The 144179-nt window shown below is 43.6% G+C and overlaps 1 protein-coding gene across 3 annotated transcripts; it reads left to right on the top strand.

Moving 5' to 3' along the window:
• Positions 1-35619: 35619 nt before the first annotated feature.
• On the top strand, positions 35620-140930 carry SLC22A15 (solute carrier family 22 member 15). Of its 3 annotated transcripts, XR_009187083.2 has the most exons (13): positions 35642-35812; positions 49624-49836; positions 91698-91830; positions 92442-92606; positions 109396-109525; positions 113616-113831; positions 117374-117514; positions 119424-119509; positions 130476-130596; positions 132554-132626; positions 134578-134766; positions 135079-135225; positions 136904-140930. XR_009187083.2 is itself a non-coding variant. In XM_058302996.2 (12 exons), exons 1-12 carry the CDS (start codon positions 35726-35728, stop codon positions 135166-135168), a joined length of 1644 nt encoding a protein of 547 aa, XP_058158979.1. In that variant the 5' UTR covers positions 35620-35725; the 3' UTR covers positions 135169-140862. The 3 variants fall into 3 exon arrangements, 1 of the variants encoding a protein (XP_058158979.1); XM_058302996.2 differs by having other exon boundaries at positions 35620-35812; positions 135079-140862; XR_011649593.1 differs by having other exon boundaries at positions 35649-35812; positions 132554-132630; positions 135079-137313.
• Positions 140931-144179: the final 3249 nt, after the last annotated feature.

The raw sequence follows: 144179 nt of genomic DNA, 5'->3' as shown, positions 1-144179 counted from the left end.
GGAGAGACTTTAATATAAAGGGGAAATAATTTATCACCGACATCGAACCCGCTTCTTCATTCCACACCTGTGCCTCTTTGCTCAGGCCGGCCTCTCCTGGGTCCCTCCCATTCTCTCCCTCTTCCCTGCTTTTACTTCAAGGCTTGACTCAGTCCCACCTCCTCAGAAAACATTTCCTCACACTCCCCGTCGCACAGAGGTCCAACCTCCTTGTGTTCTCACGGTCTCTACTTGCCACGCAGGACCTGCCTCGGGAGGGCTTATGCCCTTGATTCTATATTTTTCTTTTCCTTTTTTTTTTAAGATTTATTTTTTAATTTATTTCTCTCCCCCTCCCTGCCCTGGTTGTCTGCTCTCTGTGTCCATTCGCTGTGTGTTCTTCTGTGACCGCTTCTATCCTTATCAGCGGCACGGGAATCTGTGCTTCTTTTTGTTGCATCATCTTGTTGCGTCAGCTCTCCGTGTGTGCGGCACCATTCCTGGGCAGGCTGCACTTTCTTTTGCGCTGGGCGGCTGTCTGTATGGGGTGCACTCTTTGCGTGTGGGGCTCCCCTACGCGGGGGGCACCCCTGCGTGGCACGGCACTCCTTGCGCACATCAGCACTGCGCATGGGCCAGCTCCACACGGGTCAAGGAGGCCCAGGGTTTGAACCGCGGACCTCCCATGTGGCAGACGGACGCCCTAACCACTGGGCCAAGTCTGCTTCCCTATATTTTTCATGGCTACCTCTCGCCACCAGAGCAAGGACGTGGCGTCTCCTACTTCCCGTGCCTCCTTTGCTTTGTACCATACCTAGTTAGCCCTCAGAGTGTTTGATGAAGAGAGTAGCAGCCTATTGTGCCTACAAGGCAAGAGTAGGTTCTCCTCTTTAGGATGCATGTCAAATTTGTTCTTAGCATTTCCTCAACCCTGGTGGTTTTACTTTGTGCCAGCCAGGAGGCTCTCCTTACCTCCTTGCCTTCACTCTCCTTGCACACAGGCATGCTTCTGAAAGGAGGAGGGTCCCACCTTGGAATGAAATGAGCCGGTTGTTCCCATCAGGACAACTGTCACAGCATGGTGTCAACTCACTCTTGCCTTTCTTAAATTGAGTTTGTCAGTGCTCAGCCACACAGCTGAGTGAAATGCTGTGTGATGCCTCCGTCTCCAGGGAGAGAGAAACCTGCATAAACCACATCCTAATGGGATCCAGAAACAAAGAAGCGTGAATGAAGTGTTAATTGCATTCATAAAGACATTAACAAAGGAATTAAAATGGCAGAAGCTTCAGTCCCTTTCGCAAGATTCACAGAAAAGCCTGTTACTCCAAGAATGTTCCAACAATAACCATCAAAGTTTATTGCTTGCCCGCTGCAGAGATAACTCTCAGTAAATATTAACTTCTCAGAGAACAAACACTTTGTGTCCATTATCTTGAGTATCTTAACTAGCAAACAGTTTAATCCATCCCACCTCCATTTCTTTTCTTGCCCCGTACTGCCTTTGTATGATTTAAGTTTCCAAAGCAGTAAGAGGCATTTTCCATGCTGCCTCATTAACCAAAAGGATGTGGGTTAACAGTTTGAACCTAATCAATCCTACAGTTCTTATTAGAGCAAAATGCTCATTATCGGGGAGCTTTTTTTTTTTTGCTTTTTGAAGTGAAATTACAAGACGGGGGGCTTATTTTTCCCGTCCCTCTTGAATACCCCAGAGATGGTCTGCTCTGTGGCCGACGGGGCCCTCCCCCCGTCCTTGGCAGGCCCCCTCTGCTGACAGCAGGGCTAAGCCGCCTAAAGGTCAGGGCTGCCTTGGCTGAAGACAATCACGCAGATGAACGCTGCTCCTGCTTCACAAAGTCAAGGCCACCGGTTGGGCCCTTTTATGGGTCTTCTCGATTCCCTCAAGTTTATCTTCATATACCCCACCACTAATTCCAGCATATTCATTTTGTATATATGTGCAACTGGTGACGGAGGGACTAGAGAAAAGTAAACGGAGCTCATCTGGAAAAGAGCAACCAGAAATTTCAGTGCCAATAACAGAACTGAAAACTGTGCTCACCTGGATTGTTTCTTATTTCCTTGCAGCAACTCTGTGAGGTGGAAAGAGCAGCTATTCCTACCCTCCTTCTACAGGTAAGAAAACTAAAGCTCAAAAGACATTACATAAAGTCCTGGGATTAGAATTCAGATACTCTGATCGTCTGACTGTTCTTTCTACCACAGAAGCCGCACCCTCTGGGGGTGTCATTGGATTCTCTCGAGAATTGTGTGACGTGACGGCGGCTGTACAAACGAGTGGGTCAATTTGCTGGGAGTCATCATAATGCAACCAGAGGTGCAGGTGTTCTCAAGCCCAGCCTTTTTTCCCCAGTTACCGGGAAAAAAAACTAAAACACATGTTTTTTTCAGTGTAGTCTAAATCAACCATATTCATGGATAGGACACCAACCCATTGGTGGCAGATTCAAAAGTAACAAAATTCCAGTTGATGGTCTGTGTCAGGGCTGGCCAGCAACACTGCTCACGAGTGCACTTTCAGCAGCTTAGGACCAGTGGCCTGGCTGGTTATCAGAACAGACGCCTCAAGGCTCTGGGTGCTTCTCATCTTGTCCAGACATGGCCTGGACACTAAATTTCAGGACATCACAAAACCTCCATTTTTGGACTATATACAGCTTTCCGCTATTTCTGCTTAATCTCATAGATGTTGCCATCCCCTCAAGAAATGACTGTCTTCTCTCATTAGAATGCATCATTAATAGTATTCAAGTAAAGGCAAATGTAGCTCCAGCAGAGACATGCCACAGAGCTGTTCTGACCCGATTAGGGTTTTCAATTAGTTACCTAAATAATATTGTTAGTATTATTTGTATTTTCTTTATATTTTTAAAAGATTTTTTGGTCCTGGTAAGAATACCTTATCATGCTAGTAAGACTAGTAGCAAGACTAATAAATTGCTCTCTTTCCTGTCTATGGCTAGGTGTGGGATGCAAAGGAGAAAAAAATCAAAATGGGCAATTGGTCAGTTGACTAAACAATTTATACATTCAATCTTGAACACTGACATTAAACCTGCATTTTATCAATAACAGAAGGCCTGAATATTTTCCCCCTGAATTTGCTGGCTAATTCAGAATGTACCACTTATCATTACCTAAAAATGCTGATCGAGGACATGGAGGAGTCTGAGGCTTTCTCTACTTGATATTCAATACCTAGGTAATCATATGGTAAAATATTACGTTAACATCAGTTACTTTTCATCTTGATATTTGGGCATTAAGGAGACATGGCCTGAGATGCCACTTGTAACGCTGGAGACAAAAGAGTTTCAGACTTTCATTCAGTCTATTTTTATTAAAATTAAGAGAGAGGTTTATGCTCCTAAGTCAAAGCTATGTCATTGTCACAGGGTGATGATTATTCATATCTACTCATGCAAATCCAAATGGAAGAAGTTATTTTGTGTTATGTCTGTAAGTTAAGGTAGCTACTGGCCATAATTAATTAAAGCTAATTAAAATTAAATAAAATTAAAAATTCAGTTCCGCATTTTAGTTGCTCAATAGCCATAAGTAATTAGTGGTTGCTGCATTGGACAGTGCAGGCTTAGAGAGTATTTGTCACTTCAGAAAGTTCTATTGGACAGCACTGTTCTAGGGCAAAGGATAGGAAATCGCGTATACCTTGGAAATACACCCTAGAGCCGATCACACGGTCGCACGTAAAATCCCTACTATTCTTTCGGTGACAGTGCCTTGTGGGGCTCAGGCATCAGGCAGGGGGTGTACAGCTGGCCCTGTGCGCGGCCACGGGCGAGGATGAGCCAAATCTCTGGAGAGAAGGCAGGTGCAGATGAGCCATTTCCATTTTCCACTCCTGCAACTCCCAGAACCTCGAGTCCAGACCTGCCGCCAAGTCGCACTTGTACAGAAGCCCAAACCAAAGCACGTTTTGGATTAATTTTCTGGCCATTATTTCTCCGCAGAATCTATCATGTGCCTTTGATTGTGAACTCTCTTTCTTTTTTGCCATGAGTTTCAATGAATCTGAATTAGCCAAGACATTTAGCATAGGCACTGACCAAGAGAAATCAGGCTTCGGCTAAACTCGGCTTTTGATGCAGGCTGAAAAATTTAGACCAGAGCTCCAGGGCGGGAAATGGCTAAGTGAAAGCCATTGGCCCCCACCTCTGCCAGGCAGCAGGTACACGCATTCATAGACTGAAAAGCATCTCTCCTTAAGATGCAAAAGTCAGGAAAAGTCGTGATCAGGCTCCAGTGTTGGTCACGTTAGCCATTTTAAACTTGTGAAACTGAAGAGTAAAGTAATAAATCACTAATCCTATCTTTTCCCCTGATGTATCCCACTAGAACTTTTTCTGCTACGTTAAAAAGAGATGATGCAGAAGCATTTTCACAAGATTGCTCAAAATCATTTGCAGTAAACACATGAAATAAGCAAGTCTCATTGCTTTTACCACATAATTTTCCAAAGTGGCCTTATGGGCACATGGTTTATTTTCTTAGTAGACTGTAAGTCTTCTGAGGCCACTAATCATATATATCTTTGCAAAGATACAGTGGAAGGTGCTCAGCCTCTTGGTTTCACTCTATCAGTAAATATTTATTGAATGAAGAAGCAGATCACATGTAATGAATTGGTCGAGGCTGAGTTGTGGTAACCTGCAGCCGAATGCTATGGAAAGCATGTATGTGTGTGTGGTGGAGTGGACACTTGAAAAGAAACACAAATTGTGGGCTGTTTGAAAACGGTTCATCTCCAAGCTTCCTTTGAATCTCCGTGGGGATTGGATGGGAGGTTCAGCATTTTTAAGGGCAACTGTGTGTTTCACTTAGTGAGGCAGCGGTCCAGAGATGGTGAGCATCCAGTCCCTGGTGTCACCGCTGCAGTTTCCTGCCTGACATTCTTCCTGGAAGTAGGGCACCCAAAGGTGGTAGATCTGCATTAATGGCTGACTGGCAAATTAATGGGGTTAATTGACCCCACTGAAAGTAACTAACGCAATTGGGCCTAAGTGCAAACATTTTTGGACAAACTGAATGAAAATGACTCTTAGGGCTAAAGTTACCTGTAAAACCTTGCAATCGAGCCCCATACTTCATATCATCTCTGATAAATCAGTGTCCAACCCAATCTTTTTAACATGTCCAAGAAAAGAGTAACATAGGGGTATGCTGAAAGCCATAAAAGGGAGATTTTTTAAAAAAGGTTGTGAACTCTTTTTAGTTTTAACAATGCTAGACACCAGCTTAAATAAACAAGTTTTGTTCTAACTTCCTTTAAATCGCCATGACTCATATTTCTCCCTTGTTCCAACTGTTTTCTGGTGCCTCTCTTGCAGAAATGCTTTCAATTAGAGCCTGGAAAGGGTTGATACAGAACTCTTGCACAGTGCTTGCCAACATGGGAATTGGTTTTAAACATTGCAGTTTTTCATCCAAAAACAAAAATATACCCCCTTCCAGCCCTTGAGTTAGAAGAGATTATTCTCAGACAGGCATTTAGCTGATTTTTAATGTCAAAGAAACTTAATTTGCAAACTCATTAGAAACTCTTTAGTAAAAGCGCCTAGTAAAACAGATGATTAATATTGGTAAGCTCCTCATTTGCATATTAATTAGTCTCCACACTCAACTAATTAAAATTGCACTGCCTGTTTGACTTTCTTCTAGACTGCTGGTCTTGTGTCTATGTACAAGCGTGCATTTTAACAAAATAAAGGTTCATGATTGCCTGTACTTTTCTTAATGGGCTAATTCTTGGATCTGTGACACTTAGGACACCTAGAGATCCTAGAACCATCTTCAAGCAGACATTTCATTGACCCAAAGATCACTTTCATCCCCTTATTTGTGTGCTCCTTCAGGTTTTAATGGGAAGAGAACAGCTGGATTACCTAATTAAGGATACATAAGAAAGGTACTAAATTGTATCTCAATATGTGTTTTGTCTTGCTTTATAAATGTATCTGTGTGGTATAATATTTTTGATATTTAGCCTGAGGTAGCCTAATAACTTATTTTCCTTTTTAAATTTTGATAAAGAATTATTAGGTGGTAAAGTAGGCTATTTTATTTTAGAAAATCATCATTGCAGAAAGCCTAGCTGTTTGGACCACAAGATCCTTACTTTTATTGGGGAGAATGTATCTTTATTGCTGGCAAAATCAAACCAATCAACCAAACAAAAACACCTATGACAATAAACAACCTTTGAGTACAGACCCCTCATATGAGATTCAGATGAAGTTACATTAGTCTCACTTCTAATTCAATGACATTGGTTAAATTGCTGAACTACTCTCTTGCCCACAACAGAAAATACCTATGTATTGAGTGTCTGCATTAAGCACTTTGCTATGACACCTCCTCCCCAAGTCAGGTGCCACTTTTAGGTGGCTTCCAACGCACTAGAAGTTTACCTTCTAACAGCCCATGCCTCATAACACTATGATGACATAACCCCTGCTGGATGCGTCTTCATAGCAGGGCTTTTGTTCATTATTATATTCTCCTGTGCTTATCACAGCACCTGTGATACAGTAGGTGCTAATTAAGTATTTGTTGATATAAATGAGTGGATGAATAAACAAGTAAGTGAGTACATGGTTACAACAATAAATAAGGCAGTGCTTCAGTTATCTGTTACTGCATAACAGACTCTCTCAAAACTGAAAGCAGTGTGTTTAGTTCTCACAGCCTGTGCGTTGCTGGACAGTTCTTCCACTGTTTCACCTGGGCTCCAGGGGGCGGGCGCCACTGGGGACGCTGGCCACCTGCGCATCACCCTCTGCCTCTCGCCCTCAAGAAGCTGGCGTGGGCTTGCTCAGCTGGTGGTGGCAGTATTCCAAAGCACAGAACTCGCATCGAGTGTGCTGACATCTCAGTGGCCACAGCAAACCACGTGGCCAAGCACAGAATTGATGTGGGCGGAGTCTACACAGGGCATGAATACTCGGGAGGCCCTTGGAGAGGAACTATCACCTGCAACATGTGCCTACCTTAAGGGGGCTCCTAACCAAGGGAGATGAGTAAACGACAAGCCAGTGTGAGAAACGCTGCACCAGAGATACCAACAAACTGGTAAACGCGTAAGGGGGCTGACAGCATTACAGTCAGGAGACTGTAACATGAATCTCTTCCCTTTTTATTAACTGGTGTGTGGCCGGGGGTTAGTTATTCAACCTCTTGAGATATTGGCTATGTAATTTCAAAATGGGTATAGTATCTACTTAGAGTAGATATGGTAGTTTGGCATACTAAACATTTGTTGTAACTTCCTGCTCATATGACTTCCTGTTCTGCAGAGGCTTAAAAAACTAAAAACCGTATTTATCAGACTCCCTTGCAGCTAAGGTTCGTGATGTGACTTAGCTCCAGCCAATCAGACGTGCACAATGAGAACTGAATGTGAACTGAATCAAGTGTAATAATGGGGAGAGCCTTGAAGGGCGTCTGCTTCTGCGAGTGTGAATGCATACAAAGTGCCTGGTAATAATTGTTCAACAAATTATTCAGGACCAGCAGTCCTGGGGTGGAGTCATCCACCTGTGTGCACGGCTTGGAGGGGAAGATCACTGTCTGCAGCAGTTGCGACACCTGGGATCTTAGCTGTCCAGTTGAGGTAGAGGGAGCCGTTCCCTTTGCACGCTGGTCCTATGGTGGTGGTTTGGGGGCCACTTCTGAAGGCCAGCTATTGCCTTCTCACTTAGCTCCATCAATACGTTTGTGGGCACCAGATTCTCTTTCTTCTTAAAATAGCCAGAGTGGTTTCTGTTTTCTGCACTGAATCATGATGGATAGACTCCCTTCTAGGTTTATTACATAGATGATAGGGGACACTTTACGTAAAAATCACTGATAATTAGAAGGTGCGAAGTAAATATTAATTTTCCTTGTCTCATAATTTGGATATACAAAATCACAGATGAAACACCCAGATGTTTTGAGAGATCCTGATAATTGACTCTCATTTTCTTAGCTTTCAGCTGGCATGTAAACATAATCTTCAACAAAAGCCTAGAGCTAATGCACCGATACACAAACACAGAACTAGATAGGCACAAAGTAAATTCCCAGATTTAATCATTCTTTGAACAAAGACTTATTGATCATGTATTAAGTACCTGGCAACCTTGGGCAAATCATTTTCCTCACTTATAGTTCCTAAGGTTTCTTCCTGCTTCAAAATGTTATACCATCCAGCAAATACCTCCTGATGCTACGCTATACCTATGCAGGCTCACATTGCCTCAAGATTCCCAGCTTCCCTAGCTGTTTGGAATTATGTTGGAACAGTTTGGAATTATGTTGGTGTGTCTGTATGGATTCCTTATTGCTCAAAGCAGCTAAGACATCCACTCCCTCTCAAGCATGTTTTCATTCCATCATCAATAATAATATATTTTCCTTGACCAAATGGATCATGACTCCAAAACTGCTACTCCCTTTCACATTTAAGAGAGCAGAATCAGCATCACCATCAACACGATGACATTCGTTAAACAGTTATTACCAGGCACTTTGTATGCATGACTTACGGCCTGTTGAACTTCCACAACAATTTTTATATGATACATGTACATATTATATGATATGTACATTTTTTATATGATAAACTGAAGCTGAGAGAAGTTCAGCAAGTTGCCTAAGGGCAAAGAACTAGTAAGTGGTAGAGCTGGATCTTGACCAGGTTTTACCTCCTGGAAAGCCTCTTTCATAATCACTCCATTAGATTACCTCTTCATAATAATAATAATAATTTGTAGTAGTAATTTTGAAAATAGTATTATTTTAGCTCAGCTTTATTGAGCACATACTATATGCCAAACACTCTAATCTTGGGAAATGAATTTGGCTCAAGTGACTGAGCTCCCACCTACCACACGGGAGGTCTATGGTTCAGTTCCCGGTGCCTCCTAAAGAAGACAGCGAGCTGGTGCAATGGGCAGACACAGCAAGGTGACATAACAAGATGATGCAACAAGAGACAAAGAAGGGAAAACATAATGACAGACTCAACAAAAGCAGGGAACAGTGGTGACTCAAGCGATCAGGCACCTCCCACCCACATTGGAGGTCCTGGGTTCAGTTCCTGGTGCCTCCTAAAGAAACAAGGAAAACAAACAGACACGGGAAGTGCAAACAATGAGGGAGTGGGGAGAGATGAATAAATAAAATAAATCTTAAAAAAAAAAAGAGTCCACAGCCCTAGACACGGACTGTGGGCATGCTACAGGATGAATTGTGCCCAGGGGGTTCCCAGGCCAGAACTTTTTAAGACTTTTCCTCCTCCTCCTTCATGATGTTGCCGAGGGGTCCCAGTTGTTGGCTGTTCTGATTCACTGCCCCACCTGTTAGCTCGCGGGGGGGCCAATGAGGATGCCTTTTGATTGAAGGTATCTGGGGCTTGCCCCTGACCTCAGAAAGAGCTCCAGCTAGGACCTGATGGCCATGGTGTTGTGGGGTCTTTCTGGGAACCGTCCCCTCAGGAGTATACCTCTGTTTTAAACACGGTTTTCAATGTTATATGGAATGTGCTTAAAATTTACACTTGATGGGGAAACACGGCCATTTTAAAATCCAAACCTATCTTATAAGTGAACTAGATTCCTGTTCGAATGAATAAGGAGAGAGGCTTGTAAATCCACACAATTAATTATTAAACACCTAGCAGCCAAATACAGTACCTGTGGACAAAGAGGCCTTCTCCTTTGAGGAGGTAAAAACTAATTGCCAAAGCACAGTTGCTGAGAAGTCACGCTGAGAAGCATGGCGTGCACAGAGCAGGGCTCATTTTCCTTTTTACTGAGCCATATTAAAAGGAAAGGTGGAGATATAAGAAAAAATATTTAAAACCCCATTGGGAAATTTATTCAACAAACTAAGCATGGGAAAAAAAGGGTGCTAATGAGAGGCAGTGGGAAAGAAGGTAAGGCAGTGTTTTCTCTGAGTTTCAGGGAGCTCTGGGAGTCCTTAGGCTTTCAATCCCTGAAAGAACACAGGGCTGACACACAGAAGGTATGTAGAAATAATGAAAATAATGAGCTAATGAATGAACTAATAGATGGATAGTATTTTATTCAACTTTTGAAAGGGGATATTTCATATTATTGAAAATAGTACTTACACCCAAGTCATTATATATCTTTAGATTTTGCTCTACTTAGGTATATATAAATAATCATACAACAGTGTATTGATTATACATTGTATATAGATTTACATATAAATTTTGGTCATTCTACCACTTTGCTTTTTCATGAGTAATTAACTTTGAACAGAAATCGTACTTTTTCTGTGACACAGAGGACCGTGTCCAAGGAGAAGTGGGTATTTAAATCATCAGGCCTTAACCCAGGTCCCACCGTCAACGGAGGGGCACATTATCCACCAGGCTGGCAGAAAAGGAAGGAAGACCTTCAGGCTTCTACAGTAAACGTGAGGCACGAACTCCTACTTGGTAGCTCACTTTCTCTTGTTCTCTTTCTTTTTCTTCCTCGTATTGGTCCTCTGTGACACCCACTGGATGGAAACGCAAACCAAGGCCAGGCGGCCTCGAGCTGGGTGTGCTGGGGGCACTGGGGCTGCCACAATAAAGGCCTTCAGAATGGGTTCAGAACCCTGGAGCTCTGTTTCCTGAGGAGCCAGCACCTCGCTGGAAGCTTCAGCGATGGACTTTGCTCTAGCACAGTCTTCTTTACAGTGAATACAAACCCTCCTGGGATGTGCTAGAGAGGGGCTAACAAATCCCAGGTTACGAGAGCTCTCACTCTATTTGTAGGAGCAGTCCCTTCCACGAGCGTACAGAGCCATGAGCTCACAGCTTTTTTCTAAAATTCGTTGTCAAGATGAGCATCTCTCTGGGAGCATACTGTAGAGTAGGAGTGGCAGAATTCTGAAGACCAGGGTTAGATCTAACCTCCACTTATTGTGACCCTGAATAAATTGTTCAACATCTTTGAGGCTTTTCCTATCTCTATAAAATAGGGAAAATAATTCTTGCCCTACCCACCTCAGTGAGGTGATCTTACAAACAAGGGAGACACATATGGGTATATGAAAACTTTTTGTCAAATATAATATTCTACACCAGGGTAGCAAACTCTGGCCCACTGCCTGATTTTGTATAGCCCACAACCTAAGAAGGGCTTTTGCCTTTTTAAAATAAGGTTGAATAATATAACGATATTTTGACAAGTGAAAATTAAATGAAATTCAAATTTTATTTACATATTTTCCTCGGAAACATTTGTGATACAGTGTCAAAGTTGGTGTGGCCAGCAGAGACCAAAATATTTATTATCTGGCCCTTTACAGAACATTTGACAACCTCTTGCCAGCATAACTTAAGGATTGTCTTTTCATCAAATGGATGGACCTTTATTGACATGGGTTTCACCAAGCCACCTGGGCTGCCCATTGAGGATGAGTGTGATCTGACCCTCTCCTAGCTATCTAAAGTTGGGCATGCTCAGCAGCTTCATGTCATCAAGTAGAAGTGATGTAATAGTATTTTAGGGCAGGCTGAAAAGGTCCTCAAGGTATAAATGACATGAGAAGTTTCTTCCCCACTGCCAGATCTTCCTCAACCTACTTCTATGGACTTGACTGAGGGGGAAAAACAGCCAAGCCTTGTTTAGAGATGGTTCTGCATGACATGGTTACAGGACGGGAAGTAGCATCACAGCCCCACTAAGGGTGGCCCTTCAGGACAGTGGGGAAAGAAAATCACCCCAGATGGCAGAACCTTTAGAGAGACACCGGTGCCCTTTGCCTGGGTGGAGAGATGGTCTGAGGTCAGGATCTGCTGTTATAAGCAATAGCCATTGATTTGGGTGGATGAGAGGGAATAGGAAAGAGAAAGATTGGACGGTAGCAAGAAGGTTTGGAGGAGAGGTGGATGATAGAGCCCTAAGAATGGTCCGGACATGCGAGACTACCTGTGTCTTGTGTAACATGTTTACCAAAAAGCCCTCTTCAAAGAGGAAGGTTTTAATGATCAGCTAGACGAGATGACCTGCTCTGTGACTGTTAGTCACCCTCCTTTCCCAGGTCCAGGGCTTGCTCACTGGGCTAATGAACCACCATCAGTGGTGCAGCTGGAAGTATTCATGGGCTCAACATCCCAGCTTCTCTCACTGTTAACTAACCCTGCCATCCTGAAATGGTACCGTACTCCTGGGGTCCTAGCCAGGCCCTCGTGAACTGGACTTCTACCTTAAACAGGAAGGCAGGAATTTGTCCTCCCTGGACTAGGTGACTGCTCTGGGTTCAGAATTGTTTCCTCAGCCCATCCTCCCCTGCCCCCTCATCGTCTGTGGAAGGAATGGATGCCATGGATTCTCACGGCATTGGTTCTGACCAAGGAACTCGCTGTGCCCTGAGGGGAGGAGGGCAATGGGAGTCCTGGGACTTATTCCCCACGTCTGTGAAGCAGCTGGCCTTAGACAACAGTAAAGACAATGACCCCTTACGCGCCAGGTGCCACTCTACACTCCTCGCCTGTGCCAAGCCATTTAAGCCCTATGGCAGTCTTTTGAGGCAATTACCATAATTGCACTAATTTCCAAAAGCACATTGAAGCAAGAATGGTTAATGAACTTCCTCTGGTCACTCCTTGGTAAGAGAGGACTAGGATTTGAATCCAGACTGTCCAGCTCCAGGCTTGTGGTCCTAATCACACCATATACTGCCAACAGCAGAGGGTGAGATGGTCCACTGAAGGCTCAGAGTGGAGCCTCGTGCAACAAAACCAAGTCAGGCTACCGGTGGTCCAAGGAGGTAAAGTTTATGCTCCGAACCAGTAACCAAAATACGGTGCCATTTCTGCCATAGCAAGAAAACATCCATGTGGGAATTAAGAGGGCAGAAGCGGAAGTGATGCCACTCACCATCACACCTGTGAACCCTCTTCCAAAAGTTTGCTTCTTTTCGCCATAACTCAGGGCTCGACTTTTTCAGAGGGTTTAGAATCCAAAGGAGGATATTTTCCAGGGAGATAAAGCAACGAGTCTACTAAATTGGGAGCTGAGCCTGCCCCCAGACCATTTCAGGTTCCCCATGCCAGTGGTGAAGGGGCAAACACGGGGGCTCTGAGATAGGATGGTGTACTTGTGACCAATTATTTAAGTGGGACGGATCAGTTTGTGTGTGCTGTTACGTAGCAACAACAAAAAAGTGATCTAAGTAATAGCAACCTAAACCAGAGGAAGGCCAAGGAGTAGATTAAGTGGCTCAATAACGTCACCAAAGAATCAGGCTCTTCCCAGCCTCGTGCTCCTCTGTCTTCACCTGCCTGCCAGTATCTCCCCTCATGGTGACAAGATGGCGGCTGCAGAGCTTGGAGTGAGTACAAAGAACCTGGGATCGCAAGGAATCTATTTCTGCAGCTGGCACCACCAGCTTCCTGGCCAGCCATGCTTGATGGCAACATGGAGCATCCAGGGCTACTGGTACTGGTGCTGGAAGTGGTGCCAGCTAGATGCCCCATGTACAACTGGGCAGCAACAGTTTTCTCGACGGGCAGTTCAACTCAGGACTGATTTTGGCAGTGGCTCTTACTTTCTTGCCTCCATTAGCTCTAGGTCACTTTCTGACCCTGTGTTTCCAGCCTTCCTACTGAATCAATGAGCTATCCAATACCTCTTCAGTGTATCTATTTTTCGGCTTATATCAGCCAGAATTGACTTCTGTTGTTGGTAGCTAAAAAACCTTGACTGCTAACATGGATATTTAATTGGTTTATCAAAAATGAGTTTTCCTTGCCTTTTTCCTTCCTCATTATTTTTGGTATTTTCAAAGGGTTTCAAAAGCAGGACAGAGAGTAAAAATGCTTTTACTACAGTGCAGATCATCTTTATTAAGTGTCTACATGGTTTATTTTAATGGCTCTAAACTCAGTATAATTCAAGCCACATATATCCTGAAAAATGCCCTTGGAAGAGGGTAGAGCTGCTCACAAATACCATTTTGGGGCTTACTATGAGCCAGGTACTATGATAAACACTCTCCATGTGGATTTGGTTCTCACAACAGCCCTTTAAAGAAGCTATTACTATGCTATCTTTGTTTTTTACAAATAAAGAAGCTGGTTTGGGGGTAGATCACATATGGTAAAAATGACTTCTGATCTAGCTCCGCCTGACTGTAGAGGCCTGGGAACTTTCCAGTACACCAAGGCGTTCTTTTCATTTACTTACACTATCAGATATGAAAGCAATAGATTGTATCCGACAAAGTCTCCATAAAACTACTCAGCCGATGTTGAATTTGATATCAAAACCACCTATCTTGGAGTCTATCCAAAGCATTTGTTCTGGAAGGACCATAAAGGCAGGATCGCTTTTTAATGATGAGCAAGATCAGCGGCAAAAACCCTGAGGTTACCTTTAAAATCTGGCTGTAGGGCGAGTACTCATTTTAGCTGAGCTCTGCCCTCCTGGCACGAGACTTGTTTTTGGCGCTTGTCCACCCACATCCTCTTCTAAGAGACACTTCTGGCCTCCAGTCCCTCTTGCCCAAGCAGACATATTTTCTGCTACTTGCCACAACAGAGAGCGATAAACAACTTGCCCAAAGGCTACCAATTTATAGCCCAGCCTGTGGCTTACGTGGTCTGTCTTGAAAAGATGGCTCATTCAGATAGCTCTTATAGGAATTAGGTATAAGAAAACTGAAAGAATGAGTGGGCTGCCAGTAGAGCTGAATGGAGGCTGTGTTAATCAGGGTTCTCTAGGAAAATGGAACTGACAGGAGAGAGAGCTATATAGTAATATATAATACACATGTATGTATGAGTTTTTAAAATAGGAATTGGCTCACACAATTGTAAGGATGGGCAAATCTGAATTCCAAAGGAGAGGCTACAAGCTGAGAACTCCAGTGAAGGTTTGCAGTAAGTTCCCCAGGAGAAGTGGCTGGCTGAAGTAGAGATGGGAATTCTTCCTTCTAACTGCCGCAATCATCGCTTCTCTCCTTTTAAGGCCTTCAGCTGATTGGATGAGACCTCTCTCATTGTCGAAGGCAATCTCCTTAGTTGATTGTAGATGTAAACAATTGTAGATGCAGTCAATTTACTGATGATTTAAATCCATGAAATATCTTCACAGTAGCAATCAGGACAGTGTTTGCTTGACCAGACAAGTGGACACTATAACCTGGCCAAGATGACAGATGAATTTGTCCATCACAGATAACTTGATGTCAAACTGACTCAAAAATTACATGAAAACTCTTGTTATAAGGTAGTACATAAAATAGAGGATGGGGAAGCTGGTTGGTGGAGAAAAGAGCAGAGAGAAACAGCAGTACTTAGAAGGAGAGGAAAGGGAAGTGGTGGGAGGGAGGAGAAGAGAGAAACCGAGCCCTGGAACATCCTAGATTATCTTAATTTCTCAGGAACCTTGGTGGATCTCTCTCCCCTGTAACTATACAATCCTGTTTGAAACTTTCTGTCTCATCAACCTTTAAAAAGGAAACTTGGGGAAGTGCGTTTGGCTCAATGGATATATCATTCGCCTACCACATGGGAGGTCCACGGTTCAAACCCCAGGCCTCCCAACCCGTGTGGTGAGCTGGGGGGGGAGGGGGGGAGAGGGGAGAGAAATAAAAATAAATAAATAAATCTTAAAAAAAAATACATACATCACACCCGCACCAACAAGTCCCCACAAGAACAATGTTTTTTTTGAATTTCAATTCAAGCTCACCCCTTGTTAAGAGGCCCTGTTATACAGTGACTTTTTTTTCCCTTGCAGGAAATTTCCATTTGCTAATTAAGCTCTGTGTGGCCACTGAATATTCTAAAGTAAGAGAATGTCTCAAATGATAAGTAACTTGTTTTTAGACAAAAAGGAAATTAATACAGAAATGTACTGTTTCAGTAGAGATTAATTAATTGGCAGGGTAGAACACGGAAATCAGCAAAAAAGAATGGAGGAGTTGGAGGCAGTTATGCTGGAGACCCGGGCTGTGTCCCGGCTCGGCAACTGTTAACCTGAGTGACCTCTGAGAAGACCGTTCCGCCCTTGAGCTCCACTGACTGCAGAGGGAGGCTACGTACACCCATCTCACAGGGTGGTCCTGAGGGTAACAAAAGGTAACAAACACTAGTGGGGGACCCAACATGTGGCACACACTCAATGATTCCTCAATGAATGCTGGAATCTAAATTTGAAATCGTTTCCACTAAGCTCAGTTCTGCAGGGTTAGGCTCGGGATTTCAATGCATTCTTTAGGAACAATTCTTCCAAGTTGAGTTATCTGATTTTCCAGCCATAACCAACGATGGTGGTGGGCAGTTCAAGAAAGCAGTATGGGGCAGGTATGTTGAGGAGTGCTGAAAGAGACGATAAATAAGCAAAGTCTGAGAAGGCAGGAAATTTTATAAAAAGCAGGTGAAACAATTCCAAAAGTTTAGTGGTCTGGAGCTCTTGGTGTAGGAAAAAAGTAGCCTTCCCAACCTAAGTGGCCTCTGCGGACGCACTGCAGCACAGCCCGAAGAGGGGTGGACGGTCACGTGGTCTCTGCCTGTTGGGCACCACGCGTGTCTCTTAGAGAGCTCCTAGAGCTGAAGGTGCCTGAACTCCAGGGAAGGGGCTTGGAAGAGTGAACGACCGTGTCGCCTCAGATTATTTGAAAATGAGCCTCAAGACACTGGGAAAGAGGAACTGCTGGAGGACCCGTTTCCTCACTCCAGCACCTTTCAACGTTCAAGAGACCTGGACGCCTAGCCGTCTCCAACGATACAAGAAAAGAATCAACACGGTGCAGGCGTGCGCTGTGGGCAGGAGAGCGCGTGCTGAAATGATTTCCCCTAGAAAAGGAAAGGTGAGCGGCTAGCCCACAGTGCAGGCCTCCGGTGGAGAGAGCACAGTACAGAAGGCAAGCAGCACGTGAATCACAAGCGGTCTGGGGTGTGGCCGCTGAGGCCACATGCCTGGGTGCAAGCCCAGCTCTGCCTCTTGCTGTTTGGGTGATTCCAGGTGAGTGACTCCAACATTGCCCCGTGTTTCTAAAACAATGATGGGAACCCCTACCTCACGGCATTGCAGCAAGAATGAATTATGTTAATATACTTGAGTCCCTTAAAAGACTGCCTAGTACGTTGTGATTATTTGACAAATGTTAGCTATTATCAGATGCATTTCTCACGTGCATTTTACTTTCTTGTACTTCTAATAATGGGCAGTTGGGTTGCCTCCAACCCCGCTTGCCACAGACAAAGCTGCCTTCACATTTTCACTCCGTAAGTATCTACTTAGTGCCTGATATGTGCCGAGCAATGTTTCTCTTTGGTCCCGTGCGAGACTTCCCTGGAGGCATATATCCAGGAATGGGGTTGCTTACCTAATATCGTATTTTGACCACCTGCTGACAAGTTCACACATATGCCAGCAGCATGTGATGGTTCCTTGCATCTTTGTTAACACCTACTGGACTTTCTGACTTTTGCCAAAGTGATGGGTGTAAAGTGTTATCTTGTTTTAATTTGCATGTCTTTGAATGTGTGATTGAGCATCTCTTTATGTACTGTGAGCTATTCTGATGTCCCCTCCTGAGAATTATCTATAAATATATTTTGCCATTTTTCTGTTGGATTTCCTTCCTTTTTTGCTGATTTGAAGTTACTCCAGGTATATTTTAGATATATAGCATTTGTTAGTGTTGAATATTGGAAATACCTTCTCCCAGTTTTTCACCTTATTAGTTTAGAATTTTTAATTGAACAGAAATCCTGTTGTACACTGAAGAAAGTACCAAACTCGGCTCAACTCAACTAGATTGGCTCAACCCTCCATTTCAATGGCCTAACAGAAGAAAAACTTTGCTTATTTGTGGATGCAAATCCTATTTTCTCCAGTTTCACACTCTACTGTTCTTCACCAAACAATGTCTACCATTCAACAACAAAAAAATACGAGACATACAAAAATCAAGGGGGTGGAGGAAACATTGTCAAGACATAAAGCAATAAAGAATTTGATTTAGAGATGTCCCAGATATTCAGACCATTAAACATGGACTTTAAATAGTTATGATTAATATGTTAAAGGATCTAGTGGGAAAGGAGGACAACAAGCATGGGGAATTTCAGCAGAGACATGGAAACCATAAAAAAAAGAGGCAAAAGTTACATATTCCATTCTATTTTTAATCTTCTGGTTGTTTCCCTAAATTATTAAGACTCTTGCTAATGTTTTTTTTTTTTCCTCTTGATTTTTTTTGGCATGTTTTGATAGTTTGGTAGGTTCATCAATTTCTCTGCCGTTTCTGTCGCATCCCTAGGGCTGTGATTGAAGGAGGGAGCAAGGTTTACCTTCTTGTCAAAGTGGAAAGCCCCTGCCCAAGCTTCAGCTGAGCTCTTCCAGCAGCAACTGCTTTGAAGGAAGTAGCCTTCAATGGACATGCCAAGCAATCACCACAGGGCCCAGTTAAATGGAAGAGTCGTATGGTTTTCTGAAAATGCTTGATTTGTCTTTTGTTCAAGCAGAGTTCCTCATTCTCTGATAGTGCCACAAAATGAAAATATATTACCTAAACTTTCAACAATATGATTATCAGGTGGTCAGATTAGAAGAACAAAACAAAATGAAAGAAGTTCATCATCCAGTGATTATATTATTTGTCGTACATCGGGTATATTTTTAAATATATCTAATTTCAAAGTCAGACTTTATGTATGTCAATAGCCACATATTCTGAAGTATCCAGATTCAGGCCAGATACTTCAATATATACTGAGCTTTGGGTCTGCCGCAGTTTTTACTTAGTTCATATTTCCCTTCATTCACTTATGGCTTTGATATTCTAGACTAACTCTTTTTGCACGCTAATTGCAAGACAGGGTCTATTTAGGGTCAAAGAAGAGTTGGAGGGAGAAAATGGAGAATTTTGCACACTGGCCAGTTCTACTCCATCATGTTTTGTCACTGGAAGTCTACATCCTGACACTGTTAGGGATTGAATCCTGCATCCCAGGGACCTGGTCAAGATCTAAGCCTCAGTCTTGGGGATGTGAATTTGTAAATAGCGTCTTTGAAAATGCTATGAATTAAGGAATCAGGGGGCCTTAATCCAGTATGACTAGAGTCCCCACTAGTGGAGGAAGCTTAGACAGTCAGAGGCGTGACATTGAGTGACAAGCACTAGCAGGCCACCCCCAGGACGGCCTCAGGGGAAGCAGCCCTCAGGGGAAGCACGCTTCTGCAGATGCCTTGGACACCTCGCCTCCAAAAACGCACAGCGATCGATTCTTGCTGTTTAAGCCAACTGAGCCCCAGCAAACTAAGACACATGCCCTCCTCTGGGCTGTTTATCCATGAGGTCCTGTGAGCACAGCACCAACAGCCTCTGAGCTTTTCAAAGACTGCGGAAAATGTGACCTGAAAAAAATTGTCCCTACGATACAGAAAGGAAAGCACGTGTTTGATATGGTATGGGGTAGGGTAGAGGGCACCTGAAGGGAAGGTGCAGGCTTCCCAATCCTAAGCCACCTTGAACCTGCTTGGGAGTGGTGTCCCAGCTACTTCTTCCTTCACAGCTTGAAGTGGGAAAGTGAGAGAGCTGGAATGTTCCGTGCTGAGCGCTACGGGGAGACCACCTGTCCAGGCCTTCAGACTGTGCCTGCGAGGGGGCAGGCAGGAGGCAGAGGCAGTGGAGTTCTCCTCGTAGGAGCTGCCCCACCCCTACAACGCCCTGCCCCACTGCTACCAGGGTAGCTCCACCTGGATCTGGTTTGTTTGGGGATTCTCTGTAAATATTTGTTTGGCAAAAGTGTTTACACTGCTTGGGGGTGGAAAACCACTGATCTCTTGCGACTTCATGATTTTACTCATGAATGCCCTGAGGCTCAGAGGATTTAAATAAATTCAAGGCCGCCCAATTGGCTAAGAAAGCCTGGTGTCCCCAATCCCAGTTCAAGACTATTCTTCACGTAGAGATGGAGCATTCCTAGGTTTAAGAAAGCAAGTTCGTTCCCAAGCGGACCCCGACTGTGTGCAGAGGGTGCTGCTCCTGCTCCCGTGGGAGGCAGTGGAACGTCTCTGCATCACCCTACCCCGTCACTCTGACCACAGCCCCCTTTGGGTCTTGGAGATCTTGGAGAGACTCAGAGCATTTCTGAAGCTAGTCAGGGGAGTACCTATCATTTAATCTCGTTTTTAGTACAGGGGTTATCCCCCAATTTGTACCCTTTTGAGAAAAAGGTCCAGTTTCCCACTGAAGGAGGAAAAAGATTTGGAGCTAAACAAGAAATTAGTAAAAAAGAATCCTGCCAAGCAAAATATATGGCAAAACCGGAAAGTCTATAAAGGAGTAAAAGAGTGTGTTTACAATGGCAGGTGAATCACTATTGACCAAGTCAAGTTCCTTAGTAACTCCCAAACATTCTAACTCCCTCGTCCAACATAGCAGCACTGGCCATAGTGACCACTGAGCACTCAAAACATGGCTAGTCCAAATTGAGACGTGCTGGCTGGATGTGTAAAATACACATCAGAATTTGAAGATTTAATATGAAAAAAAAACCCAATATCTCTCATTTATAGTTATTTTACTGATTCATGTTGAAATGATACTATTTAGATATATTGAGTTTAAATAAACTATGTTATTAAAATCAATTTCACTTGATTCTTTTGGCCTTTTAGAATGTGGCTACTAAAAAATTTTAAATTACATATGTGGTTCACATAATATTTCCATTAAACAGCGCTGGGCTGAAAATACCTCTATGTGCCCACTGCACCTGAGCGGGGAAGGCTGCGGCTCCTTCTAGGACAGTCTTCCTATTGAGTGGCCGCAGACAAAGGTCATCAACAGTCAGCTCCAGTGCCAGGACTCCAACGCTCAGTGCAGGCCAGGCGCTTTTAAATTAGGTACCGTCAGGGAATGGTCATTAAAGTGAAGAGTAATTTGAGATTTCCTGAAGAGTAACTTGACTTTCACACTGGGGATAGGCAGATTAGCAGGTTGTCAGGGTTATTAGATCACCGCCTGAAGTTGATTTTGCAAGCTCCAGTTCTGTCCTTGAGTCAAAGCAGACAAACACAAAACTTCCTGCAGTAAATGAAAAATCGGAAATGAGTAAAACACACGTTGCGCAGCACTTTGCCAAACAGAAATCTCTAAAAATTTTATTTTATGACATCACTAAACCATCTTTAATCAGGTAAAGATTTATGTTTATTTTCACAGGAGACAACTTTGAAAACACAAAGCTGAAGCTGTTTTGCTGGCTTCTGAGAAACTTTCCCTCTCTTATAAAACAGAAAGTTTGGATTTTAATAAACGTGAGAGGCACTCTACGTAGAGCTCTAGTTTGAGTAGCATTGAAAACTGCTAGAACTCTGATTTTTAAAAAAACAACACATACAAAGAACCTGTTAATGGGGAGAGGATGTGGCTCAAGCAGTTGAGCCCCTGCATCCCACTTGGGGGGTCCTGGGTTCGTCCCCAGTGCCTCCTAAGAAACAAAAAACAACAACAAGAAACAAAACAAATGAGAAAACCAACTCAGGGAAGCCGATGTGGCTCAGTGATTGAGCGCCAGCTTCCCACATCCAAGGTACTGGGGTCTTAGCCCTGGTCCCTCAAAAAAAAAAAAGAACCTACTAGAGTTCTAAGATCTAAAGTTCTACAACAAACACACTTGCTTGTTTAAAGGGGCAGTACAACAGACATTCAAATTTGAAAGGAACGATGGTAGTCTGAATAATGATTCCCAAAGATACCCAGGCCCGAATCCCCAGAACCTGACACTGCTACCTTATATGGCAAAAGGGACTTTGCAGATGGGGTTAAGTGAAGGATTTTGAGATGGTGAGATTATCCCGTATGGCCCTAAGTGCAATCACAAGTGTCCTTTAAGAAGGAGGCCGAGAGATTTGAGACAGAAGAGAAGGCTCCGTGCTCTGGAGGTGAGCGGCCACAAGCCAAGGCCACAGGTCACCGGCAGCTGGAAGGGGCAAGGGACGGGCTGTCCCCGCCCCTCTAGAAAGAACCAGCACTTCCAGCACCCTGGTTTTAGCACCATAAAGCTCGTTTCAGACTTCCAGCCTCCAGAGCCCAAAGAGAAAAAATTTCTGTTCTTTTACGCCACTAAGTTTGTGGTAATAGCAATAGAAAACTAATTCATGAAAACTAATTATGATTTAGTGGGAAAACTAATCTAGAAGCTGAGTAGTTTTTATCCTCAATTACATTAGTTTTATAGGCTTAAGTGTGGAAAATAGAAATCTCTAAATTCTTGGGAAAACACAGATTGAGGGGTTAAATATTCCAATTGATATTTTCTCCTCACGTTTCTCTTTCATCCCATTCTCTAGCCTTGGGTTCTCCATTCCATTACCCCTGCTTTTCCTCTTTCTCCCCAAACCCTGACCCCCATTTTGGGAATCTATCCAGATGCAAGTACAGATTTGCTTTTATGTCTGACGTGTGAAACCTACATAATGTAACAAACATTCCAATCGACCTTGTCAAACAGTATAAGACGGGATAGTTAATAAAAATAATGACCAGCTCATGGATGAAAAAAAATACTAATTCATTTATTTGACAAATACTGAGTCTCCACTAGGCCATGGGCACTAGGCTCTACATCTGTGAGGACAAGGGCAAACACGGCAGGTGGCCTCTGCCTTCATCACAGGAGAGGAGAGGAGGAAGAGGAAAGGAAGTGAGAAACAAATGGGTACAATCTCTGAAGCAGACAACGGTCAGATGGAAAAGCAGAGCTGGCCTCTCCTAGGACACGGCATTTGCTCACCTTGTGAAGAGCAATGAAAGGTGAGGGAGCATCCCATGTGGAGCCACAGCACACGACAGGACCCGCGTGGGGAAAGAGCTGCGTGTGCTCAAGCAACGGAAGCAAAGCCTGTTTGGCTGAAAGAGGGGAGGGGAGTTAGCGCGGCAGGCAGGGGGCTGCAGACACGAAGTGTCAGGAGTTAGAAAGCCTCTTGCTCAGCCATCTGCTGATAACTGAAGCTGGCCACTAGAGATGATCTCCTTTCAGTACAGGAATTTTGCCTGCATACTTTACACCTGCTAGCAAGCCCTTTAAGCCATTTTCAGTTGATACCTAGAAATTCGTTTTCCAGACCCCTTTCATTCCTTTCCTGTTTACCGCATGCTCGCTTTGCCGTAGTTACTGCAGACAGCGCCTTTTGGGGTACTTCGCCTGTCCTGGGGATCCAGCACAAAGTAGCCCTGGCCCTGATTGATGGAGCACAGTCGTGGTAAAGTGCTATCAGGTAAGACATCAGGGTGGGCGATCTGCTCTCCATGATCATGTATCTACTCTGGCATCCACTGCCACATCAATGGTCCCATCTGACCTAGGGTCAGAGGTCCACTCAGGCTTCGGCTGCCCCATCTTTGTCCCATCGTTTTTTGTTTTTTTTTTAAAGTTTTTTTTATTTCTCTTCCCTCCCTGGCCTCCCCCCCCCCAGTTGTCTGCTCTCTGTGTCCATTCGCTGTGTGTTCTTCTGTGATCGCTTCCATCCTTATCAGCGGCACGGGAATCTGTGTCTCTTTTGTTGCATCATCTTGCTGCATCAGCTCTCTGTGTGGGCAGCACCATTCGGGCAGGCTGCACTTTCTTTCGCGCTGGGCAGCTCTCTTTATGGGGCGCACTCCTTGCGCGTGGGGCTCCCCTATGCTGGGGACACCCCTGCATGGCAGGGCACTCCTTGTGTGCATCAGCACTGCGCGTGGGCCAGCTCCACACAAGTCAGGAGACCCAGGATTTGAACCGCGGACCTCCCGTGTGGTAGGCGAACGCCCTAACCACTGGGCCAAGTCCGCTTCCCTGCACCATCTTGATACCACCTCAGATTGACTAATCCCTACACCACACCCAAACTGCTCTCCAAGGACACAGTGTTCTGCTTCCTGCAAAACCATCTGGCTGCGGGCAACACCTGAAGCTGCCCAGCCCTGCTGCCTCTGTAGGCCGTGCGTATCTCGTCAGCTCTAGAACCGTGCTTGGTGTGCAGGACCAATAGTTTCTTGTTGGCTCTTAGGAACAGATTCGAGAGATATTTAGGTGGGAAAAAATAATTGTACTTGCCTAGTATATTTCGGGAGGGAGGGAAAGGGTATTATCAGGAGGGACTTTCAGATTCTTGCATGAGGAACGGATGGTGTCTTTTAGTGAGGAGGAGGAGTGGGTAAAGGGCAGCATACTAGAGTCATGAAGCCACTTTCAAATATCACGTGTCCAAGACATCCAAGAAGAGATATTTAGGAGGTGGTTACTAGAGGTCAGAAGCTTGAAAGAGAGGTCTGGGATTGGGAATAATATATATACATACATACATACATATAAATATATATACACAACCATACGCAATCATAAACTTATTTGGATTTTTTCTTTCAGTGTAAAATAGGTGGCAGTGGAGGTCACGGGACAGCATGAGACACCCACCCAGGAGAGACAGAAAAAAAGCGTAGAATAAAATAAGCGGGCTTTGGGAGCAGATGTAGCTCTAATGGTTGAGCACCTGCTTCCCATGTATGAGGTCTAGGTTCAACCCCCGGTACCTCCTAAAAACTAACAAACGAAAAAAACAACTCTCACTGGGGAGTTAGGTGTAGCTCAGTGGCTGAGCGCCTGCTTCCCATGTACGAGGTCCTGGGTTCAATCCCCAGTACCCCCTAAAAAAAAAAAAAAGAAGAAGGCTTGAGACAAAGCTCTGAGGAATATTTGAAGATTGGATAGAGAAAAGAGAAATAGCAAAACAGCCACGGAGGCAAGAGAAAAACAAGGAGAGCGTGATATAACAGAAGAAATGAGGAACGTGTCCACAGGGGGAGGGAGGAGTTGGCAGTGTTAAATGCCACCACAAAAGGGTCAAGTAAGGCGAACACTGAAAAGCATCCCTTGGATTTACAGGCCATTGATGATCTCAGAAAGAGCAGTTCCAAGATGTGGAGGAGGCAAAAGCCAGATTGGAGTGAAGAGTCTATGATAAAACACCTGGGGCCTTTGTCAGCCTATGGAGCGTCAGCTGTTTGTAGGCCTAAATTAGCTCTGGAGTACAGTGTACTCTAAACCCACTGAGACCGTTAGGCTCACGTGTCAACTCGGAGGTAACGGTGCCCAGGTGTCTGGTCAAACAAGCACTGGGCTAACTAACACAAGGGCATTTTATGGCCTTTAATCACCAGCGAGCTGATTGCATAGATGGCTGGTTACATCTACAATCAGTGAGGAGATTGCCACCGGCATGAGTGAGGTCTCATCCAAACAGCTGAAGGCCTTAAAAGGGGAGGAGATTTCACCAGTCAGGGAGAACCTTCCCACCTCTACTTCAGACAGCGAGCATCTCCTGGGAACTCATCAAGGACCTTCGCTGGAGTCCTGGTTTGCAGCCTACCCTGCCGCATTTGGACTTGTGCACCCCCACGGTCGCTTGAGACAATTTTATAAACTCTCATAATATTTACAGATAAATCCTGTCGGTTGTTTCCATAAAGAACCCTAATACACCCAACTCTAAAAGAACTTAAGAACAAGTTACCAAAGGATCGAGCTGATCTGCAAGTGATTTAGCTGCCTGCTAGAACAAAGTCTAATACTTTAAAACTAAGATAACAAAATCCAGCATGCAATAATAAAGAGTTGCAATTTCCAGGGTCTAAAATCTACTAGATATGAAAAGAAGCAGGAAAATATGTCCCATTACCAGGAGAAAAATCAATCAATGGAAACAAGCTCAGAAACAACAGAGAATAGGTGTTGGGGAAGTAGGGAGGAAGGTATGATTACAATAGAATTCTAGATGCACTTCTGTCCTCAATCTGTATTGTTCGTAGAAGTATAAGACTTCTTGATCTCTGAGCTCAGAGCAGCTGGCTGGGGTTGAAGAGATGCAACAGGCTGCATGTTCTCCAGACCAGGTTGAGGTCAGCTTCTGGGGTCCATCTGCCTTCCTGGTAAATTTGAACCTGAGGTCTGTCCATCTTGAACCTCACTGGGGCAGAACTCTCATAATGGCTGGCCATATTTATCTTATTTTTCCTCCTTTTTCCTCTAAAGCATCCCTTGGATGCTTTACAGGTAATTTTTAGGAACACTTAAAATTAAAAAGGCAATATTAAGTAAAGGGACAAGAAAGTTCAAGAACTCATTTGAAATACTCTTTGAGTCTATCGCAGTCATGTTGGGTCTAGGTCAAATCAATCAACTTCATGTTAAAAGAGAAGGGTGGAATCTTCTCTTGGTTCTGTACCCCATCAAGGAGGCACAGGTCTTCTTGAGAGATTTATCCCATAAACATGGATCTCAAAGATGAATTTTCAACTTTGCAATCTCCCATTGGTTCAGCTTTCCTTAAGTTTGTACTTATGCTGTGGAAGTCATGGCGCCCACAGCACTTGAGTCCATAGATCACTTTCGTTCCTAAAACAGCACTACCATGCTTAAAACTTTAACAGTTCTAAATTATTGGACATATTTTTACTTAGAATCTTTCACTGACAACTCATTTATTTCTATCCTGCCCCGTGCCAGTAAGGGAATTAGGGACCATGTTTTAGCTAGTCCCTGAATGAAGGAAAATAGAAACGTGAGTCTCAGTTGAGTGCACCGAGCTGTTTGGCTCACACTTAGTGCCAGCTGGCCACCTGTTGGCAGGGCTAGCAGAGAGCCCTGGGACAAAACCATCCTGGCCGTCTACATCCAACTTCAAATAGACCATCTCTGTCAGAACGCCTACTCCCCATCCAATCCGCTCCATTAAACAGAAAACTCCTCTGCTAAAGTGATGCCTAATTATCAACCTCCATTTTCATATCCAACAAATTGAAAATTAACTTTAGCGGCAGTATCTTGCCCTTATACGCTGTTTTAAGAGACACCCATCTTCTTGTAACAGAACTCATCTTTATCTCACAGACACACAGATGAAAAGAGCCATGACAAAAATAAAAACATAAAAACAACTCACTTCAAACCACTTTATTATCATTTGTATTACATTGTTTTATGCCATAGATACCTTTCATTCCTAAAATCGCATCTTCCTTTTTTTCCTTGCACCTACCTTAGTTCTTCATTTTACCCCCAATAGACATTTCTACCATGGGAGGGAGACGGAGAAGAAAAGGAAAGCTGGTCACCAGAATGCTGTGAACGACGCATGTGATGCATCTTTAGGAGCACAATCATCTACCAGACCAGGCTGAGAAAACATCATTAACCACCCAGACGGAAGATCATCATCTTTCATCATCAGCTGAAATTAGAAGTACCTCTAAAGGAACTGCTTACTGCTTTGTCTGCAAAAAGTGCTCCAAACAGTAAACCAAAGAGACAGAACAGCCTTTGGTGGATTGTTAGAGCCCTTCAGGAGGATCAACCGTAATTAGCCGTACGCTGGGCTTTCACAGCCCAGGGAGAGGTTTGCCTCATGGTACAGGACCAGTGTGGCCCCGTTCCTTGGGTCAAAAGCTCTATGGCTGTTGAGGGAGGAGGAGCCCCCAAAGGAAAGCTACAGCCCTGCTCCATTCTCTGGCTTCAGATACAACAGAGGAGGGCCCTTTCTGGAGGTGTTTGAGATTGCAGTTCCAGTGAGGCAGCCTAGCTAGGGAATAAAGAGATGGATCTGGGATCTGGCAGAAAAACTGCCACCATTGAACACGTGGCCTTCAGTACCCCCAAGACGGCTGCTGGAAGACCTTTGGGAGAACCCCCATTCGGAAGGAGATTTCCTCCAAAGCCAGGAGAAGCCGTGGATATTCTTCAGAGGCCTTATCATTCGGCCCTCCCAGGGGATCGATGGTGGGAAAACCAACCAGAACAGCAAACAACTGGGACTCTCCCCTCACATTAGCAAAGGGGCAGAATAATTAATGGTGTAAAAAGCAAGTGGAAATCAAACTGGCCGCCTGCTCTTCCTTTTCCCCCTGTTCTTTCCTTTTTCCCCTTCTTGACTTCTTTCTTACCACCCCCCCCCACCCAGCCCACCTCCTAAAGTAGCATGCAAGTAAACCTGGGGATTTGTAATCTGTAATGGGGAATTGTAGTCTGTAAATCGGCCTTCTTTATCCCTTTTCAGCCCCTTCCTCTCTACCTGGGCCCCTGATCTGTTATTTTCTCTCATTTCTCTTCCCTCCCTTCCTTATAAATTACTGGCCTAACTAACCTGGCTTGCTCTTGAAATTAGTTTCTTGTAGTTTAGGCAAGAACCTAAAGAAAATCTGGCAACACCATTGCTGAGTCATTATGTATGCCCACCTAGAGATTCTGATGTGGGAGACAGGGAGGGAAGACCCCATTGAGCTAAAAGCACTAACCCTAAAATCACTGTGGAGCTCAGAGTGTAACTGTGTTAGAAAGATAATCTTGTTCTATATTAACATTTCCGGATTTTAAAAAAAAGATACAGAGATGGGAGCCTATACCTGAGAAAGGTCTCAGGTAGTAAAAAAAGAGAGCAAACTTTTGAGAATTTGATTCCACTTACTGCTCTGCTGGCTATGTGACTTTTGGTATGTCACCTTAACTATCTTAAGCATATTTTTATCTTTCCATAGTCTTTATCATTTTTATAATGTGGGGGGTTGGGCTCACTGGTTCTTTAAAAATAGCATTCAAAATGTGTGTGTGCGTGTGTGTATATGTGCATCTTCACAGGCACCCTCATTTTTATTGAGAAAAGCCATAACTTTCATTAGATTTACAAAGGGTCCTGTGACTGGAAAAGGTGAAGAATCTACCCTAGAGGATTAACTGTAGCAATGGAAAATGAAACTGAGAATATTCAAACTCTTGCACTGGAATGGATAACTTACAGGAGGATTAGATTTGCTCTGTTTGGCTCAGAATAAGACACTCTTCTTATGCAAATGAAGCCTGATAAAGAAGATAAGGGTACATTGTTTAAAATGCAATATGATCTTTTGGCTCAATTTAGGAATTAATCTGGTTCTAAAAATTGTGTTTGTGAATTTGTGCAATAATGAAACTTTCCATTAAGGGGCTTACGACAGGGAAATAAAGAGATTTGACCACATTCTTCTTAAGGGAGATAAACAGAGGAACAAGAGCCGTTAGACTGAAGAAGATTTGATGGACATCATCCTATTTTATAATCTACTTGGGTCATGTTGTTCTGTTTTGATTTTAGGTTGATTTCATAATCAGATAATCTAGCAAGTCTGTAATTTCCATAGTCAGCACCTTCCTTCTTGCTCTTCCTCCACCCATCCCACCCAGTACTGCCGCCAAGAAGGAAAAATCTTCACTGATATGCGAGAAACACCAGGGAGAGACTTTTTCTGGTTTAAACTGTATTCTCAGCACCTAGAACAGTGCCCAGTACAGAATAGATGCTCAGCAACCATTAGTTGAATTCTAATATTTATGATTGTCAGAATGGTATAGGATTGGCGGCCCCTACTTTGCCGCCTCATGTTCAGAAAGCAACGTAAATTGCTGGTTTAATTCATAAAGCTCAGTATGGGCTCAGACTTTTGACATGCAGGTGTATCATCATTCTCGTGCAATACTCTGCCAAGTAAAGTGATCCGGGCAATTCTACCAGCATCCAGATTTTAATCCTGGCAAACTGTGAGACTTTTGTCCCTGTATAGGGCAAAATTTCATTCGTCCTATTGAATGACGGTCTCAATTCATAGACCCCAGGAGTGTACTGTTGACACCTTTTCTGGATGACATTCTTTACTTGTACAACTCTCCACGTAAGAAATAGCGGCATTTTCATTCAAGGTGAGCACTCAGGCATGAATTTATTGAATTAAATGAATGCCCAATTATCTAGGTGCAGTGACTGTTGGGACAACATGTAAAATTGGACTGTAAGCAAGCAAAACACTCTAGTATCCAATGAATGGGGAGGCCCCATACTTCATCTCTTCATACTTAACCTCCTAGATTTTACACCTAGAACTATTCATGCTCTTTTCTTTTATTGCCAAGGTTTGGGGCATGGAAATGGTCAATTTCTCCATATTAAATTTAGATCTATTTTAGTAAATGTTTCTCACCCACTTAATAGTGTGTTTGCAATGACAGTTGCTGGTTTGGGAGACAGATGTTGGAGTCATTGCCCACCTCACTTCTAATTCCATTTCCTTGTTGCTTTTCTTCCCTCCTTTGTCTTCTTGCTCCTTCTTCTCCAGACATCTACCTAGAAAATCTCCTGGCTCTCTCGTGATCTGTTTCTTACCATCATATTTGATCTGTTTAAATCCATTTAATGTCGACAGAGCTATTTGTATATTGTCTATCTTTATTAAGGTTATGTGGCTATGACATCATCATAATAAAGTGTTAAATCAGCGTGAAGATTTATGCAAGAGGAAAAATATTCATCCGATTTTTTTTTTAATGCAGTGACCCTGGCTACATTTAGGAAAGTAGAGAACACTGGTTTCCAAGGATTTGAAACACACATCCATATACATGAAGTCTATTATCGCACACACCAAATTCCAGCGGCCACCTGGGACACCAAATTACCAAAGAAGGAAGACAAGACATGGTGGTGAGGTGCACAGGTTTTGTAATAGAAGAAAATGATTATGACTGATTATATCTATCTGCTTTATGTAATTTCCCAAAAACATTTGGTGAATTTGGCCTTATAGTACAAAAAGTGTACGTTGGATAGATATCCTATTGTAAACATTATTTTAATTTGTGATTATCAAAAAAAACCAAAAAACAAAAAACTAGCTGTACATCACTCCTAGGTTATAAAAGAAAGATACTATATGTACTATACATATACTATAAAATTATTGTAGAAAATGACTTAACAGTGAGGAAAAAAATGGTCAGATGGGGAAAATATGCTCTCAAATGGAACCTTGTGCTAAGAGCCACAGATGCACTACCTTGAACCGCAGGAGAGCGTTAATTAGGCCAGCTCTCCCTTGAGCGCATGCGCCAAAGCTTTCAGGGCTGGCAGTAAATTAGGGCTAGGAAATCCAGCAGGGGCCCGGGTGGGTTAGTGGGGAAGGGAAGGATCTTAAAGGGGCAATGACCATTTAAAAGAGCAATGGCGTTGCCCCACCATTCCTGTCACTGGACCCTCAACCTCTGTTGCGACACAAACCTCCTTCCCCCTCTGTGTTCTCTATCTCAGTTAATAGCACCTCCATTTTCCCAGTCTTGAAACAAGGGGGTCATTCCTGATCTTGCCTCTGCAAAAGGCCATCACTGCCAATTTTGCAGATTTTACCCACCAAATGGTTTTTAAGTTTGACTCCACTTCCCCATCCCTATCACTGCCTTGGCTCAAGGCCTCGCACCCGCCTTGTTCAGTCCTGCCTGGGCCATTCCAACACTGGTTTTATACACATTTTGCACTGCTGTAAATTATCTTTTAAATATCACTTCACTCCAGCACAAAACACTTTACTGCTTCCTCATAACCTGCAGGAAAAAGCTTAGTGCAGCATATCTGGCCTCTATCAACCCATCACACCCCATTTCTGACACTCCTCAGGTTGCACTTGGTATTCTCACAATAACCAACGCCTGGCTTCTAGCATGCATTCCCATATAAGGTGAATTAATAACAAATATGCCGAAAAGAGGTTTTGGCCAACTTAAAATATATAAACTTTTAGGGAATAAGATGAAATAATCCAATTTCTACTTAACAATTTATTAATTTAGCCATATATTATAGAAAGTATGAATTTATAAACTCTTTTTCACTCTCACACATCATGATGTCAAAGAAAAATTTCCAAAAGTTAAAAACAGATTCTCTTACTAATATAGAATGACCCCGTATCAAAGGTTTTATTCAACTCAATAAGTGATTAGGGAACCAGCAAGATGGCAAAACTGGTTCCAAGAGCATCTGAGGAACTGGTTATTTAAAGGTAAAAAAGAATGTTAGAATAAGTTTGCTAGATCAGATACAAACGAGTTAATGTACTAAAGGCAATGAAATCATAGGTTATCTCTCCTACTGAACATAATCATTTGCATCTTTACCAAACAAAAATCTACAAGTTAACATTAACTTTATGGTGTCTGGACTCTAACAGTGAATAGTAAAGTAAAAAACTGGTAAATTGTCCTATAAATTAAATAATCCTGGAGTGTATCTGTTGTACAATGCTGTAAACACACAGTCCTCTTACTATTATATTTACATTTATGATCATTTTTTAACAATAGAAGCTTTTGATTCGATTTCTTCACGTGAATCTTCTATATCAGTATTTTTCCCATCGCAGGTAGTCAAAGTTTCCCAGAACATAACATGCTTATGTTCTTCTTATTTGTCCAAGATACAGTACTTTTGGAATCTTTTGGAAGTTCTTATGTTTAAAAAGAGGATAGATACACTTAGTAACTATAGACAGTATAGAAAAGTGTGTAGGATTGAGAATGTTAAAAATATAGGTATAACTACTAAAATAATAAAAATCAATTTTTAGCTCCTCAAAATATTAATAGTATAAATGGAGAAGTGCAGGGTAAACATAGCTTTAAGAATCCAACAGATGACCAGAAAGGAAAAAGAAAGAAGACTGTAAACAGAAGACACAAAATGAGATGGTAGAAATAATTGAAATATATCATTAACAGTAAATATATATGGATTAACTCACCTACTAAAAGACAGAGACTATCAAACTGGATGGAAAAAATTCTTTCTTTTATAAACATTCCTAAAATAGAACCAAACTGAAAGGATGAAAAAAAGATGACATGAAAATGAAAAGAATGCAAGGAAAGAAGTAACAACAAAAAAGCTGATGCAGAAATACTAATACCAGACAAAATAAAAATTAAGGCAAAAGCACTGATATAGAAAATAAAGCCATTTCATCATGATTAAAGGAAAAATTCCATCAGTACCTATAGAAATAAAAAGAGAAGTTGATAAAAGCTCAAAAAATGTCATTTGGGAAATTTTGACCATGTTTATTAAAAACTGATATAGTAAGCAGAGAAAAATTAAGTAACAGGCTTCTTCAATAAATTTAACAAGCATGATCTAATAGATAAATCAAGAATCTTGCATCCAACAAATGGAGAATATGTATTATTTTTATACATATGGTACATTTTAAAAAATGGCCACATACTAGGTCACAAGAAATGGAGTAATTTCAAGATTTTATATTATTTAGACTGTGTTCTTTATATTCAAAGTATTTAAATTGGTAAACAGCAATGAAAAGATGGTAAAAAAAAAAAAGCAACAACCATTAATTGGAAAATAAAAAAGGCACTAAAAATAGCTCACTGTTTTAAAATGTTTTAAAATGGTTCATGTTTTAAAATGTCATGAAATCATTAAAAGTAAGGACAAAGAAAATACCCCTTGTATTAAAACTTGTAGTACAGAGCAAAGTAGTACTTAGGGTGAAATTTATAGTTTTAAGTATAATTATTAAAAAACAAAAACTGAAAGTCAATAAGCTAAACTTTCAAGTCACATAGGTAGTAAAAGAATTACAGAGTAAATAAAAGGAAAGAATTCATATAATCTATGAAACAGAAAACAAAGAAAAAATCACAGAACAAAAGATGGTCTTTAAAAAATAATAAATGGAAATGGACAAATTTCTAGAAGACTCGAATGATAAAAATGATAAAAATCAACATTAAAAATGAAAAATGGAACATCTATACGAGTATATTTTTAAAAACCCTAAGAGAACATTATGAACAACTTCATTACAAAAACAATTGGAAAACAGGGTAAAATACAAACATTGCTAGAAAAAAAAGAACTAAAAGTGATTCAAGAAACATAAAGCCATTAAAAAAAGATTATACTTTTGTAATAAAGAGGCTCCCCCTGTAAAACAAGCCAAGTCCAGATGGTTTAAAGGAGAGTTTTACCAAATGCTCCCAACTCATTTTATGAGGTTGCCAAATCCTGAAAATGACAGCAGGAAGAAAATTATAGACCTATCTCACTAATCACTGAAGTAAAACTCCTTGGAAAAACATTAGCTAATTAAATTTAACAGTAAACAACAACAATAACAATAATATATCACCAAGTAGGAGTTAACTCCAGTAAAGTTGGACATCATAAAACCTATTGCTATAGTGCACATTATCAGAAAAACAATAGGATTGCAATGATAAATGCAAAAAGCATGTTAAAATTTAACTTCATTAGTGATAAAAAGTCCTAGCAAACAAGGTATAAAAGAAATTTCCTTAACTAGCACAGAAAGTGTTTCAAGTTAGCCAAAAAAAAAATTCTGTCAGAGTTTAGTGTTTCTAACTCACTAATACCCAATGACCTTGAGCATTAGTTTAATTGCTGAAACGACAAAGTAAGTGACCTGTAAAGGGTGGCTACCACTGAATGCAGCAAGACATCATTACTGGGGTGAATAGTTGCATACAAAGACGCTGGCAGGAAAGGTAAGGAGGCCACCACTTCCGGTCAGTATTTATTGGGAGTCAAGGCCTGGACAATGGAATACTATGCAGCCGTTTAAAAAAACACAAAACCTCGGGAGGTGGCAGAAGGAGGTTACCCAGGCAGGCGCCCTTGGGACGCGCGTCTATTCGCGTCCCCTGCCCGCAAACCGCCCTTTCCCTTCAAGTACGCGGGCAGCCGTCACTGCGGCCCCACAGTCAGACGTCTCCTCCTTTGAACTCCTTGGTACCTCCTGGATACCTTGCAGAAGTGAATGCACCTGCTGGCACAGGGAAGGACTGGAAGGCACGCTGAGCGGACTGCAGCGTCTGGAGCGAGTCCCTGGCGGCCAGGCGCTCCACGGCGCGGCCCCTGAGGACCCGGGGCCCTGCCAAGCCGGGCAGTCGTGCGCGGGCGGCCCCCGCGGCGGGGTCAGGGGGACGGCGGGGCAGGGGGCGGCGGGGCAGCGGGGTTAGGGAGGCGGCGGGGGGGCAGGAGGGCGGCGGGGTCAGGGGGACGGCGGGGCAGGGGGCAGCGGGGTTAGGGAGGGGGCGGGGCAGCGGGGTTAGGGGGCAGGGGGCAGTAGGGTTAGGGGGGCAGCGGGGTTAGGGGGCAGGGGGCACTGGGGTTAGGGGGCAGCGGGATTAGGGGGGCAGGGGGCACTGGGGTTAGGGGGCAGCGGGGCCAGCGACGCCGTGTTTGGAGGGTTCCCGGGTTTCCCCACGGAGCTGGCTCAGCCCGGCCTACTTCCTCTGTCCTCTCACTTTAGCGCCGCAGCCACCAGGCTCTTTCTCAAACTAACACAGAAGAACAGGAAACAGAGCCGTGAGGACGCGGCCCCCAGCACCCCCACCACAACCCCACGCCCCGCTCGCCTGCGCGCGCGCCCCCCTCGGCTCCACGCCCCGCTCGCCTGCGCGCGCGCCCCCCTCGGCTCCACGCCCCGCTCGCCTGCGCGCGCGCCCCCCTCGGCCCTGACCCTGGCCCCGGCCCCGCCCCGCGCGTGCCCCCTCGGCCCCGCCCCGCGCGCGCCCCCTCGGCCCCACGCCCCGCACGCCTGCGCGCGCGCCCCCCTCGGCCCTGGCCCCGCCCCCTCGGCCCCGGCCCCGCCCCGCGCGCGCCACGCCTCGCCACGCCCCCGCCCCGCGCGCGCCCCCGCCTGGGCCCCGGCCCCGCGTCGCCGCGCCCCCGCCTGGCCGGGTCCTCGTCGCCGCCCGCGCAGCCGCGCCGCCCCGCCGCCTGGCGCGCCCTCCTGGCCCCGGCCGGTGCGAGGCGGGTCCCGGGCTCCCGCTCCCGTGGGGTCGCGCCGCGGCGGGCGGGCGGGCGGCGCCATGGAGGTGGAGGAGGCGTTCCAGGCGGCGGGCGAGATGGGCGTCTACCAGGTGTACCTGTGCTTCCTGCTGGCCGTGCTGCTGCAGGTGAGTCGCCCGCCCGCGCGCCGCCCTCCCACGCCGAGGCGCGGCGGCCTGGCCTCCCCGCGGCCGCCGGGGTCGCCGAGCGCCTCGAGCCGCCGCCTCCGCCCCCGGCCCGCGGCCGCCCGGCGCCCCGCCCGCCCTGGATGGGGAGGGAGCCTCGTCGGGGGGCAGCTCAGTCCTGGAGCTGCTGGGGCGCAGGATCGCGCCGCCTACGCTGCGGAGGCCAAGGGGAGTTGTTACCCAGACCGGTGGCCCCGTCCCCTGGGAATCCGAGACGCAGAAGCAGGCCTGGGACCCCGCAGTCGGAAGTCGGAGCTAGGGTGGCCTCCCTTCGGGCCGGGCGTTTCCTTAGCATCTTCTCTGAGGCTGGAGGGAGCTGCCCATTCCCGGGGTTTTCCGTGCACAGGATTTCTCTCTCTCTGGTTTAAATTCTGCTGGGTCATTCTCTGACGCCAGCCTTGGGTTGAGACTTTTCAGAAGCCAAAGAGTCCCATCTGCGATGTGCGGATGTAAAATGGAATCACTTCTTCATTGTACAGAATGCTCGGAGCCTACTACTTGTCCACCTGGCCTAGAGATGTGGGTCTGGTCTCAGGTACGGCTCGTCACTACAGGTACCCTTTGCCAGGCAAGGGTGCCTCTTCCTTTGCTACGGTAAATGGCCCATTTGACATCAGTTACTACTCCCAGTGTTTCGAAGGCGTTTCATTCACAAATCCTTTTTTCAGTACTTGCTATGAGCCATCCGTTTACGCATTCCTTCGTTCAACACATTTAATGGGTGCCCGCTAAGTGCTGGAAGCGGCACAGCCCCGGCCCACCTGCAGCTTTCATCCTGGGGGGGGGGGGGGAGCCGGCAGTTAGACAAGTAATTCTAGTTAGCATGGGATGATAGTTACTCTGGGGAAGTAGGAGTACAACCACCAGCTTATAAGTTTCTTAAACCTTGCCTAAGGCCAGTTGCTTAACAGGAAGATGTGGGAAAGAGGGGTTGACTTAATGATGCCCATTTCCATGAAAATGTTTCAAAGTTTGGTTGATTTCAACACCAGCTGAATGATGGGTGACATACAAGTTTTCAGCTCACAAACATGGCATTCTGAAGTTCGTTTAAGCTCGTTAGTTTAGCTTTAAATACACTCTGCTTATAGGGAGTATTTAACCATATACCTGAAATACAGAAAAAGTAGAATTGTAACCATGATGCCTAATCGTTATATATATACTTTTTTTTTTTTCCTGACAAGAAAATTATTTTCCTGTTTTCTCATTCTGACCAAGAATTTCGGGAACATAACTCCCTCTTTCAACAGTCTCATCTCACCATCCTACCTCCACTTCCCGTGTTTCCCTCTTACCTGCATAGCCAAGTATCCATCCACTTGGAATAAGTTTGTCTTGAGTGGGGTGTGGTACTAAAAAGGCCCGCGTCCTGGTTCAGAACCTGTTACATTCCCCCCACTTTCCTTTTGTCTCTGGTTGTCACAGTTGGTTACGAGTTTCGTTCCCAAGCCCGTGACCATTTGTTGTTCAATAAACCTTGACTGACATATGGTCATTGTTTGTCACCAAAGGGCCAGGTCTGAGAGTATTAGAGATGAGTGACACCTGGTAGCTGTGGGCTGGCTAGGTGCCCTGCAGCTGTGCCTGCTGTGGAGGTGACACCCCGGTCCCGGCAGGAGTGCATCCCCCACAGCGTCTGCATGTTGATGAGTACTCAACCACCCCGCGGAAATGCACGATCTGAGTGGTCCTGGGCGCCCCAAGCTCTCTGGGTATGACAGTGGACTTCCCCAAAGACTATCCAAGTCTGTGATTGGAGACGGCTTGGGCTGGGGAAGCTGGCCTGGGCGGTGGGCTACTGGGAGTCCCATTGCATGCTTGCAACACAGATGCGTTCATCATTTTTGTGTGGGTTACTTCCCTCAGCAGAGGGGAAAGTAAGAAGCTCTTTTCACAGAGTAGCAGGCTTAAATGAAAGAAGGTTGATGTTTGTCTGCTTTTAAAATGGAGGCGCTAGTCTGCCGTCGTTTAAGGAAGGTACAGACCAACTGCGCAGGAACACTGCCCAACAGGGAGCCGCTGCTTCAGCCTTTACCCCATCCGCGTTCCATAATGACCAGCTCAAGCTGAGCACAAAGCAGACATGGAAAATTTACACATCATTTTGCATTTTCGTTCTTTCTGGGACCTTTATTTTTCGTTTAAAGTGGTTTTAACTCCCTTTCTTCAAACACATCTAAGCACAAACTAATAAGACAAAAACACATTTTAAAGTCAACGCTAAAGGTCTTGGTTAACTGTTTTCTTAAATTATTGATACCATCATGTAGATCATCAAGTTACCTTAATATCCAGTTTCCTTTGGCTGAGAGACTTACTTCCACACTCATTGCAAACACAATCTTTGGAATCCTCCACAGCGGTCAAGGCACCTTTCAGATACATAGAGAATAGATGTAGACTTTTTGTAGATTTCTCTTCAGCATTTATCATGATAAGCTGCAAATGCCTTGGTAGTCATGATATGTGATTTTTAAAGTACATATTCAAAAAGCCAAAGGGAGAAAATTGCTTTGTGTAAAAATAGTTGTATTATGAACAAGCAATAAGATTTAGAATTTTATAATTAGAAAACTTCTTACCTACAAAATACACCCTCCCTAGGGTGAGAGCTGTTCATGGTATTTAAATATGAATAATTCATTATTATTGATGTTTCCATTTTCCCATAGTGATTCAGAGTTGGCACCATCATCTCTATTTTGTGTTTGTGTATGTGTGTGCTTGTTTGTCAGCCTATCTGGAAGAGGAAGGTTGGAATGTAATTCTTTGTTTCTTAATTCCTTTAGACGTAAAATGAAAACAGACTCTACTTTGTTCTAAACCCAGAGGCTCCAGCTCCTTCATTTTCCTCAGGATCATGGAGTGTTAAAATTTGCATAGGATTTAAAAAATTCATTAACTGACAGGAATGTACAACCTATAACAAGCATTAGTGGTTTTTTTTTTGAGGTATTGAGGCCAGGGATTGAACCCTGAACCTTGCATGTGGGAAGCCAGCACGTAACACCGAGCCCCATCAGCTCCCCTGAGTTGGTTTTCTCATTTGTTTGCTGCTTGTTTGTTTTTTGTTTTTGTTTTTGTTTTTTTAAGGAGGCATGGGAACCGAACTCGGGACCTCTCGTATGGGAAGCAGGTGCTCAGCTGCTTGAGCCACATCTGCTCCCAACAAGCAGTAGTTTTACCAGTAAAATTGTGATGCTGCTGCGGACCTCAGCCTGAGGTGCAATACTCTAGTGTACAGGGATACATTATTTTAATGTAAACTCTTTTTTTCAAAAAATTTCTCTCCCCCCCACCCCCCCCAGTTGTCTGCTCTCTGTGTCCATTTGCTGTGTGTTCTTCTGTGACCGCTTCTATCCTTAGCAGCAGCACCGGGAATCTGTGTTTCTTTTTGTTGCGTCATCTTGTGTCAGCTCTCCGTGTGTGCAGCACTATTCCTGGGCAGGCTGCACTTTCTTCCATGCTGGGCGGCTCTCCTTGGGGCGCACTCCTTGCGCGTGGGGCTCCCCAGCGCGGGGACACCCCTGCGTGGCACGGCACTCCCCGCGCACATCAGCACTGTGCATGGGCCAGCTCCACACGGGTCAAGGAGGCCCGGGGTTTGAACCGCGGACCTCCCATGTGGTAGGCGGACGCCCTAACCACTGGGCCAAGTCTGCTTCCCTTAATGTAAACTGTTAATAACCCCAATTTCATATTTTATATCCTAGAACTACCAGTGCATTCATACCCTCCATGCAATAAGTCGCTTTTCATGGTCCTTTAGAAGGTGAAATGAGTGAACAGGTATTCTGTAGAAGAGGAAACTGTCATAGTGAACACACGGAAAGATGCTTAACTGCAGTGGCCACCTGGGGCAGAGATATTAGAATGACTATGACGTGCCATGTCACACCCATTAGACAGCAGACATTAAAACGACCAACAGCACACGTGTGATGGAAACGAGGAGAAATGGGAACTTGTCACCCCATTGAGAGACCAATTTGGCATTGCATAGGAAAAATAAACGCAAGCATTGGACTCCTAGGTATACATCCTACATCTCTCTTGTGCATGTGCCTAAAGAGAGATTTATTGTGGAATTGTTTGTAATAACAAATATTAGAAACTGCCTAAATGACTCTCAAAAAGAGAGCAGATAATTAAATTGTGGTCTGAATTCAATAGGCTGTAATAGTTAAAGTGAATGAACTAGGTCTGCATACAGGAATAAATCTCTAAAACACAATGTTAAGTGAAAAAAACCAGAGTGGTACATACAAGACGACATATACACTTAATACAAAATTTGAAATACTGTATTTGGTTTTTGAATGTCTATGAACAATGTTGTAGAAGTATAAACGCATGGAGCAGAAAGATCCACACCCGAATCTTGAGACTGGTTGTCTCTTCAGAGGAAAGGGGAATGGGACTGGGGAGGGGAAAAAGGGAAGGGAATTTCTCCTGTATCTGCGAAGCAAAATATAAAATGTTATTAGTTTTAATTGTGGGTTCATGAATCTTATTTTAATTTGATTTTGTATGTTATATTTTTAAAATAAAAAATAGTAAAGAAGATCTGCAGTCCTGGGAGAAGATGCTACAGTTTACTACATGAAAATAATGGGTCACCTTTTTTTATTGACGTTCCTTTCATCAATTACGCATGTGACTTGTGATCATACAGCACTTGGGAGAGCGGGGTGGAGCGAGTCTTGTTCAGTGCTCTGTGAGATTCTGTATAGAACAGTCTCGACAAGCAAACGATGTCACAGCTTACCTCCCTTCCCTGCTTGCATTTGTCACCCCTGCTCCCCAAATTCATAGGGAGGGACAGCTGGTTCTCTTCACCTCTCTACAGTCAGAAACGATGGCGTTCGCACTGAAGCAGGGAAGATCTTACTGCATCACCGACCTTGACACCAGCTGTCCTGCCCCGGGAGTCTCCCCACCGCCAGCAGCTCAGCCAGCTGAGAACCTGTGGCATTAGAGGTTCACCACCATGACTATCCTGATGGTTAGGGCAAGTTTTAGGGTGTCCCACCTCGCAAAGCAGTTCTGGCTGCCTTCAGATGATGGCGTGGGGCGTGGGCCTCCTGAGGTTTATGGTGACCTGGGGGGGTCCACTGCCTGGTGTTCCTTCCACCTCTTTAGGTGGGGGTTGCCCCACAGGCCAGAGACTGAACCTGGACACCCTCAGAAAAGCTGTTTTGCTGGTAGGCAGATACTGCCCCCTGGTGCGAAGCAGGTGATGCTGCAAATCTATCAGGAACTCGGGTTTCCATCAGTGGAGGATGGAGATGTGTGATGGGGCCTCTGGAAGGTCCAGGCTGCTCCCTGGGGCCTGGAGCATCTCACTGCGCTTTGGATGCCTGTGCAACTCATATTCCCAGCTGCCTGCCTGCTGAGGACCACCCACCCCTTACTGACAGGTGCACAGACAGAACGTATCCGTTTCCAAGACGGCGCTGAAAAAAAATGTCAAAAATACAGAAGACAGGCCGTGTGAATATGGCAGAAAGGACCCTCAACTTGAGTGCCGTTACTGCCCTGCCACGGGGTGGCTGAGCCAACTTGGGCGCGTGACCCCTCAGTCTTTACCGTGTTCTCTGCAGCTGGCCTGATCCAGAACACTTAATTAATTCACTTTGCAAGTTAAGGATTTCCTAAACTTGCAGGGCCCAGCAGTTGATTTGCATTTTGTCACACCTTGGCTCATGACCACAGCTTCAGGCTGCCTTAGAAAGAGACCCTCAACTCCAGAGACTCACAGCACAGGCAGCTCCTCTCTGGCTTCCTTGAACAAACAGAAACTAACATCTTCATTCATGGGAAGTTTATAGTGCTCGTCAAATAACACATGGTAATTGTAGAAAAAACAACATATTGAAAAGGAAAAGATCATCAGAACTTCTACCACCCAGAAATAAAATAGGCTCACCTTCTGATATATAGCCTTCCAGACTTTTTATTGTACAGATAAGTATATTTATCCTTTTTTGTCAAGCTGTGTATTGTAACTTGTCTTTTTTTTTTTTTTAAGATTTATTTTTTTTATTTCTTTTCCCTCCCCCCAGTTGTCTGCTCTGTGTCCATTCGCTGTGTGTCGTGTGTCTGCTTGTATTCTTGTCAGTAGCACCGGGAATCTGTGTCTCTTTTTGTTGTGTCATCTTGCTGCATCAGCGCTCTGTGTGTGCAGCGCCATTCCTGGGCAGGCTGCACTTCTTTCGCGCGGGGCGGCTCTCCTTGTGGGGCACACTCCTGGTGGCATGGCATTCCTTGTGCACATCAGCACTGCGTGTAGGCTAGCTCATCACATAGGTCAGTAGGCCCTGGGTTTGAACCCTCACCTCCCATATGGTAGGCGGATGCTCTATCCATTGAGCCAAATCCGCTTCCCTGATTTTGTCTTTTAACAATATTGTGAATGCCTTGCTGTGCTTATAAATGAATTATACCTTTTTTAATGACTGCAGCATAGTATTCCATTGTATGGCCAAGCCATAATTTGCTTGATCCGTTCTCTGTTGTTGGAAATGTAGGTTGGTTATTTCCTCTTTTTCACTGTTCTAACACGTACACAGCTTTTGGTACTGGGCATTTGCTGCTCTGGCCTTCACTTCTCCCCACTTGATTGTTTTCCACCCTTCTCAAGCTCCTGATTCCATTCCTCTCATCCTCCTAGATGTCCTTTGTTCCAGCCTCATGGATAAAGGTGGAAGTTACTACGTGTAAACTTCCTCCACATCCCTTCCTTTTATTTCAAAATTTATTTTTATCCCTACCTGCCATGTGTTTCACCATGGTGTCCAAGACACATCTCTACCCTCTTCCCAAGGAGATCCTCTCACCTTGGTTTTTGATTCTGAATTACTCCATCAGTTGTTTCTAATCTTATCTCTTTCTGTATCCTCTAACAGTCCAAACAATGGTCTCCACATAGATTTGGGTATAATACAGAAATAGTATTAAACAGCATTAACTCATAACCAAGCTATGGCAAAATGCCAGTCAGCTGGCGGTGAAAGGGTTATTCCTTTTCATTTCTTTTTTAATTCTTTTTATCCCCAAGAAGAAAGTCTCATTTGGTATTAGTGCTTCTCAAAACATTTGCAGATATTTTGGTTTTAACAAATGGAACAAAGTAGAATTAAAAAGGTTCAGGGGAAGCGGATTTGGCCCAACGGATAGGGCATCCGCTTACCATAGGGGAGGTCCAGGGTTCAAACCCAGGGCCTCCTGGCCCATGTGGTGAGCTGGCCCATGCGCAGTGCTGATGCACACAAGGAGTGTTGAGCCACGCAGGAATGTCCCCCGTGTAGGGGAGCCCCATGCGCAAGGAGTGTGCCCCATAAGGAGAGCTGCCCAGCGCAAAAAAATGCAGCCTGCCCAGGAATGGTACTTCACACACGGAGAGCTGACGTAGCAAGATGATGCAACAAAAAAAAAACACAGATTCCTGGTGCTGCTGACAAGAATATAAGTGGACACAGAAGAACACACAGCGAATGGACACAGAGAGCAGACAACTCGGGGCGGGGGGGGGGGGGGGAGGGTGGGGAAGGGGAGAGATATAAATAAAAAACAAATCTTTAAAGGAAAAAAAAGGTTCAGACTTCGGCAGGAAAGAATCACTGAGTTGGAATTTAATACCATTATTCTGTTTTCATATTATTTATTTCTTTTGAAAGTCTTTTTAAATTATGAAACATTTCAAACAAAAATACAGAGAATAATATTACAAACTCATGTATCTGCTTGGAGATTTAATAAATGCTGATATTTTGCCGTATTTGTTTAAGATTGTAGCAGTCATAGTTCAGCCAGAGAAGCAGAAGGCAGAACCACTGGGGTGGAGACGTGTGTGTACACACACACACATCACCTGCACTTCCATTGTACATACATGGTTTCTCCTTGACGAATGACCATTTTGGGGAATTTGATCATGGACAGCCAGGGGGAGCTGACTCAGCAGTCTCTGGACAGCTGTGGTCTTTCTTTCTGACCCTGGAGCTTGAAGTCTGCAGGCAGCCAGTGGGGAAGGGAAGATACAATCTCTAACCCAGCAGAAGTGACAGGAATCCGTGTCAGTTCTCACTGCTTCCAACCCCGATGAAGCAGAGGATGCCCTTCATTGAGGAACTAAACATACACCTGGCCACGGAGTCGGCGAGACTGAGGGAGGATCCAGGAGAAGGCGGAGCAGGTGCACGCGATGAGCCAGCGAGAAAATGGCAGCGCGTGTGAGGCGCCAGAACACCTGACTCACACCTTCTGAGTGCAAAGCAAACAAACAAAAAGGTTGCTCCTTCACTTGCACCCTCCAAATCTTGCCTGAAAAATCTCTCTTGTGGCCCACTTTAAACAAAACATTCTAGCCAACACTTGACATTGTAACATTGGGTTTATTTTAAAATTTTATCTGGCAAGTGATATCTGTGTTGGTATAAAAATTTTTTTCTCTACAAATCAGGTGAAAAATTTGAATTGACATAATACTATTAAATAAATAAGCATGCAGAAAATGAGTATGTAGAACCCCTGAAGAGGGCTCCCAGTTGACTGAAGTTCGGGAAAAGCTGAGCTGGTAACATAATACTTCTTTACAGAACCCTAAAAATAAGTTCGTTATTTTCCTCTTATTGGACTCTTTCTCTCCCCCCACCCCCGATTTTTGTTTTAATTAAACTCCTAGCAGTCATTCACTACCCTGCTTGCGTGTCATGTTCTGCATAGCCTTTTTCTGTGTCCCCTTTTTTGTGTGCCCATGAACTTCATTCCTACTATAGCTAATATAGCATTGGACAGTCAAAGCCTTATATTCATAGCTTTGGATACATCTGTTGTCCTCCCTTGAATGTAAGTGCCCTGAAGGTACTGATCCAGCTTTGTTATCCAGCTTTGGTATCACCTGAGGCTAATAATACAGTGTGCTGCAAAGTGTGGGTACTCACTAAAAGTCTTTAAAAATTAAACAGAAATAAGGAACGGTCAGTAAAATCTCATTTTCCTTGAAAGAGAGATAGAAACAGATGTAGGTTAAATAATTGGTTCAAGTCTTAATTAGTGGTTAGAACCAAGCTAGGTCCCAGAATTGCTGGTTTTTAATTCATTATAATTTTTTGCTACCCCATTCTGCAGGGAATTAGTTAACAAAATATATGATAGACTATTATATACACAGTGTTGCGTTGGGTTCCTTAAAGGGAGGTAAAGGACTTTCCTCTAGGAGATGACAAGCCATTAGAAAATGAGAATTTACCTGTATAGACCCAGTTAAATAATGATACAAAGCGATGTCTTTTCCTAGTACATAAATCAGCCAAGGTATGCCTCGGAAGCTCCGGCCTGGGGAGGCCAGTGTGGCCTGGAGCGGTTGGGGTGGTTCAAGTCTGCGGGAGGAGAGCTGGGTTTCAGTGAGCTGTGGAGCTTTGATTTAGAGAGAAGTAGGGTCATTTCAGAGGGAAAACAAAACGGGGGGTGAGAAGAGGGCCTGGCGGATACTCTTACTCTCCAGTGTGGCCTGACGGCAGCTTTGGGCTCAGCCGAGTGCTTGTTAGCAGTGCAGAGTCTCAGGCCCTCCTCAAGCCTGGGGAATCCGACTCTGCAGTTAATATATTTACTGTGTTAGTATAAACCGATATACGCCATTTGCTTCGTGCTTTCCAGTTTCCTGTTGGCTATCAAAACATCCCATGCCACCCTCAGAACGGCTTGATGGGGCAGGCGGGGTAAGATGCATCCCTAGCGCCCACTCTTACTGATCAGAAACGAAGCCTAGAGAGGTTTTGACTTCCAGGTCGCGAGAGATGAGGTTCAGACCCAGGTGTCCAGGTCCCGTACGCTGTCACACCACACACCTCACCCCGCTGACAGCTGGGTAAGTCCTCTTTGGGAAATGGAGTACACAGGTAGAGAAGGTCTGGATTGGACCCATTACTTTGATTTGATCAGAAGAGTTTCATGAGCGTGTGTCCGGGTGGCTGATGTGGTGTCGTTCGGATGAGGGACTGGAGTGGGGACGGGCCTGCACTTGGCGACGCCAGCCCTTCAGGTTGGGTGAGCATGCGTCAAATTCTAAACGCAGAAACCAGCTGCTATCACTGTCACTCAGCTGTACCGACTGATTCCCATTCTGTCCTGGATCCCTGGTGTGTACTCCCTGCCTCCGTGATTATTGTCTTGCCCATGTAATGCTCTGCAGTGAGTCAGAAAATGGAGCACCAAATCCATAAAAGGCTAAGAGTGATGACAACAGTAAGTCATCTTTGTCCTCTTGAAAAAGCTCTGACCCCAGATTTAGATAGCTCCCTTTCTCACTCTGGTTTTGCTGCTAATGCTACAGGGCCCCATGCACAATTCCTCTAATTGTTGTCTCGTTTTTCCTACTTAGAAAATAAACCTCCTACCATGACTTCATAGCACTAGGTATTGTGATGAGGTCATTTATGGGAGACTTGTTTGGTTTCCTGAGAAGTACTATCAAAGCTCATAATGGTATACTATAAAATTACTTTTAAAGTCCTCACTTTTTGAAACCTTAAAAATTTCAATCCCCTTGTGCATTTTAGTCATTTTTCTAATTATAATTACACTGAAAGAGGGGGAAAAAACTCAGCCATCTGTGGCACTTGTTCTCCTTCCCTGGAGGTAGAGTAGAGAAGATAATGATTTATTTGCTGTGTTGTCAGTCTCACTCCGAAGGAGAATGGATGGTGGTTTCTTATTGTGGCTGTAAGGCCCATCTGCTGATGGGTGCGATGTCATTAGTCAAAAATATGCGGATGGATGTGTGCAAGGTAGTTGTAGAGTCATCGAAGAGAGAAGAGTGAGATAATGTTTGCACCCAGGGGAAAAGGCGGAGGATGGGAGCTACATGAGATTGTCACAAAGATGGCCCCCCGATATTCCATGTGTACAGCCCATGGCTGAGTAACTGCTAGACCACCTGGGACTTTGAGTGACCCTGTGACCCGTGTAAATGCGGCTGTGGTTAAAGAGGACTGGACAGTCATCTCAAGCAGAGCCAGGCCCGCCGCCCGCCCTGCTCACGCTGGGTGAGGCTGCTCTCCTCCGGGTTTCCACGGCCCTGTGGCCCTTCCCTAGCATTTATCCTGCGTGCTACAGCCGCCTCCTGCCTTCGCCGCCTTCACCAGTTCAAAGCCGAGCTTGCCCGTGGGTGTCGAAGGCCAGGAGGCGGGCACTTTGCTTGAGGCTGGCCCTGGGTGGAAGGGCTTCTGGGGATGTGGAGCTGTGACCGCTGGGTTCAGTGGAGGACCTTGGGGTGAGGGAGGGAGGCATCGCGGGGGTGGGCGGAGGCCGAGGAATGAGTAAGGGCAGAGTGCAAATGCCGCCTCTGAATGCTGGGAATAACACCGGTGATGACTGTAGATGCAGGCAGTGCTGGCAGCCAGGTTTCGCAGTTACCTACATTGTGAATAAAGAGCTCTTTCAATACTGCTCCCTTATTTCTGAGCTGCTTTCTCCAAACTGCAGTTTCTTTTGAGAATGCTAGCCTCTCCAATGAGCATGCCTGAGTTTAGAGGATCCCTTATCACGGGACAATCCAGATTTTTCAAATGCATTAGTATGTATGCAGTAGGCACTTAGAACAGTTCCTGGCACATGGATAGCACTACATGTTTGCTATTCTTACTGTTCCATTCTGAGTGTATCACGCCATGTAGCAGGGCCCTATCGAGGTCGTTTGTTTAGGGAGCCCAGAGATGAACCAGACATAGACACTGCCCTCAGGGAGAGCATCATCCAGTATGAAAAGTAAGACAAGCACATGCATAAATACAATGTGTTGAGGAAAGTGGCAAGTACTCTAAGAATGGTCTCGGTGGAGCTGTCGGGGTGGGCAGAAGCAGTGGAGAGGACTTCTGGAGGAGCTGGAGAGGAAGGCAAGCCAGTGGAGAAGGCTTCTTGGAGGAGGTGGCATGTGAGTTGCATCTTGGCAGATGGGAAAGATTCAGACCTTCACAGCAGGAGAAGGCGCTTCCAGGGGAGGCACATGGTGTAACAAGGCAGGGAAAGGGCACACTTAGAGAGAAAACGTGCCGGGTTCACTGCCGGGGTGGGGAAGGCTGCGCGCGCACCAGGACACGTGCTCTGAGTCATCCCCCGGCCCCCTGCCCCACCTTCGTCATCTCTTTATACCACATCAAGAGAGTTTCAGCAGATTCTAACCAGGAGGGCAGTTACCGAAAAGCATGGAAGATGGCTTTGTAATTAAAGCCGCTGCTAACTGTGTGTTCTGCCTGTTCTTGTAATTATTAAGGTTTTTATTTTTATAAGCCAATTACCTCCCATTCTAAAACTTCCTTAGTAATATGCAGATGAGGGCCAGGGAACACCTAAATCCAGGAACGTGTTTTCCTTTGTATTTCATAATCAATCACCCACACGTACCATGGCAGCTTTGTACGTCTGCAGGGAAGCCGTGGTCACGAGACTCGGAATGGCCTGGGGCCGCCTGGTGTCCTCTTGGCCTCCTGAACGTGGAAAGGTCAGTAGGTCCTGGGCTTTCCGTTTCTTTTTGTTACGACAGATACAATGTCATGACTTCCTTTCTCTTTCCTGGATGGTCATTCCATTGCCTACTCGTGACAAACCACTCCGCCCGGGTTCTTCAGCTTGCCACTTGGAGCTGAGCCTGCTGCTACGGGACGGTGTGGAAGGGGCCTCTGGCTCCGAGGCCACTGCGGCCTGGAGCTGAGCTGCTGGCGACTCCCTCTGCTCTCCTGAGCCTCAGTCGGCTCGTCCATGCGATGGGTGCCACTGCGTGCTGTGGGGAAATCACATGCTTTCGTATTTATTAAAAACACTGTTTAAAGGTATTTTCAGATATCAAGTTTTAAGTTAATAGGGATGATTTCTTAAAATAAGATTGTCTCATTATGGGGCAGACTAATTCTGTGTTTTCCTAATAATTTCAAGCTTGAAATAATCATCCAACAACGAGAGCCGATAAATGAAAACCCATAACACAAAAAGGCCGTACAGGGTTCGACAGCTTATAAACCCAACAGTGAATAGCTCTGTAAAACCCAGGGCAGTCAGGGACAAGCGGCTTGTGTGCTCAATAAATATTTCCTGAATGAATGCATGTAACATTAAATTAAACAATGGTTAAATATAGCTAAAAGTTATAAGAGTGAATGTATATGTATGTGGGCCTTCAGTTGCTTTGAATCTTATTATGAGTTGTATACCATACTTAAAAATAGTACCTATTAAAAGTACGTGCTCTGCTTTCCTGCTTTCATAAAGCGTTCTGTTTACACACACAGGTGAGTGGGTATTTGTGCTGTTTTCTGAGACCCTTGCCTATGCCGCAAGACGTCTTGTGTGGGTCATGACTCCATGGCCAAGCCTGGCACCTGTGCCTGCTTATCTAAAGAGAAGGGACAGTTGAGGAGGAAGTAGCCAAGTTGTTATCTCCTAAAGCACAGCTGCTGGTGGGACGCCCAGGGCTGACCCCTCCGTGCGCGGCCCTCAGCCTCAGACAGCTTGAATAGGGAAGCCTTGAAAACCCGGCCAGTGGCTGTACAGGGGCGTTGCCGATGGGTGGGATCTTAGGAGCCCCCGAACGTCCTCTGAACATTTTTCTCCTTTGTTTCGGATGGGTGTAAACCTCTGCAGCTCCTGCAGACACAAAAGCAGCACGCTGACCTCGGGGTGGGCGGGCTTCGCAGGCGAGTCCTCACGCACAGCCGGGGAGCCCGCCGTGATCGTTGTGTCGCTCGTTCTTCCAGCTCTACGTGGCCACGGAGGCGATACTCATCGCGCTGGTGGGCGCCACGCCGTCGTACCGCTGGGACCTGGCCGGGCTCCTGCCGAACCAGAGCCACGGCAACCAGTCCGCCGCCGCGGAGCAGGCCTTCGGGGCCTGGCTGCTGGCGGCCAACGGCAGCGAGGCGCGCAAGCACGTGCACTTCAGCGGCTCCTTCACCTCCATCGCCTCCGAGGTGAGCGGGACGGGGAAGAGGCAGGACCGGGCCCTCCTGGCCTCCGGCGCCTGGCACTTCAGCCACGTCTGCCAGTAACTTGCTAGTGAATTTGAGACTTAAAGGTTCTACTATAGCAAATGGAGCTCTCCCGTGAAAATAGTCTTTTTCCTTTTTATTGTAAGTAAAACTAGGTAAATGAAATAAGGTATAAAGTCCAAAAGAGTAGCATTTTGATGATACTGCTCTTTTGAAAAATGAATTGCAACGTTCATTTATCTTTATACATACACAAAAATGGGCAAAGTAAAGAAAGACAAGTGTGGTGCCCCCTGTGTAACAGCCACGGGCCGTGCAGAGATCAGTCTTGTGTGTTGACCGCGGAGGCACCTTGACTGCACGAGCAGCACCACTCAGTGTGGGTGGGAAGCCTCACTTTGCTGGCCAAGGAGCAGGTTCTGGTAAGGGAACACCTTCCAAGCCAGCCGGAGGTAGACAAGTTGAGCATAGACAGTCTGGCAAAGGGAGGCCCTGGGTTGGAAGGGGCAGGGCTTGTGCTTGGGGGCTGAGTGGGAGGGGGGGACACCTGTGCTAGTTGTTGCGTGGTTGAAGTACTTCTGTTCCTGGCCTACTCTTGGCCCCTGTGACCCAGCACCTGTAGGGTAATGCCTGGTGCAGCGGAGGGCCTCCAGGACTCTGTTCCAGCTCTCGGTTCTGCTCGCCAGGCCAGCCAGCTCCCCTGCAGGGACGCCTGTGTGCCTGCAGATGCCCCGCCTGCCTCCCCCGGCCAGGCCGGGGACCTGCCCTGCTGGGCGGTGTGCACGCATGCCCTGGCACCAGCCAGCCGTGCCCACCGTGGACCACTGCGATTATCACCCCTCTGAACGGGCGTGCAGAATCCTTAGGTAGGGCATGCAAAATGCTTAGGTAGGGCATGCAAAATGCTTAGGTAGGGCATGCAAAATCCTTAGGGTTCCCCCATCTGAAGGTATAATTACTGGATTAACTTTTCTAGCTACTGCCAAAGGGCATTTGTATGATCATATCATCCCTCACTCAAAAACCTCCGTGTCATAGATGTCATCTCTGCATCTTAAAAAACAAAACAAAACTCGGGTGATTATCCCACACAGAATACCTTAAAAACTCTATGTGCTACATTGAAGAACCTTCCTTCTTCCTCCCAGCTTGGTCCCAGGTGTGTACTCTTCAGCCTCGTCCTGCATGGCTCCCCGTCCCCACGAGAGGAATGTTCACTGTTCCCCACTCGTGCCTCAAGTGCTCACCCTACGCCTGCTGCCTCAGCGTGGTCAGGAGTGTCCTCAGCACTCAGCCCCAGCCACCGCCTGGGACACCTTGCCCACCCTGTGAGGGCTCGTTGGAAGGTCCCCTTCCCTGTGGAAACTTCCTGATCCACTTCCCAGAAGAAGGCAGTCCACTCTGCTTTTTTTTGTTTTTAAAGATTTATTTATTTTTATTCCCCCCCCCACCAGTTGTCTGCTCTCTGTGTCCACTCGCTGCCTGTTCTTCTGTGACCGCTTCTATCCTTATCTGTTTCTTTTTGTTGCATCATCTTGCTGTGTCATTTCTCCATGTGGGCAGCCCCATTCCTGGGCAGGCTGCAATTTCTTTCGCGCTGGGCGGCTCTCCTTACGGGGTGCACTCCTTGCGCGTGGGGCTCCCCTACGCGGGGGACACCCCTGCGTGGCACGGCACTCCTTGCACACATCAGCACTGCGTATGGGCCAGCTGCACACGGGTCAAGGAGGCCCGGGGTTTGAACCCTGGACTTTCCATGTGGTAGACGGACGCCCTAACCACTGGGCCAAGTCCGCTTCCCTACACTTCTGCTTTTGCTGTAGTACCTTTTTTAATGCACTTGTGCTTCTGTCAATAGTTTGTAGCGTAGCTTTATTTTATTTTATTTTTTTAAGATCTGAGGTTGGAAACCATGTTCTGATCATCTTTGTATCTCTAGGGCAGGGATTCACGGACCCCTTTGCCAGTCAGGTGAAAACCATAGACCCCTTACTAAGTCTGTACTATGCTGTGTATATTAATAAATACATGACACCTGCATCTACACATTCCCACAACAATAATGTGGTTTTGAATTTCAGTTCAAGTTCATACACCCCTTGTTAAGAGCCCCTGCTCTAGGGTCCAGTAACAACAACTACCCCCGCCATTACCGCTACTCCCACGCTGTTAAAATAACAAGTAACACTGTTGAGCGATTACTGTATGCCAGACCTTGTGATATTTTACAGCCTTTTCTCATTTAATACTCAGAATAACTCTATGAAGTAGACTTTATTTCCTCTATTTTACAGATAATGCAGTTGAGACTCCTTGAAGTCAGGGTCAGTTAGTAAGGGCAGAACTGAGATTTGAACCCAAATTTATCTTAACTCAGAAGCCTGTGCTTTTAATCATTGTGATTTTTGGAATGGATCCAATCCAAATTGGTATGCATAACTCTTAGGTTCATTTTGATAGATATCAGCTAAAAATTTTTTTTAAAATTTTATTTGGAAATATTTCCAAACTGACAAATTTCAGGAATAGTACAAAGAACACCCTTGTAGCCTTCGGTTTCATCTGTGGTTAATAGTTTGCCTCATTGGTGTTACTGTTTGCTCTCCCTTCTATATATAATTTTTCTAAGGCATTTGAAAGTTGCATATACCAATGGTCCTTTATGCCCTAATAGTTCAGTGTTTATTTCATAAAAATAAGAACATTCCTTTACATAACCGCTGTGCAGTTATCAGCTTCAGGAAATTTGACACTCATAACTAGTTTTGTTTAATCTGTTGTCCATACCTAATTTGGTCACTCAACTCAATAATGTCCTTGATAGGGAGCATTGTTTTTTAACCTTTTGTATTGAATCCAGCGTAGAATCACATATTACATTCAGTTGTCATGGCTCTGTGGTATCCTTCAATCTTCAGCCTTTGTTTTTTATTACATTGATATTTTTGAAGTATACAGACTTTTCCTCCTGTATTAGCCAGCCAAAGGGGTGCTGATGCAAAATACCAGCAATCTGCTGGGCGTTATAAATGGTGTTTATTTGGGGTAGGAGCTTACAGTTACCAGGCCATAAAGCATAAGTTACTTCCCTCACCAAAGTCTTTCCACGTGTTGGAGCAAGATGGCTGCTGACATCCGCAAGGGTTCAGGCTTCCTGGGTTCCTCTGGGCTCAGCTCCTCTGTTTCCTCCACAAGGTCAGCCGTAGACTATGAGGCTCTCTAGGCTTTGCCTCTCTCCACAAGGTCAGCTGTAGACTCTCAGGTGAATGGCTCTCTCTCTCCCTGGAACTCTAGCTTCAGCATCAAACTCCAACATCAAAACTCCAACATCAGAAACCTTCAACTCTGTCCTTTGCCTTTTATCTATGAGTCCCCACCCACCAAGGGGTGGGAACTCAATGCCCTAATGACGTGGCCCAATTAAAGCCCTAATCATAACTCAATCAGGCCCAGGTACAGACCAGATCACAAACATAATCCAATATCTATTTTTGGAATTCATAACCATATCAAACTATTACACCCCTCCTCCTTTTTTTAAATTAAGAATGTTCTTTATTTTGGTTTTGCCTGATGAGTCCTCATTCAGGTTATGCATCCCCATTCAGAATACTACATAAATAATGTTTATCTCAGGGTGTCACATCTGGAGACACACAATCTCTATCTGCCCCTCAGTGACATTAATTTTGATCATCCATTCAAGATATTGTCTGGTTTCTTCCCTGTATAGTTACTGTTTTTTTATTTCAATGAATAAGTAATCTATAGTGAATCACTTTAAGATTATGTAAACTTAACTAATAATCATCAGAAGACCCCCCAATTTAGTAGCTATTGATTGTTCTTGCCTGAACCAATTTAGACTGTGATGGTTACAAAATGATGACTTCTTGACTCCAGCACCTCCTTTATATTTACCAGTTGCCATTCTACTTTCTGTCATAAGCAAGAACCCTTTCTTCTCCCTTGTCCTTCCTGTCTTCTATCTTTATCTGTCATCTGTCTGTCTATCTATCTATCCATCTATCTATCTGTCTTATCTATCTGTCTGTCCATCTATCAGTATGTACTAATGGATTTCTAGACTTCTCAGTGATATGTAATTCATTACAGCCCTTAATTATTTAGGATGCTCAGGTTATCCTCAGTTTACCAGTGACAGCCTTTTCAAGCTGGCTTCTGTGACTATTTTTTTAAATTAAATTTTTATTTTGAGATATTTGTAGATTTATATGCAGTTGCAAGAAATAATACAAAGAAATTCCAAGTACCCTTTACCTGGTTTTCTCTAATGGTAGCATCTTGCCAAGCCATAGTATAATATTACAAGCAAGATCTAGACATTGACACAGTGAAGACACAGAACATTCCATCACAAGGACCCCTCCTGTTGCTCTTTTACAGCCACACTCACTTCCCTCCAATTCCCACCCTCTTTACTCTTGGCAACCCCTATTCTCCTGTACTATAACTTTGTCATTTAAGAATGTTATAGATTGGAATTATATCATAAGTAACGTTTTTGGGATTGACTTTTCTCACCGAACCGAATTCTCTGGAGATCGGTATAGGTTGTTGTACATATTTACAGTATGTTCCTTTTTATTACTGATATACCAGTTTGTTTAATCATTCATCCATTGAAGGACATCTGGATCGTTAGCAGGTTTTAGCTCTTACAAACAAAGCTGCTATAAACATTCATGTACTAGTTTTCGTGTGAACATTTGTCTTCATTTCTTTGGAGTAACTGCTCAGGAGTTCAGTTGCTGAATGAGAGTTGCATGTTTAGATTTTTAAAAAACTGCCAAACTCTTTACCTGAGTGGCTACATCATTTTGCATTCCCACCAGCAGTAAGCAAGTGATTGAGTTTCTCTGAATCCTCCCCAGCATTTGGTTGTCAGTGATTTTTATTTTAGCCATTTTGGTAGATGTATAGTGATACCTATTGTGGTTGTGGTGTTAACTTGCATTTCCCTAGTGGTTAATGATGTTGAAATTTTTTTCATATGCTTATTTGCTTTCTGTATATTAAGTGAAATGTCTGTTCATGTCTTTCGTCTTTTTTAATTGGATTTTTTTTTTTTACGTTTCAGTTTTGAGAGTGCTTTATATATTCTAGATACTAGTCCTTGGAATTGTGGATGGCAGATATTTTTTCCCTCTCCGTAGCTTGTCTTTTCACCCTCTTAATGGAATCTTTCACAGAGCAAAAGTTTATTTTTAATTTTAGTGAAGTCCTGTTATTCAGTTTTTCCTTTTATGGATCATGTTTTTGGTGTCAACTTTAAGAAATCTTTACCTCGCCTTTAGGATCCCCAAATTTTTCTCCTATTTTTTTTCTAGAAGTTTTAGTTTTATGTTTTGCTTTTAAGTCCAGGATCCAGGTTTGAGTTAACCTTTTCATAGGATGTGAGGTTTAGGTTAAGATGCTTCTTCTTTCCCTATAGCCCCAGTACCATTTGTTAAAAAGGCTATTCTTTCTTCATTGAATTGCTTTTGAACCTTTGCAAATATCATATGGACATATTTATGTGGGCCTGTTTCTGGATTCTCTGTTTAGGTCCATTGGTCTAGGTGTCTGTTCCGGCCATCAGTGCTACACAGTCTTGATTCTTGTAGTTATGTAATACGTCTTCAAATCAGGGAGACTGATTCCTCCCACGTCATTCTTTTTTAAATTTTATTTTATTTTTTGTCTTTATTCATTTTTAAAATATTACATTAAAAAAATATGAGGTCCCCATATACCCCCCATCCCCCTCCTCCCCCTCCTCCCCCCATAGCAACACTCTCCCCCATCACCATGAGACATTCATTGCATTTGGTGAATACATCTCTGAGCACCGCTGCACCTCATGGTCAATGGTCCACATTATAGTTTACACTCTCCCCCAGTCCACCCAGTGGGCCATGGGAGGACATACAATGTCTGGTACTTGTCCCTGCAGCATCACCCAGGACAACTCCAAGTCCCAAAAACGCCTCCACATCTCATCTCTTCCTCCCATTCTCCACACCCAGCAGCCACCATGGCCACTTTCTCCACACCAATGCCACATTTTCTTTAATTACTAATCACAATAGCTTATGAGTAGAATATCAGTAAGCTCACTCTAATCCATACTCTATTCCTCCATCCTGTGGACCTTGGCTTGGTTGTGTCCACTCCATATCTATGTCAAGAGGGGGCTTAGATTCCACATGGATGCTGGATGCAATCCTCCTGCTTTCAGTTGTAGGCACTCTTGGCTCCATGGTGTGGTGGTTGACCTTCTTCCACTTCATTCTTCAAACTTGTTCTAGCTATTCTGATTCCTTTACCTTTCCATATAAATTTTAGAATGCTTGACTATATCTACAAAAAATCTTCTTGGGATTTTGATAGGGGTTTCATTAAATTATATATCAGTTTGGAGAGAATTGACATCTTAATTCTTAAGTCTTTCAGTACCTGAACGCTGTGTGTGTTATTTAGATGTTCTTTGATTTCTCTCATCAGTGTTTTGTAATTATAATGCCATACATGTTTTGTTAGGTTTATACCCAAATCTATATCTATTTCATTTTTTTGCATATAAATGATACTATATTTTTAATTTCAATGTCTACATGTTTATTGCTATCATATAGGAATAAAATAACTTTTTATGTGTTTATCTTGTATCCTGTGAGATTGCTGAAGTCACATAAGAATTCTGGTTTTTTTTTTTTTAAGATTTCTTGGGAATTTTTAGACAATTACATCAAAAGCAGGGACAACTTTATTTCTTCCTTCTAATCTGTGTGCCTGTCTCCTTTTATTAACTTATTGCCCTGGCTAGGACTTCCAGCACTGTGTTGAATAGGGGTGGCGAGAGCAGAGATCCTTTCCTTGTTCTTTTTTTTTTTTTTTTCTTTATTTTTTAAAATGTTACATTAAAAAAATATGAGGTCCCCATATACTCCCCACCCCCCTCACCCCACTCCTCCCCCCATAACAACATCCTCTTCCATCATCATGAGACATTCATTGCACTTGGTGAATACATCTTTGAGCACTGCTGCACCACATGGTCAGTGGTCCACATTATAGTTTACACTCTCTCCCAGTCCACCCAGTGGGCCATGGCAGGACATACAGTGTCCAGTAACTGTCCCTTCAGTACCACCCAGGACAACTCCAAGTGCTGAAAATGCCCCCACATCACATCTCTTCTTCCCATTCCCACCCTCAGCAGCTACCGAGGCCACTTTCTCCACATCAATGCTACATTTTCTTCGAGTACTAATCACAATAGTTCATGAGTAGAATATCAGTAAGTCCACTCTAATCCATACTCTATTCCTCCATCCTGTGGACCTTAGAATGGTTGTGTCCACTCCACATCTATATCAAGAGGGGGCTTAGATCCTACATGGATGATGGATGCAATTCTCCTGCTTTCAGTTGTAGGCCCTCTTGACTCCCTGGTGTGGCCGTTGACCTTCTTCACCTCCCTGTTAGCTGGCTGGGGTAAGTCCAATAAACCAGAGTGTAGGCGTTGCAAGTCTTTTGAGGCTCAGGGCCTGACTATCAGATGGACAGTCCATAGATTCAGGTCTCCTGAGTATACATCAAACCCCAGCACCAACCACAGTTCTGGTAAAAGTAACAGGAGAGTCTTGTGAACTAAGATCACATCTGAGTCCAGCTCCAGTGCACTCAGGAACACAAACTCCAAAGCAGGGCCAACTGACATGGCACTGAACTCCATCTGCCATGACCATAGAACTTGTAGGGGTCTCTGTAGCCCTCAGAATCTTTCCTTGTTCTTGATCTTAGGAGGAAAGGATTCAGTGTTTCACCATTAAGTATAATGTGGGTCTAGGCTTTCTGGAGATGTTCTTTATCGGGTTGAGGAAGTCCTCTTCTTTCCAGTTTTTTTTTTTTTTTTTTTTTGAGAGTTCTTTATTGTGATTGGGTGCTTAATTTTATCAAATCTTTTACTGCATTTAAAAAAATAGATTTATTTATTTATTCCCCCGCCCCCCTCCCCCATTTTCACTGTCTGTGTCCATTCGCTGTGTGATCTCCTGTATCTTTTTTTTTTGTCTTCTCTTTTTCTCCTCTTGGATTCAAAGGAATTCAATCCTGGGGATCTGTGGTGTGGAGAGAGGTTCCCTGTCACTTGTGCCGCCTCAGTTCCTAGTCTCTACTGCACTTCACCTTGACTCTCCCCTTCCTCTCTTCTTTTGTTGTGTCATCATCTTGCTGCGTGGCTCACTTGTGCGGGCACTGGCTCACCCATGGGCACTGGCTCACCACGCAGGCACTCGCATGGGCACTGGCTCACCATGCACACTCGCGCGGGCAATCAGGTGGGCACTGGCTCACCGCATGGGTGCTGGCTCACCTGCAGGCACTGGCTCACCACGCGGCGCTCGTGCAGGCACTCACGTGAGCACTTGGCTTACCACATGGGCACTGGCTCACCACACAGCACTCGCGCAGGCACTCAAGTGGGTACTTGGCTCACCACATGGGCACTGGCTCACCCGCAGGCACTGGTTCACCACACGGCTCTCACACAGGCACTCACGTGGGTACTCGGCTCACCATGTGGGCACTGGCTCACCCACAGGCCCTGGCTCACCATGCAGCACTCGCGCGGGCACTCACGTGGGTACTTGGCTCGCCACGCGGGCACTAGCTCACCCACAGGCCCTGGCTCACCATGCAGCACTCGCGCGGGCACTCACGTGGGTACTCGGCTCACCACGCGGGCACTAGCTCACCCACAGGCCCTGGCTCACCATGCAGCACTCGTGCGGGCACTCACGTGGGTACTTGGCTCGCCACGCGGGCACTAGCTCACCCACAGGCCCTGGCTCACCATGCAGCACTCGCGCGGGCACTCACGTGGGTACTTGGCTCGCCACGCGGGCACTAGCTCACCCACAGGCCCTGGCTCACCATGCAGCACTCGCGCGGGCACTCATGTGGGTACTTGGCTCGCCACGCGGGCACTAGCTCACCCACAGGCCCTGGCTCACCACGCAGCACTCGCACGGGCACTCACGTGGGTACTCAGCTCACCACGCGGGCACTAGCTCACCCACAGGCCCTGGCTCACCACGCAGCACTTGCGCGGGCACTCACGTGGGTACTCGGCTCACCACACGGGCACTAGCTCACCCACAGGCCCTGGCTCACCATGCAGCACTCGCGCGGGCACTCATGTGGGTACTTGGCTCGCCGCATGGGCACTGGCTCACCCACAGGTACTGGCTCACCATGTGGCACTCACGCGGGCACTTGGCTCACCGCGTGGGCATGCTTTCTCTTCTTTTTCACCAGGAGGTCCAGGGTTAGAACCTGGGTCCTCCCATATGGTAGGTGGAAGCCCCATCACTTGAGCCACATCCACTTCTCTTTTTACTGCATTTTTGAGCATGTAATTTTTTTCTTCTTTATCTTTTAAGATGGTGGTTACACTGATTGATGTTCAAATGTTGAACCAGCCTTGCATCTCTGGAATAAACTCTACTTGGTCATGCTGTATAATTCTTATTATCTATTGCTGAAATTGATGTGCTTTACTTTGTTAAGAATTTTTGTTTCTATATTCATGAGGGATGTTTTAGTTTTCTTTCAGTATTGTTTCTGTCATGACTTTGGTATCAGATAGTTATTATTAGCTTCATGAAATGAATTGGGAAGAGTTCCCTCTTTTTCTGTTTTCTGGAAGGGGTTGTGTAGACTTGGTGTTAATTCTTTTTTTTTTTTTTTAAGATTTTTTAAAAAATTTCTTTCTCTTCCCTTCCACCCCTCACCCCCCCCGTCCCCCATTGTCTGCTTTCTGTGTCCATTTTTTGCATGTTCTTCTGTGTCCACTTGCATTCTCGTCAGCGCCACCAGAAATCTGTGTCTCTTTTTGTTGCGTCATCTTGCTGCATTAGTTCTCCGTGTGTGCAGCGCTACTCCTGGACAGGCTGCGCTTTTTTTTTATTGCATGGGGTGGCTCTCCTTGCAGGGTGCACTCCTTGTGCGTGGGACTCCCCTATGCAGGGAACACCCCTGCATGGCACAGCACTCCTTGCGTGCATCAGCACTACGCGTGGGCCAGCTCACCACACAGGTCAAGAAGTCCTGGGTTTGAACCCTGGACCTCCCATGTGGTAGGTGGGCGCTCTATCAGTTGAGCCAAATCCACTTCCCTTGGTGTTAATTCTTTTAAAGTTTAGTAGAATTCTCCAGTGAAATAATCTGAGCCTTTTTTTTTAGGAGTTTTTAAATTATAAATTCAATTTCCTTAATAATTGTAAAGTTCCTCAAAATTATCTAATTTGATACTGCTGATACTGGTAATTTGTGCCTTCTCTCTTTTTTAATATAGAGATGTTGTGGGTTTATTAAAAAATCGTGCATACTATATAGGATTTGTATCTATTGCCTAATAACCAACATCTTAATCTCCTCTCTTTTTTGCTTTATCAGTTTTGCCAGTTTTGTCAATTTTATTGACCTTTTCAAAGAACCAGCATTTTGTTTCATTGATTTTTCTTTTTTTTTTCTCAATTTTTATTGATTTCTGCTGTTATCTTTATATTCCTTCCTTCTTCCTGCTTTTTGATTACCATTGCTTTTCTTTTTATAAATTCTTGAGGTGAGAACTTAGATTATTAATTGGATACTTTTCCTCTTTTCTAATATAAGCATTTAGTGCTATAAAATTTTCTGTCAGTACTACTCTGTGTCCTCCAGATTTTGATGGATTTTCACTTTAATTCAGTTCTTTTTTTTTAAAAGTTTTTTTTATTTATTTAATTCCCCCCCCCCCCTTGGTTGTCTGTTCTTGGTGTCTATTTGCTGCGTCTTGTTTCTTTGTCCGCTTCTGTTGTCGTCAGCGGCACGGGAAGTGTGGGCGGCGCCATTCCTGGGCAGGCTGCTCTTTCTTTTCACGCTGGGCGGCTCTCCTCACGGGCACACTCCTTGCGCGTGGGGCTCCCCCACGCAGGGGACACCCTTGCGTGGCACGGCACTCCTTGCGCGCATCAGCGCTGCGCATGGCCAGCTCCACACGGGTCAAGGAGGCCCGGGGTTTGAACCGCGGACCTCCCATATGGTAGATGGACGCCCTAACCACTGGGCCAAAGTCCGTTTCCCTAATTCAGTTCTTTGTATTTTTTTTTCCTTGAGTCTTCTTCTTTGACCCTTATTTTTAGTGGTGTGTGGTTTAGTTTCCTAGCGTTTGGAGAGTTTCTTCTTAGGTTTCTGTTACTAATGACTAGCTTGAGTCCCTAAGGTTAGAGAGCACTCTGCGTGCTTTCAGTCAGGGTCCAGGATATGACCTATTTTAGTATATGTTCCATGAACACTTGGGAAGATGCATGTTCTGCTGCTGTTGGATGTCTTATATCTTACTGATTTTCTGTCCACTTGTCCTATCAGTTGTCAAGAAGGTATCTTGACGTTTCCAACTCTGTATTTGTCAACTTGATGATATTGCCTTTCATTCTGTCAGTTTTTGCTTCACAGATTTTGTAACTGTGGTTTTTGGTGCATACACATTTATAATTATGTCTTTTTGGTGGTTTGACCACCAAATGGGTAGACATTATATAATGTCTATATTGGTCTTTGATACAGTTTTCTCAGTTTTAGAAGTGTACTTTGATTTAATACAGCCAGTCCTGTTTTCTTTTGATCCTTTTACTCATAATTTGCCTATATCAGTATACATAAAATTAATTTCTTGTAGACAGCATATATTTGGGTCATGTTTTTTATTTTTTATTTATTTTTAAAGATTTTTTTATTTATTTCTCTCCCCTCCCCCCCCACCCTGGTTGTCTGTTCTCTGTGTCTATTTGCTGCATCTTCTTCTTTGTCCGCTTCTGCTGTTGTCAGCGGCACGGGAATCTGTGTTTCTTTTTGCTGTGTCATCTTGTTGTGTCAGCTCTCCGTGTGTGCGGCACCATTCCTGGGCAGGCTGCACTTTCTTTCACGCTGGGCGGCTCTCCTTACGGGGTGCACTCCTTGCACGTGGGGCTCCCCTACGCAGGGGACACCCCTGCGTGGCAGGGCACTCCTTGCGCGCATCAGCACTGCGCATGGCCAGCTCCACACGGGTCAGGGAGGCCTGGGGTTTGAACCGCAGACCTCCCATGTGGTAGACGGACGCCCTAACCACTGGGCCAAGTCCGCCGCCCATGTTTTTTAATCCATCATGTCAGGCTCTATCTTTTGTTTTATAATTTAGTGTAGGTATTTAAATGTTAGGCTTTATAGCTTTCATTTTGTTTTTTGGTTTTTGTTTTCTGGTTTGGTTTGTTTTTTTTTTTTTGTATTTTCTTTTCCTGCCTTCCTGTTTTTTTGTATTTCCATTTTTATTTATTATAGTGTTTTTTAGTATATTTCTTTGCCTTTTTTTAGTGATGGCTTTTGGTATTACATTGATATAAACATATAACTTCTCATTCTGCTGATGTTGTCAAATTGACCAGTTCAAGTAATATGTAGAAATTTTAACTCACTTATGTCCCTTTACCATCTCTATTTTATAATTGTTTTAAACATTTCCTCTATGTATTTTTTAGAACCACCTTAGACAATGTTAAAATTTTTGCTTCAACTATCAAACATATTTTAGAAAACTCAAGAGAATAAGAAAGTCTATTGTATTTGCCCATATTTTTGTTTATGGTGTTTATTTCTTCCTTCTTGAGGTTCAAAGCTTCCTTCTTTTAGTATCTCCTTTCTGATTGGAGAACTTCCTTTATTCATTCGTAGTTCTGCTGGCAACAAATTTTCTTAGCTTTCCTTTATCTGGGAGAATCTTGATTTCTCCTTCATTCCTGAAAGATATTTTCTCCCTCTGATTATAGAATTCTGTTGACATATTATTTTATCTCAGCAGTTAAACTTGTTATACCATTTTTTCCCCTATAGGTGAGGTATTGTTTCCCTCATGCTGTTTTCAAGACTTTTTAGTTTTAGTCTTCAGTTGTTACAAATTTTAGAAATTTGACTATGGTGCTTCTTGGTGTATTAGTCAGCCAAAGGGCTACCGATGCAAAGAAATCGGTTGGCTTTTATAAAGGGTATTTATTAGGGGTAAAGCTTACAGTTAGAAGGCTCAAAGTCCAACTCAGGCTGCTTTCTCACCCAAGGCAGTTGCCCCGTGTTGAAGCAGCTGGTCGCTGAGCTCTGCCGGTCCCTGCCTTCCCCCTTCTGGAGGTGCAGTGGGCCCAGCCTCTTGAGGCTTGAGGCTTCGGGGGCCCTGTACCCCTCCCTCCTGGCATAAGGCTTGTTGCTGGGCCTCCTGTTGCAGTCTCGGCGGTTTGGCTGTGAACTATCAGGCAAATGGCTCATCTCTCCCCCGGGGCTTCAGCTGTGGGAACTTTTTCCTTTCTGTCCCATGGCATGATCCAAAAATGGCAGACTCTCTCTTCTGAAGGTATGTCTCTTTGTGTGTCTGTTGCTGTCAGACCCCCCAAGGGGGTGGGTACTGCATCATGCCACTGATGCAGTCAAATCCAAAAAAGCTCTCACAGCAGTCTTAGCACGTCATAGCATCAAACACCCCTCAACTGAATTTAATATGATCGAAGGGTATCACACCCAGAGAAAGAGATTAGTTTACAAACATCATCTTTATCTTTTCTGGGATTCACAGATAATCTCAGTCTGCCACATTTGGTATGAATTTCTTTGGGTTTATCCTTCTGGGGTCCACTGAGGTTCTTGAATCTGTTGGTTTATATCTCTTGCCAAATTTAAATTAGTGCAGCCACTATTTATTCAAGCACTTTTTTAAAGTCCTGTTGTCCTTCTTCCCTCCTTCCAGGACTCCTGTTAATAGGGACGTTAGTTAGGTCTTTTGTTATAGGCCCATGGGCCCCATTCTTTTCTCAGTCTGTCTTCTCTTTGATTTAAGATTGGGTACATTCTGTTGTTCTGTGTTCAGGTTTACTGAGTCTTTCCTTTGTCTGATGTGTTCTGCTGTTGAGCCCATTCATTGTATTTTTCAGTTCTAAAACTTCCATTTTGTTCTTTACATCTTCTGTATCTTTATATCTCTGCTGAGTCACTCTATTTAGTCATATTTTTCCAAATTTGTTCCTAAGTGTTTATTGAACAATAGTGTTTTTATGATGGCAGCTTTAACATCTTTGTCCGGTATTTCCAACATTGTTGTCATTCAGTAGTGGTCTTTTCTCATCCATCTACTTTGAGGTTTTCCTGGTTGTTGGTATGGCTATTTTTGTTTGCAACTTGTAGATTTTGAGCATTACATTACAAGTTTCTGGGTCTATTTTATTTTTATTTTTATGTATTTATTTATTGAGATACTAGGGCTGGGGATTGAACCCAGGAACGTTGTATGCGGGAAGCTGGAGCTCACCGCCGAGCAACATCGGCTCCCCTGAGTTGGTCCCTTCGTTTGTTCACTTGTAGTTGTTTTTTGTTTTTTTTTGCTTTTGTTTTTAGGAGGTGTCAGGAACTGAACCCGGGACCTCCCATGTGGGAAGCAGGAGCGCAAAGCTCGAGCCACACCCGCTCCCCTCTGGGTCTGTTTTAACTGGTGCCCTGGCACTTCTCTGTTGGGGAAGAGGAGGCGGCACCTCATTTCTACCAGCTGGTGGCAGAAGTCGGGTCTCCCCACGTGGTCACCTCCACCCCGGTTGAGGAGGGGCCTCATTTACTGTCTGTCGGGAATGAAAATCCCAGCACCTTGCAGGGCTTTCTCTGACATCACCCCAGTCGCGTCGGCTTGGGGTGCCGCTTCCTGCCTTGCCAGGGTAGAAGTCTGTGCTCCCCTTCCACCTTCGCCGACCTGGCTGGGGACGGCTGCCATGGCTTCTTGGCAGGAGCAGCGCTGCTGCTGTCTCGCGGCTTCCTGCCAGCTCGCCGCCCCATTCCTGCCCGTCAGCTGGAGAGAGGACTTTGTTGGGGCTTCTTCCGTCTGCTCCCGTTGGCATTTCCGTGTTGCTGGCTTCTTCAGCTTCCAGGCCCAGATACAGGAGGCAAAAAGAAACCCCGGGAGCTCGCCATGGTGAGCCACCTTCCACAGTCGTCTTCTGCTTGCTTTATGTGAAATGTCCCGACTTTTGTTGTCCTTAGAGAAATGGGGGAAAGTGCATTTACTGCATCTGCTTGAAAGCGCATGTCCTCATTGGTCTTTTTGACTTGCCCGTCATTTCTTTTAAGCACTTAAAATTTTTCTGGCATGACAAGATGTCCCTTATTCATCTTGTACTTTTCCTGCCCATTAGGAATTAGCCATTTCTCCAAAAAGCCCTGGTTCTATTTAGTTCCTCTCAAAGAATTTTGAAGCAAGTCAAAGCTATAGGTCTGCTCTTCAACAAACCCCTTAATGGATTATAATGGAAGTACCTCTCAGATGAAATTCTACAACACATATAAATATTAACTTAATATTCATTTTCCAGGAGCACAAAACACACTGTCTTAGCTCTCTGGTCTTGTAAGTATTTTGATCACTGCTTGTTTGACTAAATGTGCTGACCACCCCCTGCCTGGCAGTAGACACACAGAATCTTCCAGAGCCCCTCAGGACTGTGGAGGGGTTTCACCTGTGGATAGAGTACAGACCATACCTGGCTGTCTCAGAAATTCATGCAAGGGTGGGGAGTGTGTCTAACTGTATTGAGCTAGTCCATGTGTCTTGAGAACTGCTAATTCACCATCCGTAGCCCATTTCTGATTTTCATCATTGCTAGTCAACAGACCATGTTTTAATTAAGAATAAGCAAAGTGCCCATTGTTAATAGAGACACTGGTTGCAGAAGCCCTTGCCATTTCCTCTAGAGAAGTGTCTAGTATCTTCCATCTCTCTCTGTCTTCCTGTGTCTCTGTTTCATTCACTCTGTCACTGTCTCTCTCCCTCTTTCTTTCTGTCTCCTCTCTTCATTTCAGTCTGTTTCTAGTATTTACCTCCTTTTTTCCTATATCTCTGTCTCGCTCTCTCCCTTTCTGTGTTGCCTTTCTCTCTGTCTCTCCTTGTCTGTGTATCTTTCTGTTTCTGTCTTGCTCTCTTCCCCACACCCTCTCCCTATCCTGACTTACTCATTTGTCTTCTTTATAGCCACTGAGACACACATCCTTGCATGTGTATGTAGTTACCCATTTTAACTCTGCACATAATGCAGAGTTTTAGAGTCATACGCATATAACACATGGTACTGTTTTCCCAGCACCTGTGCCACATTTAAACACATTCGTAGTTACAGGGGCACACCTTGTATCCTCCATCCCATCGCGGTGTCAACAGTCAGCCAACCTCAGAGGTGCCTTTGAAGGTGTAAATATCACCTGTGCAGGTAGCGACCCTCAGTCTCCAGCAGGTGTCCCGCAGATGTGTCCGTGGCTGCGCGGTGAGGGTGGGCTGCCCCGCTGCCCCGTCGGGCTCCGTGGGAACTCGGGTCATGATTTGGGACGAGTTGTCTTTGAAGCTGGGGTTTCCTGCCTGAGGGGCTCCTGGTGCTTTGAAAGGTGGCGGTGGGCTGCCTACCCGGACGGTGGAGGGGCGCGGGCGGCCTCACGGTCACACGGCGGGGCAGGCGTGGGCGGGTCCCCGGGGCCGTTTGGGTCTTTGGAAAGCATTTGTTGGTGAGCGAGATGCGTTTGTACAAGTCTTAGTAGGTGGAGGAGAGAGTGAAGAGGCAAGTATCCATGTCTGCCTTTTCATGCATCATTGTCTGAGAGACTCCCTGCCAACAAGCAACAAGCCTTATTGCTTATTTAGTCCTGCTAACCATCCTGCGTCATACCTTAGAAAAACTAAGTCATGCGGAATTTAAAGAATTTGCCCTAAATCACATAACTAATAAGCAGCTGGTCTTGGAGTCTGTGAGCCCAGATTATTTCTACTATGCCTGTAATTTCAAACCTTTTTTCCTTAAAGAGAAGATGCCTCTACTCTTAAATAGTATCTTCGTTGGCACATTAGTGTTTAAAGGAGCTCAGGGCTTTGCTGCCATTGAAGAGGGTGGAGGGCGCAGAGCCCCAGCACCCCTGCCATGCCCAGCCATCCCTGGCAGCTCCAGGGCGCCGCCTGCTCTGCCGGGCCACGCAGCTCACGGGTAGCAAAGAGACACTGAGAGTGGTGGCTGGACGGGCAGCTACAAAGCCAGCGGAATGATGATGGGATGCCAGCACATGGGCCCCCACGGATTCCCAGAAAGAATGGAATATCGGTAATGTTTGTGTCATGGCTTACAGATTAAGAACACCCAACCCAGAGTAGCTAGGCGACTTAGCGTTGCACAGTGACAGGAGCCTGCGGCCTTTCCACTGTTGCACGTGACAAAAGCAGTCCGGGTGGCAGGGGTCAGCCATGTGTGAGTCACTGTCCTGAGCCTGCCTTCTCGGGGGTGCTGGGCACCCCAGGAGATCTGTACCCAACTCATGAGGAACCTGGCCAGTGCCCCACACACTGAATAAATCACTCAGGGATAAAAGAGGCAGTAGTGATGCAGAAGCTTTGTTAATTGTCAAGCCCAATACATTTAAATCTTTGCTGATACAACAAAAATAACGCACACACCTAGGAGAAATAACCTGCGCAGTCCGCCTGGACACAGCCTTCAGCAGCCGGCCACACCAGTGTCTGTGGTGTCATGCTCCTTTCTCCTCTGTGCGTGTGTTTTGGAAGACATCAGAAGGGGTGTTCTGCTCCACGTTTTTCATGCACAGGCCTGTTTATCCAGAAGTCTTCTTTTTTTTTTTTTAAATATTTATTTATTTATTTCTCTCCCCTTCCCCCTCCCCCCGCCCCGGTTGTCTATTCTCTGTGTCTCTGTGCTACGTCTTCTTTTATCTGCTTCTGTTTTTGTCAGGGGCTTGGGAATCTGTGTTTCTTTTTCTTTCGCGCTGGGCGGCTCTCCTTATGGGGCGCACTCCTTGTGCATGGGGGACACCCCTGCACGGCAGGGCACTCCCTGCGCGCATCAGCACTGCGCATGGGCCATCGAACCGCGGACCTCCCATGTGGTAGACGGATGCCCTAACCACTGGGTCAGTCTACCGCCTGAAGTTCTTGTCTTTTATTTTATTTTGAGGTCTATCCACCTTGTCTCCACCAGAGGGAAGAGCAGTGAGAAGGGTCACCAGGCAGGAATATGACATGAGCCACTCTTTAGCTGCTGTCCTTCAGGAGCTGTGGGCCCCACACTAGAGCAATTTCTTCTTCATTGCAGTGGAATACAGTCCCAAACCAAACCCTCCGTTTACTTTCTTAGCATGAATTAAAATGTAATTACCTTTCCAGTCTATCAGTTGGTTCTCCAAATCTCCAAAGTGAGAATAGTGAAACTGGAACTAGACTTCATCTTTAGGTTGGTGCATTTCTTTAATATACAACTGATAGGAAATAGATACTTTGGTTCAAAATGACCCTTTTTGAAATTAGTTGGTATAAAACCAAAGTTAAAAAGCAAATATGAGGGGTTCCAGAAAGATGGCATAGGGAAGGTGGTCAGGGCTCAGCTCCTTTGCAAGAACAGTGGGAGAGGGGCAGAAACTCTCCGGAGGAGATGCTTTGGGGATTTGCAGGCCAGGAGAGTGCCACATGCATCATCCTGTAGAGTGGGGCCAGAGACAACGAGGCCGGAAAGGAAACCACGAGTTACCTGCCGCAGTGGCTGGGAGTGGCACAGATCTCTGCCCTCAAGGCCAGCAGCCTCGGTAAAGCCAGCAGCTCACGGCAGCCAGCTGAGAGGGGCACAGACCTGCTCCTCCCTGGCAAGGAGGAGGGTGTGGTGGCGGGCTGAGTGTGGTCTCTTTGGCGAGTTTAAGCAGCTGAGCCCTGCTTTAAATGGTGGCTCTAATTAACCAGCTCAGAAACACAAGCCAGTAGAGGTTAAAAGAATAACCTCCATGGAAAATTTCATCAAAGAGTGCCATCTGATGGCAGGCTGGGAAAGTGAAGGAAAACAAGAGTTGAGAGTCTCTCGCTTCTCCCCATTCCCAGGTCCCCGTGATCTGGTCTGCACCCCACTGGAGGGTCCCTGGCCCTGCTGTGATAACTTGAACGGGACAGTTTTAACATTTTAGAAGAAGTTGAACCAAAATCAAAGAAGAGCCATGAAATAAAACCACTAGACAAGAGAGAGAAATTGACCATTAGAGTAAACTTATTAACATAACCAGATGCCTAGACATCAGCAAAAAGTTACAAGTCATACTAAGAAACAGGAAGAGACGGCCCAGCCAAAGGAACAAATTAAAACTGACAAGACAGTATTTAAAACAGCTAATCAGTAGTGTTCATACAAATCTCCTAAATAAAATCAAGGAGTTGAAGGAAAATATGGCTAAAGAAATAAAGGTTATTAAGAAGACACTGAGTGAGCCTATAGAAAAACTTGAAAGCTTGCAAAAAAAAAAGTAACAGAACTTAAAGGAATGAAAGACACAATGGAGGAGATTAAAAATACATAGAGGCATGTAACAGCAAATTTGAACTGAATGAGGGACAAATAAGCCAATTGGAAGACAGAACATCTGAACTTGAAAAGACAGACAAACAGAGAAAAGAATAGAAAGAACAGGGTTCAGAGAATTGAATGACAGTGTGAAAAACACAAACAAACTTATGTGTTATGGGTGTCCTGAAAGGAGAAGAGAATGGAAAAGGAGCAGAAAGAATATTGAAGGAAATAATGGCCCTGAATTATATATGTTGGCATATATATCAACATCCAAGGAGGACAACACACCCCAAACAGAAGAAATCCAAATAGACCTACCCCAAGACACCTACTATTTAGAATGCCAAATGCCAACGATAGAGGATTAGGAAAGCAGCAAGAGAAAAGCAATGTGTCACATGCAAGGGATGCTTAATGAGACTAAATGCTGATTTCTCATCAGAAACCATGGAGGCGAGAAGGTGTTGGTATGATATATTTAAGGAATTGACAGTGAAAAAAGTGCCAGCCAGGAATTCTTTATCTGGCAAAACTGTCCTTCAGAAATAAGGGTGAGTTTAAAGTCTTCACAGATAAACAAAAACTGAGAGTTTTATGTCACCAAGAGACCAGATTTATAAGAGATATTAAAGGGAGTTCAGTCTGAAAGGAAAAGACAGGGGAGAAAGAGAGTCTTGGAGAAGAGTATAGAAATGAAGATTATTAGTAAGGGTAACCAAAAGGGTAAAAAAAAAAAAAAAACAGACAATGGAAAGCCAAAGGGTAAAATGGACTAAATAAGTAATGCCTTTATAGTCATAACTTTGAATGTTAGCAGATTGAATTCCACAATCAGAAGACACAGACTGGCAGAATGGATAAAAAAATATGAATGTCTTTAAGACATTAGCAATGTCAAGCCAAACGATAAAATGGACTAAGTAATGTCTCATAGTGTAACACTGAATGTTAGTGGATTAAATTCCCCAATCAAAAGACACAGATTGACAGCATGATTTAAAAAAAAAAAGCTGTCTATAAAAGCCTCTCACCTTAGATGCAAGGACACAAATAGGCTGAAAGTAAAAGGTTGGAAAAAGATATTCCATGCAAATAGTAACAGAAAAAGATCTGGAGTAGTTCCACTAATATAGGACAAAACAGAATTTAAATGTAAAACTGTAGTAAGAGATAAAGAGGTCATTATATATTAATGGGAGAGGCAATTCACCAAAAAGACAACAATAATATTTATGTGCCTAACCTGGGTGCACTGAAATACATGAGGTAAAGCTGAAGAGATAAATAGACGTCTTTACGATAATATTTGGAGACTTCAACATACCACTGTCATCACTGGATAGAACAGCTGGATAGAAGACCAATAAGGAAACAGAGAGTTTAAATAATATGATAAATGAGCTAGACGTAACAGACATATGTAGAACTTTATACTCCCAAACAGCAGGATATGCACTTTTCTCAAGAACTCCTGGATCTTTCTCCAGGATAGATCATATACTGGTTCACAGAACAGGTCTCAATAAATTTGAAAAGATTGAAATTATACAAAGCACTTTCTCTGATCATAATGGGATAAAGCTGGGAATCAATAACAGGCAGAAAAGGGGAAAAATCACAAATATATGGAAATTAAACAACAAACTCTTAAAACAATCAGTGGGTCAAAGAAGACATTGCAAGGGAAATTAGTAAATATCTTGAGATGAATGAAAATGAGAACACAATATATGAAAACCTGTGGGACGCAGTAAAGGCAGTCCTGAGAGGTAAATATATAGCCCTCAAGGCTTACATTAAAAAAGAAGACAGAGCTAAAATCAAATACCTAACTGCACATCTGGAGGAACTAGAAAAAGAACAGCAAACAAATCCCTAAGCAAGCAGAAGGAAAGAAATAAAGATCAGAGCAGAAATAACTGAAATGGAAAATAACAACAATTTAAAAAACCAAACAACAATAGAGAGAATCAACAAAACTGAAAGTTGGTTCTTCGAGAAGATCAAAAAAATCTACAAACCCTTAACTAGACTGACAAGAAAAGAAAGAAGATGCAAATAAAATCTGAAACGAGAAGGGGGGACATTACCTCTGACCCACAGAAGTAAATGAGATCATAAGAGGATGCTATAAACAACTTTATGCCACCAAACTGGACAGCATAGATGAGATGGACAAATTCTTAGAAAGAAACAAACAACATGCACTGACCCTAACAGAAATAGAAGACCTCAGCAAACGAACCACAAGTTAAGAGATTGAAGTGGTCATCAGAAACCCCACAAAGATGAAAAACCCGGGAGCAGTCAGCTTCATAGGTGAGTTCAAAGAAGATTTAATACCAGTCTTGCTCAGACTCTTTCAAAAAACTGAACAGGAAAGTATGCTACCAAACTCATTCTATGGAGCCAATGCCACCCTAATACCAAAGCCAGATGGAGATACTACAAAACAAAGAAAATTACAGATGAATATGGATGCAAAAATCTTAAACAAAATATTTGCTGATTAAATCCAAAAGCACATTAAAAGACTTATACATCACAATCAAGTGGGTAATTTATCCCAGGTATGCAGTGGTGGTTCAACACAAGAAAATCAGTTTATTATGCCACATTAATAAATTGAAGAAGAAAAGTCACACGATCATCTTGATTGATACAGAAAAGGCATATGACAACATATAGCATCCTTTCTTTATAGAAACTCTGAAAGATAGGAATAAGGGGAAACTTTCTCAACACGATAAAGGGCATATATGAAAAACCTACAGCTGACATTGTACTCAATGGTGAAAGACTGAAAGTTTTCCTGCTGAGATCAGGAACAAAACAAGCATGCCCATTGTCATCGCTGTTATTCAACATTGTACTATAAGTTCTAGCTAGAGCAATTAGGCTAGAAAGAGAAATAAAAGGCACCCAAATAACAAAAGAAGAAGTGCGGTCACCCCTCGGGCTGAAGTGTGGTTTGCTGGCCTGGCGGAGGAGCAGCCGCGGCAGGCCAAGCCGCTGCCCCCATAATAGGGTGGCTGGTCGGACTCACCGCCACCCCTGAAGGAAGCTCGGCATGGGCGCAGAGTGCCCTCGGGTCTCCCCTTCTCGGCAGCCATGCTTCCGCGGCCGCCCCTCCTCCCGGATGGCGCCACACGATGCCTGTGGGGCGGCACCCTTCTTCTTCCTTCTCCCTGCGCAGGCGCAGGGCGGAAAATTCCAGTCTGCCCTTTTCCCCTCCCCCGACAGCAGCAACAGCCAGGCGTGGGTGGAAAAATCCAGTCTGCCCTTTTCCCCTCCCCGACAACAGCAACAACCAGGCGTGGGCGGGAAACTCAAGTCTGCCCTCCACCCCAGCAACAGCAGCCACCAATCCCTAAACCCTGCCCCTTCCCCCAGCAACAGCGACAGCCAATCCCTAACCACCACCCCTCCCCCGTCCAGTACCGCCCACTGACCTTTCGCCGGCAACCAATCAGAACAGGGCGTGGCTTCGACCAATCAGCCTTCCCCAGCCCCTATAAAACTGTTGCCTCTCCCTCAATAAAGTGGATTTGCGTGTTTACCTTGTCTCCGCGGTAGTTCTTCTGCCGTGCGCCCTCCAGTCCTGAGAGCCCCCGACAAGGGCCTGGCCTCCCTTGTCCCCAGTTCGTCGCTTGCTTCTCTGGGCGACCCCTTCATCGCCGGCTTTGCCGGGCGACCCCGTCAGCCGAACCGCGCAACCCCTGTGAGACCGATCCCTCGTCTGCTGCCGGACCGACCCCTCGTCCCAAGTGGGACCGACCCCTCGTCCAGAGCTGGACCGACCCCTCGTCCGCAGCCAGACCCCACCTCTACCGACCGAGCAAGCTGTCTCAAAGAAGTAAAATGCTTACTATTTGTCAATGATAATGATCCTTTACCTAGAAAATCCCAAAAAGTCCACAACAGTGCTACTAGAACTGATAAATTAGTTCAGCAAAGTGGTGGGATACAAGATTAATATGCAAAAATCAGTAACATTTCTTCACACTACTGATGAGCAATCTGAGGAGGAAGTCAAGAAATTCCAATAAAAATATTGACTATTTGGGGTGAAATACTTAAAAATAAACTTAACCAAGGAGATAAAGGACCCCTATTGAGAAAACCACAAAACATTGCTAAAAGAAATCAAAGATGACCTAAACAAATGGAAGGAAATTACACGTTCATGGATTGGAAGACTAAATATCGTTACCATGCCAGTTCTACCCAAATTGATTTAGAGATTGACGGTAATCCCAATAAAACTTCCAACAACCTTTTTTGCAGAAATGGAAAAGCCAATTATCAAAAATATTTGCAATTGTAAGGGACTGCAAATAGGCAAAATCATCTTTAAAAAGAGGAAGTTGGAGGACTCTCACTTCCTGACTTTAAAGCATATTACTTATCTACAGTGATAAAAACAGCATGGTACTGGTATAGAATAGATATATAGACCAGTGGAATCGAATTGAGAGTTAAGAAATAGGCCTTCACATTTGTGGAGGGTTTTGAGAAGGATAGATAAAAGGTAATAGATGTGATTAACTTGGTATTTAATGCAAAAATCCCTCTAATTTAGGAGTGTTGGCTATTCTACAATGAGCTCATAACCATTTGGGCGAATTTATGTAGCAAATTGCTGTCTGCTGTGTTCAGATTATTCCCTGAGCTCTGACTCATTCTGAAAGGACCAAATATCACGAAGACACACAATTATCACGCTTAATTAATGTTTGCAACCAAAAAGAGTAAGGTTGGAATCCTTAATATCATTGTGGATATTGGAGAAATGAAATTGACCGATTATCATCTTGAGATTAATATATTTTCCCCAAACCATACCCTGGGGTCAAAAGACGGAGTATTAAAACTATTTGAAAAATTCACTGCAATAATTGCTTTAGGGGCTAATATTTTTTAATGCCTTGCTTCCTTATGTCTGTGCTACTGATTGTTATAGCCTGCACACTTCACCCATTAAGTGGTAATTCAGAGTGACAACTACAGTGAAATGAAGCAAGTTAGTTAATCACCATGAAACTGTTCCTGAAATACCCTATCCAAGTACTTGGTAATCAGGAGGCCTCTGATTACCTGATTTTCTCCCCAAGTGGGATTTTCCTGTACAAAACTGTAAGTATTTTTATGGGAAATACAGGACAGGGGAGACTTGGAGTTTGGATGGAATTATTACCAGAACCACTGAGAATTTTTCATAGCAGAATTGTCACCAGCTTACTGAATGTGCAGAGGTCCCAGGGACGTTCTAAAGGGGTGTCGGGGAAGCTGCAGTTCCTTCCGGCCCTGCAAGCCTTGAAGGGGTGGGGCTGTGGCAGTGGTCATGCGACTTGGTTTCATCAAGCAGGGCCTCGGCAGCGAGGAGCTCGAGCAACACAGCACCTCCTCCGTCTCGTTTGCCCTGTTGGCCCACGCGCGTGATTAGGGAGGCAGCGCTTCGTCTTCCTCTTTCTTCGTGATCAGGTGGGCTGTGCCCTAAAGAGCTGTGTCACCCGTCCCCCTTCAGGGAAGGCTGGTTGGTACCAGCGATCCACACTGGGCTCGTGAACCTTCTAGAGGGTGAGTGGGTTCGCCGATGCCCTGCATGTCATCCACAGCCATTTGTGGACCAGTTAAGGCGCTTCAGTGGCCATGCTGCTTCAGCTAGACTGGCTTTGGGAGGAACACGATTCAGTGGCACAGATTTTACCCTTGCAACTTTTTAGCCTGGATTCCAGGAAATTGCTGTCGTTTTGTTTTCTCCTTAGTTTTTCTTACTCTTAACATAGAGGTGAAATATAAAACCGAAGTGTTCTACATCTATATATTGGCTATAAGAAGGAAAACTCACGCTCCCAGTTTTCTTCATACTTTCAGGAGAGTGTCATTTGGTGACTCCAAAGAAAAGATAACTGCTAGGCAGTCCCTGGATGCCCTGCCATAAACTCTCAACTTGATGCTATAAGCACTGACATTGAGAATAGCATATATGAAGATGCCTGTAAAACTATATTCACTTTTGTTATAAAAATAATTCAGCAAATATTTAATAAGTGTTTGTAGATACTGTAGCATAAGCACTTAGGATGCGAAGATGCCCTTAAGAAGCTCACAGCCTAGTAGGGGAGAGACAAGTAACCACATAATTGACCTACGTTGTATTAGAAGCCCAAGGAGGGCGGTCAGCTCTGCGGGAGTGAGCCAGGGAGGCTTCCTGTGGGAGAAGATGCTGGAGGTGTGCCTGGAGGCTGACGAGGAGTACACTGGGGACGAGGTGGGGGGCACGGCCCAGCACGTACAGAGAGCTGCCGGTTCCCATACGGTGTCCGGCTTAGCAGCAAAGGTGGAATGAAATACCTGCTTTGCTCTGGGTGATCACGCCCTCACCTGGGCTGCTGCGCGACTGTTCGTGTGGTCGTGCAGGCGGTCACCTGTGGGGACCCCAAACGCGGAGGGCAGAGGAGCAAGCCTGCTTGGGGAGGGAAATGACCCCGTACTTGCACAAGCTTAGGGTAACCGAATTTTACTTACCATGTAGTCCCTCCTTAGTGTGGCTTGTGATTACAGCATGTTTCTCAGCTATCGTTCCACGAATCGTCACCATAAATTAAAAGAAAAAGTAAAAGAATGGGCAGTTTGTTTTTTTGGTTTATTATTATTAATTTGTTTTTGTTTATTATTGTCATTGAAATAATAAAAAGGCTCTAATAGTGATTGAAGTGATGAATGCACAACTATGTGATTATACCAGATATCCTTGATTGTGCATTTTGGATGAATTGTATGCTTTATTCATATGTACAAATAAAATTTGTTTAAAAAAAAAAAAAAAGAATGGGCAGGTTGGGTCACGGGAAAACAAGAAGCAGAGACAAACAGATGTGTGACCTTAGGAGAGCCAGTCAAAAGTTGCTCAGGGTAGAGGCCAGGTATGTGTCTAAATGCTCAGAATTAGTTTAAGAGAGGACCTTGCTCCTGAGTTTTCCTGATATTCACATTCAGATGTTAAGAAACATCTGTTACAATCTCTAGGTTCTAGTAGGGGAAGACAAAGTAGCACAGTGCTCTTGGGCAGAGAGAGGAAAAAAAGAAACCTGGGAATGGTTTGCTTGTGTTATGTGGATACATGAGGATGTCCAATAGTAAATAAATTATAAAAGTTCAATTTAAAAAATAGTAATTTAATCAGATATTTGTATTTAAAACACACACTGTAGATCGAAATAAATCCCAAAGCAAAAGACCAGTCAAGTATGAAAAAAAAGCACTTTGGAAGTTGACTTTAAAATATATTAGGGGAGCAGGTGTAGCTTAGTGGTTGAGTGCCTGCTTTCCACATATGAGATTAAGTTCAATTCCTACTACCTCCAAATATATATATAATAATAATAATATTATTATTATTCTCTTTTCCCTCACCCCCAGCCTTCTCCCTGTTGTTTCCAAGTACAGGTCACTTAATCTTAACGTCATGTTTGACACACTCTTCCTCTTCTCCATCCCCCCCTCCTTTCTACCAGCCCTCGGTTCTGTTACTCTAAGAACCTACTTGTGTCTAGCATTCCTTCTTAACAGTCAGTTGATTTTTCTTTAAATGGAGTGCATGCTGAGGGTTCAAGAACAGAAATTCTTTAACCAGCATAATGTAATTTACGTGCTTTTGGTTTTACACACTGAAATGTAGGCTTAAATCACTAGTTAGCTCCAGAATTATAAGACTTAACTAAAGTGAATGTATCGTGCTCAGCGAATGAGATTTTGAGTCAGGTGACGTGGCATTGGGCCCAAGCTCCACTGCTTACTATAGTGTGGTTGTGGGAAGGTGTCTGAGCCTCAGTTGCCTCATGCGTAAAATGGGAATAATTGTAATAAATACCAATTCCTAACGGCGATTGTTGGGGTAGATGAGAGGATCTGAAGGTTGGTTGGGAATTAATTATGTGGTGATCATGTGCTGCAGCTTTCCTGTGTGATGTATCTTTTAACATATTTTTTCATTACTCAGATGTTGGTTTTGTTTTTAGGGTAATATAAAGCATACAGCCTATTTTAAAGCAATAAATTATTTTTTCAGGTTATCATATTTCTGCCACATCAGAAAAAAAGGATTGGATTTGTGACATTTCCATGAAGCTTAAGGTTTGACAGTTTCAAGGTAGATGCTAAGACATTGTTATTCCTTTAAAACTTATCTTTAAGTCTTTCAATCTGTGGTTGCTGAAACCCATCCTGGTGGCTTCACGTGATACCTATTCATGGATGACTCAGCCCAGACTTGCCTCTGAGCTCCAGGTGTCTAGACGTCCAGCTTGACTAACTCTCTTCTCTGCAGCCCCGCCCTGCCCGGCACCTGGCTGCATCACCGAGATGCAGGTCCCCACACCACACCTGCCACCTCCCTTTCATTCTCTGCAGTACAGCTAAGTACACGTTTTTTGACTCACGCCAATACTTTACCTCTGATTGGGACGTGAGGTTTATTCTCAGCCTCTCTAAGCAGTAGGAATCCAAATATTAAGGAAAAAACCTTCTGATACTTCAGTAACGCTCGGTTGGTATGAACTCCGCCTCACTCTCTTCACTCTTCTTGCCTGCTTTTTTCCCCACTGAAGAGCTAAAAGACTATGTGTGGCACTTGGCTCTGTGCTCATACCTGGACATATTTATGTTCCTTTTATCTTTTATGTGAGAGGAACGTGCTGTTGACGCCTGCTCCCAGTTGTGTCTGATTTTCTCCAGATCTGTTTTGCTGATTGTAACAGTGCTGATTGTAACAGCTCAAATCCTCTTTGAAAACAGAGTATAAATAAATGCCCACGTCTTGAACTCAGTCTAGTGATTGCAGTGAGCATATGAACAAAAATATGTATGTTGATTATAAAACAAAAGCAGACTTATGTAGAGCAACCTGAGAGACTGAAAATATTTTGCCTTTATGTTCCTTCTTTTCTATTAATCTATGGGAAAAGTAGATTTCCTCCTTTTTCAATTTGCAAGTGATTTTTCCATTTGAAATGAATTAGTATAAAAAGAACATTCATTTTGTGTCTTTAAAATTTGGCCTGTCACTTTAAAATAATAGGAGAATCATCACTTTACTAATCTCTAGCCAATTAAGTACTTGAGTGACTTTTAAATTTTTAATTTTTTCTTTAAAACTTCATAAAAACATTTCTTGAGAATGTCACACGAATATTTAGGTTTGTTAAAGTTTAATTACTGATGTCCTGGCAATATCCTGATTTTGGTATTAGCCTGGTACTGGTTATTGACCAACAGGGCTAGAAAATGAGCGAGCAGTTGAATTTAAGCTGATGAGTGACATCTTTCCAAAACTTTAAAACTAGATTACACTAATACATTTTCTCATACTATAGGGATCACTATCCTAGTGTCCAAGTGTCTCTTGTCTGAACTTTGACAAAATAAAAACCCTTTTGATTACATAATAGACATGTGATAAGTAGTTAAACTATATTTGAATTTAAAGTTGAAAACAAAAAGTTTTTAAACCAAAATCTTGCATGTTAGAAGATGGAAGAGTGTAGAAAGCTTATTCTAAGCACACGTTCCTAAATCCTCAACTTGTCATTCCTGAGTCAGCCATCCCCAGTGCACCTAGATTTTGCAGGGAGAGATCCTGGATTCCAGGTTCAAGGTCTCTGATTTGCTTTTTTAAAATCTGGCAATGCCTTTCAGTTTTTCTGTCAGTTCCTGGATGTATTCCTGGAGAAACAGGAAGATGCGTTAGCCCAAATAGCATTAACAAAAAGAGAATATACTAGGAATTACTTTGACACTTGGAACTGGCAGCCTGAATATCAGAATTTGGAGTTTGCTGGTCAGATATCCCTTAGGATACTTCTTCCTAAAACTATTGTCCATGTTGACAGATAGCCAGTTGTTGGAAGGATGGTATTGTAGCCTTTTTAATACATTTGAGAAGTTCTGCAAACATGGTCAACGAAAGGTGATTATGGAATAGCCACATTAGCCCTTCCTTACTGATCAAGCACAAAACATCAGTATGGGGAAGCGGACTTGGCCCAGTGGATAGAGCGTCCACCTACCACACGGGAGGTCCATGGTTCAAACCCCGGGCCTCCTTGACCCGTGTGGAGTTGGCCCATGCGCAGTGCTGATGCGCGCCAGGAGTGCCGTGCCATGCAGGGTGTCCCCCGCGTAGGGGAGCCCCACGCGCAAGGAGTGCACCCTGTAAGGAGAGCCGCCCAGCGCGAAAGAAAGTGCAGCCTGCCCAGGAATGGCGCCGCACACACAGAGAGTTGATGCAGCAAGATCATGCAACAAAGAAACACAGATTCCTGTGCCGCTGACGACAACAGAAGCGGACAAAAAGAAGAACACACAGCAAATGGACACAGAGAACAGACAACTGGGGTGGGGTGGGAAGAGGAGAGAAATAAATAAAATAAATCTTTAAAAAACAACAACAACAACAACAAAATCAGTATGAGCCTAAACATCATGGCCATATAAACAGACCAGCAGGAATTTAGTTGCACAACAATTAAGGATAAAGTAGCAGGCCAGATCTTAGAAGTGTGAAAATGCCAAAAGAGACACAAAGAATATAAAAACATAAAAAAAAAAAGCAAGTGTTTGGATTCAAATTATTAGGAACAAGTACAATTAGGCCTTGTTTATTGTCCATTGTAGAGAAGGGATATCCCTGTGGCAAGTAAAACCCAATGTTTTCTAGGACCAACATGATTCCAATGTCTGACACAATTTTAGATCTGGAAAAATGTCACTTAGGCATTCCTCATGAGTGTACAGTTCTACCAGGAACTATCTATGTGTCCAAAATAAATAATTCTTTAACTCAACAGGATTTCTCTTTCAAATGTCAGAACATTTAATCTCTTGTAAAAGTTTGAAATGTATTATAGCTCTTCTTCCCCAGATCCTTGCATCATGGCTTCTTATCATGATTTAAATTTTTTTTAAGGACTCAGGGCATACTTATTGTAGAGTTTGGTAATGGGAGGTCATGAAGAGGTTGAATAATGTTTGAAGTGGAAATACTAAGGAAGTGAGAAGGAAAATTAGGGTAAGAGTGGTCAGAGAGTGGGTGGACTGTTCTGAATGGAGATTTCATGGGCGATGGAGTTATTGAGGGTGATGAGGTCCAGCACAGGGGTTCTTACCTTGGTTGCCCAGGACAGTCATATGAGCGCTTAAAAATATACCAAGGCCTGGGCCCTACCAGCGTCTCAGTGACCCAGGCCTCTAACAGCTTTTAGCTTCACCATCCCTTATGTGTGGCCCTCTTTATTTATGTATGTATGTGTGTATTTATTACTTGATTTTTAAAATATATTTTTTATTTATTTTTAAAAGATACATAGATCACACAAAACGTTGCATTAAAAAATATAGGAGGTTCCCATATGCCCCACTCCCCACACCCCCCACTCCTCCCACATAGACAATTTCTTTCATTAGTGTGGGCTATTCATTGCATTTGATGAATACATTTTGGAGCACTGCTACACAACATGGGTTATAGTTTATACTCTTTCCCGGTCTATTCAGTGGGTTATGGCAGGATATATAATGTCCTTCATCTGTCCCTGCAGTATCATTTAGGACAACTCCAAGTCCCACAAATGTCCCCATATCACACCTCCTTTTCCCTCTCCCTGCCTTCAGCAACTCCCATAGCCACTGTCTCCATATCAATAATTTCTTCCATTGCTAGAGTCACAATAATTCTATAGTAGAATACCAATAAGTCCACTCTAATCCATATTTTATTTCTCCATCCTGAGGATCCTGGGGTGGCAATTAATGGCTGGGATTCTTATGCCTACAGCTGTAGATTCTTGGTTTCTTTGTGTAGTGGTTGTTCATCCTCACCTCCCTGTCAGCTGACCTGGTAAATCCAACAAACTGGAGAGTAGGCGCTGTAACACCGCTGAGGTTCAGGACCCAGCTAGCACATGGACAGCCCAGAGATTCAAGTCTCCTGGGCATACACCAACCCCAGCACTAACCACAGGTTCAATAAAAGGGACAGAAGAGGCATGTGTAGAGATGTCACATCTGAGTCCAACTCCATCACACTCAAGAGCACAAATTCCAAAGTAGAGCCCGCTGGCAAGGCACTGAGCTCCAGAGCCATCTGCAATGACTGTAGGACCTGGATGTCTCCATAGCCCTCAGGAGTACCACTCCCTGGGGTTGTATCTACTGGCTCTCTCTGAGATCCTGCTGAGATGTGCATAAGCACGACCCCTCTGATGGCCTCCTGACTCAGGTTGAAGTCTCTTAGCCATATAAACTCAATTTGTTTTTACCATTTTCCCCTGTTATTCAAGGTCTTTTCTTGTTGCATCACCAGCCAGTGCTTGGTAATAATCCCTCAGTGCCAGGGAGGCTCATCCACAGGAGTCATGTCCCATGCTGGGGGGAAGGTAATGTATTTACATGCTGAATTTGGTTTAGAGAGTTGACCCTCTTTATTACTGTCCAAGAAGGGGCTCCAGCTTTCACATCAACATTCTAAACAGTAGAATAGTAGAGAGGAAGGTGCAAAAGGCAAATTAGCTGTCTCTTAAGGCAAGTTCCTAGAAGCTACAATATGATACTTCTGCTTATATCCAATTGTACATAACCTGATAACGTAGCCATACCTACCTGTAAGGGAAATTGAGATATTCAGGCTTCCTTCTTGGTAGCCATAGGCTAGCTGAAAATTCTATTACTATGGAAGAAGGAAAGAAAAGATATTTCAAAACTGCCCATCTCTCTTATTTCTTCCTTTTCTCCTTAACCAGAATATATTCCATTATTATAATAATCACTCCCTTGCAAATACCCTCAGCTCCCAGGTACCTGTCTCCCTTCATAGTACTCCTGGAAAATCCTCAACTCTGGGCAAGCTTAACTCTCTACCACCTCATGAAATTGATTACCGCAAAGCTCAAATGAACATTCAGCATTCCCTGGCAGCCCTGCAGCATTTCCCCTGAACGTGCCATACCCCACTCCTGAGAAGAACTTGCCTGTCATCTTCTCTTAAACTTCTGACTGCCCCTCAGCCCTCACTGCCTTCAACTGGTGGCCTCGCTTGATATTTCAGTGAAAAAAAATCAGCCACGCAGGAGCGCCTCTGCTGCCTGCTTGGGAACCCATATTCTGCCTTACTTCCTTTTACAGCCTGCCTACTTTGTACACTCAAGCCCATCCCTTCTTGTTTTTTCAACTGCTTCTCTCCTGCAAGTACATCTTATCTCTGTCGCTCATTCTTTTCAACATGCACACGTGCCATAATATTTCCCATCTTGAAAAAACACACAGTCCTTGACCCAACATACCTGTCCAGATACTGTCCCCATTTATTGCCTCTCCTTTGCAGCAAAACTTCCTGAAAACATTTTGCACACATCTGTTGTTTTCAAATCCTCAAACCACACCATTTCTTCAGTGCTCTCCAGTCTGACTTCCATTCTCACTCTCCTGAAATTGACGTCTTAAGTGTTTTTTGTTTCCAATACATCTGTCATGTCTCCGTCCTCTTCTTCCTTGACTTCTAAAGCTGCATTTAATATACTTGACTACTCCTTCCTTCCTGAATCAAATTTTCTCTTGTAGCTTCTGTGACACCACATTCCCCCATTTTCTTGCTACTTGTGAGTTTTTTGTAACAGATAATTCTTCTCCCCACCCTGTGAATGTGGAACTGCCCTGGGCCCCAGGCTGAGCTTCTTTCCTATCTGTGGTTTCACAAACTCTCATGACCTCTTCCATGAGCTCCAGCCTCATAGCCAAATGTCTAGGTAGCATTTCTGTTGTACAGGCATCTCAGCATTCACATGTCCAAGGAAGAACTCTTGTTAAGAACTGACACGAACTGACACTCCTCAATCCCTCCTCCATCTCAATAATTGTCACCACCATTTTGCCTAAGTTAAATATACCCTATAAGTTCTGCCTGTAATATATGTCCATGATGTCCATGTAATTTTTTTAAAAATCCGCCCCCTCCTGAGATGGCTCCATCTGTTTGCTTGTTTTTGCTCGTTGTTTGCGCTCATCTGCTTTTTTGTTGTTGTTGTTTTTCCTCGTTTTTTGCTTGTTGTCCTTTTGGTTTTTTTTCTCCTTTAGGTAGCATCAGGAACTGAACCCAGGACCCTTCCATGTGGGAGGCGGGCACTCAGCTGCTTCAGCCACATCTGCTCCTGTCCATGTAATTTTATCACCATTGATTCCACCTTGGTCTAAGCTCCCATTATCTCTTACCTGAACTATTGCAGTAGCCTCCTGCTCATTTTTTCCTGTTATATATGTTCTCTGAATAGCCAGAGTGATCTTTAAAAACGTAAATCAGGGAAGCAGACTTGGCCCAGTGGTTAGGACGTCCACCTGCCACATGGGAGGTCCGTGGTTCAAACCCTGGGCCTCCTTGACCCATGTGGAGCTGGCCCACATGCAGTGCTGCTGCACGCAAGGAGTGCTGTGCCACTCAGGGGTGCCTCCCATATAGGGGAGCCCCACGTGCAAGGAGTGCGCCCCGTAAGGAGAGCCGCCCAGCGCGAAAGAAAGTGCAGCCTGCCCAAGAATGGCGCCGCACACACACAGCTGACACAGCAAGATGACACAACAAAAAGAAACACAGATTCCTGTGCCATTGACAACAGAAGCAGACAAAGAAGACACAGCAAATAGACACAGAGAACAGAGAACTGGGGCGGGGTGGGGGGGGAAATAAAATAAAATAAAATCTTTTAAAAAAACACAAAAAACCTAAATCAGGTAATTCAGTGTCTTCCCTTGGTATTGGATTAAATGCCAGCTCCTGACCGTGGCCCAGGGCCCTACAGGATCCAGTGCCTGCCCTCCTCTCTGGCCTCGTCTGTCCACCCCATCCAGAAGCACACTGGTGCCTTTACTGTGCAGCCTCCTGTTCCCTCGTTGGTTACTTCTCATCATTCATGTTACAGATGTCATCTCCCCAGAGAAGCCTTCCCTGAATACCTTATTAAAAGAAGTTCCTTGCTAGTGCCTCCCAATGGATTTGTTTCCTGTCCTTCTTACTCCACTGAAACTTACCCTCCATCAGGCAGCCGCCATCTCCGGTTTGTTCACACCTGCATTCCAAGTGCCTAGAAAGTTATTAACCTCTAAAAGAAACTGAACAAGTATTTAGTGAATACCCAAATGAAGAAGTGCCTGGATTATAGTGCAGTGTTTTTTGTCATATTGCTTCCATCACTCTTCTATTGTAATTTTAACTGCCACCAAAAGAAGTAACTTCCTGAATACTCTTAATAAGAACAGTAACTCCCCAATTTAATATTTCTAATCCTCTAATGGCTAGGAAAACCAATTACTTAACCTTGTTAAGAATTGCATATGAAAAGCCAGATAAAAGGACAAACAGTCTATGATTCTACGTATATGTAACACCTAGAATATGCAAATTCATAGAGATGGAAAGTAGATTACAGGTTACCAGGGACTGGGGCTGGGTAGAGTGGGGAGTTATTGCTTAATGAGTAGAGATTCTGTTTAAAAGTTTCTGTAGTGTATGGATATCATGGTAGCACAACATTGTGAGTGTAATTAATACCACTGAACTATACACATGAAAGTGGATAAAATAGGAAATTTTGAGCTGAGTATATGTTACGACAATAAAAAGTTATTTTAAGAAATGCTTCCAAATGTGCCAATAACTATTATAGCTAATATTAGTGAGTCTTGACTATGGTCTATGATAAATATTTTATCCTGTTTAAACTTCACTACAACAGTATGAATGTGGGGTTATTGTTATTCCCATTAAAGGTGGAACTGAGGCTTAGAGAGGTTAAGTTGCCCTCTTCATACAGCTGGAAAAGGGTAGAGCCAAAAATAGAATCTAAGTTGTGCTGAGTCCAGAGCTCCTAGATTTAACGCTTCTTCCAATTACTCCATTTATAGAATGACTAGGAGAGTAAGTGTTAGAAAGAAAGCTGCACCTGTAGGAGAACAAAAGGTCACCCGATTATGGAGGAGAAAAGGATTTTATTAACAATCTTGTGAGAATGGATGCGCGACTTGGACAAAATGGCCAGCACGGCAAACACAAGGAACAACATTCATACCCTAAACCATGCGCAGGTTCCTCCCCTGTTCCCCACTGATTGGCTACGTCAGAGGTTGCAGCCTATCCAAGGGGTCTAATTAACTTACGGGTTCCCACTCTGAGTCACCATTCCCGTTCCCTACGTTCCGGTGGCTTGATACTTGGTGCCAGTGTTGAACTCAGCACCACCTTTGAACTTGGCTTCACCTTTAAGTTTGGTGCCACTTTCAAATTTGGCACCAGAGCCATTCCCTGGTTACTTGAACTGCAGATATAGTTTTAGAGTCACCTTCATTTGAAAGCTAAACTTAACCCTTTCCTTATGTAAGGTAGTATAAATCAGCACCACATGGTGTGGCTTACCAGGTGCCCAGCTGGGCAAGTGGTGGTCAGTTAACATCTTATCCTGAGGGTGATTAGGACGTAGTGTTGTTGGACATAGAGTTGTGGCTAGTTTTATATGTCAGCTGGGCTAGGCTGTGGTGTCTAGTTGTTTGTTAACATCTACAATCAGTTGACTTTAAGTAAAGGAGATTACTCCCCTAAGGTGGGTGGGCCTCATCCAATCAGTTGAAGGCCTGAAGAGCAAGCCCTGGGGTTTCTCAAAGAAAAAGAAATTCTGCCTCAAGACTGCAGCGTAAAAATCTTGCATGAGTTTCCAACTTGCCAGTGTGCCCTATCGATTTCAGACTTGTCTGCACTGACAACAGCTTTCCCTTAAAACAAAGCATATATATAATTTTTTGGAAGAATTTTCTGTTAAGCGTGGGAGACTTCAGAAGGAAAGCCCAGCATTGGTGAGTGGGCATTAGCCTTATCAATTTCCCAATCCATGAGTCTTTTTTTTTTTTTTTTACATGGAGATACCCCTGAGATGTTTAGTCAATATCCTTATAAATCCAGTCTTACAGGAAAAAGCAAGGGGAGGAGAGAGGTTGGATGTCTTTTGAGCCATAATGTCTGGTTGTGGAAGCCTGGGAAAGGAATGGTCTAAATGTGGAGAAGGGCCACCGAGAAGGGTGCCGTGGAGCCAGCTGCTACAGTGGTGTGCTGTGGGAGCTCAACAGACACTCAGCAAATGAGTTAAAAAACATCTGGAAGAGCAAGTAATCTCTTTGTCGTTTACACAGCACAAAATGTCAAAAGGAGCAGGGGAGGAAATCCCATCATGGCCACTCTTCCGGAGCAGCCAGAACTGCTGGGGCTGGGGGCAGTAGATGGCAGTCCCACACACAGAAGAGGAGAGAGACAAAGTCACAGTGTTTGCGTGTGACTGTTAGCCCGGGGGCGGTGGGGGCAGGTGCCCTGCCACTGAGAAGTCCTCTTCTGATTCGCCTGTCTGGGGCTGCTTGTTCCAGTTTCCAGGTATAAGGTCTCGCTGCCGGGCCTTTTCTTTAGACTTCCATTAGACATCTCCGCCAGGTTGTGGAAAGGCCCACAGAGGAAAAGGAGGTGTGGGCAGCAGGAGGCTGGAAGGCTGGAGGATGTAACTCCCCCAGAGAAGGAGGTCGGGTCGGTGAGGTCTGGCTGACAGTCGCTTAAATGTGTCTGTGACTGCAAGTTCTCAGTGTAGTGGGGTTCTTCATGAATTATCTTTTGGCCCCAGGGGAAGGGGCTGGGCAGGGGAAAGATAGCATTCTCTTAGTTTTCTGAGGTTACATCTCTGGCATAGGTTGACTTTGAATCTTCTAACCAAAGAGCACCTTGACACATTACTATTAGAGACAGGGCTTAAGATAATGGTTTTTTTTCCATTTAAAAAAAATTATTGAAGTATATCACTCATATGTAAACATACATAAAAAATAAGTGTACAGTAATAGTTGTGAACTTATAAAATAAACACACATAACACCAGAGTTCTCATACCTCACCCTACCACCAATACCTTGCATTGTTGTAAAACATTTTTTAACTAATGATTAAAAAGCATCCTCAAAATATTACTACTAACCAAAATATTTTCTCACAACCCATCCTTTAATTATAATAATTACTTTTTTATCATTTATATAGGAACATATAAAAATAATAAGTGTATAATAAAAGTTGTGAACTTACAAAACAAACATGCATAGCCTCATACAGGGGTTCCATACATCAGCCCACTACCAACACCTTGCATTGTTGTGAGACTTTTGTTACAAATTATGAAAGAATATTGTCAAAATCTTACTATTAACCATAGTCCTTATCTTATATTTGGTATAGTTTGCCCCAACCCACCCTATTTTTTAAATATATTTTTATGACAAATTGTAACCTTTCAAAAACAATCACGCACATGTGCAGGATTCCCAAACAACACCCCTCTATTAACACCATGGTAGAACATTTGTTACAAATTATGAGATAATATCAGATTATTACCAGGTCTGTAGCATATATTTGGCACACTTTTTCCGTATTCCCCCATTATCAACATAGTACATCTTTGGCATTGATGCATGAATATTACATTATCACTGTTAACCACAGTCCATAGGTCCCTCACTCCAGATGAATTTTTCCTATGGTTCTCCACATTCCCGCCACCCTGCAATAGTGATGTACATCTGCTCTAGCTCACCAAGGACAGTCTTGCATCTGTACCGTCAACCACAATTCTCATCCACCTCTGGGTTTACTATGCTATTTAGTTCCTAGATTATTTTCTAGCTTTCTGTAATTTGACATTTACATCCCTAGACTACCCTTTTCAGCCACATTCCCATTTATAAACCAGCTGTTACTCACTATAATGTGTTACCGTCAACTCTGTACATTTCCACACTTTTACAGTAAAGCTAATTAAAACTTCTACATGCATTAAACATCAGTAATTCATCTCAGTCCTCCTCATATCTCCTTTAAGAATCTACTACCTACCACCGTGTCTTGAAGATATTTTCCTACATTTTCTTCTAGAAGCTTTATGGTTCTTGCTTTTATGTTTAGGTTTTGATCCACTTTGAGTTAATTTTTGTATAAGGTGTGAGATAGGGGTTGTCTTTTCTTCTTTTGGCCATGGATATCCAGTTCTCCCAGCACCAGTTTTTGAATGGACTGTTTTGCCCCTGAGTGGGTTTGACAGGCTAGTCAAAAATCACTTGACCATAGATGTGAGGGTCTCTTTTTTAACCATCAGTTTGATTACATTGGTGTGTATCTGTCTTTATGCCAGTACCATGCTGTTTTTACCACTGTAGCTAGGTAATATGATTTGAAGTCTGGAAATTAGGGTCCTCCAACTTCACTTTTCCTTTTTAAGGTGTTTCTGGCTATTCAGGACCCCTTACCCTTCCAAATAAATTTGATAATCATGCTTTCCACTTACTTAAAAAATGCTGGTAGAATTTTTATCAGGATTGTATTGAATGTGTATATCAATTTGAGTAGAATTAACATCTTAATGATATTTAGTCATCCAATCCATAAGCATGGAATGTTCTTCCAATTATTTCTGAATACAAGTGCTTTACATTGTTGGTTACGTTTATTCCTGAATATTTGACTTTTATCTGTCATATTTTATTTTCACTACTCTTTTGACACTTTGTTACTTTTATTGATATAATCTTCATGTCTAGACATTCTATCAGGCCTTTCTCTCTGTCTTTTCTTTTCAGGCTGTGTCACACCCTTTAGTATTCCCTGCAAAACCAGTCTCTTAGTTACAAACTCTTTGTGTGTCTGTGAATATTCTAAACTTGACCTCATCTTTGAAAGACAATCTTGCTGAATATAAGATTCTTGGCTGGAGGTTTTTCTCTTGCAGTTTCTTAAATATATCATACCACTGTCTTCTTTCCTCCATGGTTTCTGATGAGAAATCAGCACTTAATCTTATTGAGTATCCCTTGTATGTTATGCATTGCTTTTCTCTTGCTGCTCTCAGAATTCCCTTTGTCTTTGGCATTTGGAATTCTGATTAGTATGTGTCTCAGAGTGGGTATATTCTGATTTATCTGGATGGCAGTACGTTGTGCTTCTTCGACATGGATATACCTATCCTTCGGTAGGGTTGTGAAATTTTCTACCATTATTTCTTCAGATATTCCTTCTCTTCTCTTCTCCTTCTCGGACACCCATGGCATGTATATTTGCATGTCTCTTGCTTTCGTTTAGTTCACGGAGACCTTGTTCAATTTTTTCCATTCTTTTCTCCATCTGTTCTTTTGTATGTTTACTTTTGGCAGCCATGTCTTCGAGCTCACCTATCCTTTCTTTTGCTTCCTCAAATTTGCTGTTATATGATTCCAGGGTATTTTAAGTTTCATTTATTGCACCTTTCATTCCCATAAGGTCTGCTCTTTTTCTATTTATGCTTTCAAATTCTTCTTTGTGCTCATCCAATGTCTTCTTAATATCCTTGATCTCTTTAGCCTCTCATTGAATTTATTGAGATTGTTTGAACATCTGTCTCAAGTCCTTTATGTCATTTGGAGGCTTATCTTGTTCCTTTAACTGGGCCATGGCTTCCTGTTTCTTGGTGTGGATTATAATTTTTTGTTGGTGTCTTGGCATCTGGCTTACTAGAGTATTTATTCTGGGTACAGTTTTTCTCTTTAGTTTACGGCTTCCTGCCCTTTCTCCCTCAAGGTGCCCTCATTGCCCCAGGGACTAATGAAATTTCTCTCAACTTTCTCTTTTACCAGGGGTAGGGACAGAGCCACAGCTGTGTGGAATAATCCAAGTCGTGCAGGCCTGGACTGTAGTTGCCCAGAGAGACCGATGAGGCTTCTCACCCCTTCCTCCCCTGCCTGGGGTGGGGATGGAGCTGCAGGTGTGGGCAGCAGTCTATGCAGTGCAGGTCCAAGATGACCACAGGTGCCCCTGTAGACTTATGACTATTCAATCTGTGCCTGATGAATACACCTGCAGTTACCTGGACAAGCTGGTGCAGGGCCCACCAGCCTTCTCCCTTACAGAGGTGGGACTGAAGCCTAGGCTAGGGCTGCAGGCCGATCTGGGTGAAAGAAACCGATCTCTACCTCCACTGTGATTTTCAGTCAGCCTGGCTTCCCCTCATGCTGGGGGTGGAGTCTGAATGGTGGCTGCTGGCCTCTTTCTGACTTGGATAGGTTCAAACTTTAGCTGTTCTTAGGGTTATACTTTAGCCAGCTAAATTTACTAATCAGTAACTGAAATCAGTAGCTGAAATTGCTGGCCAACTGTCTCTTCCTCCCCTGTTTTGGGAAATGGAACTTCCCATTCCAGCCACAGAACAGCTCCTGAGGCGACTTGCACTGCCAAAGTAGGGTGCTCACCAGACTGCACAGCATGGCCTCTGTTTCCCCGAGGCTGGCGCAGGTCCCCCTGCCTTCCTCCCTGCCAGAGATGGGGCTGGGCCTAGGCTGGAGCTGCAACCTGATCTGACTGTGAAGAAGCCAGTCCCCACCAGCTCTGGATTTTCAGTCCGCCCCGCTTCTTTTCATGCCAGGCGTGGAGTTAAAATAGTGGTTACCGGCCTCTTTCTGACTTGGACAGGTTTACACTTTAGCTGTTCTTAGGAATTACCCAGCTGAGTTTACTAATCAGTAGCTGAAGTTGGTGCCCAACCATGTCTTTCTTCCCGTTTTTGGGAAATGAAGCTTCCAATTCTGGCCACAGAATATCTCCTGAGGTGGCTTGTGCCGCCAATGGAGGATGGGCACTGGGCTCTGCAGCGTGGAGTGCTCTCCTTCTAAATCTGCTGTGCAGATGGGCAGTCTCCTCTTTCTGTTCTTTCAAGGATGTTGCAGGATGCTCTTCTAGTTTCCTGGAGCCCCCAAATAGGTGCTTTAGATAGCTCTGGGTGATCACTAACTGCCTTGTAGGATGAACTGACTCTTGGAACTCCTTACTCTGCCTCCATCTTGCTAGTTGTCTAGATAATGGGTTTTGGACAGAAAATGGTTGCAAAAACCTTTAAGTTCATATGCGGCCCTAAAGTAGAAGATAAAGTACTCAAAAGATTTTAAACCCATTAATCTGTTGAAGAATCATTCATCGCCTCGTACGTGTCATTTCATATGTTAGGTGTCAAGGAAATGGAAATGAATGGGACACAGCCCCTCCGATGACATAATCAAAAGAAGTATAAACAATTGGCAGTTATATACTGTCTTCAGTGCTGTTTAAGATGTGTAGAGTACTATGGGAGCACATGAAAATAATGATATCTACAGTTTCTGAAGGCAAAATCTCCTTGGATTGTGGTTCAAAATTGATGCTATACCAAATTTAGTCTTGAGGTGCAGAAGTTCCAGTGTACAAGTTTTTTGTTGTACATTTAGTTTTTTAATATCTAACTTCATCCATTTTCTCTGTGACCTAAATGTCTCTTGTTTTTTTCCTTCCTCTAGTGGTTTTTAATTGCCAATAGATCTTACAAAGTCAGCGCAGCAAGCTCTTTTTTCTTCAGTGGTGTGTTCGTGGGAGTTATCTCCTTCGGCCAGCTTTCAGATCGCTTTGGAAGGAAGAAAGTCTATCTCACAGGTAACCTGCTGGAGCTTCCTTGAACTAAATGAGAGGACTTATTTATTTATGGTTTACCGGCAACTAAATACAAGGAACTGTTTGCTTAATGTCCTCAGGGAATTGTCTTCTTATTGCACTGGCAAGAGTCCAGACTGCAGTTAGCCTTGGTCCTGGCCAGGCACATTTCAGAGGCCAGCGCACCTGGTTAAGGTCAGATGTTGACACTGTAAACTTTTGGTAGGTGGTGGTGCTTTCTGAAACTTCCCAATTCCAGTTAACCCCATGTTTCTAAGGAGAACAGTCAAAGATTGAAGCAGACTACTAGATCCATTTCATTATATTGCTGTGTGTTGATTTATTTCAGCTAAGCTCTACAGGACTCAGGATTTTTCATTTTCTAACATTATTGTGAATAACTGAGACCTGTGCTATGATTGTCAGAAATCGATTTGTGACAATGGAATAAAATGTCAGTTTTTCTTTACAGTTTCTGAGAAACTTGGAAAAATATAGCTGGGAAAATTTAAGTCTACCAAAGCTGATCTTTACAAAGCAATGAATATTATGTATTGCTTTCATGAAATGCTGTTTTGCCTCTGGGTAATTGAATACTCTTCTTCTCTTTCCAGGTTTTGCTCTTGACATCTTATTTGCTATTGCAAATGGATTTTCTCCCTCATATGAGTTTTTTGCCGTAACTCGCTTCCTGGTGGGCATAATGAATGGAGGGATGTCGCTGGTGGCCTTTGTCTTGCTGAACGAATGTGTAGGCACCGCCTACTGGGCACTGGCAGGTACTGCTTAAATCCATGCAGAGCTGGAGATGGGGAGCAGCTCCAGAAAGCCTTGTAGAGAGCATGTTTAACCCGGAAGTCTGAAAATGCACTTGGATTTGAAGGAGTCTGTCTATCCAACAATTAGACTTGCTTGCCTGAGTTTGTTCTGAATGGCCTCGAATGAGCCACGTTTTCCATTATTCATATTCCTCTGTTACAGTTTTTCCCCGGGGCATGCCTCTGTGGTGGGGAGCTCACCACCCATCTCATGGTTATCTATCTACTAGTTATTGTGGAAATTGTTGATTTCCTCTGGAGGGCATTAACCACTTCTTATCTTGAACTGGAAAATAGTGCAAAAATAGGAAATACCATGAACTCCTTTTTTGGAGCCCACTTAATATTTTATTAAATTCTGATTTCATGGCCTTTTTTGTTTTTACAGTGCTCTTCGAGTCAGAAGATAATATTATTTTAGCTTTTGTTTACTGATTCTTAGTTTACCAAAATAAGACCATATTCTTTATTATTTTTAACTGTCCCGTCTTCTTCTTAAGAACTACATGTGCAGTCAAATTTATTATTTTAAGAGGTTATTTGTCTTAAAATATTGTCTTGGGAGAGTGTCTAGGCATCAGACTCTCCTTTGTGGACTATAGTTTTGCAATGATAGCTTTTTGTTTGTTTTACTTTTCATTCATTTGACCATTATTTGAGTGCCATGGACCATCTGGTACTGATATGGGAAACAGGTTGATCATGTGGCTGATAGAAACATGCCTGAATGAGGGTATATATGAGAGAATGCTGTTGACTTCTTATTTTTGTTTTGTTTTGTTTTTAAAGATCTATTTTTATTTATCCCCCCCTTGCCACCTGCTTGCTGTCTGCTCTCTGTGTCCATTCACTGCACGTTCTTCTGTGTCTGCTTTTCTCCCTTTGCTGCGTCATCTTGTTGCGCCAGCTCTCTGCATGAGCGGGCTGTCAGCTCTCCCAGGGTGTGGGCAAGCCTGCCTTCACAAGAAGGCCCCAGGACGCGAACCCAGGACCTCCCATGTGATAGGCGGGAGCCCAGTCAGTTGAACCACAGCCGCTTCCCTGTTGTCTTTGTTTTTAACTAATGCAAAAGGGCACCTACCATTTGTTGAGGGACTGTGATATGCAAGATACCATGCTGAGCATTTGACATATACCTGTACTGTTCTTACAACTGACAAGTTAAGAATTTCTACCTTCATTTTACAAATGTGGAGCAGTTCATAACTGATAGGGCCAAGGTTGCAACTTAGGTCTGCCTGATGCCCAAGTTTTGTGTCTCCGTGCTGTTCTATGAGGTCCCTCCTCTCGGAACTTGAGGAAGATAACCTCACACGAGCGCTGGCCTGGGTGATCTGTTCTTGCTGGTGTTGATTTGAAGGTCTTTTGTTGTTCTATTTGATTAGGTCAGTAAATTATTAAGGTAGGGAGGGAAGAGAAATGGGAGAAAATAAAGATCTTGGGTCCTGGGTAGAGAGGAAGGGGGATTTGAAGTTGGTAAGAGCTAGTGATCTGAAAGACACAGGCCAAATAGTAATAAATAGTAATAAATATAATTAATAAGTGTAAATAAAATAATAAAATAGACTCCTGCTCTTTTTGTAGCTCCACTAAGTGGTTGTCTGATTTGAAGGGTGAATTGGGTTGGCCTAGTTAGAACGAGGCTGGGGGAGCAAAGGGACACCATCAGGCTCCCTACTGGTGTCTCAAGTGGCATCTGTCTTTCGCAGCTGCCAATCCTTCTGGAACAGGCTACCCCTTTCTCTACTGCAGCTTCTGAGTGAGGTCCAGTGAGAAAGCTTCCTCCAAGTCTTCAGTTTGCAGCCACCACTACTTTATCCAGAGACGGCACGAAGGCACTCTCTCCTAGGGTTTCAGTTTTCATGAGGTCCAAAATTTTACTCAATTAGAGAATCATAAGTGCATACTTTTCTTGTACCTAGCACATTCCTGTATTAAAATAGCCACATTTTACTTGAGTTTGATAAAGATGCTCTTTTGGAAAACACATAGACTACCCCACCCTGTCAGGTTATCTGAGGTTTATTCTTATCCTATTTTATGTGTCAGGGGGGAAAAAACCTTCCTGTTCTCTTGCTCCCTTGCCACTCACCTAAAGTCAGTGAAAAGATCCCTACAAAAGAGCTTTAATCTCTCATTCTTGCCCTTGAAACTGTGTTAAGATGAGGGTATTAAAATTTCTGTAACAAAGAAAAACGAGAAAAAGGGAAAAAACTGCAATAATGGAACCAGATGGTTGCCACATTCAATGTGAAATTCAGAGTGGGTGCGAGAGAGTTCCCTCAAAGCCAGTATGCCAGCCTGCACCCAGGACAAAAGGAAGAAATGTCTGGGACTCTTTTGTGAGAAGCTTCCTTCTTCCTTCCCCGTGAACCAAGGTACCCCCCAGAGTTTTGTCCTTGTCCTTAATTTTTTTCATTAAAGAAGCTCTGGGTTCACAGAAAGATTATGCATAAAAAACATACCGTTTCCATATGCCACCCTATTATTAACACTTTGATTGGTGTGGTACATTTCTTATAATTGGTGAAAGCACATTTTTATACTTGTACTATTAAGTACACTCTGTGGTTTAACTTAAGAGTCCAGTGTGTTGCACAGTTCCATGAATTTTTAAAAAAATCTTTATACGTAGCACATACAACCTAAAACTTCCCATTAGCCATGTTCAAATATATAATTCAGTGCTGTTAATTACATTGCCATTGTCAAGCTACTAAATTTTTCCATTGTTGTGTTACTAAAATTTTCCATCCTCCTAAATAGAAATGCTATGCATTTTAAGCATTAACTCCCTATTCCCTACGCCCACCCTGGTAACCTATATTCCAGATTTTGACTCTGTGAGTTTGCTTATTCTAATTATTTCATTAGATATTATGATCATTGAGATCATACATATTTGTACTTTTAAGTCTGGCTTATTTTACTCAACGTGATGTCTTCAAGGTTCATCCATGTTGTCACATGTATCAGAACTTCATTTTTATAGCCAATTAATTTCCATTGTGTAGATATACCACATTTGTTTATCCGTTCATTACTTGGCAGACACTTGGGTTGCTTCCATCTTTTGACAATTCTGACAACATTTTGCCAATCACTGTCTTTTGACTGGAGAGTTTAATCCATTTATATTTAAAGTCACTAATAATATTGCAGGACTTTCTTCTGCCATTTTGCTATTTAGTCTTTGTAAATCTTATACGTTTTTGTCCCTCAGTTTTTCCAATAATGCCTACTTTCATGTTTATTTGATTTTTTGTATTATACCATATTGAGTCCCTTCTCATTTCTTTCTGGATATATGTTTTATGTATTTTCCTTGTAGTTACCATGAGGATAAAGTTTAACATCCTACATATATAACAATCATATTTGGTTTGATACCAACTTGACTTTAAGAGAATACATAAAAACTATTCCTATACCTGTCTGTTCCCACACCTTGTTTTGTACCTGTTAAAAATTATATCTGTGTAGATTGTATGTCTAAAACTGTAGATATCTCATACTTTTTATGCATTTGCATTTTGGCATCTGTAGGAAGTAGAGTTACATACCAAAAAATTCAATACAGTAGTGCTGTCATTTATAATTACCCAAATGTTTACCTTTACCAGAGGTCTTTATTTTTTATGCCACTTTGAAGCACTGTCCAGTGTCTTTTCCTTTCAGTCTGAAGAACTCCTTTTAGCATTGCTTGTAGGGCAGGTTAGAGGTGATGAACTCCTTCAGCTTTAGATTATCTGGGAATTGTCTCCATAGTTTTTGTTCGGAACTTCCTTATACGGAATACATTGCTTTTCTTTTGCAGCTTTCAGAACATTCACCTTGTCCTTTGCATTCAGCAGTTTAGTCAATATGTGAAGGGGCATTTTTGTCTTCAAATGTATCTCATTTGGTGTTCTCTGGGCTTCTCGAATGTGCATATTCTCATCTTTTGCTAAGTTTAGAAAGTTATTTGTCATTATTTCTTTGAATTTTCTCTCTGCCCTTTCTCTCTTTCTTCTCTTTTTGGGGATCCCATAATACATATATTAATATGCTTGATGGTATCTTTTAAAGTATTTTTGCTTTTAATAATTCTTTTTTCTTCTTCTCCTTAGCCTAACTCATTTCAAGTGTCTTGTATTTGAGTTCACTCATTCTTTCTTCTGCCAGCTTCAATCTGCTGTTGAAATCCTCCTAGGCATATTTCATTTCAGTTATTGTGGTCTTCAATTCCAGTAGTTCTGGAACTGGTGACTTTTAAAAATTTCTCTCTCTTTGCTAAGGTTCTCATATTATTAATTTATTGTTTTCCTGATATCAGTTAGTTCTCTGTATTTTCCTTCATCTCTTTGAGCATATTGACTGGTTCCTGATATCCTTTAGTTCTTTCTTTGAATTTTCCTTCATCTCCCTGAGCATATTGAGATCATTATTTAACTCTTTATCTGCCATGTCCACAGTCTGGTCTTCTATGTTAATGTTTTCTAGATTTGTATCCTCTTCCTTTGAATTGGGTCATCATTTCCTGATGTTTGTCTTATAATTTTTTTCCACACTGTATATTTTAATATTAAATGTTAACTCTGGAATTCATCCCCTGAGATGTATGTTTTCTTGAGTTTATATCCAGCCTGTGTTATGACAGATTTTCTTGAATGTCAGGAGATTTGGCCAGACTAGAAACACTGGAAAGTGAAGGTTAAATGAAGCACCTCTGTGGAATGGTTCACCAAGGAGCACCATCTGCTGGAGAGTCAGGAAACTGCATGGAGAAAAACTGATTTTGGATCTCTCACAAGTTTCATGAAAGAAAATTTGCACCCCAATCGTGTGTCCCTGGCAGATTTTGATAACAGATGGGCAATTTTAAAGATTTAGAATAAGTTGAGGGAAGCAGATGTAGCTCAAGTAATTGGGCACCCATCTACCATATGGGAGGTCCAGGGTTTGACTCCCAGGGCATCCTGGTGAAGGCAAGCTGGCCTGAGTGGAGAGCTGGCCCACATGGAGTGCTGACCCACACAGAAGTGCTGGCCTAAGTGGAGAGCTGGCACAACAAAATGATGCAATAAAAAGACACTAAAGAAAGGCAATAAGAGACACAGCAGACCAGGAAGCTGAGGTGGCTCAAGAGATTGAGGACCTCTTTCCCACTTGGGAAGGTCCCAGGATCAGTTCCTGGTGCTGCCTAAAGAGAAGACAAAAAGACACAGAAGAATACACAGTGAATGGACACAGAGAACAGACAGTGGGGCAGGGGGAGGGGGTGATGGTGCAGAATAAATAAAACTTTAAAAAAATAAAAAAATAAAAATAGAATAAGTTGAACCAAAAATCAAATAAGAGCTGTAAAAAAATACGTGTATACTAGGCAAGAGAAATTGACCATCAGAGTAAATTCACTAACATATTCAGATGCCTAGACATCAGCAAAAATTTACAAACTTATGGAAACAGGAAAAGATGGCCCAGGCAAAGGAACAAATCAAATATCTGAAGTCATCTAGGATTTAAGACAGCTAATCAATGATAATCACACATATCTCCTAAATCTGTTCAAAGAATTGAAAGAAAATATGACTAAAAAGATAAAGGATGTTAAGAAGACAGTAAATGAGCATAAAGAACAATTTGAAAGCCTGCAAAGGAAAGTAACAGTGCATATTGGAATGAAAGGCACAATAGATGATATTAAAAGCACGTTGTGTGGGGTATATGGGAACCTCTTATATTTTTTAAAGTAACATTTTTTGTTATATATGTATCTTCAAAAAAATGCAATTAAAAAAAATGGGGGTGGGAAATGGAGTATATGGGAACCTCTTGTGTTTTTTAATGTAACGTTTTTTGTCATCTATTAACTTTAAAAAAATAAAAAATTAAATTAAAATTAAAAAAAAAAAAGAACATTAGAGCAGCAGGGGTTCTTAACCAGGGGTCCACAGACACCCAAGGAGTCTGTGGAAAGATTTCAGGGGGTACATGAGCTTGAATTGAAAATTCAAAAAAACGTTCTTGTGGGGATGTGTTAGTGCAGGTGTGATATATCTATTACGTAACACATGGTATAGTGTGAGCTTAGTAAGGGAACCATGGTTTTCACCTGACTGGCAAAGGGGTCTGTGGAACAAAAAAGGTTTAGCATCCCTCCATTAGAGGCACATAACAGCAGATATGAACTTCTTGATGACAGAAGTAGTGATTTCAAGGACAGAATACTTAAACTGGAAAAGACAGGAAAACAGAAAAAAGAGTGGAAAAGATGGAACAGGGTCTCAGGGATTTGAATGACAACTCAAAATGCACAAACATATTATTAGTGTCCAAGAAGGAGAAAATAATGAAAAAGGGGCAGAAAGAATATCAATATCTAAGAAGGACAGCACACCCTAAACAGAATAAATCTGAATAGACAGAATGACAAGTATCAGAGATAAAGAAGATTCTGAAAGCAGCAAGAGAAAAGCAAAGTATCACATATAAGGGAACCTCAATAAGATTAGGTGCCAACCTCTTACCAGAAGCCATGGAGGTAAGAAGAAAGTGGGTGGTGTATTTAATGTACTGAAAGAGAAATATTATTTATCCAGGAAAACTGCCCTTCAAAAAACAAGGGTGTGGGAAGCAGATGTGGCTCAACCAGTTGGGTACCCGCCTACCACATGGGAGGTCCCATGTTCGTGTCCCAGTGCCTCCTAAAGAAGACTAGCAGATGCCACACCTGCTGCAATGAGCTAGACGCCACACCCACCACAACAAGCAGAGGCCTGAATGAGTAGATGCCACAAGTCAGTAGATGTCGCAAACCCATGGGGAGCAAATGTGGCTCAGGCCATTGGGCACTTGCCCCCTTGTGGGAGGTCCTGGATTCAGCTCCCAGTGCCTCCTAGAGAAGGTGAGCAAACAATGAGCAGACAGGTGAGATAACTGTCTGGAGGAGGGGGGTGACCAATAGTAATAATTTTTAAAAATAAATACATAAATCTTAAAGATTGAGGGTGAGTTCAGAGTCTTCACAGACAAACAAAAACAGAGAGAGTATGTTACCAAAAGACCAGAATTACAAAAGATACTAAAAGGAGTGCTGCGGACTGAAAGGGAAAAACAAGGGCAAGAGACTTGGAGAATCAGAGTATAGAAATGAAGATTGTTAGAAAGGGTAAATTAAAGGGTAAAAAGACAGACAGTAACAATGGAAAGCCAAAGGACAAAATTTGAATGAAGTAAGTAATGTCTTTATACTAATAACATTGAATGTTAATGGCTTGAACTCCCCAATCAAAAGATTTAAACTGGTAGAATGGATTCAAAAAATGTGAGCCATCTATATACTATCTACAAGAGACTCAGTTCAGTGTAAGGACACTGTATTAGTCAGCCCAAGGGGTGCTGATGCAAAATACCAGAAATTGGTTGGTTTTTATAAAGGTTATTTATTTGGGGTAGGAGCTTACAGAGACCAGGCCATAAAGCATAAGTTACTTCCCTCATCAAAGTCTATTTTCACATATTGGAGCAAGATGGCTACTGATGGCTGTGAGGGCTCAGGCTTCCTGGGTTCCTCCTTCCAGGGTCTTGCTCCTTTCTGGGTTCAAGGTTCCTTCCTTCCCAGGGCTTGCCTCTTCCTGGGCTCAGGGTTCCTCTCTTCCTGGGGATGGCTTCTCTTTCCTCTGTGAGCTTACTTCCTGGGGTTCCAGTGTATGGCTTTAGCATCAAACTCCAGCATCAAAACTCCAACGTCAAAAACCCTTGCATTGAAAGCCCCAACTCTGACCCCTGGAAATCAAACTCACCCTCACCAAGGGGTGGGGACTCAGTGCTCTAATGACGTGGCCCGATCAAAACCCTGATCATAACTCATTCATGCCCTAATTGATCAGATTACAAACATAATCCAGTATCAATTTTGGAATTCATAACTATGTCAAACTGCTACAGACACAAATAGGCTAAAAGTGAAAGGTTCGAAAAAGATATTCCATACAAACAATAACCAAAAAAGAGCTGGAATAGTGATACCAATATCAGACAAAATAGATTTTAAATGCAAAACTGTTATAAAAAATGAAAAAGGTCATTATGTATTAATAAAAGGGGTAATTCACCAAGAAGAAGTACCTGTACTAAATACTTATGCATCTAACCTGGGTACCCCAAGATACATGAGGAACACATGGGCAAAACTGAAAGGAGAAATAGATGTCTCTACAATAATAGTTGGAGACTTCAATATACTACTCTCAGTATTGTATAGAACATCTGAACAGAGGATAAATAAAGAGACAGCTTGAATAATATGATAAATAAACTAGACCTAACAGACATCTATAGAGCATTACACCCCAGAACAGCAGGATATACTTTCTTTTCAAGTGCTCATGGATTCTACAGGATAGACCATATGTTGGGTCACAAGACAGGTCTCAATAAATTTAAAAAGATTGAAATTATACAAAACATGTTCTCTGATCATAACAGAATGAAGCTAGAAATCAATAATGGATGGAAAAGGGAAATATTTGTAAATATATGGAGATTAAGTGACACTCTTAAACAACCAGTTGGTCAAAGAAGAAGTTCCAAGAGAATCCAGCAAATATTATGAGACAAATTAAAATGAGAATACAACATATTAAAACCTATGCAAAGGCACTGTTGAGAAGGAAATTTATAGCCCTCAATGCATATATTAAAAAAGAAGAAAAAGTTAAACTTGAAGATCTAACTGCACACCTGGAGGAACTAAAAAAGAACAGCAAACGAATCCCAAACCAAACTGAAGGAAATAATTAGTGAAATCAGTGAAGAAATAAATGAAATTAAGAACAAAAAATCCCCAGTAGAATTGGTTCCTTAAGAAAGTCAACAAAATGAACATACCCTTAGCTAGACTGACAAAGAAAAAAAGAGAGAAGACTAAAGTAAATTAAATTGGAAATGAGAGGGCACATTACCATTGACCCCACAGAAATAAGAGAGGTCATTAGAGGATTCTATGAACAACTGTATGCCCAAAAACGAGACAATTTACATGAGATGGACAAATTCCTAGAAATAAATGAATAACCTACACTGACCCTAGAAGAAATAGGAGCCTAGCAAACCAATAACAAGTGAAGAGATTGAAACAGTCATCAAAAAGCTCCCAAAGAAAAGCCCAGGACCAGATGGCTTCACAGATGAATTCTACCAATCATTCAAAGACAATCTAATACCAGGCTTGCTCAGCCTCTTCCAAAAAATTGAACAGGAAAGAATGCTACAAAACTTAATTCTGTGGAGCCAAAATCACCCTTATACCAAAACCAGGAAAAGATACAATGAAAAGAAAATTACAGACCAATTTCTCTAATGAATACAGATGCAAAAATCCTCAAAAAAATACTTGCTAATTAAATCCAAAAGCACATTGAAAGAATTGTACATTACAGTCAAGTGGGTTTTATCCCAGTTATGCACAAGAATACCAATTAGTGTAATAAACCACATTAATAAATTGAAGAAGAAAAATCACGTGATCCTCTCAATTGATGCAGAAAGGTGTTTGACAAGATACAACATCCTTTCATGATGAAAATACTCCAAAATATAGAAATAGAAGGAAGCTTCCTTGGTGTGGTAAAGTGCACATATAAAAAAAACCTACAGCTAGCATTGTACTCAATGGAGAAAGCATAAAAGCTTTCCTGCTGAGATCAGGAACAAGACAGGATTTCTTTGTTTTTGTTTTTAAAGATTTATTTTTATTTATCTCTCCCTACCCCCTTGTTTGCACTTGCTTTGTCTGTTCATCTTCCTTGTTTCTGTAGGAGGCACCAGGAACTGAACCCAGGACCTCCAATGTGGGAGGGAGGTGCCTAATCTCTTAAGCCATCTCTGTTCCCTGCTTTGTTGCGTCTCTCATTATGGTTTTCTTCTTGTGTCTCTTGTTGCATCATCTTGTTGTGTCAGCTTGCCACACCTGCTTGTCGCACCAGCTTGCTGTCTTCTTTAGGAGGCACTGGGAGCTGAACCAGGGACCTCCCATGTGGTAGGCAGGAGCCCAATTCCTTGAGCCACATCTGCTTCCATTGTTTTTCAATATTGTGCTAGAAGTTCTAGCTAGAGCATTTAGGCTAAAGATATAAAAGGCACCCAAATAGGAAATGAAGAAATAAAACTTTCACTCTTCACTGATGATATAATCCTGTATCTAGAAAATCCTGAAAAATCCAAAACAAAGCTACTAGAACTAATAGATGAGTTCAGCAAAGTGGTGGGATACAAGATTAATACACAAAAATCAATATATTTCTATACACTACTGATGAGCAATCTGAGGATGCAATCAGAAAAATAAATCCATTTATAATAGCAACTGAAAGACTCAAATATTTAGGAATAAACTTAACCAAGGACATAAAGGATTTGTATTCAGAAAACTACAAAATGTTGCTGAAAGAACCAAAGACTTAAATAAATGGAAGGACATTCCATGTTCATGACCCGGAAGACTGTTTATCAATAAAACTTCAATTCTAGCCAAACTGATTTACAGCTTCAATACAATCCCAGTAAAATACCAGTAGCCTTTTTGTAGAAATGGAGAAGCCAATTATAAAATTTATTTGGAAGAATAAAGGGCCCCGAATAACCAAAGATTTCTTAAAACAGATGAATGAACTTGGAGGACTCTCACTTCCTGACTTTAAAGCACATAGCTTAGCTACAGTGGTAAAAACAGCATGGTACCGGCGTAAAGATAGACATACTGACCAGTGGAACCAAATCAAGAACTCAGAAATAGACCCTCACATCTATGGTCAAGTGATTCCCACCTTCCCCCGCCCCCCCGATGGCTCCTTCATCTCTCTGCTTGCTGTGGCTGCTCATTGTCTGCTCATTGTCTCTGCTTGTTGTGTCCCCTCATTTTCTGGTCATCTTCTTTAGGAAGCACTCAGAACTGAACCGAGGACCTCCCGTGTAGGAGGCGGGTACCCAACTGCTTGAGCCACATCTGCTCCCTCAAGTGATTTTTGACAGGCTATCACGTTTTCCCATCTGGGCCATGAAACAGTGTATTCAATGAATAGTGCTGGGAGAACTGGATAGCCATATCCAAAAGAAAGAGGACTCCTAACTCATACCTGATAGAAAAATTAATTCAAAATGGATCAAGGACCTAAATATAAAAGTGACAACCAGAAAACTCCTAGATGAAAATGTAGAAAAACAGCCTCAAGATCTTGTGGTAGGCAGGAGTCTCTTACACCTTATACCCAAAACATGAGCAATAAAAGGAAAAATGGATAAATGGGACCTTCTTAAAAATTAAACACTTTTGCACCTCAAGGGACTTTGGCAAAAGGGTGAAAAGGCAGCTGACTCAGTGGGAGAAAATATTTGGCAATAATGTAACCAATAAGGGTTTAATATCCATGATGTATAAAGAGATCATACAGCTCAACAATAAAAAAGGAAACTACCTGATTAAAAAATGGGTAAAAGACTTGAAAAGACAATTGTCCAAAGGAGAAATACAAATGGTGAAAAACACATGAAAAAATGTTCAGCATCAGTAGTGATTAGGGAAATGCAAATAAAAACTGCAATGAAGTATTTCACACCTATTAGAATGGCCACTATTAAAAGTTGGAAAACTACAAGTGTTGGAGAGGATGTGGAGTAATAGGAAATCTTATTCCCTGTTGGTGGGAAAATGGAATGGTACAGCCCCTGTGCAGGACTGTTTGGCAGTTCCTGAGGAAGTTGAATATAGACTTGCCATGTAACCCAGCAATATCACGAGGAGGTATACCCAGAAGAACTGAGAGCAGTGACATAAATAGACACCTGCACACCCATGTTCATAGCGGCATTATTCACAATTGCCAAAAAATGTAAACAACCCAGGTATCCATCAACCAGTGCATGGATCATCAAACTGTGGTGTATTCACATGATGGAATATTATGCAGCTATATGAAGAAATGAAGTCATGAAGCATGTGACAACGTGGATGAACCTGGAGGACATTATGTTGAGTGAAGCAAGCCAGACACAAAGGACAGATTCTGTATGATTGTGCTACTATGGACTAAATATATTGTGTGAACTCATGGAGTTATTAGTTAGTATACAGGTCACCAGGAAATAGAATGAGGGTAGAGAATGGAAAGCTGAGGGTTAAACTGTGCATAATTGTTTAAAAAGTTGTTTGTAAATCTTTGGAAATAAATAGAAATGATGAAAGCTCATCATAGTGTTTGTAACTAGCAGAGTTATTATATGGGTATGACAGTGGTTGAAAGGGAAAGTCCAAGGTCATGTATATTATTAGAAGGAAAGCTAAAATAATGTAGCATGGGACTGAATAGCATAGTGAAACTTGATGTGAAATATGAGTATGGGTGATATTGCATATATAAGACTGTTTCTACAAAATATAAATACAAACAAGAGATTTTTACAAAATATAAATACAAACAAGAGGTACAGCAGAGAAGCATAGAGAGCTTGAAAGGTGATGAGTTTTTGTTTGTCTTTTTTTATTGTTATTACTGAAATAAAGAAAATGCTCTAAATATGATTGAAGTGATGAATGCGCAACTATGTGGTTATACCAGATACCATTGATTGTACACTTTGCATGGATTTATGCTGTATTAATATGTATCAAAATTGATTAGTTTTTAAAGAAAAAGAAAGCACTAATTAGTGATCTCATTGCACCCCACCCACTGATTCTCATTGTGCCTGACGCAAGAGTGGGGCTGGATGACAATAACTGCTATGCAGAGAGAGAGAGCAGTTGCTTGTATCACCACAATTTATCAGCCTCTTCCTTCTGCTCTTCCCTGGATGCTGCACAGGTTCTATCAGATTCCAGAATCTCACAATAGTCGAGTCAGGTACTTTCCGCCTGTTTACTGGTCGTTCTGCTGGAGGGACTGATTCCAGGGGCTTCTTACTCTGCCCTCTTCCCACAGTTCCTTTCCTTGGCCTTTCTTTTCACTCTTGTTTCTTCCTGCACAATCTTTTACATCCCTATGGCTTCAAATATGCTAACAAATTATAAGACATTGGAAAAAACCTAAATGTTCAATGAAAGTTTTAGTTTCCTAGGCAGCGTAAAGCAGGTATCGTGAAATGGGATGGCTTAAGCCGTCAGAATTTGTTAGCTTGCCGTTCGAGGCCCTGAAAAGCTCCAGGCTAAGGCCTCCTCTGCTGACCTCTCCTCCCGAAGACCAGCTGTTGACAGCCCTGGGCTGCTGCCACCTGTCAAGGCACTTAGACCGCCTGCGGGCTCTCCCTTCTCTCGTAGGTTTTGTTGATTCAGCTGCTGCTTCTCTCTGAATTCATTCCATTTATACCAGACTCTAGCGAGAGATCTAGAGCCAGACACTCTGCATGAGGTGGGTCACTCCTTAACCGAAGGAGCTTGCCTAAAGGGCCACACCCAGGGGAAGATTTTCTGGGGTACATACAGCTCCAAACCACCGTGCTCCACCCTGTGGGCCCCCAAAAGACACGTAATTTCTCTGTCCAAAATTCATTCTTTCCATCACACAAAATCATTCATCCCCTCATGACATCCCGGCAGCCTTAAGTCATCTCAGTGGCAATGCTTCGCACAAAGCCTCCTCAGAACTGGTTCTAGGGGTGTTCTGTCCTAGAGCACAGTTCCCCTCTGTCGGAGCATCTGTGAAGCATAAAGAAAAAGTTATCTGCTTCCTGATAGAGAGGAGGGACAGGCACAGGCCAAACATCCCCATTCCCACAGGGAGAAATTGGAGAAAACGGGTCACAGGCCTTGAACAATTCTGAAACCCTGCAGTACATAGTCCATTGGATGTCAAAGTCTGAGAGTCACCTCTCAGGTAGAACACATCCTGTCCTCTGGGTGGTGAGGCGGCAGCCACGCCCCCCACGTGCTCGCGCAGCTGCCACGCTCTGCCCCACCCCGGAGCGAAGCTGCCACGGGCTTTAGCTTTGGGATAGTGGCCAGGCTATCCTCAGCCCCAGGTGTCTGAGAAACCCGGGCTGGTAACGCTCCTCCTGAGGCACGGGAGAAGGTGCGCCCTCCCCGTGCGCCGGGGCGTTCTGGCCCTTTCCACTCCCACGGTGGCCCCTCTCTTGGCCCAAGATGTGTTCAGTCCCTCAGCTTCCATGTCCAGCCTTTGAGGTGGTTTTTCTTCAGTCGCTGCCTTCTAGTCCAGGCATGCAGTGGTTCTGTTCCTATAACCCTCTCAAAAGCTTGTCAACCTCACATGTGGGACACGGGTCCAGACCATCAGACGGGAGGACTTTGCACAGATCCCTCCTGGAAAGCTGCATTTCCAAACCTGCGTTGCTTGTCGTGGCCGACGGGGTCCGTGTCGGTTACACTGCACGTGGAGCGCTCTTCTCTGGGGACTCGCTTGCCAGAAGCTCAGAGTTCTCCAAACCATCCGTTTCTGGTTTCTTTGTGCCCAGGAGTTCAGTTCTCAGCTTATTCCCTTCCTCTTGCATATAAATATAAGCTGCAAGAAGAAAACAGGCTGCTCTTTCCATACTTAGCTTGGAAATCTCCTCAGCTTAATGTCCAAGCTCATTGCTCTTAAACCCTGCCTTCCCCCTGACTTCAGAATTTTGCCAAGGTTTCTGCCACTTTAAAACAAGGATTGCCTTTCTTCCAGGTTCTGATAACACATTCATCGTTTCCCTCTAAGTCATCCTGGAAGTAACTTTATTGTCTGTTTTTCTGCAAATAATCTCGTAAAAACAATCTAGACTTTTCTATCAAGCAGCTCACAATTCTTTCAGCTTCCACCCAATAACCAATTCCAAAGCCATTTCCACATTTTTGGTATTTTCAAACCTGCTCCCACTCTCCTGGTACCAAAATCTCTTTTAGGCTGCTTAAAACAGATATCATGAAATAGGTTCACTTAAACAATGGGAATTTATGAACTTAAAGTTTGAAGCTGTGAGAATGTCCAATTCAGGTTATCATCAAGTCTTCCAAAGAGCAGCTGCCAGCAATCCTTGGGTCCTGTGCCCCATGGCAAGGCACATGGCGTACCTGCTGGTCTCTTCCTCCTCTTCTGGGTTTCCTTACTTTAGCTTCTTTCTTCCATGGCTTTCTTTCTCTCTCTCTGTATTTAATAAATTTATAAAGAACTCTGGTAAGAGGATTAAGATCCATCCTGCATCGAGTGAGTGTGACAGTTTGAATTTCGTGAATCCCAGAAAAGATGATGACCTTGAACTAATCCATTCCTGTGGGTGTGGGGTCCTTGGATTGCATTAGATTCGATAGAGGCCCTTTGATTAGATCCCTTTCAATTAGATTGCTTGAGGGCTTTTGATTGGACTACATCAGAGAGGCATGACTCGGGTTGTGTCCTAAAAAACTGAGTGTACACAGAGAGGAAGAGGCACAGAGAAGGGGAGCTTTGCCATTTGGGCTCTGCCATGGGAGGTAGAAGACTCCAGAATCACCTGCAGCTACAGAAAGACAGAGAAGCCCCTGAGAGGCCCAAGGAGATGAGGCCCAGAGAGAGATGCCCAGTCACTGAGCCCAGGGAGAAAGTAGGGAGAGACCAGCAGACCTGCCACCTTGCCTCACCACATGGCGGGGCTCCAGGATCTGCCGGCTGCTGACCTTTGGTGAGAAAGACATTTTTGCAGCCTCAGAACTATAAGCTTTTACCCCAAATAAATTCTCTCTGTTAAAGCCAGCCCGTTTCTGGTATTTTTGCATTGGCAGCCTTTGGCAAACTAAGACAGTGGGCCCCTCAAGAAAACCTCTGTAAGAGTTTGATCTGCAATGTGAATGGTAAGGAAAGGAGTCTGGCCAGATGGCATCACAGGGAACCACAGTTGTCCCTGAGCAGGAATGAGCTTGTGCTCTTCGATGACCTGAAAGGATGCCCTTAGCTACAGCATAGCGTTAGGCAGAGAGGGAAATGAGATAGTGTTGGGAGGGACCAGCTGATGGAGGGCTGATGATAGGCGGAGTGAGGAATTTGTTGTTCATTCAAAGTGTAATGGGAGAGAAGCGGAGGTGGCTCAAGCATTTGAGTTCCCGCCTACCACACGCGAGGTCCCAGTTCGGTTCCTGGTGCCTCCTAAAGATGACGAGCAAGACAACAAGCTGACCTAATAGGCAGGCATGACAAGCTGATGCAACAAGAGACACAAGGAGGAACACATAATAAGGCACAACAAAGCAGGGAGCAGATATGGTTCAAGTGATGAGGTGCTTCCTTCCCACATGGGAGGTCCTGGGTTTGGTTCCTGGTGCCTCCTAAAAAAAATGTAATGGGAAGTCAGTGGTGATTATTAAGTAGAGGAGTGATACAGTCTTACTTACAGGAAAATTGTTCTGGTAATTGGGCAGCGAACAGATTGTTGTAGAGCAAAAATAGAAATTGAAGGATCCCTTAGGAGGGTCTTATGGTCACATGAAACGCATGGGAGTAGTGGAGATGGAGGAAAGAGGGTGCACTGGAGCTAGATTTTTGTGGGAACCTGACTTGCTGAAGGATCAGCAAAGATAAGAAGAGAAAAAGGGTCTGAAGTGGTTTGTATTCTCATTTGTTGTTCTTCCATTTCCACCACTTTGCTGGCCTGTCTTCTAGGTTTATCGTCTGGTGCTTGAGGTTTGTGTCAATTTTTCTTTTCTGCTCTGCCTCTCATACCTGCCAGGAGGGAATTGACTCCGTGACTTGGGGGTGGAAACAGTGCTCCAGAAGTCCTTTCCTCAGTAACAGTTGTCTTTTCCCTGGGTTAGGATCGATCGGAGGCCTCTTCTTTGCAGTTGGCATCGCCCAGTACGCCCTGTTGGGCTACTTCATCCGCTCCTGGAGGACCCTTGCTGTCATGGTGAACCTGCAGGGAACAGTGGTCTTTCTCTTATCTTTGTAAGTAGTTCTTCCCTTTATTGCTCTAATTTAATAAGCAGAAGGAACATCCTAAGAGGATGTGGGTCCATGAGCAGCATTATTCCCTTCCAGGAGCTTGCCTGAACTGACTTTGGTGAAGAACTAAATTCTGAAAGTGCTCCAATGCTTTGCAGCTCCTGAAGAGGAGATGCTTAATTAATTCAAAATGCAGGTATCCCTCGTTTAAAGTAACCTCAGTAGACTGCCATTAACCTTCCAATTATTGACATCAGGAACGAATTTCCTTTTTAACCTGAAGTCTCAAGCTCAGGCCGGATCAGATCACGTGCTGGTGTGTAACTGAGGTGTGATACTGTAGAGCAGTAGATTCACATTGACTGGGTAGTGGCAATTATTTATCCTCTGGAAGCGTGACATTTCAGGGCCTCTAAATGTGGACTCTGGAAGAGTCTCAGATGTGGGAGAAATCCTTAGAGCGCGGGCTCAAAACAGTAAAGGGAAGATTTCCTGGTAGGGCAGGGCTGTACAGATGGCTCACCCAGGGGCGTGCGCCCGGTGCACCCGGATGCTCCAAGGTGAGCCGCCAGCTCAGACCCATCTCCTCGGGAGTTCCTAACGGAGCTTATGAAGGGTTTTCTCCTCTGAGGTAGCAGACCTCCAGTAATAATTAAAACTTTGGGGTGAATAAACTCTTCAGCCAATGTTACCAGCTTCCTCCATAAAGTCAGGGATACCTGTAGCGGCATTTTAATTCAGGTAGCTCTTTAGACTTTAGGAGCGCGTTATTTCAGATTCCAAAGATTGAGATTTGATGGGGGACTGAACTGAAATTTGTTTGCATACTATCTCTTTGGAAGGAGGAGAATTCATTGTTAATGTAAAAATGAATACGGTAGAAATAGTTAACCTTTATTATTTTTTTTAATTTATTAAATGTATATAGTTACAGGAATTGGGAAGAGAATTTTATTAGGATGGAAAAACTAAAAATTTTATTAGCTTGTATATTGTTAATTTTTTTAAGTACTATAAGAATACCTAGTATAGTACCTTGAATTAAATACGCATTCATGTAAATAACATTGAATAAATGAATTTTCTTTTAAAATATTTAATATATCTCATACTTCTCAATTCTTTCTAGCTCTCATCTCTCCTTCGCTAGAAATGCTACTTGAACGGATGATCTGAGCCGTTCTGATTTTCTTTTTCTGAATGTGTAGTCCGAGTTTGTTACTGCTTAGTGCTAGGTAGGGACTTCTGCTCATTCTGAAGTGAATTCAGATCATGAAAAATAGAAAACAGAGAGAAAAAAAGCACCAAAAACCTTAAATATATGCTTATTCCATTAATCCTGGAATGTAAGGCTTCCCACAGTCTGTCTCCAGTTCGTCTTTCCTAATTTGCTCCTGCCCCATCCACACACCTGTGCACCCTGTGTACCCACGTGAACAAGTCGCTTTCCTGCTCCCGTGCCCCCTGCTCGTGCTCTGTCTGCTCATCAAATGCCCTTCTGCCCATTTTCTCTTGTTTGATACTTGGCCTTGGTGATTTGCTCAAATGCCACCCCCTCCATAAAGCTTTTCCTGGTCATACCCTCAGCTACAAGTCATTCCCCACCTTATGTGAAATTCCATCGCACTTAACCTGTTCCTTACTGGTGGGCCGTGTACTTCCGCCGTACACTGGAGCCTTGTCGCTCTCTCTAAGCTGAGAGGTCTCTGACGGCAGGCTCTTTGCTCAACTATTACATCTGCTCAGCGCCAAAGCCCGGGGCCTTGCGTGCCATCAGTGCTTCGTGTCCACTGTACAAGGGTTGGCACAAACACAATTTGTTTTTATATAATAACACAAGAAAAAGTCAGATTATTTTAGATTAATACTTGCTGTTGTTTTTTACCAGAAACATTTTTTTTTAATTCCTCAATTTAACAATACTTAGTTGGGATAGCTTTGTTTTTTCCTAAAAACCCATCTCCTTAATTCATATAGATTTACTACCATTAAAGATATTCAGAGGAAGTCAATGTGGCTCAAGCAGCTGGGCTCCCACCTACCTTATGGAAGGTCCCAGGTCCAGTTCCCAGCGCCTCCTAAAGAAGACAAGACAGTGAGCTGGACTGGCGCAGCAAGCTGATGCAACAAGATGGCTCGACAAAATGATGCAACAAAGAGACACAATGAGGAAACACAATGAGGGCAGCAGGCCTTTGAGCATTCAAAATATATCTGACTTTTTTGTATGCATAATGTGCACGTATTGGAACTCATATTCCCAAATCGGTCCATTGGCAGCTAGGCGAGCCTTTATGTAAGTGGGCCTCTTGGCCTTGTCAAAATGTGGAGAAATATGAAGTCCTAAGTTTACACAATCAAAGTAGACCTTCCCCAAGTGGAGATAGTTTTCTTGATTCATCAGAGTCAAATTTACAAAGCCTGAACATTTCTTACATATCTTCAAAAAATGATTTGTGAATTTTAAAAAGTAATATTTTTTATCACTTATAAATAATTTTGAAAATAACACAAATTTAATGGAGGGGAAAAATGACTTACATTACTATTAATGTTTTGGCATATGTCCATCTTGGCTGTCTTCTACTCCTCAATCTTCCTTAGTTTTAATATTTATCATATACTCTCTGTACCTTTCTTTCACTTGTTGTTTTGTTCCAAGTGTGTTCTTTATATATTCATCCCCAAGTAGTCTTCTTTTTTGTTCCTTTTAGTTATGTTTAGACTTAATCAGGTCATTTTCCTCAGTGCTTCATATATATGGTCCACAGTGGATAGAGCGAGTTAATCCAAGTGAGGGCAGATCCAACTTCCGACAGAACAATGTTGTAATAGTAATCAAACCACAATCAAGAATTAAAGAAAAGGGTTTTTCAGGATGTGGTAGATGGCCTTTGCTCTTGCTTTTGTTGCCAATGAAATGTTGTGCTCAAATATTTCTCCCCAGTAGCAAGACTCCTGGGAGGAATTCTACCTTTTTGTTTGCATTGTCTTTCCTCCCAGCACCTGCCACATTGTTCTGTACAAAATGGAAGTGCTCAGTGAATGGCCACTGACAGGCTGGTTAGCCATTAAAGCTCCATACTCTACAGAGCTTGCTGCCACTTCACCACCCTGACTGAGAGGCACATTAAAGAGGCAGTATTGTCCATCCAAGTTGCCTTTTAGGTAAATAATGTCAAATTAGATCAAAAGCTTGTTGATGCTGTGTTCAGGAAACAGGGTTTCCACATTCCTCCTATGATTTGTCTTTCAAAAGTCCTCTAAAAGTGGATGTGGAACTGTGGAAAGAAAAGTCTTGAAACTGTTCAAAGTGATCAGTGGCAATATATTTATGTATTGAACATTTTACATGTTCAACACTTTGTAGTTGTATTAGAAAATAACTGAATTTATTTATTTTTAACCAGAGGTTAACGAGAAAATAATGTCTATTCTTTTAGATCTGGGGGATTAGGAAATATCTTCAGGGCACATCAAGGGTGTAGTATGTTAGGTGATTTGACCATTTTAAAGCAGTAAATACTCAAAAGTAGCCAAGATGTGATAAATCCTGTTTTATATTTACGTGTAGTCTTGAGGTACTCTTGAATGACATATTACTACTTTTACAGCGCTCACCTTTTTAAAATTTATTTTTTTCTCATGAGATAACAAAGATCCGTTTCTTATTTGTATGATTTTTGGGGGCCTTAAAAATTCAGTTTAGGATCTTATTCTAACGATATTCAGCTGGGTTTTATAGCCATAGCTTCTGATCTCTATTTTATGAAGAATTTGAGTTATTCAGTATTATAGACTTACCATTTACATATTAAATTTTAAAACTTTAAACTTAGAAAATAAATGCATATTCCCTACCTTTTTAACTGTTATTTTGAAAACCGGTTCTTGGTTTCTGTTGGTTAAGCATGCCGTCCTTTAACGGCAGCGTGCTGTTGGAAGTCACACCTCCCTCTCTCTCTCTCCTTAAGCTCTAACCCTAACATGGAGCCAGCTTGGTGAGGGAAGCCCCATCCCGAGTCGGTGATGTTCTCCTTCCTGTGCACGTGGGCCTGTATGAATATATAGCCTTTAATGACGTCTCTTTCAGATTCATTCCTGAATCCCCTCGTTGGTTATACTCCCAGGGTCGACTGAGTGAGGCCGAAGAGGCCTTGTACCTCATTGCCAAGAGGAACCGCAAGCTCAAGTGTACCTTCTCCCTGACGTACCCGGCCAGTGGGAGCTACAGAGAGACCGGAAGTTTCCTGGACCTGTTCCGTTACCGGGTCCTCTTGGTACACACTCTGATCCTGATGTTCATCTGGTAATTCTATATAAGAGGCGCCTAGCTGATCTGCAGCAGTTCAGGTTGCTGAAGGCCTGCTGATTACCTTTCTTCCTCAGTTAGGGAGCGTTTCCCTCTTCCGTAATATGAGGTTGCTCTCACAAGCAGGCGCCTGCCCCTTAGTACCTGGCACAGTGCCCTCCCGTGCGTTTGCAGCACCATCTCTCTCGAGCAAGAGATGACGGTACCTGTTTCACAAGCCTACTGAACTTGAGTAAATAAAACAGCAGAAAGCACAGTTTTGTCTTGGTATATTTAATGTAAATATTTAAGCAAAGAAACTAGAAAAGGAAGAAAGAAACCATGCTAGAAACAGAATAATTTCTACATAGGTTTTTAAAATGCCTACTTTTGGTTTTGTTATGAAACAGTTCGATAGCACATTCTAATCGCAAAGCCCTATACTGCGTTTTGAGAGGCATTCCCACTCACTAGCTCTTTTAGGGTGGACTAAGTGTTATCCCTCTTGCAGATGGGGTCCTGGGAGTTTGAAAAGCCAAATGTGCAAATCAGTGAATGAACTGATTGGTTTCTCAGAACCTGATTTTCTAGATGCTTGGCTTATTCCATCCTACCTCTCCCAGTGCTCTTAGCAGTAACGTTAAGTTGCCTTGAATGACTCAAGATGCTCTGGCTGGTTCGATTTAACAAGTGAAGTCATGGAAAGCGAGTGGAGGAACGGAGGGGCAAAACATATAATTTGTGAAGTGTACTTTCTGCTAAAGTGCAATCAATGTTTTTGGTACAATATTGAGCATATACATAGTTTCTGGACTAAAAGACTCTTGTGCTATAGTTTATAAGTACTTGCTATGCAGTTTGCATGGAAATTGGGAATAAAGGAGAGTGATTTTATATGGAAGTGATCTTATGTATAAGGCTAAAGAGTGATGGATTAGAAATAAGCTGTGGAGCTATTTTTCTGTATCAGACTCTTCCTACCCAAGCACAGGCTGTCACCTGTCTGGTCAGGGGCCCTGCTCTGACCAGCTGCTGCATTCCCGCAGACCCTACCCAGCGCTGGGAATATCACTGGTGCATAATAAATGTTGAATGAAGGACACTAGCCTGGAGCCATGGCGAATAAGGGGACCTTTGAAAGCCACACTGACATTGCAGCCTAGTAGCTACTAATTAATTTGAGGCTCTACCTTTTCAGAAGCAAATATTTGCAAAGTACGTCCAGGGCCTTAGGGCTCCATGAAACTCTGTATTTACATATCATATAGATAATCAGTCAAATTTAAACCCTGTACCCCAGAGGCAATACCTGCTTGTTGAAGACTTTCCTGCTTTTTTATCTTTAAGTTTTGTTCCCCCACCCCACCCTACCCCAGGAATAATAACCTTTGTGTTCTGGTCTTCAGAGGATACAAAGACTAGACTTCAGGACCGGGAGATGGCTGCTGTTTACACTGAGCCTTATCCATCCGAGGGAGCTCTTCTCAACAAGCCTCTCCCGGGGCCAGCATACCCTGGGATAACTGAGACATGCCGTTCCACAAATTGCCTTTCGTGTTGGAGATGCTCTAAAATTCTGAAATCTTTTCTGTAGATCTGTCATTGAGGAAAACCCTAACTGACGGATAAAATGAGGCCTCTGTTTAACATCTGTTCCTTCAGTTACTTCCCACAATCGTGCCTTCTTAAATAGCTCTTGGATGCCCTAAATATACTGTTAAATATTGTGCAAGACTTTAGGTTCTGTTCGGGGCACATAAAGAGGATCAAAGCGGTTTTAATAGCTGTAATTACGAGTGCAGCCCAGCTGCGTCAAGGCAACGCAGAGGGCGCAGCGTGGACGTCCAGCCGCGGCCTTCCTGGCCCTGCGCACTCTCTGTTCTCGCCCCACGGCGGGTGGCTAGCTGCCTGTTCTGTCCTGAGCTGCTCTGTGTATTCTTGCCCTGACTTCATACCATCACAGCTTGGTTTAAATATGTATATATGCTTTCCATGGCTGGAATTAATTTTCTGGGATTTCTGTTTTAAATGCAGTGTAGGCACATGCTGACACATACAGTACAGAAGGAAGTAGCACCATACCTGCTCTACTGCGGGTTAAATATTTTGGAAAACTGCATGGATTCAAATTTGTTTTTAGCCTGCTTCTTACATGCGAATTGCCTGGGAGATAGGAAAACAGACAGCTCAGTGTTACTCTGCATCTCTGCAGGTGACGTGCTAGCTACAGCACAGCTCATGGTCCTTAGTGTATGAGGACACGGACGGCTCCACTCCAGTAAGAGGCCACGGCAATAGCTGCTGCCTCTGACTCCCCTTCTGGAGAGGGATGAACCCCTAGCCAGCCAGGTCCAGGGTCTCCACTTCTCGTCCCCGCCCCCCTCTCTCCTGGCATTACCTTGGCCATTCTTAATAGCTGGAGCATGGGGCCCACCTGGCTGTTTCCGCAGAGGTGGAGATAACGCTTCCCTTTCCTGCTGTGTCTCACCGTAATTCCAGCCCGTAGGACTATTTCAGAGGGTTCAAGACAGAAAACGAGAGCCTCCCCTTAATAAATGCTCGCTCATCAAACTGAACTGTGAAAGTATAAAAATGGGTGGTCTTTACAGAGTCCAGGTATTTTACTTGATCTGTATAGAAACGTGGATTCGTGCACTAGTGAAGCCAAGTTTCAGGGTTCTGTTTTGCTTTATTTTTTAATAAGGCCGTTTCCTGGGCACAGAAGTTCCTCTTATTCTCTCCGCTGTTAGAGAAAGGCCCGGCGTGGCGGTGAAGGCTGGCACTTGGATTGGCGCCGCTCCCGGGCTCTTGGTTACGACCTGAGGAGCCCGGCTCGGCACTGGGGACCTACCAGGCAGGTGCACCCCCAAGTGCTTGGATAGGAACGGGGCGCATAAACAAACCAGTGCTCTCCACAGAGCCCCTCCCCCTGGGCTCCTGGACGACGCTGCCTCTGCCACGACCCTTCTCTTTCTTTGCTGTTGGTGTCCACAGTGTGTGCACTGCTGACAGCTGGCTGTGCTGAGCACGTGGGCGGGGGGCGCCTGGGTCGTGGGGACCAGAGTGCGGGGCCCTCCTGGCCTGCAGGTGACTGCTGAGTCCAGGCACTTCCCAGCCCACATTCTCAATGCCATCCTCTTGGTTTCTTCCATGGGAGTTCTTTTTAGAGTCGTTTTGTTAACATCACAACTGCTTAAGGCAAGTGTTCCAAAAGTTGTTGAATTAAGTAAGAAGAGGGTCATTGTCTTCTGTTAACTGTGAAAGTGTCCAACTAAAGCACATTCAAGCACTATATTTCCTTGGCCATCCATTTACTTAATCAACCCCATAAATATTGCGCAGATCATTTCCAAGGCCCTTTTATTTTTTGGTTTGTTTCCTTTTCCCTAGTCTAGGAATTTAGGTTAGGATAGAAAGGCTAGTAGGAAAGTTAAGCTTATTCCTTGAGGCAGATCACAGTATATTGAACTTGTATTTGTATCTTCTTTGGCAAATTCTTACAAGCTTTTTCTGTTGTCTTTCTTGTCTTTGACCTTCTGGTCCTTTGGCGCCAATTGTAGGTTTGTGTGCAGCTTGGTGTATTATGGCCTAACTCTGAGTGCAGGTGATCTAGGTGGAAGTATTTATGTCAACCTGGCCCTGTCTGGCCTCATCGAGATTCCATCTTACCCCATCTGCATCTACCTGATGAACCAAAAATGGTGAGTGTACATTCCTGTGAAGTGCAACATGCTGAATGCCTGTGCACACACACATATAGACCTAAATATTACTGTCTTTGTCTGTTTGGGGGATCTGCTCCTTGCTCTGTGGTGATTAGAATTTCTTTCAAGCCAAACGCAGTTAGAATTCACATTTCAGTGCAGTATTTCTTGGGTTTCATGTTTAACCCAAGTTTCTATATAAGTCTTTAAAGCAATTTTGAAAGACATTACCGTTTGAGAGTTTTTGAGTAGGCTGTAATTTGTTAGTCCCAGTAGATGAGATTATTGGTTTTATGTAGATAGAAATCCATTAGCCCAGTTAATATTATTTAGACGTTCACAGGAGGACAAAGGACTGGAGGAGCTAGAAAGACCCTTCAGTCTCCCAAGACCCACTTTACTTCATCCAGGGGGGAGGATATGTCCTGCTTTTGCTCCTCATTGCTAGTGAGTCTGGCTTTGAAATGCTTTTTAGAAGTCGTTTCATAGAGCACCTTTCCCTAGAGAGTTTCTCAGAGCATTTCTGCTCCTTAGCCCCTGGCCAGGGCAATGCCCAGTCCCATTCTGTGGGAGGGAGGAATCAGTAGGATTGTGCTATTTCTCATTCGCTAGAAATGATGATTCCAACCATAAGCAGGCTTTGTTTAGCCTGGTACTTGGTGCTGTTGTCATGAATTTTGAGCCAGGTTTGGATGCTGTTCAGTTGAAGGTTTTTCTCCTGGGGGTAGAGAAGGTTTCGGTTGCCTCTGCCGACCCCTTGCTCTCCTCGTGCTCCAAGAGTCCGTTCAGGCATCATATTAAGAAACGTTTCTCCGGCATCCCTAGCTGTGCCCTGCGTCCCTCCAGTGGGCTCCTCCAGCTTCCTGCGCGTCCCCCTGACGAGCGCCTGGAGAGCCGTGGAGGACGCTGGGTCTGGGTCTTGGTGGTCTTTACATCTCCGGTGCCTGCTCAGCAAGGTGCCTGACCAGAAAGACGTTCCATGCTGATTGTCACATTGCGCAAGTGGCATGGAAAAGGAGACTCGAAGCCCTCACCGTCTCCCAGCAGCTGCTACCGGAGTCAGATTAAAATGTGAAGCCTTAGGAAGGGCACGCTGGCCTTGGAATCAGGCAGACCTGAACTCAAATCTAGTTTTTGCCATGTGATAATTGTATGACTTTGGAAAATTACCTTATAGGCCTCAACCTACCTCCTGAAGCTGGGAAGTATAAAATGCACCGGCAAAATTGCCATGAATTAGAAGTAAAATTGTAGCTCCTAGCAGAATATCTGGCATGTCATAGGCCCCCACAAAAGGAGCCTTATTAATGCTATCATTCTGCTAAGTCTTATTTGAAAGTACTTACTTGAAAATTTCTTTTCTTAATGAAGCGTACAATAAATTTCACTTAATTCCAACTTAAATTATTTTCCATTTATATTTTTAAGAGACAGTATTTAAAACTTTTACCTACTCAGGCTTCAAGTAACCAGAAAATGAAATGCACCAGAAAGCTCCATTCTCCATGTTTCAGTATCATTCTTTAAAAGATGGATGGGACATATGCATATAATGGTGTATACCTTATAAGTTTGTTATTAAGATTAAATAAGTTAATAGATGCAAAGCATTCACAACTGTGCCTAGAATATAGTTAATGCTCAAGGAAATAGTCTTATTCTGTGTTCTTTTCCTGAACACATCGTTTGGTCCTGCCTTCAGATACAGTCTCCTTTGTTTTATGATGGTTATTTATTTTATATCCTAGTCAATCTCCTGGTCAGTCACATTTGCCAGTCACTCTCTTAAAAAGATGAACATGTAAAATGAAACTGAGGACGTTTTCAAAGGAAGGTTGGAAGAAATAAACAGATGGATTTATAAAAAATTCTTAGTAGAAATGTGTAATTTCCTTTTATTATTTAGGTTTGGTCGAAAGCGGACATTAGCAGCATTTTTGTGCCTAGGAGGACTGGCCTGCCTTTTTGTAATGTTTCTTCCAGAAAAGAAAGGTATGCCTTTTGAATTTCTACAAGGGTTTTGAACAGCAGTTTTATTACAATGAATCTCCATATAGTCAAGAGATTACCATATGCCATGCTTCATTTCTATGATTGCATATTATTTAGCAATTGTATAGAGTATAATGGGCCAGATTCTTTCCACTGCCTAAACTATTCTCTGGGTGAATAATGTGCTTAGAGGTGCACTATTAATTCTTTCAGGCTATTAAGCTACCATCTGGGGTGGCTGGGATGCAGTCCTAGTGAGGTTAGAGTTATTTGATGGTGAAATGGAGTGGTTAGTTCTGCACAGAAAAAAGCATTGTCCAAGACTGCAGATTGTACCCCTTATCCATCCCAGCCAATCACAACATCAGAGATCGGGTCACTGATTCTCACAGTTGCTTTGGCACCCCTCAAAATCTCCATCAGTACCTCCAAGATACCCCAGTAACAACAACAACATGAATAATACTCACTGTTGTGTTGTGACACTTGATGTCTTCTAAGTCTTACACAAAAAGTGAATAAAGCATCTTTAGAAACGTTTGGTATTTTTAATATATTTATCGCTTTGCTTTGCAAACAGCTTCAAAAAAGATCCCTTTGCAAAAATAATTTGGAAAAAAAAAGTTTGGATAATGGATGTTGGTGATGGTAACAGGATATTGTGTGTGTAATTATGCTAAATTGTGAGATTTAATAAAGTATGTCACTAAATGGGAATTTTTTAGTTGTATATACGTTACTACAATAAAAAGTAAAAAACCAAATGGGGGGTCTCTTTAGCGTCCTCATCTAGCCTGATTACTGCCCCTATTTAGAAATTCTGTAGGTACTGTTGGTTTTCAGCCTTTTTTTGCACTAGCACACATCAGGCATGCCAGCTATTGGAATGAGAACTGTAGTTTGGTGCTGATTTTCAGCAATGAGGATTGGGTATTAACAGACTCTCACCTGCTATAGTATATGGTTACAACAAAAGCCTTATTTTGAGGGCCTTTGGATTTTGATTGGGATCCACTACAGAGCTTGCAGTCCAGGTGGGAATCATTGTCAGATGATTTAACATTAAGTCTTGATAAGTACTGGAATTGGAGCTAAAGAATTAATTTCATGTTGGAACTCAGCATATAAATGCACTACCTTCCCTTCCCCCCACCCCCCCGCCCAGCATGGGACATAACTCCTGTGGATGATCCTCCCTGGCACTAATGGATTATTACCAAGCACCAAAGCACCAAATAGCAAGGCATCTAAAGAATATCTTGACCAAAGGGGGAAATATTAAATACAAATGAGTTTTTATGGCTAAAAGATTTCAAAGTGAGTCAGGAGGTCATTCCAGAGGTTATGCTTATACAAGTCTCAGCAAGATCACATTGACTGCCACAGTAAACAGTGCCTCAAAGAGCAGCGCCTCTGAGCCTGGGGGCTCTAGAGACATCCAGGTAGACAGCTCAGGAATTCGGCATCCTGTCTGTGGGCCTTACTTTGGAATTTATGATCCCCATTGTAACAGCTTTAGACTCATTTATAGTTTCCCTACATATGGCTCTTCTGCCCCTCTTATTTGAACCTAAAATTAGCACTATACTTGTTAAATATATGTCCCAGAGACTTAACTCTTTGGCTTGTGCATGTGCCAGTTGAGCTCTGAATTTCAGCAGAGTTGCAACACCTATTCTCCAGTTCATTGGACTCACCCAGGATGTGCAGAAACTGTGAAACCCTCGTTTATCACCATGGAAATGTAAAATGGTGCATTCACATTGAAAAGCAGTCTGGCAAATCCTCAGAAAGCTCAGAATTACCATATGACCCAGGAATTCTATTCTTAGGTATGTATTGATGAGGAATGAAAACATATATCCACTCAGAAACTTGTCCATGAATGCTTATAGCAGCATTATTCATAATAGCCAAAAATGGAAACAACACAAATGTCCATTGACAGATGAATGGATAAACAAAGTTGTGGGATAATATGTGCAATGGAATTTTATTCAACCATAAAAAGGAATCAAGTATTGATACATGCTGGTACTTGGATGAATTTCAAAATCATTACGCTAATGAAAAGAAGCCTGACAAAAAATATATATATTATGTGAATTCTTTTGTATGAAATATCTAGAATATCCAGAATAGGCAAAACATAGAGACAGAAAGTTGATTCGTGGTTACAAGGGGCTTGGGAAAGGGAAGGGAAATGGAGATTGATGCCTTAGTGAGTCTGGGATGTTCTTCTGGGGTGATGAAAAAGTTGTGAACTTGAGAGAGGTGTAGTTGCATAACATTGTGAATGCACTAAATGCCACTGAATTGTACACTTTAAAATAATTTACATATTATGTGAATTTTGTCTTAATTAAAAAAACAAAAGCTTCCCACAAGCAAAACCTCAGGATCAGATTGTTTCCAGGTGAAGGAAAGTACTGGAAAAATACCACATGATCATCACAGTAGATTCAGAGAAAAAGCATTTGACAAATTTCCATGCCCTTTCACAATAAAAAACACTCAATAAACTAGGAATAGAATGGGTATCTCTTAAAACTCATAGCTAACATCATACTTAATAGTGAAAAACTGAACGCTTTCCCTCAGATCAGGAGTAAGACAAGCATGTCCACTCACTCGCATTCAGCATTCAACGTTTAACGGTAGACAGAATAATCATGTCCTAATCCCTGGAATCCAGGAATGTTACCTTACAGGGTAAAAGGGACTTAGCAGATGTAATTAAGATTAAGAACCTTGAGATAGGGAAGTTATTCTAGATTATTATCCAGGTCACTCTCTAGTCACATGAGTCCTTAACAGTGGAAGATGACGAAAGATTAGGTCATGCCCTGCTGAGTGAGAAGAGCCCCACCTGCTTCTGCTGACTTTGAAGATTGGGAAGGGGGCCATAAATCAATGGCTTCTTCTAGAAGCTGGGAAAGGCCCTTGGTTTACAGCCAGTAAGAAAACAGGGCCTTGGTCCCATAACCACCAGAAACTGAATTCTGTCCCCAACCTGAATCATCGGGAAATGGCATCTTCCCTAGAGTCGACAGAAAGGAGCGCAGCCTGCTGACACTTGAGTTCTCCTCCAGTGAGACCCGGACCAGACTTCTACCTAGAGAACTACAGAATTGTGTTTTAAGCCACAGAATTTCTGGTCATTTGTATTGAAGTAGAAACTAATATATCATACTGGAGGCTCTAGCCAAGGCAAACAGGGAAGGGAAAAAAAAAAGGAAATTGGATAGACATTGGAAAGGAACTATCTCTAGTTACAGATGCTATGATCTTATACATAGAAAATCCTAAGCCAGCCCCCCACACAAGACTGTTAGAACTAATATATGAGTCTGGCAAGATTACAAGATCGACCTACAAAACTCAATTGCATTTCTCTACATTGGCAGTGAACTGTTTGAAAATGAAATGAACACAATTCAATTTATTTATTTATTTTTTTTAATTTTTTTATTTTTTATTGACTTTGTAATAATATTACATTAAAAATATATATGTGAGGTCCCATTCAACCCCACCCCCCCACCCCCCCTCTCCCCCCCCCCCCCAACAGCACTCGTTCCCATCATCATGACACATCCATTGGATTTGGTAAGTACATCTTTGGGCACCTCTGCACCTCATATACATTGGTTCACATCATGGCCCATACTCTCCTCTATTCCATCATGTAGGCCCTGTGAGGATTTACAATGTCCGGTGATTACCTCTGAAGCACCATCCAGGGCAGCTCCATGTCCCGAAGACGCCTCCACCTCTCATCTCTTCCTGCCTTTTCCCATACCCTTTGTCCATTATGTCCACTTTTCCCAATCCAATGCCACCTCTTCTATGTGGACATTGGATTGGTTGTGTCCATTGCACCTCTATGTCAAGAGGAGGCTCAGATTCCACCTGGATGCTGGATGCAATCCTCCCATTTTCAGTTGTAATCACTCTAGGCTCCATGGTGTGGTGGTTGTCCTTCTTCAACTCCATCTTAGCTGAGTGTGGTAAGTCCAATAAATCAGATTGTAGGTGCTGGAGTCTGTTGAGGCTCAGGATCTGGCTATCACATTGTCAGTCCAGAGATTCAAATCCCCTAAATATATCTTAAATCCCAACATTAACTGCACCTCCAGCACATTAGCATGAAAGTCTTATGAAGGGAGATCCCATCTGAGTCCAGATTCATCACACATAAACACCATTTCCAAAGAGGGGCCATCTGCCCTGGTAGTTAACCCCATCGGCCATGACCATAACTCCCATGGGTCTCTTTAGCCCTCAAAGGAACCAATATCTGGGGGTTGTATCTGCTTTATCTGTCTCTCTGACTCTGCTCAGTTGTGCATGAGGGCAAACCTTCTGCCAGCCTCCAGACTCTTTTTTAGAAACTCGTAGCCATATAAACTCATTTCTCCTTTCCATTTCCCCCTTACTTTAGGTCAAACAGCATTTTAAAGTCATGGTATTTTATGTAGACATGGATATTCTGCTGATCCGCATTGAACCTTCCGTATAAGGTCATTTTCCAGTTGCATCATCAGTTGGTAGTTGATAGTGGTCCCTCGTTGCCAGGGAGGCTCATCCCCGGGTGTCATGTCCCGCGCTGGGGGGAAGGCATTGCATTTACATGCTGAGTTTGGCTTCGAGACTGGCCACATTTGAGTAACATGAAGGCTGACAGAAGGAAATTCCCAGGCACAAAGTTGCTCTAGGCCTTGTTCTTATTTTGGGTTTATCAGCTCACAAGCATAGTCATTAGCATCTGGGGCTCACTATTGAACCCTCACTCCCTCCCGGTCCCCACCACTGTACCTGGGAGACTGTCGCTGTTCCCCTGGGGACCACGACAGAGCACCACTGGCCAGGAACCCAGTACCCCCCCTACTGTGGTTTTTAATTGTTGCCACTATGAGTATATCCAAACATTACCATGCACCCTGGACATATGTTCTGTACAGCTCCCTGTCAGTCATATATCACCTGTCATTGGTATCCCATACCAGTATCCCTCCATTGCCATTGTTGAAACACTCAACACAATTCAATTTATAGTAGAATCAAAATAATGCACTTAGAAATATATTTAGAAAAGCGAATGCGGCTTAACTGATAGAGCATCTGCCTACCATATAGGAGGTCCAGGGTTCAAACCCCGGGCCTCCTGACCCAGTGATGAGCTGGCCCATGTGCCGTGCTGCCACGTGTAAGGAGTGCCATGCACACGGGTGTCCCCCACATAGGGGAGCGCCACATGCAAGGAGTGTGCCCCACAAGGAGAGCCACTCCATGCAAAAGAAGTGCAGCCCGCCCAGGAGTGCTGCCGCACACACGAAGAGCCGATGCAGCAAGATGACACAACAAAAAGAGACAGATTCCCAGTGCCACTGAGAATGCAAGAGGACACAGAAGAACACACAGCGAATAGACATGAGAGCAGACAATGGTGTGGGGGTGGGGGAGAAATAAATCTTAAAAATATATATATATATTTAACAAGTGTGACACTTGTACAATGAAAACAAAACATTGTTGAGAGAATTAAAGAAGGCCTAAATAAGTGGAAAGGCATTCACAACTACGAAGATTTAATATTGGAATTGATCTACAGATTCCATACTATCGCTATAAAAATCCCACCTGCCTTTTGTGCAGAAATTGACAAGCAAGGAAATGCAAGGGACCAAAGGTTGCCAAAACAACCTGGAAAAAGAAGAAACTGAGGACTTACATTTCCAGATTTTAAAACATAGCATAAAGCTGTAGTAATCAAAACAGTGTGGTCCTGGTATATGGATAGACATATAGATCAGGGAATAGAATTGAGAATCTGGAAATGAACCCTTCCATTGAAGGTCAGTTAGTTTTCATCAAGGATGCCAAGACAAGTCAGTGGAAAAGCCTTAGCCTTTTCAATAAATGGTGCTGGGGCAGCTGGGTACACACAGGGAATAAGATTCCATTGTCCTGCAGACTGACAAGATCAAAATGTTTGGTAACAGACTGTTTGGTGAAAGCAGGCCTCTCCAGGATGCTGATGCTGGGAATAACTATAGGTATATCTTCTTTGCCAACCTCTATGAAAACTTAAATTGTGCATATCCTTTGATCACCAGTTCTAATTATAGAAATGTATCCTGTATTCCACTTATACATAAGAATGTATAAGGGAAGTGGACTTTGCCCAGTGGTTAGGGCGTCCGTCTACCACATGGGAGGTCCACGGTTCAAACCCCGGGCCTCCTTGACCCGTGTGGAGCTGGCCCACGCGCAGTGCTGATGCACGCAAGGAGTGCCGTGCCACGCAGGGGTGTCCCCCGCGTAGGGGAGCCCCACGCGCAAGGAGTGCGCCCCGTAAGGAGAGCCGCCCAGCGCAAAAGAAAGTTCAGCCTGCCCAGGAATGGCGCTGCCCACACAGAGAGCTGACACAGCAAGATGATGCAACAACAACAAAAAAGAAACACAGATTCCCGTGCCGCTGACAACAGAAGCAGACAAACTGGTGTGTGTGGGGGCGGGGGGTGGGGTGGATTAAAAAAAAAAAAAGAATGACTGGAAACTACTCAAAGTTTATCACTAGGAAACCGGGTAAATACATCAGGTACTTCCATACAATGGAATGCTGTGTCCCCCATTTAAAATGAGGTGAATCCGTATGTGCTGATAGAAAAGTGATGCCCAGGGTAAGTGGCAAGTGAAGCAGGCTGTGTGCTCAGTCCTGAGAACAGTGCCTGCCTCCTGTTTGCTGAGGAAATGACTGAGTGATAGCTGGGCTGTGGTGCTTTGACTGGGCTTGGTCCAGTCCCGGGGATGCAGTCTGCAGAGTTGAACTTCCTGTGATGGGGTGTCTTCTGTTCTTTATGGTAGACCCAGGGGCACACCTGAGCGTTGTAGGGCAGTGCCAGCGCCTGCGGCCGTAGGGTAGGGGCTGGCCACCCCGGAAGCCCAACCACAGGATTAGGGGTTGGGGCTTTTGGCCACCTCCTGGCAGCCCCATCTCCCCAACCCCGGGAGGCAGGGAGGCTGCAGATGGAGTTCAGCCCCGGGCACGTTGATCCTGCCAGTCATGCCTACCTCGTGAGACCCCGGGTAAACTCGGCACACCTGAAGCTGTGTGCGCTTTCACGCCTGAGAAAATACACTGCTGCTGTGCAGGAGGGTCACCGTTCTGACTCCACATGGAGGGGACATGGACGCTGAAGTTTGCGACCCCCCCCCCAGACCTTGCCCTCTACTTCTCTTCTTTTGGTTTCTTCTTTGTATCCTTGTACTATAATAAAACTATAGTCATAAGTGTAGCACTTTCAGTGAGTTCTGTGACTTGTCCCCACAAATGATCAAACCCGAGGTGACCGTGGGGGCAGCCAGGTTTGTAGCCAGCTGGTCAGAAGTGCAGGGGGACTGGGCCCCTGACCTTGAATTGGTCTACCTGAAGAAGAATCTTGTAGAGAATGGCCCTCTCCCTGTGGAGTCTGGCTAACTCCAGGTAGAATCGAATTAAGTTACTGTAGCCTTTGCAGTTGGTATCTGAAGCTGTTGTTGGAAGTTGCAGAAGATTTTGCAGAACTTTGACATGGATGCAGAGCATTTTGCCTAGTATCCTCCCATGTGTATATTCTAGAATGTACTTGCATACACTTGTGACTGCCTCTACGGAAGAACGAGAGAACCAGTTATCTTTAACATTGTTTGAATTTTTTCCTTTGTCACATACAGTAGTTTTCTTTAAAAAAAAAAAAGTCAAAGGAAAGCAAAGTAAATTGTATTCACAATTCTTCACCCAACCCGTCTATCATAGAAGAGGCCCTGTAGCTGTCTTAAAGATTTTATTATAACATATGAAAAGTGAGATTGCTTATAATAAACCAGTGAATAAAATGGATGAACAAATTAATTTTTTTACTATTTTTGGTCAGAAGTGAAATATGACAATAAAGCCCTGAAATAATTTTTTTATTTTATTCTTTTTACCCTAGATGGGCTCTGGGAAAAATTTCCAGAAAACCAGTTCCAAATAAACAATGTCCTTAATAGCTATATCACTAGACTAAACCTCTTGAACTAAGTAACTTAGGAGGATATATTTGTTATGTTTTGGGGGATTTGTTTTGTTTTGTTTTGTTTTTAGGTGATACCAAGTATTGAACCCAGAACCTCCTACGTGGAAGGCAGGTGCTCAACCATTGAGCTAGATCTGCTCCCCAGGAGGATATATGTATTTTAAGGATTTTCTCTGGGAAACGGACTTGGCCCAGTGGTTAGGGCGTCCGTCTACCACATGGGAGGTCCACGGTTCAAACCCTGGGCCTCCTTGACCCGTGTGGAGCTGGCCCATGCGCAGTGCTGGTGCGTGCAAGGAGTGCCGTACCACACAGGGGTGTCCCCCGCGTATGGGAGCCCCACCCCCGCGTATGGGAGCCCCACGCGCAAGGAGTGCACCTGTAAGGAGAGCCGCCCTGCGCGAAAGAAAGTGCAGCCTGCCCAGGAATGGCACCGCCCACACTTCCCATGCCGCTGACGACAACAGAAGCGGACAGAGAACAGACAGCTGGGGGAGGGGGGAATTAAATAAATAAATTTTTTAAAAAAAAAAAAAGGATTTTCTCTCCTTTTAGTTCATATTATTTAATATCACCTTTAAGTCACTCTTTTTTACTAAACAGTCGTTCTGAACACTCAGTAGTAGTAGCCAGCAGCATCTGATTCCTTTTGCAGACAAACAGCCACAGTCAGGAATCCAGGGAACCAGCCCCGGGGCTGCAAAGCCTTCCTAAATGTTAGCTCAGGCTGACCGCTGCTCCCAGCAGCTCCACAGACAGGAGTCCCCCAAAGCAGAGGAAATCATTTTCCAACGAACAGAGCTGTCTGAAATTGAAGTTGGCTACCTGGGGAAAAGGAGATACCCCCAGGGCCAAGTGTCACCTGAGACTCGCTTGGCAGGAGCAGAGAGAGAGGTTTCAGGCACGAGGCGCCATGTTAGCTCCACCGACTGAGGTCCCTGGGAGCGTGCAGTTGGAGCCACACTCCCCAGACGTGCCCGGCTGGCTAGCCCTGGCCCACGGGGAGACTTCCTCCAGCCTCCCAGCTCGCTGTCGGCGTTTGGACGAAAAGCTTTCAGGGAAGCGCCATTTTCATTCCCAGTTCCCAGGCGGCCATTCCCTGACACATGGTTAAAGAGGGTGTGCCTCCATCCTTCACTGTCCTGGAGAATGTCATCCCCTACCGGTTGGAAACAGTCCCAGAGATCATTTGCCGTCAAGCACATTTCTGTTTGCTTCACTTCCACCCTGCATTGCCCTGACCCATTCAGTTTCCTGGAAAATAACTGATGACTTTAACTTGCCCTCCTTTCTGGTTTACATGAGAAACCCATTAGATCTCCAAAGTCCAGACACATCTCTTTTGGTAAATGCAGAAAGGCTGGATTCTCTCTCTTTTTTCTTTCACCAGAAGCACCTCATGGCTTAAACATATTATACAGGTCTTAAATGAGGCAACAGCTTCCAGATAGCCTAGCAGAGAGGAGAAAACAGCCCCAGATGGTCCAGTTTGGCATCTAGCTGGGATGCTGACCCTCGTCTTTTGGAACGGGAGGTGTTCTGTGCCAGTCTTCGGAGGGAATGAAAGCAAGAACACAGATTCTTTCCACTAAATTAATCTTTCTCATAGTCCCTCTCTTTATGAGTTGAACAAATATTTAGTGCACAGCAGTGTGTTCCGTCCTTTGGGAGGTGCTGCGAGGAACACACGTACAGCAAGATACCACCAGCCTCAGGCTTGGGAACTCGAACTGTATTTCGGGCAGGAAAGATGGAAAAAAAAGTAACGACAAGGGAGTGCCTGAAGCATTCCAGTTGAGTGGATCAGAAAATAAGTGTAGTGGAGGTCAGAGGAAGGAGAGGGCAGTGATTTTTTTAGCGTTACTCAAGGGAAGTCTTGGGGAAGGGAACAAGAATGTTCTATTTTGCGGAAATGTCAAGGTGAACGGGAGGCAAGCGTGTCTGGTGATTAGAACGTCACCACTGACCTTCAAGATTGGGAATTTCAGGAGAGAATGGTTTTGGAAGCCAGACCGCAGTGAGCAACAAGCTGAATGCATTTGAGAAAATGGACTGGCAGCCACTTGCTGGAGAAGCTTGGTGACAAAGGGGGGAAAGCACAACAGAGTGGGATTTTTCCTTTCCTCAGAAGGAGAAAACTGTTACTTTGAACATTGAGGCAAATGACTGATGGAAAGGTTACACACGTTTGGAAGGGAATAATTAAATTGTAGGATCCCAGGGAGGATAGTATGCACAAAGTTACCAGCCACAGGGTGATGAATATTATTTATGATAAGAAAATGAACTGGCATCAGATGCGTCTTTACATTTTATATAAAACATTACATAAGGAAACTCAAATATTGTTCCTGGTTATTAATTCAAGTGAGAAGTTAGGGAGGTGGAAGGGTCAGAACTACTTCCATGTTTAGAAACTCACTCTGTAAAGAGAATCGATGTTTTATATCTTCTGGTAGTAGATTAATGAGATTATCCCTCACCTTCTAAGTGGACACCAAGGAATGCAAATGGGAGATAGGAGCTTTTTCTGACGCTCGGCTCTCTGGCTCTTGCCGCGTCCAGTGTGTCACCTCATCCTTGACTATTAAACAAGGGGGTCGAGCAACTGCCTTTGTAGATGAAACTGACCATCAGCGTCAACCTTGCTTTGGTATAGTACAGAAGTTGTCAGGCTCTCAGTCATTTAGGAGTGAGTACAAATTTAATCACCCTTAGTAACCAATGCTCTGTTGGATTTTATGGGGATAGCCAAAACACTGAGACAGTATTTGCGCACGTGTTGGTGCGTGAATCCTGAACCTTCTGAACATACATTCGGTTATGCTGCCTTCTTCAGAATCAGATGTGTCATTAAAAGAATGCCTCTGAGCAGAGGCTCACCGGTGTGCTGTCGCCCGCAGGCACGGGGGCGTTCGCCGTGGTCAACAGCCGCTCCTTGTCCTTGCTGGGGAAGCTGGCCATCAGCGCGGCCTTCAACATAGTGTACATCTACACCTCGGAGCTGTACCCCACCGTCATCAGGTACGTGCGCGGGCGCTTCGTTTTGCTGTCGGCGCTGCCAGGGGATGCACAGCCCTTGGCGTCCCCCGGAGCTTAGCGGCGCAGGGTCCGCGGCACTCGGCAAGCGTGGTCAGCGCAGCAGCTCCTCCCACGCCGGTCTTCGCCGTGCGCCTGAGGGAGCGCAGGAAACACGGCTTCACCGCGGGCCGAGGCCTCTCGTGGGACTCGTGAGAAGCGCTCTGCGCTAAACCTCTTCGTCTCCCAGGGGCGCTCACGCAGGTTTCACGTCCACGGCGCTCATTGATTCAGTCGCCCATCCTGTCAGCCTTGGGGCAGACCAGAGGGAAAAGGTCTGTTCTCCCAGGCACATGAACAACTATTTTTAAAAGAAATTTTGTATAGTAATAAGTAAATATTGGATTTAAATATTAGATATTAAAGATGGTTTCTAATGAGTAGGACATGCTTGGGTCACAAAGAATATTTCATCTTGTATTTCCCCTGATAGAATAAGTCTGAAAACAAAAAAAATAACCCCAAATTTGAAGTGTGGGGTACAGCTCAAGCTTTGCAGAATGATGTCTTTTGGGCTGGGATGTTATTCCTTCACCCAGCCTTTTCAGTCTTTTTTTTTTTAAGATTTTTAAACTATTTATTTATTTGTTTCTCCTGCCCCCTTGTTGTTGTTCATTTGCTGTGTCTGTTCATCTTCCTTGTTTCTTTAGGAGGATTCAGGAGCCGAACCCGGGACCTCTGAGGTGGGAGGGAGGTGCCTGATCGCTTGAGCCACCTCCATTCCCTGCTTTGTTGTGTCTCTCATTATGTTTTTCTTTTGTGTCTCTTGTTGCAACATCTTGTGTCAGTTTGCCGTGCCTGCCCATCACACTACCTCACTGTCTTACTCATCTGCTTTAGGAGGCACTGGGAACTTCTACTCCCTGCTTTGTTGTATCTCTCATTATGTTTTTCTTCTTGTGCCTCTTGTTGCTTCATCTTGTTGCGTCAGTTTGCCACACCTACCCATTGTGCCAGCTTGCTGTCTTCTTTAGAAGGCACCGGGAACCAAACCAGGGACTTCCCATGTGGTAGGCAGGAACTTGACCACTTGAGCCACATCCGCTTCCCGCATAGTCTTCTCGAGGATCATTTGAGAGGAATCTTTTTGTTTCCCGTATCTATGCAACAAGCCTAATAGGTCTTTCTGCCTGTTAATTGAAAATCCTTTTTTTCCCAATAAGAGATCAGATAGTCTGTAACTGGCTCATCATTTCCTAATTGTTCTCAACCTACTTTCTTCTGGCTGCTGGCTATGAAACTATGGTGACCATTTTGTCCAAACTGGGACTTTCTGAGAGTGAAAAAGGATGTCAGCGGCAGTATCCTGGCATCACAGTGGTGACGGTCACGCTCCCTGTCACCTGTGTCATGCCCTCTCCCTCCTCCCCCCTCCTCCACACTCCCCAGCAAGGCGATGTTCTCGATTTCCCGGGACTCCAAGTTCAGTCAACTCCTGACGCTTAAATAGTTAACCCTCTGAGTTTGATTAACTGGGCAGACTTCCCAGGTGCTAAAGCCCGGGCTGTCTATGGCTGTATTAACTGGGGGAAAAAAGACCTAAGACACAAAAGTAAGAAGAACATTTTGCAAGAAATATTCAAAGTTCATTTCTGCGATGCAGCTGCACCGTCCAACGTGGTGGCTTGTGACCTCATGTGGCTATTTAAATTTAAATGAAATGAAATGAAAAGCGCGGGGCTTAGTCTGCCCAGCCACGTTCCGAGCGCTCAGGGGCCGTGCGTCCGGTGGCACCGTGTTGGAGAGTGCAGTTCCAGAGCATTTCCGTCGTCACAGGAGTCCTGTTGGCCCTGCTCTCCAGGGGCCTGTGCCTCCACTTCGCGATGCTTTTCCAGCCCGCTGCTCCCACGGTCTTTAGATAGTCGCGGAAGGTCCTGATTTCTTTCCCTCTTATGCCTTTCAGGAATGTCGGCCTCGGCACCTGCTCCATGTTCTCCCGAGTTGGCGGGATCCTCGCGCCCTTCGTCCCCTCGCTGGTTGGTTTGTACCTCCTGATTGGTTTTCCCTGCTTCTGGGAAAGGCTCGTGCTTTGCGTAGAAGAGCAGATGCTGGTTAGGATTGCCTCCTGCACTTGGGCACCTTTTGAATGTCGAGTCCTGCCCGGCATCAGGGCAGCTGGACGTGGTGGCTGTGATCCGTGGTGACAGTCTGTAGCCACTGGAGAGCCCGCGGGTGCAGCCTGCTCCCCTCCCGGCCCCTCTCATACGCTCACCAGCCAGCAAGTATTTCTTAGCCTCCGCTGTGCGCTGGGCCAGTGCTCAGCGCTTTACATACATTCCCTCATGCCACCACAAAAGCAGGCGTTGCTGCTGCCCTTTATTCAGGTGGGAAGTTCAGCAGACACAGGTTCCTTTCCACGAACCCCACCACTTGGAAAGGAACAGGAAAGAGACATGGTTGGCAGTCTGTCCACTAATGTTTTTTGATATTATCCTAATTTTTTAGACGCAAAAAGGAGGAGGGACGAGAGGACTGCCCTAAAACCCTTCCCATCTAAAATGGAAGCCACGGGCCTCTCGCACGTTTCTCTCCTCGGTCTGATCTGTAACTCCCAGCCAGGACCCCGTGAAGGGCGACTAGAGCCGCTATCCCGGGTGGTGTTTCCTCTCGGCGTGAACCTGCGACCCTGTTGTGTGGACAGCTGTTCACGGCTGGGCCAGCCCGGCTCCCCCGCCTCCTCGCGCAGGGATGCCACGGGAAGGCCTTGGCACCCTTTTTGTTTGTAGGGTTCCTGAGTTTAGCTCTCCATGTTTCCTGCTTAATTTTGGGTCACGAGACCCTTCTATCCCGTTCTGCACCATGTGTGCGGTAGGAATCTACTATTAACGACGTCCCACGTTGGACGACTATCCCAGCACACCCTAACCCTCAGCCAGGGCCTCTGTGGCTCCTGCCGAGTTGACAGGAGGGGGCTTCTGGGCCCCTTGACGCAGCAGCAGGTCCACCCCGAGTGCTGGGCCTGTGTGCGCGGGTGGGGGGGGTGAGAGCGCCTCCTCTCACCCCTTCTCTCCCTGCCTCTGCCCCTTCCCTTCTCCCCGCCCTCCTGCCCTTCCCTGGCACCTTCCTCCTTCTGCATCTTCTCTTTAGTTTTGGGAAGAAAACAGGGAAAAAACTAGAAATCCTGAAGGGATAGTGGTCCCACCCACGGAATTGCCTGGGGGCACTGGCATCAGAGCAGGAGGGCCGACGGCAGAGCTGCCCTGCGAGGATTCAGGAATGTCAGTGGGTTCTCAGAAGGGCTGCAGAGCCAGCGGCACCCTCCAAGGAAAGTCCGCTGTGCTAGCTTTGAATCCATCGCATTTAGAGAGTAGTTCAGTGTCGCTGAGCATGTCTCCTGCCCCTACGAAGCACTCGCTTGTTGGGTGTGTTCAGCTGAAGGATTTATACATCGTGTATATGTGGTAGCATTATTTATGCCTTCCTTTTTCTTTTGAGAGTCTTTATACCTTTAAGCCCATGCCTCTTGGTTATAGTGTTAAGCACATCAGTTAGGGTTTGTGGGATTGTTTGGCTGATTCCAGAATTGAGAACTTTTAAAGTTCATCATCGACAAATATTTTGGGATAGCTCCTACATAAAGATCACACAGTGTTCAAAGCTGCTTCCTGGAAGTGGAAGCTACACGCCAGGATTCCTGCGGAGGCGCCAGGCAGGCCCACCCCCTTCCCCCCTGGTTATAAAGCAGTCTGCTGCTTCTGGCCCTGCCTGGGCTCCCTCCCATCCCAGCACCTGAGGAATCAGTTGGCGATTTCCCAGGACAGTTCTCTATGAAGAAAGAAAACAACTGTTTACACAGTTTTCTAGGAGGAAGGCATGAGATATGGGACCTTAAGAGACAGCTCTTAGTGGTGAGACCGCTGACGTCATCTGCTGTGGAAACTGATGCTGCGTTTTTGTTTATTTTCATTCCCCTCGCTGTCCCTGCAGAAGTCTGTGCAGTGGTCTTTACCGTTCATTGTCTTTGGAACCACTGGCCTGACCTCAGGCCTCCTGAGTTTGTTATTGCCTGAAACCCTTAACAGCCCATTGCTGGAGACGTTCTCTGACCTTCAGATGTACTCCTACCGGAGGCTGGGGGAGGAAGCGTTATCTTTACAGACCCTGGACATCCCACAGGTATGGCAATGTTTGTCCTAGTCATTCACATCCACCACTTGAATGATGGCAGTTTTTGAAAAAAAAATGAATGCACTGGTCAGATGAAATAGACCTGAGTAAAACTATCGGGAAACAAAAGAAGGCTCTAATTGCAGCTAACTTTCAGAGAATGGAAAAGTCGATTCATTTGCCTTCTCAGAACACATTAGGGGCTAATTCTTAGAGGAATCCTTGTCATACAGGTGCGATTGTCAAGTAGCTAGATAGAATTTTTCACGTTAGAAATGTCATGACATCGTTTCCCTGCTCTTTTCTCTTTTCCTGATTTAGTCCGCAGACAAGGAGAGCACCTTAGGGAGCGAGAGCGAGGAAGAGGAAGAGTTCTATGATGCCGATGAAGAGACCCAAATGATCAAGTGAAGAGCCCCCGCCTTGCTCCTCAGAAGCAAAGGACCATCTTTTCTGCCTCTGGCTAAGGCAGGTTCTCCCATGAGCCTTAGGAGCTATGGAAAGACAGGCTCAGAAATGCAGAGATGGCACTCAGCGTGAAAGAATCTTTGGAGGCACAAAGAAAGTTGGAGAAGAAATTTCATGAGACAGCCATCACTGCATTGGAGGAACTGTTGTTAATTTATTCAGAATTCAGGTTTAGCTCAGAATCCTGGCCTGTGGGCACATAGTTCAAATCCATACTCCAGAGTGGGAGGCAGATTTGTCTCTAGAAATCTGGTCACATTGCTTTTCTTTCATCGTGACCTAAAGGCAGATATTTAAATTTTCTCACTATTTTAATGGAATAAGATAAGCCATTCTTATGAGTGAATCTTTATACCATCTTTGACCCTACCAGCTGCTCCTACCCTGGAATCTTTGGAGGCAGGGTAATGTTAAGATTTCAGTTCTGTGTTACAGGAAAAATACCGAGAGTTCATTTGTGTGGCTCTCCAGCTTTACCATAACTTGTGAAATGGGAATTCTTGGCTTGGTTCTCAACCCATTGGTTGTCATGAGCTGCTTGTGCCTTTGGTTCTATAGAGGAGGGACTAGTAAAAGCCAGCTTTACCAAGGCAGTGTTCTGTAGAGTCAGAGGTCCAGCTCCCTTTGATACTCAAATTGTGTAATCTCTTTAGTTCCCACTTGGATGCCCCTCCAGAAAAATTTCCACCTGGGATCCTGGTACCAGCAATACCTTCAAAATCCTGCACAGTAAATGATAATGCTTTATAAAGGTGGAGGACAGTTTAAAACTGACATATTGTCACTTTGGAGCATTTGAATGAGAAAAGAAGTACAGTTTTTGATGAGAAAGAAAACTGTCTTTCACGACGTGAACAATGTTTAAGAACTTGAACTCTTGTCCTAGATCAGCCCCTGCCTGTTAGTCAGAATGGAAGGCACAGTCATTTCATAGGAGACATAGGTTTTTCATTAAGTACAACCACCTCTCAAGTAAATCAGTACCACGCTTAGTTGGCTAAAGTCACGTGTTGAAAATACCTGTCCCGGTGACACTTGAATGCTATCTCAAATAAGAGTATTAACTGGGCTCAGTCAGTGGGACCGCTTCTGGTAATCTTGGCTCGCACTCTGTAAGTCTGTACCTTTGTATTTGTGAGAGGATTTCAGGGTCCTTTCCTGAGTCTTCATGCCTGTAGTATACATTGGACTTCTCGTGGACAGGGTTTATTTCCCTCTGCTGTGCCCACAGTCCTCCCCTAGGCATAGTGAGGATCTCATGACTCTGTCAGTTCCTGGTCTGCAGGGAAGCTGTGAGCCCCTCCCAGGAAAAGGATCATTCTTACAGCTCCCGGGCAAAGCCGGCCCAAACCCCCAAACTGTGGAATCCTGCTGGACCTTCCCTGGAGCTTGGAGAGCCTGCCCACTATCAGGAGAGGATGACTTTACAGGACACTTAAAAGCTCTTCTTCCATGATCGGGCATTAAAAGTAAACAGTAACCTAACATATATGTAATTTTTTTTTTTTTATTAAAGTTCTTTGCATTATGAGAGTAATACATTCATGATAGGAAATTTGGAAAACAGAAGGAAAAAAAGTTTTGGTACCCACACACCCAGCATCCCAAGAAACCCAGTGTTTATGGGTTGGTTTCAGGGGATGACCGATTGACGGTCTTTTTCTCTCTCTGGTCCCAGGATCCCCTCTGCCTCTGGCTGTATACATGAGGCTCCAGTTACCAGCTCCTGGGTCACATCGTTTCCCAGCTATGGGCGACAGAGTGGAAGGAGGGATACAAAGTTTGAGCACCAATGACTTAAAAAGGCCTGGCGGACCACCCACAGCTCGTGGCAGAAACATCCCTAAATTTTGTTTCTCTTTTAGATGGTCCCTTAGTACATTTTAATAGTTACTATTCTTTCTTTCCACCACCTTTATAAAAATATGTTTTTTCTTTCTGATAGTAACTGTCGAGGAATATCGATTATAGAGTGTGTGTGCCTGCATATTGCATTTGTGTTGTTTGGATTATTGGAAAACTTTTTGATAGGTCATCTATTTTGTTTGTTCAGATGATTTGTAAAAAGTAGCCTTTTTAATTTTTTAATTGTGTCCAAAATGAAGTTTTTTTTCCTACTAAAAGGCAGCAAGAAAAATGTGAGATACAAGAACCTCAGCCTTTCCAGAGGTAAACACTAATCAACCTTTTGTCTAGACCCTTGGAACCTCACCAAAATGCTGAAAGCCAGCTGCGTTAGTTTCCAGATTTTAGGAGTTTTAGTCACTGAAAAATCTAATATTTATCAATTGGCTTCTTTTAAGCAATGTAGGCATTCTTTACTACTAAAAAACAAGCAAAACAGAATAAAACAAACAAACAAGAAGCAACTGAAAGTCTTTGGGACACTGCTCAAGTGAGTATAATCTAGACAGGTATTTTTATGGAGCTCAGATTGAAGTGATTCTTAGAGTAGATTTATATTCTTAACAGGTTCATATTGAAACACTACATATCAGAATTAAAATACGGCTTTCCAGTAGGACTCACTCCTCCATTACAAATTACTTTTTGATTACTAACGTGGAAGGGTGTCTGTAAAGGATTAAATTTTTTAAAAAAATGAAACTAAAATGTATCTATTTTGACTTCTTGTAAATTTTAACAGAAGATCACAAAACATAGACCTTTTCTAATGCTTTTACAAAATGTGTCAGGATGTATAGTAGCATCTTTGGCAAATTGGGAAATACAGAACCTGCTAGAAATTATGGGTGGCATGTGGGACAGAAGCCATAGCAAAGTTGGGGAGACATGGGCACAAAAGATAATTATAAAAATATTTTTAAGAGAGAAAATTACAAAGCCAATGCTTTTTTGGACAGTCGTTCAATGTGGGAAAGGAGAAAGACACGATTACCTCAGTAGATACTTAAAAGATTATTTGACTAAATTAAACACTCATTCAAAATAAAAGCTAGTTGCAGACTAGGATTAAAAGGAAATTTCCTTAACAAAATAAGGGGTATTATATACGGTGGATTGGCACACAGCGTCTCTTCACACTCCTGGTACCTTGGCCTTCAAACTTTATTGATCATGCACCACGGTAAGAAATGCCCAACCCCCCCCTTTCTCCATCCGTGTATACATGTATGTGCACGTATGTATCTAAGTATACACATACATGTACAACTTTCAGAAACAATTCTCTTCTTGCTAAGGACACTGACAGTTTATATTCTGTTCTATTTCATCTTTAAAAATGCTATTTGTGACCCACTAAATCAATTTCATGACCCACTAATGGGCTGCAGTCCATAGTTTGAAATCCCATGCTCCTCCGTGTACTTCAGAGCCTTTGCAGCTAGTGTGTACATTTCCTAAACTCCCCGGCAGCCAGGCTTCTAGTGCAGTTTAGGTTAAATCAAGCAGATGCAGAGACGGTTTGGAAGGTGAACGAGAGAAGGAGGCCGTACTTTGTATGCGTTGTTCTTCCTGCTGGGATGTGGAATAGGGGTGGCATTTAGTTTTTTCTGAGGCAGTGTTAGCGGAGATGTTGAGCACTAAAGATCTACTAATAACCTGACAGCTACATCTCACCATACTGATGGTCTGTTTTTGAGGAAACAAAATTGACTATGATCAGCAAAGCCTTCAGAGTCTCACTTGTTTCCCCCATAATTTCCTTGGTAATATAAAATGGAAAAACAATGATCTGAAATGAAATTATTGTCTACAGTAAATGATTCTAATGCAACACAACAGATTCGAATACTTGATTCTGAAGTTTAGAGGGAAGAAAATTGGAATAGAGCAGTAGTTCACTTCAAATAATCTTCCCAAATCATGTATAGTAACTAAATAATTTTTCCACTATACTTTCCTCTAAGTGCACTCTTTGAGCAAGGAGAATTAGGGGAACAAGGAGTAGTTTTACTTTCTTAGGAAGAAGGGCAGCAAAAAGGGCCAGTGGTTATGAAGTGCCATCAGATCAACGTTTCCATAAGGAATACTTCCAAGGACCTTTTAGAGTACGTGAGCGATAGGGTGTTGTATTAGTGTCCTGTCACCGCTGTAGAAAATTACCAGCAACCTAGCTCAGGACAATACAAATGTATTATTTCACAGTTCTGGAAGCCAGAAGTCCAAAATGTGTCTGAAGGGGCTAAAATCCAGGTGTCAGCTGGAAGCTGTGGGGAGAGCCTGTTCCTTGTGTCTTCCAGCTTCTACAGAGTGCACCATTCCTTGGCTCGTGGCTCCTTCACTGCAGCTCTGCTTCTGGGGTCCTGTAGCCTCTAACTCTGAGCTCCTATCTCTTTCAAGGACCCTTGTGGTTACATCAGACCCACCTGGATAATCTAGGATCCTCTCCCCATCCCGAAATCCTTAACTTCACCACAGCTGCAGAGTCCTTGTCCCTGTTAGGTGACATTCACAGGGTCTGGGGACTAGGGGGTAGACCTCTTCGAGGGGCCCTTCAGCCCACCACAGGTGTCTTAAGGGCACGTCATTAAACGATCCTATGTAGACAGGTTCTGGTGGAGTCACCAGAGTATGTTGTAAATTGAATGGAATAATTTGGTCATCACTTGAAGAAGCCTGACAATGGGTAACAACAGCCCCAAATCTGCAATTTACTGTTGATCCTGTTGATCCAGTGCACTATGTCTAAAGTCTCCCCCTGAGACACTTTGTGACTTACTGTGGGAGAGAACAAACTGCTTGCAAATGATTTTGAACCTAGTACATCTTTGTATCTGAGTTTTATGTGGTATAGAAGTGGTATCGTAACAATTTGCCAGGCTACCTTTTTACCACTTTCCAGCAGTTGTCCTATCCAAATCAGTTCTGTCATTAGCTTTCTTTTATCTCCTCTAGTGTTATCTTCAAATTTCCCCTTTTTTTTTTTGTTCTCATAAATCATCCTGTACTTTTCCAGTGCAGTAATTACTGTGTAATTTAACAAATCATGATGTCTCCGCTACTAGGCCATAAGCTCTAAGAAAACAGGGTAATGTCTCTTGTTTTCTACTACATTCCAGCCTCTTGTATTGAGTTTGATGCAATATTTTTAAAGGAATGCATGAATGTCATCCCCACCACTTTTCCATATGTACTCTATTACACTGAACTCAAAGGCAAGCAAAGATTCTGTCTTAGTCATCTTGAGAACTCTAAGAACTAGCACACTATTAGATAAATAGGAGGCATTCATTCAATTTTTGAATGAATTCCCCAGACACAGTCAGGTTTAACTGTCTATCTGTAGTAATGTACTTAAAAGGAATAGTCTCCCCAAAAGCTTTTAGCTTTGGAGTGTTTCAAAAACTCCATAAGACATTTTAAGTAAGCTGTGAAGTCTTCTAGTCAGTCATAATCCATATACTGTAAATACTGGTTTTAGAATCAAGGAGTCCTGGTTCTAATTCTCATTTTCCTCATCTGTATAATGAAATATGAATGGGACTTTTTATTGTCTGTTGTGATAATTACTAAGTGGTATGTAGGTATATAAAATTTCATCTGCCATGTAGTAGGGCTTCAATAAATGCTTCACTTAAGACCTGCCAAAGATTTTTAAATAAGGATATAATACATGCAAATAAAGCATGTTTTTAAAAATGTGATCTCTCAAGGTGCCATACTTCTCCAAAATATTCAAGATAACGTTTTCACCTGATCCACTTCTTTTGCCAAATAAAACTGTTACTGAGGAAATATGACCTTTGTAAGACCGTTTCCCCTCTTCTTGTCCTTGGAGATGTCTTCAATGTCATTTCCTATATAGGAATGACTTCTCCGCTGCCTTACCCTTGCACATTTGTCTAAGGAATCTGGAATTAGGAAGAGGCTGCAATCTCTTGGTGGGAGCAGTGGAAGATTTATAAAAGACTGCTTCCTCTAGTCCTGGACAGATCTTTTGGAATCAGGTTGGAGGAGTAAGTGTGGAAAGGGGTAACTGGGGAGTGCTGCAGGGGGCTGGGGAGAGGAAGCCAGGGGCATGGCTGCCCCAGACTCGGGCTTAAATGGAAAAAGATGTCAGAGTGCTCAGGAAAAGAGGGTGATCAGGTCAGTGTCTGTGATTAAATCATGGAAACTCATTGGACCCTTATGTAAATGAACAGGAAGTGAATCCAGTTACAATTTATATACACCACGCCTCGGTTGACAGGTCTCATTGTTTAACTTATTTCCAGATGCAGTTATATCTCCTTGCTCACATGAGTTCTGTCCTTTACCTTTTTCCCTTTCCAGTTTTTATACTCTTCCTGAGATAAAATCTCAACATCATCTGCTCTACATCTTGAGTTATGTTGTTTATCTATTATTTCTTTTTTCTAATAATAAAAGAGATAATATGTTAATTGTAAAAAAAAAATGTTGAAAATTTCAGAAAAGGTTAAAATGATAATAAAAATCAGATGCAGTCCCTGCCATCCCAGAGATGACCACTCCTTTTTCTCCATATGTGGGTAATATTTTGTGTCCTGCTTTCTCTCCATGTATATAGTAGATATAACTTTTTTCAGTTTTATTGATACATATTAATAAAGCATAAATCCATCCAAAGAGTACAATCACTGGTATTTGGTGTAATCACATGCTTGTGCATTCATCACTCCCAGAGCACTTTCATTCTTCCAATAATAATTTAAAAGAAAGACCACAAACAAAACTCATCACCTCTCATTCTCGCTATGCCTCGCCTGGCATACGTAGTTGCTGTTCTTTTTCCTCCCCTCTGGCACATCTGTATTTATATTTTGTATAAGCAGTCCTATGCATGCAACATCACCCATATTCGTGTTCCACGTGAGGCCTACTGTCTTATACATTCCCATGCCAGTTTTCAGCTTTCCTTCTAGCAAGATACACGACCTTAGACTTTCCCTGTCAACCACTGTCATACCCGTACAATAGCACTGCTAGTTACGAACACCAGGATATGCTTCAGCCATTTCTATTTCCAAAGATTTACAAGTCATCTTTTTAACAGTTCTGCACAGAAAAACCCTCAGCTTTCCATTCTTCACCCTCCTATTTTCTGGTGACCTATATTCTAATTATTAACTCCAAGAGTTTATGCAGTATATTTAGTTCATACAGTATTTGTCCTTTTGTGTCTGGCTTGCTTCACTCAATGTCCTCCAGGTTCATCCATGTTGTCATATGCATCACAACTTCATTTCTTCTTACTACTGCATAATATTCCATTGTATGTATGCACCACAATTCGTTTATCCATTCTTCAGTTGGTGGACACCAGTGTTTTTCCAACTTAGTGAATAGTGAAAAGCGCCACTGTGAACATTGGTGTGCAGATGTCTGCTTGTGTCACTGCTCTCAGTTCTTCTGGGTATATACCCAGTAGTGGTGTTGCCTGGTCACATGGCTAATCTATATTTAACTTCCTTAGGAACTGCCGAACAGTCCTCCACAGTGATTGTACCATTTTACGTTCCCACCAACAGTCAATAAGTGTTCCTATCTCTCCACATCCTCTCCAAGATTTACAGTTTTCCAACTTTTTAATAGCGGCCAGTCTAAGAAGTATGAAATGATACCTCATTGTAGTTTTGATTTGCATTTTCCTAATCGCTAGTGATGTTAAACATTTTTTTTTGTGCGTTTCTTTGCCATATTTATTTCTTCTTTGGACTATTGTCTTTTCAAGTCTTTTGTCCATTTTTTAGATGGATGGTTTGTCTTTTTGTTGTAAGATCTCTTTGTATATCGTAAATATTAAAACCTTCTCAGATACGTGATTGCCAAATATTTTCTCTCATTGAATTGGCTGCCTTTTCACCCTTTTGACAAAGTCTTTTGAGATGCAAAAGTGTTTAATTTTGAGAAGGCCCCATTTATCTATTTTTTTCTTTTGTTGCTTGTGCTCTGGGTGTAAAGTTTGAGAAACTACTGCCTACCATAAGCTCCATGGTCTGCTGTGCCTCTTTTTGTTGAGTCATCTTGCTGTGCTGGCTCTCTGCTCAGGCCAGCTTGCCGTGCGGGCCAGTACTCCTGCATGGGCCAGCACTCCGTGTGGGCCAGCTCTCCTCTTGGGCCAGCTCACTGTGCGGGCCAGCTTGCCTTCACCAGGAATCAAATCCTGGACCTCCCATATGGTAGACGGGAGCCCAGTCGCTTGAGCCACATCTGCTTCCCTATCATAAGATCAAAATTCGCTTGACTGAGATGTTAGGGTCTATTTCTGAGTTCTCAGTTCAGTTCCAATGGCCAATTTGTCTGTCTTTATGTCAATACCACGCTATTTTTACCAATGTAGCTGGATAATGTTTTAAAGTCCAGAAGTGCGAGTTCTCCAACTTTGTTCTTTTTAGCTATTCAGGAGCCCATACCCTTCCAAATAAATTTGAATTTTGGTTTCCCACTTCTGCAAAAAAGGCTGTTGGGATTTTTATTGGGATTGAATTGAATCTGTAAATCAGTTTGGGTGGAATTGACATCTTAACGATACTTAGTCTTCCCGTCCATGAACACACAATGTTCTTCCACTTATTTAAGTCTTCTTCAGTTTCTTTTAGTAATGTTTTATAATTTTCTGAGTACATGTCCTTTATGTCCTTCGTTAAGTTTATTCCAAACTTAAATATTTAACTGTTTTAGTTGCTATCATAAATGGAATCTTTTTTCTGATTTCCTCCTTAATTGCACATCAGTAGTGTATAGAAATTTTTGCATATTAATCTTGTATCCTGCCACTTTGCTGGACTTGTCTATTGGTTCTATTACCTTTGTTGTGGATTTTTCAGGATTTTCTAGATATAGGATCATATCATCAGTGAATAGTGAAAGTTTTACTTCTTCCTTTCCTATTTGGGTTCCTTTTATTTCTTTATCTAGCATAATTGCTCTCTAGCTAGACTCTCTAGCACAATATTGAATAACAGTGGTGACAGTGGGCATCCTTAACCTTTTTTCTGATCTCAGCAGAAAATACTCACCATTGAGTA

Source organism: Dasypus novemcinctus, chromosome 9 (assembly GCF_030445035.2).
Source record: "Dasypus novemcinctus isolate mDasNov1 chromosome 9, mDasNov1.1.hap2, whole genome shotgun sequence".
Classification (NCBI taxonomy): domain Eukaryota; kingdom Metazoa; phylum Chordata; class Mammalia; order Cingulata; family Dasypodidae; genus Dasypus; species Dasypus novemcinctus.
The sequence above is the reverse complement of the archived record's forward strand: the minus strand, read 5'-3'. Positions and strand labels throughout refer to the sequence as shown.

Excerpts from the sequence above, each read along its gene's own strand:
- SLC22A15 (XM_058302996.2), top strand. The coding sequence starts at position 35,726 with ATGGAGGTGGAGGAGGCGTTCCAGGCGGCGGGCGAGATGGGCGTCTAC. Across the intron at positions 109,526-113,615 it reads GTGGTCTTTCTCTTATCTTT|ATTCATTCCTGAATCCCCTC; the intron begins GTAAGTAGTTCT and ends CGTCTCTTTCAG. Across the intron at positions 113,832-117,373 it reads CTGATCCTGATGTTCATCTG|GTTTGTGTGCAGCTTGGTGT; the intron begins GTAATTCTATAT and ends CGCCAATTGTAG.